This window comes from Gopherus evgoodei, chromosome 11 (assembly GCF_007399415.2).
Source record: "Gopherus evgoodei ecotype Sinaloan lineage chromosome 11, rGopEvg1_v1.p, whole genome shotgun sequence".
NCBI lineage: Eukaryota > Metazoa > Chordata > Testudines > Testudinidae > Gopherus > Gopherus evgoodei.
This window is the reverse complement of record NC_044332.1, coordinates 40,585,698-40,712,018: the sequence shown is the minus strand read 5'-3', so window position 1 is coordinate 40,712,018 and position 126,321 is coordinate 40,585,698. Positions and strand designations below refer to the sequence as shown.

Here is a 126,321-nt window from a genome sequence, read left to right as displayed (position 1 = left end):
ATTAACTCCTTAGTACTGAGAGTTGGACTTTTTGGCAAAGTTTGCCAGAACAAAAACTTTAAAAATTGAACTGATGACAAGAACACTCAAATTCAATTGATGCTACCAGACCACTCTTCACTTTGCTTTATGACTTACCACTCCTGCAGATCCATAAGAGTCCCACAACGCTTAATATTATTATGTATTCTACTTGCAAACCATCTGTGGTGCTGTAATATTCAAAGTGTACACACAGCAACTATAGCTATCCACATTGCTCAAGTTAATGAAATAAATGCAAGTCTGATAGGATGAATCATCCTTTTCTGTATAACTGCTCCCTCTCAAAATCCTATCTGTGCAGTAGGCCCCTGTGTCAATCTTAATAGTCCTTCTCTCAGTAATGTACAGGATGGTATAGTTAGCACTGAAATTGTTATACTGACAGAGAGGCTCTATGGACTTGCTCTTACAATATATTTAATAGATTTCACAGAGGATTGGTTGAAATCAAATCGATTTAAATTACAGATTTTAATCATTTAAAAAATCAACGTTAATCATGTTTTGCATTTGTAACTTTTAGTTATTTTCTTAAAAGTTGATTCCCATTAGTTGATAACCATTAAAACGTTATTTGTAACTAAGTATAGCCTTTACACTCAGCGTGGTGCTTCTTTTTGCTAACCTGAGGATACACTATATGCACATTTATTTAAGCAAGGACTTAGCTAAACTTAAATTATTCAGTCTTAATACATTTTAATAGTCTTAATTTTTACATTTTTTGTTATAAAATGAATGCTCTATTTCTTATTTACTAGATGAATGAGACAAATCAAGTAAATTCTATTTGGATGGAAATTCAGATTCAATTAAAAAGACACACACAACAGGGTTTTTTGTATTAAGTAAAACTACCTAAGAAAACTATGTAAGAAAAGTTTATCCAAAAAATATATGAAAACATATTTTGCCTTTAACAGCGATTTACTAAACAAAGGAAGTATTCTCTGTGTAGTTAATGAATTCACCTGATTGTTTCCGGTCACTGGGTCCTTCAAGATTTTAGAACTGTTAGGTCTCATCCTCTCACACCTAGTTTTTATTCACAGATTGGAAGAAGAAAAACAAGCTTTCCTGCTTTTTTCAACTCCCAGTCAGCTTCTTAACTTTGAATGAATTTGCATTTGTATTAACTAGTTGAATCAACAAAAGTTAAAAAAATATTCTCTCTCTACCTGTAAAAGAGGCTTCTGCTGTCAAACATTGATTTAGCACTTCAACCAACTGTGGTTGCAGGTGTTTAGCTATTAACTTCCACTAACTCAGTGCTTTGACTTTCTTTAAAACTTCAGTAGCAAACGAGATGCTTAATATTATTCTTGTATTTAATTAAAATTACTTTAATATAATTTTAGGTTTTAACATAAGTTGTCAATTTCAAATTTAATTTTAAATAGGTTTATTTTTAAAAATCTGTATTTAATTTTAAATTTTAAAATGTGATTTATTTTTTAATCATTGATTTTTTTTTTTCATCCATCTTGACAGAATAACATGGTTTGTACAGCTTTGCTATTAAGTGGTCACAGGAATCTCATTTTGTGGAGCTGTGAACCTGGTAGCATAATATATACGCATTCAGTAGTCAACTTTTCATACTTAAATATCTTGGTTCTTTTAAATACTGAGAGAGAAAGGAAAAGTTTACACTTCAGCTGTGGATATTAGCAAAAAAAAAAAACCCAACAAACCAAAATTGGATAATTAAATGTTGAATTAGGCCATGTCTTCTACTCCTTACCAGTGAGACACTCCAATGACAAGAATTCTATAGAAAACTAGGAGGAGTCAGAATGCAAATTTCTGTTTAAGCAAATTTAATCAAAATTTTCCAGGATAAACTAAACTAAAGTTGCTGTTCTTCCATTGAATTATTAAATATTAATGGGAACGTCTCATATATGAAATAAGCATTAACAGATTAAGTGATTTTATCTTTTTAAAAATTCTCCATGCATTTCCTATCCATTTTGGCTACAACCAAACTGCTCAATCACTTTAACTGAAGACCACATGAAACCTTAAAACTTCTTGAAACAGGATTTAAAGATGAGTTTGCTGAACTTGAAAATACTGTGGTTGAACTTTTAGGTTGTACAGCAATGGTCAAGAAACTAAAGTTGTGTATGATGATCTTTGTTGTAGAAGCATCAGAATGCAGCTTTCTGCTCTCTGACAGTCTTTCATTGTTTACTAGACAATTTTTATACAAGTAGCAGTGAAAGTCTCTTGTTACTAGTACGGAAACCTGTGAATCTCCGCAAGTACTTCAAAACAAAGGGGTAAAATAAAATGAAAAAATATTGGAATACTTGAAAATGAAAAACTCAAAATAAAAAAGTTACAGTAATAGCAACTCGGCGTTAAATATAGTTCTACTCTGACCAGCAGCTATGTAAATACAACCCCTTATTCAACATTATCTGCTACTTGTATTAATTCAGAGTCCCAGTTGCTTGTTCATTTACAGTAACAGGGTTTTTTTACTACTTTTTATGTCAGCTAGCAATACAGAGAGAACAGCAGATATGGGAAAGTGAGGTAGATTTTATTTTGGCTCTTGCATCTTCAGAATTCTTAATGCAGTTCAGTTCAACTGCAGGGTCAAATTATTTTCTGTTGCCTCTGTGCAAACCCACTGCCATCTGTGGTATTGCACAGGCTTAACGGAACAGAATTTGTGTTGCACACTCCTATTCTAGTGATGTGTGAGAATGCAGCTAGACTGTCAGACCGCAGGTTATGTACAGTAACCTAAAAAACATTTTTTACTTGAAATGGAGCAAATATGTTCAAAACAAAATGTGAAACTCATTGCAATTTTTTGTACATCTTTTTAGAAGACAGCCACACTCTAATTTTCAGATTATATGGGTAGATTTAATGGCAAATGCATTTTTTAAATATTTAAAAACCCAATTCCTCTGCTTACCTAAGCAGTGCCAAGTTTAGAGATCCACATTTCCCCTGCAACAATGGAGGACATCAGAAATGCCTAAAATAGAGCCGGAAAGAACTTCAAAGGATCAGGAGAGAGAAGAGCACTTCCCAAAACCATTAAGATAATTTCATTCTACTTCTAATACCTGATCATCCTATGATGAATTATTCCCCCTTCATGAGGCTTAGAGAGAGACTAGGCCCAAGACCTTCAGCTAGTTGATAGTCTTGGTCATCAGGAAGGCATTAGAGAACTGCCCTGGCCTCTGCAGCAGTAACACGGTGATCCAGGTAACCAGTTACCATAGAGCCTTAAGAATAAGTTTTTCCTATGCAAAATGTGTTAATGTTTAACTAACACAACCGTTTTTTAAAAATACTTTTTTGGAAATGCAAGCACAAAATCCTCTAGGCACGGAATGTGATTCTTCTGAGTCATTGCTAACCCACCCAAGGCTGAAGAAGTTTGTGACAAAGCAAGAAGATGGAACAGAATCTGAGAAGATGTTCCAGTGCTCTGTTTCAGCATACCTCTCTCCCATCTGATATTGCAGGCAAGCTACTGGTGGTGGGGAAAATCCTTAAAATATCATGTAGCTTCTTCCTCCTTCCCCCAAACCAGCAACTCGGTGAGAACCTGGCTATACTTAATGGGCCACTCAAATCCTACAGTACCAAAAAAGGTCAACTCCCTGTCCCTGGCTTCAGCTGTACTGACCACAGCAGATTCAGCACTAGCCACACCAGGGGTTCACATGCATCAGGAATAGGGAACCTGGCCTCTGCAGAACTCTCATGCCCACCAGCTTTTTGGGTGGGGGCTTGGTTGTCTTTTCAGCCTCCTTTCCTCTCCATGATTCTGCCTTAATCTCAGGAAGGGGAACCTAAATTCCTCCAGAGACTTGGCTGTGCTAATTTACAGGCAGACAACTTGCCTTTCTTCCTATCTCCAAGTTCCCAATTCCATATCCCTGTAGTCTTTAGAGGGAGCAAGGACCTGTGATGTTACACCCCATATTATTTATGGAAATATGCTTAGATATGGATATGACATAACTGAGATTTTATGCAAGATGGGTCTTGTAAGGTATCATCAGAAAAGTTATAATTAATGTGATTATCCAATCGGTATGCATGTGTCACTTCTGTATCTAAAGTTAGGAAAATTGACTATGTAACAATTACAACTGTGTGTGTATTTGGGAGACACCCACCAAACAACAGGCCATCAGCCTTGATGGGCCATTAGGAGGAAACAATAAGACTTTGAAGATACTAATCTCTCTCCTTCCTGAGAGGCATCCTGGGACATAGCTGTGTCACTACTAGAGGTCAGGTGGTCCTGTCACCTAGTACTAAACACCATCTTGGACTTTTAGTAATTTTCCACTAAAAGGAGTGGGAGGTCAAGACTGGGAAACACAAGATTCCCTCCTTATGTAAATTTATTTAAGGTTGGGGAGTAAGGCAAACAGGACTCTTCACTGCCTTCCTGCCCAAGAAGAAAGTACCTGAAGAGACAAAGGAACTGAGCTGAGGGAAAGGCAAGGGCTGAGTCCAGACTAAGATAGGAGTCTAGTCTGTAAAGAGAAATAACTGGAACTCTAAGCTACAGAAACTCCTACAACTTGCCTAAAACAACATTTAAATGGAGAAATTACTTCTTGAAACCAGTCTCTAAGATCTTAAGTTTAGTATGCATGTTTTGTCTTATTTACTTGGCAATCTGCTTTGTTCTGTTTGCTATCCCTTATAATCACTTAAAATTTGCCTTTTTATAGTTAATAAGCTTGTTTATTATTAAAACCAGTTTGTGCCATTTCTAATGAGGGGAGAGAAGTTTTGCGTATCTTCCTCCACATTGAGACGGGGTGAATTTACAAGCTTATGTTGTATAGATTTCTCTAACCAGATCAGCCACACCATCACTGGTTCATTCACCTGCACAGCAATGCCCCTCCGCTATGTACATCGGCCAAACCGGACAGTCCCTACGGAAAAGGATAAATGGACTCATCAGATATTAGGAATGGCAATATACAAAAACCTGTAGGAGAACACTTCAACCTCCCTGGACACACTATAGCAGATTTAAAGGTAGCCATCCTGCAGCAAAAAAACTTCAGGACCAGACTTCAAAGAGAAACTGCTGAGCTCCAGTTCATCTGCAAATTTGACACCATCAGCTCAGGATTAAACAAAGACTGTGAATGGCTAGCCAACTACAAAAGCAGTTTCTCCTCCCTTGGTTTTCACACCTCAACTGCTAGAAGAGGGCCTCATCCTCCCTGATTGAACTAACATTGTTACATGCATCCGACAAAGTGGGTATTCACCCATGAAAACTCATGCTCCAGTACATCTGTTAGTCTATAAGGTGCCACAGGACTCTTTGCTGCTTTTACAGATTTCTCTACAGCTCAGGACAATATTATTTTGAGTGTACCATCCACAGGGGAGCTGCACTTGAGTGCTTGGCGATTTCCTAGCTGAGTCTTCTCATAGCTCTTTGCAGACTCTGTGATTCTATAGCTGGTGCGTCCGTAACTGTGTATGCGTATGCTGCCAGAGGCCCGAGAGCCTAATACAGAAAAACAAGAAGAGGGAGCCCAGGCTAACGGGGCAGGCAGGCTCAGTGAAATCCCAGTACATCAGGTGGTATCCCAGAAAAGGGGGGGAGGGCAAACCATCACAGGATGCTCCAAATGTGACTAACTGGGCATGCAACCTTGGCAGAGTAGTTATTAGGAACTATGTTGCTCTCAGTTTCCTCCCTAGCCATTGTCCTACCAAATTGGCTCTGACATGAAGGAAAGGCTTTGCAGCAGGTGAATGCAGAACATCCAGCTACACAAAAAGCACAAGCTGAGATGCAGGGTGGTTTTGAGTGAGTCTGTCTTGGATGAGCAGCATAAGTGCATCAGCATTTTATCCTGAGTCACAATAAACACCTAAATCACAGAATGATGACAAAGGCAAGTGAGGAGCAACACAACTCTCAACTTTTTTCACTTGCTGTCCTGAAGAGAGCAATACCATCAACCAGGAAGCAGTGGGTATTTAAAAAGAGGAGAGCATGTAGTTCCTAATATGAAGTATGGAATAAAGAAAGGGAAGGGGAGAGTTCAAAATATGCTCCTTTATAGATCAGTAACTCTAGTAGCTCATCTGTTGAAGGAAAGCTTTTAAAGTTTTAAGAGCAGTGAGAGAAGGAGACTCTCCCATGTACTTTGAGACTGTTACAATGAGTGGTATCTATCTGACCTCTCCAATGAGGAAACCACCTCTGGGTAAACAACAAATAGTGAAAACTAAAAAGAAAGTCACTAGGAAATAGTTTCAGGAACCAAGAAAGAGAAATCTGTCTGATGTCAAGGTAAAGAAGGAGGCATAAATTGCTGTAGTAATATGATAAGAGGTTTGTGTAGCTGAGGCTCTGCATCTGAAGCAATATCCTGGGCAGAAGATGTCCATGCTTCCTATGAAGAAACACAAAAAGCTGCTGTGTGTGGTTTCAGCCCAACGTACTATCATCCTCTGCAATGTTCAACAGAGGCATACAGGAATGCCTTGGTAGGAATTCCTTTTGTTTATACAGATAACTTTATTGATTTATTCACTGCTCTTTATCTTATAGTAGGATTGTTCAACACTGGAAGAAGGAAGAAATTTAAATTATCTTGTAATGTCCTTTTTCTGATTCTCAGTGTCTGATAGCAACTGTCACTTATAACTTCCTATCTGAAGAAAGTTGCAAATCAATCTTTTGTCAATCTCCTAACAATTTAAGTACTGTCACTGCTTTGCAAGTATACCTTTCTAACAGCTGTTCCCTTAGATTGAAACTGAGCAACTGCTTGAGGACATGTGCTCTGATCCACATTCTATCCTACAGAAGGGAGAGCAATTCAATTTAGCAAAGGTTTGTTGGGCACTCAGAACAGGAGATAAGTAATTAGCAAGTATATTTGTCTTAGTAAGTACATACATGCAGAAATGTAGATGCAACTTTTGTTTATTGCAGGGGCTGACAAATACACTGGTTTGAGATCTGGGACTTGGCATTGTCCTGCACCAGTACCAAAAGCACTGCTAGAACAGGGAACCAGCCACAGTTTTGAAACTGAACCTCTCTATCAGGGCTAGTAAAGAAAACTCTATACTTGTAGGTAAAGTTCAGAATTTCAGCTTTTCAAGGTAAACAGCATATGTTTCGTACCCTGAATAGTTACACAATACCAAACTTTAAAATGGACTAAGCATAGATTGTATGCAGTGTTGTAGCCACGTTGGTCCCAAGATACTAGAGACACAAGGTGGGTGAGGTAATATTGTTTATTGGATCAATTTCTGTTGGTGAGAGAGTGAAGCTTTTGAGCTTATACAGCACTCTCCAAGTCTGGGAAAGGTATTCAGAATGTCATAGCTAAATACAAGGAGACTTGGATTCATTTCCCAACTCTGCCTCTAACTTGTGGGCAAGATACTCTACCTTTTTGACTGTTGCTTCATCTGAGAAAAGGTGGTGATGCCTATCCCTCCTTGAAAAATACTTGGAGATCTATGGAGGAAAAGTGCTAGCTAAATCCTCTGTTGTATATTTTACCGTTCTGACCTGATTTCAGCAGTGTGTCAAACTGCTGGAGTTGAAATACATGGCTGTAAGCTGACCACCTGAAAACTTGGAACCGAGGCTTTCAAACTGCAAAATATTCTCTAATCCTAATGATTTGTAAAACACTGGTCACTAAGATAATGTTGGATTTTAAGTGGGACAAAGAAGGTAGCATGATAAAATATTAAAGTCTGATATCTCTACACTGTCTAGGAACACTGTGACAGATGAATACAAGTGCCTTCAGGACTGGTAAGCTATTCTAAGCACTAGTCCTGGACCAGTGACTGGGGAGGAAAAAAACTTCAGTACTTAATTTCCATTTATCCAGATGTTTAGTTTGCACAGGCTTTTAGCCACACAATTGGCTCCCATTGGTATCCTTCAACCAAAAATCTCAAGCAGTGGTTGAAAATGAAGGTTAACCATTCAAAGCAATGCTAATAGATCCACATTCTGTTTACAGGACACTATCCATCATCACACTTATTTGATTTCTAAGGAGGAAATGCTGAAGGGATAGGAATGCTGCTTTCTCTTCACCACCCAAACCTTTCACGATAAAAGGGGAAAAATAAAGTGGAGAGCCAATATAAATAACTATGTCTACTCAAACTACTTCACCTATCCAATAATTGTCTATCATGGGGTCCAATGCACCTTCCTCTGAAGCATCTGGTACTGACTGTTGTCAGAAACAAGATACTGGACTCTGAGCAGGCTTGGAAGGATTTGATTTTTATCAGTAAATATTGTAAAATCGATGTTTACCTATGTACATCTGTCATAACCAGATAAGTAAGAGTTAATAGAACAGAAGTGCTTCATTTCTCTTTGCCTGGAAAGGGTTAACAAGAACAGTGAGCCTGGCTGTCACCTGACCAGAGGACCAATCAGAGGACAGGATACTTTCAAATCTTGAGGGAGGGAAGTTTTTGTGCTGTGCTGTTAGAATTTGGTTGTTGTTCACTCTGGGGGCTCAGAGGGATCAGATGTGCAACCAGGTTTCTCTCCAATCTCCCTGATACAGGTTCTTATAGATCCAGAATAGTGAGTACGAGGTAGATAAAGCGAGTTAGGCTTATGGTTGTTTTCTTTATTTGCAAATGTGCATTTGGCTGAAAGGAGTTCAAATTGGTATTTTGCTGAAAAGATTTTAATTTGTACTTGTATACTTAGGCTGAGAGGGTGTTCCCAGTGTCTATAGCTGACAGACCCTGTACCTATTCCATTTTTTTTAATTTACAAAGATAATTTTTACTGTTTTTTTTCTTTCTTTAATTAAAAGTGTTTCCTGTTTAAGAACCTGATTGTTTGTTTTTTTTTATTCTGGTGAGACCCCAGGAGCCTGGGTCTGGATTCACCAGGGAATTAGTGAGGAGAAAGGAGGGAAGGGGGAGAGAGAGGCTAATTTCTCTCTGTGCCAGGATTATTTTCTCTCAGGAAGAGTCTGGGAGGGGGAAACAGAAGGAGGGGGGAAGGTGCATTTTCCTCTCTGTTTTGCGATTCAAGGAGTTTGAATCACAGTGATCTTCCAGGGTAACCCAGGGACAGTAAGCCTGGGAGAGGCAATGGTGAGGGAAAGGGTTTACTTTCCTTGTGTTAAGACCCAGAGGGTCTGGGTCTTGGGGATCCCTGGGCAAGGTTTTGTGGGGACCAGAGTGTACCAGGCACTGGAATTCCTGGTTGGTGGCAGCGTTACAGGTTCTAAGCTGGTAATTGAGCTTAGAGGAATTCATGCTGGTACCCCATCTTTTTGGACACTAAGGTTCAAAGTGGGGAATTGTACCATGACTGTCATAACATTTTTCCCAGATCTGGACTTTAGCGTCCAAAATATGGGTGTTAGCATGAAAACCTCCAAGCTTAGTTACCAGCTTGGACCTGGTAAAGCTGCCACCAGCCAGGAATCCATACAGTGCCTGGCGCACTGTGGTCTCCCCAAAACCTTCCCTGGGGGACCCCCAGACTCAGATTCCTTGAGTCTCACAACAAAGGGGAATAAACCATTTCCCTTCCCCCCTCCGGCTGTTCCCTCCCTGGGTTCTTGGAGAAGCAAGCTCCGTGAATCTAAACAGAGGGACTCCACCCTCCCTGTTTCCAGTCCTGGAAACACAAGTACTTCCCCCCTCACCCAGAGGGTATGCAAAGTCAGGTTAGTAAATCTAACACACAGAGATTTTCCCCCCTGACTTCTTCCTCCCACCAATTCCCTGGTGAGCTGTAGACTCAATTCCCTGGAGTCCCCACTAAAGAAAATACTCCAACAAGTCTTAAAAAGAAGGCTTTATATAAAAAAAGAAGAAAGGGACATAAAAATGGTCTCTCTGTATTAAGGTGACAAATACAGGGTCAATTGCTTAAAAGAAAAATGAATAAACAGCCTTATTCAAAAAGAATACAATTCAAAACATTCCAGCAACTACACACACATAAATACAAAAGAAAACAATATAAACCTTATTGTCTTACTATTTTTGTACTTACAACTTGGAAACAGAAGATTAGAAAGCCAGGAAACAGAAAGATCACTCTCATAGCCGTGAGGGTCAGACACAAGACAAAGAACTCACACACAAACTTCCCTCCACCCAGATTTGAAAAAGTCTTGTTTCCTGATTGGTCCTCTGGTCAGGTGTTCCAGGTTACTGGTGTTACCCCTTTACAGGTAAAAGAACATTAACCCTTACCTATCTGTTTATGACAATGACAACATCCAAACCAATAAAAAATATTTTCAATGATAATTTACAGATAGGCAAAATAAGATGAATGCTGCTTGAGAACTTAGAGTTTGATTTAAGGGTATTTATTCTGTATATTTAGATATGTGATATTGACAATACCCCATAATTTCATGCAACTGTGAAAATTTAAATCAATAAAAATTGAAAAAATGCTTTAACGTTCATATTATCCATCAAAATTATATACAAAAACTGAATTCTGCCAAGCCTAACTATGAGCATCTATGAGGTTTCTCTGCAGCCCCATTGTTAGCACCATATAACTAGAGGGATCATTGATCTGATCTATTATGACAATTCTCAGGTTCCCAGGTTAAAAATGTTTAAATCTCCAGCACAGAGAAACAGATCTAAAAGGGCATGGAAATGCTTCCCTTCACCTCTTTCAAAATATTGCAAGCTTATAGAAAAATGTTGATTTAGACAAATTCAGTTCAGCTGGAAGATTCTTTAAAAAGAATTATTGCGGCAGGTGCCTACATACAGAAGCCTTGGACTGATCACATATGTGCTTCAGTGTTCTGTCTTGTTCATTGTGAAAGCTCTGGGTGACACCAGAGCAGGGCTGTGTGCTGTCTGTTCCTACAGCAGCTGCAGCTTTTCTTCCTTTAGTGATCAGAGAAAATGTAATGCTGTTAACATGCCTCAAATAAGAAGAATGTGCTCTAGTTAGGGCTGTTCTGAGTAAATCAGAGTGAACATAAATGAAATCTAGTTCAATGGGGAGGGGAAGGCTCGGCATCTGCCTTCTTGTTTCTAAATGCATTATAATGAAGGAGATGCTCCATGTTTAATATAATTTATTTTTGAAAATGCTCATCTCCTTTCCCACTGAGCCTTTGCTTATCTTTTTAAATAAAGCATGATTTTAAGGTTTTCATGTTCCCTACTTAGTTTATCTATTTCATGTGAAACATTAATCTTAACCTGAAACCTGTTAGGTAAGTAAAAGTGCTGTAAGAAAGTGATTTTGTTTTTTGATGTGGTGTAGAAATTTATTGGATTCTTTGTCCATGTTATATGTTTGGTTTATCACTCATTTAGAAACAACTTCTGTTAGAAACGCTTTGCAGGTCATTTTGAAAATATCATTTTAAAATTATGTTGAGATCTCAATACAGAATGCCCATTAGGAGAAAAAACATTTTATAGACTGATACTACCTAAAGTTATCTCACCATAGTTATATTCTTTCCTTGCCATGTACATATGACTTTGACTTGATGTTAACGGAGGTAACTTGCATGTGCATCAAGACTAAATACTTCCCTTCACCTCTCCTGAACTCCCCCATTCTCCCCTTAGTGGTCAAGTCTAGTGTTACCAATTTAGTGGTTGTTGAACACCCCGCCTATAATTTCAATTCCAGAGGGAAACTCCTCCCACAACAATTTGACTAATCATTTCAAAGGTTTTGGAAGATTTTGAGGGAGCTGTGAATAAAGCCATATCTAAGAACAGAGTAGCAAAATCAAAGTTTTCCAGGGGTGGATTTACTAGTAGTACCTGGACACAGCAGGATGCAAATCCTTATGTTTCCTGTGCTTAGATTTAGTGGGCACTTCTTTTCTGCCTACAACTAGATCTGGCTTCACTGATTTCCACTCTATCTGAAACTATATAAAAGTTTTGACTATACTTAAATCTGGCAAGTTATAAGTGCTTTCTTACTGACTAGCAAAAATCCTCATCTAAGCACAAATTTAAGACTACTATAATGATCTCCTAATTGGGATTCCTTTGAAACTGATCCAGAGGTTGCAACAGTTGCTCACTTGTTCTTTAGGATAATAGAAAAGAAGCTGGCCATGCCAGTCTTCTGGTCCACACTTGACTTTCTGTACAAAAATTGAAACAATTCACTCTTAGCAATAGTATATAACCATATATATTACTTCTATAATCTGACCTCTATTGGCAAGGTAATTGCAAAGGTGGGGGCAAGACAGTTCTGGCATATCTGGAATCCTTGGACTTCCTTGGTCCCTGTCAGTTGGGTTTCAGGCTCATGGAGATCAAGTTAACCTCTGTCATCAGTCTACTAGCAATGGTCAACAGTCAAGTTAATTTCTGTAGCAGCAGCCCTTGATAACACTGACTATGAGATTTTGTTGAGTCATCTACGGCTCCGGCCAAGAAAGCACAGAATTGCATTTGAATAGTGTCTGTTTCTACCCATTAGAAAAAGTCCAGAGAATAGTGATAGCTAATTACCCATCAGCCCTCTTTCTCCCCCCTTCCCCAGATTACATAAGGATATAAGACCTGATGGTCCAGTCCTCTGCTCGACCATGTAATGTTCATAAATTTTATTGTGAAGTTCTGTAGTTGTTCTGGCATGCAGCTCTACCCCCATTTCAGCATGTATGTAAGATACTTTGAGCTGAGTGGCCATTGTGCAGGTTGCATGAAGCTCTGAATTTCTTTAATTGGACCAAATGTGAGATGTCTCGTTTCCCAAGTGCCTTGCCAAGATGAAGCAAGCAGGCCAAAGCTCAATCCAATGAAAGAGAGATCATGCTGTTTGGCTGAAGGAGCAGCCATATGGAGGTGTTGGATTCTGCCCCTATGAGTAGGGGAATTCCCTGAGTCCCACTAGGTAGCAATGGATAGGAGTGTCATTTTTCATTTATTTTAGCTCACTTTCTCTTTGATTTGGATCTTGCCACTTTCATCTCCACACTGGATTATTATAGTGCTACTCTTCAAGACAAGTCACAGGCTACAACTGAACTGATACAGAATGTAGCAGCTCATCTGCTTAGTGGGTCTTGATATAAGGAATGGATTAGCTTACTTGTTCATATCTGGGGGCAATACAAGGTACTGCTACTAATCTTTAAAGAATTACATGGTTTGCATATGAGGTATATGATCAACTGATACACTTTAGCTGACAGTCCTTATACAGGAACATGTGGGTGATGGGTTGCTTCTAACAGGAGACCCTCACCTTTTGAAGCTGCTCCCTAGCTGGTTCAGTAGGTAATCTATCCTTCAGAGTGCAGTGTAAAGTTCATATATTTTTCCATGAGCGGGTTGGGGCCTGATTGCATTGATGGTGTTTATCTGATTTGTAACCTATTTCTAGTAGTCTACTTTTTAAACATTTGTATATTTACCCAGACACAATAAGTGCAAAGCCAGGAAATAAATACAAAGTTTTAGCCATCTACTCTCATCTGATGCAAGTTTGCAGGAGTAACCCCCCGCCGCCTTCCCCCACCGCTGACTTTAAGACTTTGGATTTTTTTCCCCCTCTTGGCCTATTTATTTCATGTCTGAATTTTGGGTCCCCCCCCTTTGCTTTTGTAGCTGCTACCATAATTGCTCCCCATTCCTCTTATTAGTTGGGTATTTGATCCCTTTGTGCTTGATATGTTTGCCTGAGAACTGTTGGGTTCATCCTCTATAGTAAGTTACTGGTTTGTTCTTTCTAGGTATTTAATTTTTATTGAATGAAGTTTGGCTGTGCTGCAGTAAGTGACTGTAGATAAAGTAACTAGGTGGACTAAAATACAACAAACTTTTTTTGGTTTTAGGTATCTCCTTCACGATTCTGCATGGATAAAGCAAAGTCAAGCAGTAAGTACACTGTGGCTCCAGTGAAGACTTTTCCCCACTCCTCATGTGACTGCTTCATGTCCAGCGTTTGTTACATAGCCTGTTCTTACTTGATATAATCAAATGAGATAGAGAAAATTCTAAAAGTGGACATTATACAATACACCATTTCTAGTTCTACGGAGTGTGGTATAGCCAAGCTCACCAGTGGATTGTAATTTCTTTTCAGGAATCACTTTGCCACACCGACTCACTTAATGGTTAAAAATTACTAGATTTTTTTTTTTTTTTTACTTCCCATCACTGCCATTCAAAGCTATGAAAAAAAGGGAGAATACTCATGACTTGAATAATAAGTGGGGCTTCATCCAGTTTACAGCAGTATCCCTAATCAAGCTAACTTTGTTAGAAGCAAAGACTCAATAGGATTTAAATTACAGCACACAAGAAATTCAGCAGTCCTTTTCAATTAGTATCAGCTTTAGAACAGACTCCAATGCTCCCAACAAGCCAAGCTTGCCTTGCTGTAGGCAACCAACTACTGGTAGTGTATATCACTATCAGAGTTTTCAAGCCCTGTTCTGCAAAGCACTCTCTGAATGGAGCTCGGTGAAGGTCTAGCAGGTCCCAGTGCTGCTCATTCCACCTCCTCACTTTAAGAGCTGCCCAACCTCTCTATTCTCAAGAGGAGCTTGGATGCCTGCAAAAGGGGCTGTAACGTGAGAGCAGGACCGGCGCTAGGGGTTTGAGCGCCCTTGGTGGACGGCAATTTCGCTGCCCCGCACGCTGGTTCCGTGGCTCTGCTGGAGCTGCCGCAGTGGTGCCTGCGGAGGGTCCGGTGCTCCATGGCTCCGGTGGTGCTGCCGCAGTTATGCCTGCAGGCGGTCCACTGGAGCCGCGCTAGCAGCCGACTGTCTGCAGGCACGACTGCGGCAGCTCCACCTGCCACCCCCTCCAGCAAAACGGTGCCCACCAATTATTCTGGCACCCTAGGCGATTGCCTAGGCTGCCTAAATGGTAGCGCCGGCCCTGCATGAGAGGCCAGGCCAGCTGCCTCTGGTGCTACAGCGGATTAGAAGCAGGAGCCCCAGCAGGCTCCTGACTTCCCCGTGAGCACTGGCAGTAATGGGGAGTGCGGAGGAAGGGAAGTGGTCTCAGGAAGGGCAAGTGAAAGGGCAGCGACCCACCAGCAACCCGTTCATCTGGGGTCTGTACAGAGAGGGCTGGGAAGTTCTGCCCTGCAAGGCGGGTGCTAGAGGCCTTGGGCAAGGAGACTAGTGACTAGGGCACATAATGACACCTGACAGCGGCCCTCAGGCGGCAAGGCTGGCGGGGCAGTGGGTCGGACGATAGAGAGCCCCGGGGGGGGGGGCGGCAGCGGGTCGGATGAGGCGAGAGCCCAGGCGGGCTGCGGGTCGGACGAGACGAGAGTCCAGGCGGGCTGCGGGGCGGAGGCCGGACGAGGCCAGAGCCCAGGCGGGCTGCGGGACGGACGAGGCCAGAGCCCAGGCGGGCTGCGGGGCGGGGGTCGGACGAGGCGAGAGCCCAGGCGGGCTGCGGGGCGGGGGTCGGACGAGGCGAGAGCCCAGGCGGGCTGGAGGGGGGTCGGACGAGGCGAGAGCCCAGGCGGGCTGCGGGTCGGACGATAGAGAGCCCAGGCGGGCTGCGGGGCGGGGGTCGGACGAGGCCAGAGCCCAGGCGGGCTGCGGATCGGACGAGGCGAGAGCCCAGGCGGGCTGCGGGACGGGGGTCGGACGATAGAGAGCCCAGGCGGGCTGCGGGGCGGGGGTCGGACGAGGCCAGAGCCCAGGCGGGCTGCGGGTCGGACGAGGCCAGAGCCCAGGCGGGCTGCGTGGCTGGGGTCGGACGAGGCGAGAGCCCAGGCGGGCTGCGGGTCGGACGAGGCCAGAGCCCAGGCGGGCTGCGTGGCGGGGGTCGGACGAGGCGAGAGCCCAGGCGGGCTGGAGGGGGGTCGGACGAGGCCAGAGCCCAGGCGGGCTGCGGGGCGGGGTCGGACGAGGCCAGAGCCCAGGCGGGCTGGAGGGGGGTCGGACGAGGCCAGAGCCCAGGCGGGCTGCGGGGCGGGGTCGGACGAGGCCAGAGCCCAGGCGGGCTCGCTCTCCTCCAACGCCGCTCTGCCGTTTCTAGTCTCAAAGGAAGCTCGGTCGGGAGAACCGCGCTCCAGTAACTACAGCGCAGCAAAGCCCGGCGGCGCACAGGCTCGGCAGGACTGGAACCCAGCGCCCCTTGCAGGTTACCCGCGGCCAGGCTAGAGGGCGGGCCCCAGCAGGTACCCGACCCCAGCCTGGGCTGCAGCCCGCCTACGCTCACGTGACCTGGCCCATCTGTTCAAGATGGCGGCGCCCAGGGCTGTCTGCACGCTGGTGAGCAGAGGTGAGTAAGTTGTCCGCTGTGAGCCTGGTAGCGTGGGCGGCTAGTGAATGGGAGTGTAGGTGCTGTGGCGGTTTCATTGTAAAACCCATTAACGTATCTTTCCCCGGAGGCGGTAGCCTTACCAGAAACACTACTTAGCAAAGTTCTCCCCATCTCCCCCACCGACTGTAACAAACCTATACAGCAAAATGCGCTTCTCTCCACACTCCCTTGCTCGAGAGACGCTAACACCCACTGCTGGGCTCCCCATGGGAAGAAAGTGTAATACACACAACAAAATCACATCCCTGAGAGACAGACTGTAATAAACACTGTCATTTTCCTTTTCTGAGGAGACATGGTGTAACTCACAACAACTTCTTCCTTGTCCTCTTTCCCTTGATGGAGAGACTGTGTCTATGCTGTAGAAATGTAGGGGGGAAAATCCCACTAGGTTTAACATTCTTGAGAAGATGTAGTGTAGGCAAGGTTACAGTGGTTGCACCTGTTTACTGCCAAAATACCAAAAGCAAATGTAACTGAACAATGGTAAAAATTGGTTCTGCCATGGGAAGCTTGTGTACACTATCTTTTGTCATGCTAACACCACATTAGCTGAACCAATAGAAATTTTATTTGTTTCTAGAATAGACAAGGCTTTGTATAAATGCACATATACACAGAGTAAAATCCCACCTATACATTCTAGGGATGTAAAACACACAGGAAAATATCCCTCTTCCAAAATATTTTCAAGGGGAGGAACTTTCTTCTTGCCCTTGCAGGGAGAGACTGTGACCCAAAATAACCGATTCCTACAAGACAAACTATTCACTGATATAGCAAACTCACCATACCCAAGGGAGAGGGGGACACAGAACTGTCTATACCCACACACAAGGCACAAACAAATCCATTCCCATAGAAGGCCTCAGTCTACATCAGGATAACTTTCAAACAAGTTCCTCTGTTGCTAGTGCTGCATCAGCTCTACCAGAGCTAGTAACTTTGGGAGCGCTAACATAAAATGGCAGCCTTCACATTAGGTACTAATATCTGTGTTGATTAAACCAGCTCTGACTAGGATTAAATTATGGGGTCTTAAAATCATATCAGGCCCAAAGTACTAATGAATGCATAATATAAATTCACAAGATAATTATGCTCTAACCATTCAGTTATAATTTTAGCTGTTGTTTGTATCAGCAATAGGTTCAATATATTGACAGAAGTGTGTGCATGCATCCCAACTATCTCTTGTCTGTTTAATAAGAGTCCAGTCTTGCAAACCCTTGTGATTAGTCCTCACTCTGTACCTTTTTCCACACTGCCACCTATGTGCAGAATACGCTCCCCAAACTTTCCCCTTGTACAAATCCCTCCTAAAAGCACCACTTCTGCCATGTAGCCCACAAGAAGTGAGTCAGCCAAGACAATTTATTTTTATTTAAGTAGCATATTGATTAAAAACTATTTTAAAAAATTGTTCAGACATGCTACACACTTACCATTGCTGAGTAACTGTATAATCTTATTGCTGTGATTTCTATTGTTTTTCTTTCTGAACCCTTTATTTTATTGTGTCACATGATAAAAGATTGGAAGCTGTTTCAGGCATAGCATGCTTTTGAGGGTTGTAAATTAATAATCCCATCAAAGTACTTGCTTGAGAAAGAATTGGTCTCTAAATCTGTTAGGAGAGAGAAATAATGGTCTTTCCTAAAGGAAAAAGTACTTTTTTGGTGTTCTGGAAAAGTCTGTTCAATAATCTGTTACAATAACGGAGCATAAACTGAAAATACTAAAACCATTAACTGTGACATTAAGCCAAACTCTGCATACTTCCAACTAAAGCATAAGGTTAGAGCTAATACATAGCAAAAGTTCAGTCTTTCTCTCGCATAAGGAGCCCATATCTTCTGCTATACTTTTTGTTTTGAGTCTATCCAACAGTTTTGGAGCAGGTTTTGAGTTTGAAAATATAAAAGTCTTTATATATAACCATGAACTTTGAAGGGCAGAAGTGTCAGTTTCTTCAGTGATGAATGTTTGTATCAGTAAGGAAATTTTACTTAGGTCCATAAAAAGCCATACTATTTGTCCTTCAGATTCAGACTCTTAGTTATTTATTTTTATTCCTGGTAGCTGTTGGATGCTCCCTCTGTCATTCACATCCATTCTTTTCTCTGAAGTATTCAGTAGCACAGCTCTGTGTATAAAGAATCATTATTTGGCTTGAGTCTCAAATGGGTTGGGTTTTAGTGCAACAGTTTAGAAGGCTTCACGCTATCACTTTTCTCTAAATTTCAGAAGCTTCAAAACCTAGCAAGGTTTTCCAGGTCTTCTAGTCTAGCATGTCTTGCTCTGAGTGCTTGTTTCACCAGTTCTGCTTTTGCAGCTGGGATGTCTGCAGCCATATTGCTTGGCACTTTCTTTCTCCCTGTGGGTGCAAACTTGTGTCTGTTATCCATTTTATTGTCCCAAATTATTTTTATTTTTTTAAGATGTCAAACCTCCTTTCAAGGCATCTTACGTTATCTAGTTTCCTTTTCAGTTCTGCTTTATGAGAAATTTGTAAAGCAAAACCACCAAAAAGTTTATTTAGGGCTGATTTTCCCTGAACTGGATAGCCCAGTTTAACTTAATTTGCATATTTTAAAAGATTGCTGTTGAGCTAAGGGAATTTATTCCACCTAAATTGAATATAAATTACATTGTTTTTGTCAGCTGTGCCTTACTGGTATATTTTCATGGATTTTTAATTTTTTTTTATAAATTATGAAAAAAGGAGTGTTCATTGTGATGGAACTGTTTCTAGAAACTGGGAAAATAAGCATCTCTGAAAATCTTGGATATTGGGAATTTGAATGCTGAGTAAATACCCTCCACCAGTTATCAAAGAAACTTGATTGGGGAGCATACTTTTTTTAACTTTAGAAAATTGTGTATTTTTTAATGTGAGTAAAAGTTGAATTATTGTGATAGGTATGCTTGTGGAAAGATAAAAAGATCTTTTATATTCTAAAAGTAAACATTACTATAAATTGATTCAAATAGCTCCTGCTTTACTGGATGCAGAATTGCATTTTAAAAATTTTAAAACATGATTCAAACCCCTGTGCAATGAGAACTGGTTTACAATAGTATGAGTGGCCTGCACAAATGCAGGTGGGGGCAGAACTGCATTAGATGTACACTTTTAAAAAACTGTTTGAGACTAGCCTTACAATTGTCCTAAACTCAATTTTGCTACAAGTATGTTTGAACCATATTTAATGAATTTTACAATCAGTGAAGAGAAGATCTAATTGGATTTGCCAATTTAACAACTTAACAGAAAAGGTGAAAGTGCTGTGTCTTTAACAAAGATATCCTGGATCCCAAATTATTTATTTTGTATTCATAGCACAACCTAGATACTCTTACTAAAATCGTGGTGCTAGACGCTATATGTATATATAGTACAGAGAAAAGGTGGTTGAGGTAATACCTTTTGCTGGACCAACTTCTGTTGGTGAACGAGACACGCTGTTTCAAGCTTACACAGAGCTCATCTTCAGGTCTGGGAAAGGTACTTCAGAGTGTCACAGCTAAATACAAGGTGGAACACATTGTTAAGCATAAGGAGTTAACATGTTTTTGCCAGAAGCTGGAAATGGGTGATAGGGAATCGATCACTTGATGGTTACCTGTTCTGTTCGTTCCCTCTGGGGCACCCGGCATTGGCCACTGTCGGAAGACAAGATACTGGGGGTATGTCTACACTATGAAATTAGGTCAATTTTGTAGAAGTTGATTTTTAGAAATCAATTTTATACAGTCGATTGCATATATCCACACTAAGCGCATTAAGTTGGTGGAGTGCGTCCTCACTACCATGGCTAGCATCGACTTATGGAGTGGTGCACTGTGGGTAGCTATCCCACAGTTCCCGCAGTCTCCACCGCCCATAGGGAATTCTGAGTTAAGCTCCCAATGCCAGATGGGGCAAAAGCATTGTCACGGGTGGTTTTGGGTACATGTCACCCCTCCCTCTGTAAAAGCAATGGCAGACAATTGTTTCACGCCTTTTTTCCATGCAGATGCCATCCCATGGCAGTGTGCAGCCCGCTCAGCTCAGCTAAGCTAACCAACACCACCGCTGTTGTGCCCTGGGTGCTGCTGGCAGCAGACGGTGCAGTAGGACTATTAACTGTCATCATACACTGCTTCTGCTGCAACTCTGCTCTGCTGCTATTGTCTCAATAGCGAATTTCTCCATGTTGTCTGCCATGTGCTCCCGGGTACCTGTGTGCTTCCTCAGGGAAATGTTGTCCTCCACCACTTCCACTGCAACTCTGCTCTCCTGCAGACGCCATACAGCGGCAAGCATGGAGCCTGCTTAGCTCGCTGCTGCTGCTGTGAGTATTGTAAACACCTCGTGCATTATCCTGCAGGATGTGCAGAACCTGCAAAAGCAGGTGAGGAGGAGACAACAGTATGATCACGATAATGATGAGGATATGGATACAGACTTCTCTCAAAGCACAGGCCCTGGCAATTTGGACATCATGGTGGTAATGGGGCAGGTTCATGCCGTGGAACGCTGATTCTGGGCCTGGGAAACACGCACAGACTGGTGGGACTGCATAGTGTTGCAGGTCTTGGATGATTCCCAGTGTCTGCAAAACTTTCGCCTGCGTAAGGGCACTTTCATGGAACTTTGTGCCTTGCTTTCCCTGCCCTGAAGCGCAAGAATACCAGCCCTCACAGTTGAGGAGCGAGTGGCAATAGCCCTCTGGAAGCTTGCAACACCAGACAGCTACCGGTCTGTTGGGAATCAATTTGGAGTGGGTAAATCTACTGTGGAGGCTGCTGTGCTCCAAGTAGCCAACACAATCACTGAGCTGCTACTATCAAGGGTAGTGACTCTGGGAAATATGCAGGTCATAGTGGATGGCTTTGCTGGAATGGGGTTCCCTAACTGTGGTGGGACGATAGATGGAACGCATATCCCTATCTTGGCACCAGACCACCTTGGCAACCACTATGTAAACCACAAGGGATACTTTTCAATGGTGCTGTAAGCACTGGTGGATCACAAGGGATGTTTCACCGACATCAACATGGGATGGCTGGGAAAGGTGCATGATGCTTGCATCTGCAGGAACTCTGGTCTGTTTGAACAGCTGCAGGAAGGAACTTACTTCCCAGACCAGAAAATAATTGTTGGGAATGTTGAAATGCCTATAGTTATCCTTGGGGACCCAGCCTACCCCTTAATGCCATGGCTCATAAAGCCATACACAGGCACCCTGGACAGTAGTAAGGACCTGTTCAACTATAGGCTGAGCAAGTGCACAATGGTGGTAGAATGTGCATTTGGATGTTTAAAAGCGCACTAGCGCAGTTTACTGACTCAGTTAGACCTCAGCTAAACCAATATTCCCATTGTTATTGCTGCTTGTTGTGTGTTCCACAATATCTGTGAGAGTAAGAGGGAGATGTTTATGGTGGGGTGGGAGGTTGGCCACTGATTACGCGCAGCCAGGTACCAGGGCGATTAGAAGAGCACAGCTGGGTATCCTGCGCATCATAGAAGCTTTGAAAACCAGGCTATGGTGTGACAGTTTTGTGTGTTTCTCCTTGATGAAAACCCGTCTCCTTGGTTGACTCTACTTCCTGTATGCCAATCGACCTCCTCCCTTTGATCATCGGTTTCAGAGGCAATAAAGTCATTACTGTTTCCAAATCATGCATTCTTTATTAATTCAGCACACAAATAGGGTGAAAACTCACAAAGTAGCCCGGGAAGAGTGGGTGAGGAGAGAAACGCTGGGTAGGGTGGTGGAGGAGGGAAGGACAAGGCCACATTACAGTTCAAAACTTATTGAACACCAGCCTTCTGTTGCTTGGGCAATCCTCTGGGGTGGAGTGGCTGGGTGCCCGTAGCCTCCTCCCCTCACACCCCCCTTCACCCCGTGCTCTTGGGCGTCTGGTTGAGGAGGATATGGAACTTGGAGAGGAGGGCAAGCGGTTATACAGGGGCTGAAGCGGCAGTCTGTGCTCCTGCTACCTTTCCTGCAGCTCCGCCAGATGCCTGAGCATGTCAGTTTGCTCCCTGATTAGCCTCAGCATTGCATCCTTCCTCCTCTCAGCGTGCTCCTCCCTCCTCTCATCGCGTTCATTTAACACTTTCCTCGACTCTGCCATTGTTTGCCTCCATGCATTCTGCTGGGTTCTTTCAGTGCAGACGGACTGCATGAGCTCTGAGAACGTGTCGCTGCAAGTGCGGTTTTTTTCACCTTCTAATCTGCGCTAGCCTCTGGGATGGAGATGATAAGGGGAGCATAGAAACATTTGCAGCTGCAGGAAGAAAAAAAGGGAGAGTAGTATTCAAAAAGATACATTTTAGAGAACAAAGGGAAGACTGTTTCACACGGAATCAAGCGATTCACATTACATAGCACATGTGCTTTTAGTACAAGGTCTCATTTGCATTTTGCCTCTTGTATTGAGTGCCTGCCAGTTTGGTGTGAGACATCACACATGCACGGCTGGGCAACAGAATTTGGCTTGCAGACAGCCATGGTAAGGCAAAGGGTTTCGGCTTCTTCAACTTTCATAACATGTGGGACCGGTTTCAAACAGCAGTGCCCTCCTTTCCCATACGAAGCAAAGCCCGTTGGGTTGGCCATTTAAAAGGAGGGGCTGCAGTTTTAGGGTGAATGTGCAGCACAATCCAACACCCCCCCCAATTCTCTGGGATGATCACTTCACATGCACACACACTCCGCTTGGCTAGTATAAAGGAAGATCCCTGTCAGCCAAATGCAAACAGCTCAGCATGAATGGGCCTCCCCTCACCGCATGGCTAACAGCGAGGATGTTGCTTGAATGCCACCAAAGCTGGGCCCATTCGCTGCAATGGTTTGTTCTGCAGTGATTCCAGACTACTGGCTTGGCTTGATAAATTAATCATTAAAATGCTTGCTTTTAAACCCTGTATTATATTTACAAAGGTACACTCGCTAGAGGTGCCTTCTCTGGCTTCATGGTCCGGGAGCCTGCCTTGGGAGGGTTGGGAGGGTATTGGCTCCAGGGTGATAAACAGTTCCTGGCTGTCGGGGAGAAGAGATTCTCTGCTTGCCTGCTGTGCGCTACCCTCAACCTCCTCCTCATCCACAAAATCCTTATCCCTGTTGCATGAGACTCCCCCCTTGCAGGTGTCCACGGACAGTGGTGGGGTAGTGGTAGGGGCCACCACTAGAATTGCATGCAGCTCGTCATAGAACTGATGTGTATGGGGCTCTGATGCGGAGCAACCGTTTGCATCCTTTGGTTTTTGGTAGTCTTGCCTCAGCTGCTTAACTTTCATGCAGCACTTCTGTGTGTCCCTGTTGTAACCTCTGTCCATCATGCCCTTGGAGATTTTGGCAAATATATTGGCATTTATAACAACATTTGCCTACAGGCCTATCACCTACTGGGCGCCCGGAACTCATGGGGAATTGCTTGAGCAGGAACTTCTCCTCTCAGCACTAGTAGTCTCTTCACCCAGAGGTGGTGTACAGACTTTTCCAAGAGTGAAGAACTCCCCAGGTGGACCTGTTTGCGATTTGCAGATTCTGCTCGGAGGGGGGGGAGTGGGGTCTGGGATGGGGCACTATCTCTGATGCCTTCCTCCTGTCCTGGTTGGGCAGGTTTCTCTATGCCTTCCCCCATTTCCACTGATAGGCAAGGTCCTGGAAAAGATAAAGACAGACAGGGCCCGGGTCCTATTGATTGGCCCAGGCAGCATTGGTACAGGATCCTCACGGGCCTGTCTGTCACCTTGTGGCCATTGCCGTCCTGCCTGGAAGTGCTTTCCCAGCCTAGCAGCACTCCACCTCATTGCCTGGCTGCTCAATGGTTAGTGCTGGGAGGAAGGGACGTGCTCAGAAGGGGTTCAACGCGCCCTCTTGGAAAGCAGGCAATCCTCAATGCACTGAACCTACTTGGCAAAGTGGTCTCACTTCTCTCAATGGGCAGATGAGCGGGGCATTTTCCCCATGGCTGCCCCAATCCAGCTTATTCTGGATGACTACTTTCACCTTTGAGCCCAGGGCCTGGCGCCCTCGTCTATCAAGGTGCGCTTGGTGGCCGTATCAGCTTTTCACCCGCCGGTGCAGGGCCACACGGTATTCTCCCCTCCTATAACTGGCTGATTCCTTAAGGGATTGGATCATCTCTCCCTGTACGTCAGGCCCCCAGTCCCACAGTGGGACCTGAACCTGGTGCTGGCCCGCATCACGGGCCCCCAGTTTGAGCCACTAGCTACGTGTTCCTGGTCACATCTCTTGTGGGAGGTGGCTTTCCTGGTGGCAATCACATTGGCTAGGCGGGTCTCGGAACTCAGGCCCCTGACCTCCACTCCCCCATACACGATATTCCATAAGGATATGGTCCAGCTCCGCCCACATCTTTTGTTCCTCCTGAAGGTGGTCTCTGCCTACCACATGGGTTAGGACATTTTCCTGCCTGTCTTCTGCCCCAAGCCCCATGAGTCCAGTGAGGAGCACCACATGCTGGATGTGCAACGGGCTCTGGCTTTCTACCTGGAGCGGACAAAAACGTTCAGAAAGTCCTTGCAGGCGTTCATCTCCTTGGCTGAACGCATGAAGGGTTGGCCGATCTCCACTCAGTGACTCTCCAACTCGATCACATCGTGCATCCGTTCCTGTTATGACCTGGTGGGAATCCCCCCGCTGTCTATTGTGAAGGCTCACTCGACTAGGACGCAGGCCTCGGCTGCCTTTCTGGCCCATGTCCCCATCCAGGACATTTGTAGGGCTGCTATGTGGTCTTCAGTTCACACTTTCGCCTTGCATTATGCGATTGTCTCCCAAACGAGGGAGGACGCCGGGTTTGGCAGTGCTGTGCTCCGTCCCAAGAATTTGTGAACTACCCACCTCTAACAGATATAGCTTGGAATCACCTGCTGTGGAATACATATGAGCAATCACTTGAAGAAGAAAAGACAGTTACCTTTTCTGTAACTGGTGTTCTTCGGGATGTGTTGCTCATGTCTATTCCACAATAGGTGTGTGTGCTCGCCACGTGCACCAGTGTTGGAAGTTTTTCCCCAGCAGTAACAGTAGGGGAGCGCCCCAGCGACCCCTGGAGCGATGTCTCCATGGCACGGTATAGGGGGAGCTTATACCGTGCCATGGAGACATCGCTCCAGGGGTCGCTGGGGCGCTCCCCTACTGTTACTGCTGGGGAAAAACTTCCAACACTGGTGCACGTGGCGAGCACACACACCTATTGTGGAATAGACATGAGCAACACATCCCGAAGAACACCAGTTACAGAAAAGGTAACTGTCTTCTCACTAGTTATCCAGTCACCATAGAGCCTTTCAGGCTGGAAGAGATTTGAATTTCTAATTAAAAAAAGAAATAAGGGTAGGAAATTGATATAATTAAAATAAAATTAAAATAATAATAAAACCAGGCCTTCAGCGTGCACTATAAAGAAGGAAAAAACAACACTATCTCCAATGCTTTTTTTTTCCCCTTTACACTCTCCCCAACCACTCTTTTTTTTCCTCCCTGCCACAAGCTTTTGCTTAATTTCTCTGAGGCAAGTGAGAATTAATGGTTTGACTTTAGGGCCTGCCTGTAGTGACACTATTACAGAATATTCCTGTAAACTCTAGTATGCTCACCACATATTTGTCTTAATTTAGATGAAGAAAATTTGAGGGTATCTTGCAGTGGTAGTATCCATAGATCAGATTCCCAAATGCAAGAAAAAAGATAGTTTATTCTACTTAAGCTACCATATATTGTGAAGTTACAGTGTGTAATACTAAAGATACAGCATATATGAAATGGTTAGTTATGGTCACATCTAATAATAGTTATCCAACTGGAAAACAGACTGATTTCTACAGAACGCCCATATCCATATTTATCTTTACCAAACAGGCAGGGAAACTTGCAAGCTCCAATTACTTTTCTGAAAACATATTCCTACTGTTAGCTAAGGTTAGCTGGGAAAATAATGCAGCTACAAACTATATTTTCCTCTAATTATATCCCCTTACCAGTGCTTATATCAGAGATCGGCAACCTTTGGCCTGCGGCCTGCGAGGGTAAGCACCCTGGCAGGCTGGGCCAGTTTGTTTACCTGCCGCATCCGCAAGTTCGGCCAATTGCGGCTCCCACTGGCCACAGTTCGCCGCTCCAGGCCAATGGGGGCTGCAGGAAGCTCACAGCGGCAAACCATGGCCAGTGGGAGCCACGATTGGCCCAACTTGCGAACATGGCAGGTAAACAAACTGGCCCCCTGGTGGGCCGCAGGCCAAAGATTGCTGATTCCTGGATTAGATTTTACATTATTAAAACTGAAAAAATAAAAATCTAATTTACTCTTCACTGTTTGTTGTTTGACTTTCTGATAGAGAGAGGCCCAACTTGTCCAGAGTAGGATCTGAACTTCCTCAAAATTTAGGAGTGTTTGAATCTAAGGTTTAGATAATTGCCCATTTTTATTACATCCATCTCGTTGGACTGAATGATGAAACTAGATCACTCAGTTTCATTTTTTGATTCTCCTAACCTGGTACAATGATGTTTGTGTTTCCAGCATTCCAGGGCCATGTTAAAATGAATAAACAACTGTTTTTACTAAAATTTAAACAAAAGTAAAATGGGCTTAAAGTAAGATGACTGTGCACCTTTAAAACAGAGATCAGCTTTCTGCGTGTTGGTAGTATATTCATTTCACTTTAGCTTTCACACTGAATTTCATTCTTTAGTCCTGAAGTCACTTATAACAGTCATAGGCAAAAATATCACAATATATGTACCAGAGGAGTTCTAATATACTATGTCACCTATGTTGTGTAGCCCTGGAAAACTCTTTCATTCTAACAAAATTCCAAGTTTGTTTTGTGCGCTCGCAAGGCTGAAAGAGGCAAAAAACAAGCAAGCAAGCAAATAAAAAGGCCAGCTTTCTAATTTGTATTTGGTAAGGCTGAAGTCTGGAGTTTTTGTCTTTAAATGGTGGGATTGTGGTATTTCTACACATTCTGTGTAAAATCTGGCCGCAGCTGAAGTAGAATCAGAAAGAAAGTAGTTTTCTTGTTTTAGATTCAATCCAATACCAAAATCTTGGGAGAGGTGAGTGAGATCGGTTTTAGACGTAAGAATTAAATTTTCTTCCCTCACCCCTGACATTCAAAAGATTTGGATTTGAGGTTGTGGTTTTTAACTGTCTTGACCAAGAGCAAATGAAAACAAAAGCTCACAGTTTTCAACATAAGGAGTGTTAACAGTCACAATTTTGCTGTCCCAACACAAATTAGATACTCTTTTAAAAGCAACAAATGTTGTTTTACATGATCTGTAACTTCAAAGGATGTTCATTTATATTAAAACTGTTTCTAGAATCCATTGCTGCAGGTAATTTTCATAATTGTCAGTTTGTCTACTGAGGTACAAAAAAATTCAAATGAACACATTTTAATAGCATTTAGAAATTGTATTTAAAATATTTTAATGAAGGAGAGGAAGAGTAGATTCCATTGCTTATTTGCTTTTTCATGCCACTTTACTGGATGGTGAGATCTCGAAGTTTCAATTGTTTTTTGATGGTTGTTGCTATTGTAGGCTTTTGCAATTAAAGTGAAGTGTTAGTGGCTAACTTGTTTTATTAAATATGTGAGAAAGTTACTGAACGTATACAAGGAGTTGTCTGTGTTGTGTACAGTCTCTGTTTTACAGTTGTGGCATCCTGTAGAAAGAGACTTTTTGGCTAAAGTAGTGTTTTAATTTCATTTTTTAGCTTTTAGTTACACATGTCTGGCAGGATCCCGGACCACTGCTGTTACCTGGTGGCGCCTAGACTTCATCAAGCAGTCTACCTGGATCTAGGCCCCGATGGACTGCTGTAACTGATGAATATGATCCTCTCTGTTAAGGAATCCAAGACCTATAGTACCAGAATTCCCAAGGAAGTTGAAAGAAAACTGTGTTCAAGCTTTGGCTCTTGCTTTTCTTTTGTTATTTGCTGGTGTTACATGGTATCATGTTATACCCATGGGCTAATGTACATCACCACTAGTGAAACCTCTTTTGGGTTTTTGGTAATTAAGGAAAAAGGATTCTTTTTAAATAGAATAAATATAAAAACAGTCAACAGTTTATTCAATGAAAGAAGTTACTTTGACTTCTCTTGATTACTGCTTACCTAAAAAGTGACAAATTATTAAATAAAATAATAAATATTCCTTGTAGCTCTGGTGTTATGCTGCTGATCTTTGACACTATTACTGGCATTGTTTATACTAACAGAATTTAACTGGTAGACACCACTACATTAATTTTGTTCTTACATGTTTTATTTCTCTAGTCTGATTCATATTCTCTTTATAATAGTATGCTATTTAGACATTATACATATATATTATTATTAACTGCATAATATTATCTTGGTGATCTTTCATTAGAAAATATTTTAAAATTTGTTATGATTGCAGGGTGAGTGTTAGCATTCAATGTAATTAAACTTAATTGCATTTCCTGTTTGGTTTATTTTTAGTTTGCTTCTACATGCCTTTATTTTCACCTGGGGCTGCAAGTTTGTTATGCGTATATAAGGAAAATATGGATTTGGTATGGCAGAGGCAGAAGCCATAAGATTTTGTTTAAAAATAAGCCATAATTATATAACTTCAGGCCATACTACTTTAAAACAAAATAAAAACCACTTTCATTTTAGAGAATGCTGTGTAACTGTTTGCATACTCAACAGCTGCCTCTTCATGTTGTTTAAGACTGTCTCCTTGCTGTTTTTTCCTAAATTTTTTATATGTCTTTATTTGAAGTTTTAGAGGGTCAGTTTTTTCCCTGTATCAGCTGTTCTGTCAGGTAAGCCAAGCATCCATTCAGAGAAATTCATTACTTTTTCTGCCTGTGACACTTCCTGGAAATGCCTAGAGGTGTGAGCTGGGATCCTAGTTTTCCATGATAAAACCCCCAAAATTCTCTGATAGAAAAAATACAAATCTGAACTTTAGTTTCTCTCGACTGGGGCTTGGACTATCATGTATTTGCTTCATGAACAGAACATCTGAGCCAAGCCTGACTATAATATGCTGGAAGGATTTGGGGTGAGCTTCAGTTAGCACAGAGAGCCGGAGAATGAGGCTCGGATAAACGGGGTTCTAGCATGTATGGTATAATTTTTCACAAAATGTAAAAACTAAAGATTCTTTGTAAAAATGAAAATTCTACATTTTTCTGTGGCAAACAGATTTCTAGAGTCCCTGGTTGTGAGACATCTTGCTACTACTTCCCCTTAGTGTGAGGACACCTTGTCTGTGCACTCTGGGGTCAGCTCCCAGACTCCACCAGCTACTGGCAACACTAGCACTCACAGGCCCCTCTCTCTTTCTTCTTGCGGGCTACTGATAGGCACACTCCAACCCCTGAGTCCTCCGAAAATAACCCATTGTTGTTAATGTAGCCTCATACTCTACAAGGCAGCACAAATAGAGGGAGTGGAGACAGCCTGGCAGACAGAAAGGCACACCCTGTGTGTGTGAGAGAGAGAGGGAGAGATGCGCATTGCCCCTTCAAGTATGCTGACCCTGCTCTAAGTACATTGCCTTTTTAAGTAGATCAGCAAGTTGAAACAGCAGCTGCTGCCCGCAAGCTCCTGTCCTGAGCCCTGTCGTGTCCCGTCCCCCCCCACTCTATGGAGATGGGGTAAGCAGGGGGAGGGGGACACCCTGACATTAGCCCCCTTCGTCGTGCCACCCCCCCGCACAGCAAGCAGGAGGCTCCCAGGAGTAGCTTCAAGGCAGGACAGGAGCAGCACATGGCAGTGTGGGTGGGACAGCTGAACTGCCAGCTATTGATAGCCTGCTGGGCGGCTGCCGTACAGGAACCTTAGGGGAGGGGGGACCTGATGGGGAGCTGCTGGTCCACCCTGTTTCCAAACCCCCACCAGCTAGCTCCATAGGCTGCTTGTTCTGCAAGCAGTGGACAAAGCAGGCAGCTGCCAAACAGTGTTATAAGGGAGCATTGCACAACTTTAAATGAGCATGTTCTCTAATTGATCAGCAATATAACAACAAAACAATGTTAACCGGAACGACATTAAGTGTGGAGTTACTTATACCAGTGGTCCCCAACCTTTTCGGCTGGTGCCCGCCAGCCAAAGGACCACTGCGGTGGTGGAGAACCCGCCAAAACGCTGCCAAATTTCGGCGGCAACGCCTCTCGATGACATTGTTTGCCATTGACAAGCGACGTCATCGAGAGGCGTCCCCGCTGAAATTCGGGAGCTACGCCTCTCAATGACGTCACTTGTTGACGGCAAGCGGTGTCAGCGAGAGGTGTCCCGCCCAAAATGTCGCTGCGGCATTTCGGCGGGTGCTCTCCTGAGGGCTAGGATGCGGATGCATTAAGATGCTCCCACAGCTGCCATGGCACCCACAGGCACTGCGTTGGGGACTCCTGATTTATACTGTTCCCAAAGGAATAGTAAACGGTCACCACAGCTTACTCGTTAGATCACATCTCGGCTTAACCTTAGATTTGTTTAGAGTGAAAAAGAATATAAGGCTATTTAACAAAGAAAGTAGATTGAAATGGTAGCAAGCAGAAATATTTGAAACAAAGAGTTACATATAAAATAAAATCATAACATATGTATTAGAGCCCAAACTTAACCATAGTAATAGGACATTATTATGTTATAAAAGCAAAAGCTCACCCCAGATCCTTCCAGCATATTATAGTCAGGCTTAGCTGGGATGTTCTGTTCATGAAGCAAGCCTGTCTGCTTACTTCCTAGGTAAAAGATACCAGAATGGTCCTTTGCAACCCCAAATATATCAAAACAGTCCTTTGAGCTTTATCAATAAACTGGACACACTCCTGCTGTGTCTTCCTTCCTGTAGATTTTATCATCTCTTGTTAATTTCAGAATCTTGATTAGCTGGTGGATTAATATGCAGATAGGTATCCATTGCAAAGTATACAATACTCAGTTTGCATATAGCCCACAGATAGATATGTAGACCCTGCCTGCCTGAAAGGAACATGTATGTCTCCTGGTGACCTGCTTCAGCTCACAGACCTTAATAATACAATTTGCAACATAGGTACATAACTCCTTAAATACTATCTTTGCATACATTTTGGAATGGTTATGATGACCAGGGTGTTACTGGCTCTCAGTTAGAGACCTCACATGGCATCCTTCAGTGAATTTTTATGCATATAACTGATCCAGGATCCCTGTGAAACTCTGTGTGCTCCTTGAGCCCTCTGCCAGATGAAATCAAGAGGTTCTTAGTTTGCACTGCCAAACAGGTTTTAATCCCCTTACTCCCTTATCTTTTCTCATACATATTCATTATACTAACTGTTTATCCCATTCTGCATTTGTACATATAATAATTAAGTAGAAGCTTTTCTGATAGCCTGAAAAATATCGAAATAAGTGTTCATTATAGCAACCACCATAACATTTGACCAGGCTAAAGGTGATCTGTGATGGGGAAAAAATTGGGCTTGTGCCCATTTTTCCTTCTTTGATATATTTATTTACGAAAAAGCTTTTTTTAAAAAATGGGTTTTGTTTACTCTGGAAGACTCTATAGTGACTGGAGCACTTGTGAAGTTATGGTATCACATGAAGCAAGAGGCCTGAAATTTGAGCTGTTGGAAGGGGAAAGAATTGTCAGATTGCTTAAAACTTTTATTTTTACATATTTAACTCCAATGTCTAACAAACATTTTGGGGAATATTTTAATACCCACCTCCCCACCCCTTCAAGTAGACCAGTCTTGATATCCTTAATATTTCTAAGGTTAAAAAACAGGATAGCCACAAAGAGACCATAATGCCATTAACAAGAAATCCATTGCAGGTGAACAATAATGGGGAGGAGTTGTAGCTGCTAGATAAAGGTAGAGCCATGCTCATCACAGAACTGCGGATAATTACGGGCGTTCTGAGACATTAAGCGGAAGTTACTTTATTATTTGTAGGATGGTAGTACCTAGAGGCCTTATCTTAGATTGAGACCCCTAGAACTAAACCCTATAAGAACATATAATCTCTGCCTTGAAGAGTTCATATTCTATATAAACAAGATGGACAAAGCATGGGAGGGAAAATATAGGCACAGAAAGATGAATTGACCATGACCACTATCACACAGTAGATCAGGGCAGAGCTTGAAATAAAAATCAGCTCTCCCAAGTCCTTTTCCAGTGTTGTGTCTATTGGACCACCCTACTTCTTTTCAGACATGATAGGAGATCTTGTTATCCTGCCCAGCATCCCCTTCTCCTTTCAGGTTCTCCTTTCCGCTCCTGTATATCTGTGAAAGGTGTGATCTGAGCACAGGACTAGGAACTGAAAATCCTTGGATTCTGATCCCAGCTCTGATAGTATGTGGCAATGGACAAATCACTTAATCTCTTTGTCTGTTTCTCCACTTACAGAATGGAGATGTTTACCTATCTCACCAGCGTGCTGTGAAGGTTAATGATTTGTTTGTAATGTACTTGAAGATGAAAAGCGCTGTAAAAATGCTAACTAGTAGTATTATGTGTGAGCTCTTCATAAGTGCATAATGGCTGTTTGCCTGCACAATATTTAAAGCAATTTGTAACACCCCAAGTATAAAGGCATTACATGAAATCAAAGTCTAGTTTTCTGTTGTCATTTACAAATGTTCTCTCATATTTTGTGTCCAGCAGTTTTTAACTTGGAAATTAGTCCATACCTCCCTTCTCTGCTGTCTATAGGAAAAATCTGAACTTCCTAATGGTTTTTAAAATTGAACAATAGGAACTCTTTTTCAGAACTGTAGAAGTTAGATCTATTTTCATTCAGTTCCCTTCTCTCTCCCTCACTGCACACTCTTGTTTCTTCCTTTCTAACATCTCTCAAATGTTTCATCTCCTTCCTTTCTGCCAAAAGCCTTGTCCACCTCTTGCCATGACTATTGTAATCTTTACCACCCCAAAGGCCAGCTCACCTTCTATCTGTCTGAAAGGCTGCTACTAAAATCCTCTTCCTCTCTTGTCACTTGCATCATGTCTGTTCACTGGCTCTCTCCTCACCTTCCATGTTTATCATTATGGCAGTGCCTAAAGGCCAACCAAGAAGATGATGAGGGAGAGGGAGAATTGGGGGAAGCAGCCAATCCGCAGAGGGCAAAGAAAATCAGAGAAGTTTCTACAGTTTTGACTGGAACATCCAAATGTGAGAAAAAGTGCCCGCTTTGGCTGCTTGTTGCTACTGGCTGGAGTCTGTCTGGCTCCTCTCTGCACCTTTTCCCCAAGGCTGTTGTGTGCAGGAGAAGCACCATCTGGATCCTAATGCCCCTGGAACATATGTGGGAAGTCTCCCCTGCACAGTTCTGAGTCCAGCAGGTGTAGCATGACTGGAAAGTCTTCTTGTCACTTTCCGCGTTATCTCACCCCCACCACTTCATGCTGTTTGCTCCACCCAAGACTCCTTTCTGTCCTCCATCCACTCTTGGTTTTGTGTCATCTTCCATGAATACATCTTGTCCTTGGAACCGTCTTCTTTTTCTAGTGCACCATATGACCACATTCAGTTCATTAGGATCCCTCCTTGAGACTCAGTTCTTTTGGATATCCCGCCGACAGTAATCCACCCAGGAAGAAAACAACACAACAAAACTCAAACCAAAAGAAATGCCGCACCACTTTTGAGTCTGGTCCTTCTGGTCCTTGACCACCTTTATGTATTGGTATATGGTCTGTCCAATTTAAATTGTAAACTCCTCAGCTTAGGGGCCTCATCTCGCAAACGCTTATTTTTGTAAGTATGGGTTTTCAGGATCAGGATGTAAGTAATAAAAAAAAAAAAACCACCAACAAAACAAATGCTCCAATCTTGTAAAGTGAGAAGTACCACTGACTTGTCTAATACTACTTATCAGCAAAGTTGTGCACTTGTGTAAGTTCTTTCAGGACTAGAGGTGGGTGGAATAGAAGGCAGGAAGTATCTCTGCCAAGCAGAGTTAAGGTTCTTTGGATTTTTGCACAAACAAAAAATTCCAGTCTGTGGCTGTGTATTAAGCAGTGTCAAAATTGTTTGTTTAAACTTAGTTATTTCTAGTTTTTAATGTGTTTTAAATGAACTACATACAACAGTAGCCATCTTTGGAGTAATGCTTACTGTTACTTAGTGAAGTTTTATTGTTTCATTTCATTTTTGGAAAGTTGAGAGACCAAGAATATTAGCATTCTCTAGGCTATGCTTTGTAACTCTCCATTCAGTTTGTTTTATGCTCTTTAAATAAGTGCAAGGACATGATGAATCCTACGCAGATAATTGCATTGGTGTTTAATGTATGACTTTATTTAACTGATTTTTTCAATTTAAATAAATGACTTCAGTAATATTGCTGTTGCATCTAATATCACCATTACAAACTGACAGATGTTTGGGTTTCAAGGTCTGGGGGCATAACTTTATTAAAGCCTAAAAGAAAGTTTCTCAAACACTTCTTAGTCTTGCTGTCACAGTTAAGATCACTGCAAAGTAAAGAACCAATCACTGTAAGCTACTAACTCAAGTAGCATGAGTTGTGGTCCTCTTCTACAGCCCTTGTGTCAAGGTTCTGTGGTAGGACAACCCTTGTACTTGTGCCTGCTCCCATGCTCGATTTCCCACATCTGTGCATACCACAAGGTCTCCCATTCCAAAAACAATACTAAATTTTGGAGATAGGGCTAGGACAACACATCTCCCTTCACACTGTCAGCAAAATGCAGCTGTGATTCCCAGCGATTCCTGGTGTGTAATCAAAAACTTTTCACCAGCCACAGATATTCATAAAAGTTATAATCAGTCCCTCTGTCTTATAAATGCAGCCCATTCTCTAAAAAGATCTGGCCAACTATAGCTCATCTGATGTTTAATAACACAACCCTTGCTCCTGAAACAAAAAGGTGTGATATTTTATATATTGGACTTGCATATGATCTTAACAATGTGGGAAGATCTGACATTCCAGGGTGCAATCCAGATGAGTATGGGGCTGTCGCACCCCTGCCCTGGAACCTTGGATGCCTTACAATGCTTCAACTTTGTGGCTCCCAACCTGAGCGCCTCACAGATGGCAAGCAGGTCACTCCCGGAATGTCTGTGTATAGCCACAGTCCTGGTTTTGCAGTTCTGACTCCAGCATGCTGTCAGCAAACACCAGCCAGATTCTGGCTTCCAGCAGCCTTGGTTACCATATGCAGGGTGACCCCCAACTCACCCCCAATCCTGGCTTTTCCCCCCCAAATGTGTATTCTGTACTGGGCTGTCCAGCCCTCTCCTGAACAGTTCAGGTAACAAGTACATACAACTTGCCACCTGTAGTGAGGCAGAGTGGCCTCCAATGGACCTGGAGTGGGAGGAACCCCTCACTGAGCCCTGGTGGGTGGAGCCAGGCCAGTCAGGACAGGGCAATGAGTCTATAGCTCTGGCCTGTGTTCAGGGCTGAGCAGCAAACACAGTTAAGGCGCCCAGGCCCTTAGACAGGGCAGGCAACAAAGGTCTATGGCTCAGGCCTGTATTCAGGGCCGAGCAGCAGCGGGTTCGGCAAATGGGCAACAAGCAGTGGCTTCTTGGCCTAGAGAGGAGAAGACTGCCACCCCAGGGTTGGGGTGAAAGGGGGGCGCAGGCCCACCTACGCCACTGCACCCCAGTCGAGGGCCCTAATAGTGGCAGTGAGATTTGCCACTGGGTCAGAGGGGATCCTGACCGCAACACGCTGACCTAAGCTCAGGCAGTGCGGCAGCTAGACTAGGGTCTGCTGCCCCTGGGCCAATTCCTAACCCCCCCTCAAATTGTACCTGGGTCTGTAGAGGGTTGTCCAGATCATCAGGGTAGAAGGCCTTTGGTAGTCCTGGCAAGTCCTCTGTGATTTTTGTCTTGCAGCTATAAAAGCCTGTATGGTTTGGACCATGGCTACTAATGAACTACTGCAGTGCTTTCATTAACCATCTCTAGTTTTCCAGTATGTTGAACTGCATGTGGTGGTGTATTATCCAGCTTCCTTTCTTGGAGTGCACCACCCTAGAGATGCTAAAGGTCGTTCTACACCAGCTATAGCCAGTTCTCTGATAACTCCACTTCACATGCAGCATTGTTGCCCCAGTGCAGGTGTTTTGCCGTTGTCTTTCCACAACCACCAGGAGTGTACCATAAGCAAACCATTTTACTGTGATAAACAATAGAAGTGAGGGGAGCTTAGTAAGTGTGGAATATATTCCTGCTCAAATTAATGAGGCATTACTACAATGAAGAGAGTCCAGGATCCAGAAAGATATACAGGTACAGCGTGAAACCTCCATCAGCACTGACCTGGTAGTTTATTTTTAGGGTGAATAATATGCCAAAACAGTAGTCATCCAAATAGTAGCCTTGGGTTTAGTCATGACCATCAACTTCTTGGAGTCCTTCCTATTGTTGGTTCATTTAAAAAAAAAAAAAAAAAAAAAAGAGGCTCCAACCTAACTGAAGTGCATGTGATCAACTGCCACTGCAGGAGTTACCCTGGCATATAGGCCAACCAAAGTTAATGTGTCTAGTATAAACATGAAAATTTATGGCTGATGCATAAAATTAATTAATATGAATTTGCAGTGTGTGTTCCTGGGCTTAACAGCAGCACTGATAGTACTTCTCAGGTGAACAAGATTCAAGTCGTGATGCCAGTGTGGTCTTGAGCTCTTCCTCCACACTGGTGGAGAGGTTGTCCAGATTAGAAGAAGGTGAAAGCGAAAGTGTGATGCCATGTTCAATGAGATTATGAACACCTTTGGGACACCAGACACTGAGCAGAGCATAGTGGATTTCTCTCTCTGAAAAACTGGACATGGACATGGACATGGTGAGCAGACCATTCCAGGAGAGTGAGCATGGCGTGCAGCAGGAGATGCTGGGGATTCTGCAAGGATTCTGTTGAGGCATCTAGTAGACCTTCAGGAGAAACACCTGAGGCTAGACTCCCTCTGCAGCCCCTGCAGAATGGCATTCCTGCATCTCTGTATTCCCCCGCCCCCTCTCCCAAATGTTCCAGGAGACGAGGAGGGAAAATGCTACAGCTCTTCTACTCCACACTGGGGGAGGGTCCTAAGAGTAAAAGCCGCACATATGATGATGTTGGACAAGCAAGGCCACTGTGCTTTTAAAGACAACATTGATGTGTTTTTCCCCTCCCAATTTTATTCCGTCTCTCTGACCAAGATTAAATTATTTTTCTGTTCTTTCAGTTTCAATATGTTTGTGCAATAAAAATGCAGGTCCTGGGAATGAAATAATCTTTATTACTTCACACAAGGAGGGGAGGGGAGGGATGAAGGGGAGATACAGGGAAACTGAGGCAACAGAAGGGATTTGTGGGAGACAGAAACCCAGGAGGGACAGCAAGGTTCACAGTATGGGAAGGCACAACTCAAGCAGTGCACAGTACTGTGGTCATTACTAAATCGCGTTTTTAAAGCCTCCCTGGGATGCACTGCTCCATGCTGAACTCTTCTTATTGTGCTGGTATCTGGCTGCTCAAAATTAGCAGACAGCCTATCCACCTCCGCATCCCACTGCTGTGGAAACTTCTCACCCGTGGCCTCACAGATACTATGGAGCACACAGCAGGCAGCTATAACCATGGGGGGTATTGCTTTCACTGAGGTCTAACCTAGTAAGCAAACTGCGCCAATAACCCTTTAAATGGCCAAAGGCATGTTCAGTCACCATTCTGCACTTGCTCAGCCTATTGTTGAACTGTTCCTTGCTGCTGTCCAGGCTGCTGGTGTGTGGCTTCGTGAGTCATGGGAGCAAGAGATAGGGTGGGGAGAATGTTGGAATTTCAACATCACCAGTGGTATTTTGCATTCCAGAAAGTAAATCTCCGCTTGCAGCTCTTTGAACAGACCTGTGGTCTTAAAGATGCAGGCATCACGCACCTTCCCTGTCCATCCCACGTTGATGTCAATAAAACACCCCTGGTGATCCACCAGCACTTGCAGCACCAATTAAAAGTATCCCTTGCTGTTTATGTTACTCTTTGGCAAGGTGGTCTGGTGCCAAGATGCATGCTATCTATCACTCCACTGCAGTTAGGGAACCTTATTATGGCAAAACCATCCAGTATGTCCTGCACATTGCCAAGAGTCACTACCCTTCTTAGCAAAAGGTGGTTAATGACTCTGCATACTTGTATCATAACAGCCCCCACAGTGGATTTACCAACTCCAAATTGATTCCTCACTGACTGTTAGCAGTCTGGCATTGCAAGCTTCCACACAGCAATAGCCACTCACTTCTCCACTGTCCAAGCAGATCTCATTTTAGTGTCGCTGTGCTGCAGAGCTGGGGAGAGCACCACGCACAGTTCCTGGAAAGTGGTCTTGTGCATATGAAAGTTCTGCAAGCACTGATCAGAATTGCATAGCTGCATAATGATGCGATTCCACCAGTGAGTGCTTGTTTCTTGGGACCAGACACAATGCTCAACTATGTTTGGCTGCTTTGGGACTGCCAGCAGCAACTGGGAATTGTTTCATTCTGTGGCTTCCAGCAGGGCTGCTTGAAGGACAATGTCATATTCTGCATGGCTGTTCCTCTCCCAGCTCTGGAAATACTGCCGGATAAAGCATGTGGTGTTTGTAATGCTCAGAACTAGAGTGGGGTTCATGCTTCTCAGGATATGGTGTAAACGTGGCTATGCCAGCCTTTTGAAAAAAGGCATGAAATATTCTGGTTTGCAGTTAATATCAGGGGAGGAAGGGAGAAAACTGCATCATGGGTTGTTGAAGCCATGTTTCCAGTCCCCCCGAGAGAACGTTTTAGTACCAAAAGGCATTCCAAGCCCTTCCCAAAACCCTCTGTGGCAAATTGTGCTGTGTGATAGCTATCCATGGTGCACTGCTCTCTGCAGTGCTTAATTTGTAGTGAAAGAGATGCTGGGGCTCAAGCAGTTTTTTTACATTCATAACTGATGCGAAAGCCCCTTCATTTTCAGTTTAAACCAATTTTTACCAAAAAAATTCCCAGGTTTACAAGAAGTATTATTCATTTTTTTCTGATTTTCACCCTACTTTTGTATTATTCAAATATATAAAAATAACTTCTTTTATTAGGAAAATACAATGCATTGCATGAGATAGATGTATTATGCTAATATGTTAGTCTATGTGTATGTATGTAGCCTGTTGAAGTAAAGCTGTGTATTAGTCTAGAAGATACATGCAATAAACAAACAGGCATGCATGCAAGCTCTGAAGTGCATGCACATCTGAACGTACTGATAAATCTCATACCCACCACGTATATATTTCAAACAGACATGCCAAACCCACAAAAAAATAATTGCAGAAATTGGGCTTGTTTTTGGCTTAATTGGCTTGTGAGTTACTTGTTGGCTAGTTTTTGGCTTGTAGCTTGTTGCTTCTTTTTTTTGATCAGCTCCTGGCAAGGGGGCAAGAGGTGCCCACCACACTCCCAGATTGCATGCCAGGGGGGTTCTAGTCACACAGTGCTGGGGTTCTTAGGGATTGGCTTGTTTTGGCCTTGTTTTGAAATGGGATTAGCTTGGTTTTTGGCTTATTGTGAAAGTCAGGGTGCTTATTTACTGTATGAAAGTTGGCAACTGTGATTTCAAGCTGTTAGCAGGTAACGGTTTAAAGATTTGACACAGTAAAGTGGGAAGAAAAGGAAAATCTGTATCAGAATGCGTTTCAGAATCTACAGGAGATTCAAAAGTTTTAAAAAAACAAAAACCCAGGAGAAAAGGATGAAGTTGAGTGTATGTGCTGCAAATGGTGTGGCCCAGTTATTAAATGTAAATATTTATAGGCTAATAGTTCTCAGTCTGTTTATTTAAATGAGAAGTTTTATTTGGGGATTAAAGATATATTGTTTTCTTAAATTTAGAGGTGGCACTGTGCTTTGAGTTTTGTAGCAAGCCACATTGATGAACGGAATTCATAGTATTAATCTATGGAATACTTTTTCCCCGTCTTTCTGTCCACCAAAATAAACCCCAATATTTACCTAGAAAAATTAATAATAGTTTTTTTCACTGATTTTCACCTGTTTTTGTTGTTGTGGTAATAAATACTGATGAATTCCTGGGAAAAATTAAATTAAATAAAAACTCACAACAAAGGGCCTTACTGATGTAGCAAGTCTGGAGGTGCCAGAGCTCAGTCCTGGTAAGCCCTGGCAGAAATTAAGCACTGGCTTTTTGCATCGATGTAACTGCTGCTAGTGAGGACACACTCCACCGACACAAGAAGCGTAATGTGGAGACACAACCAAATTAATTACTGCATCCGCTGGATGTCCACTTTATTGAAGTCAACTTCAGTTTGTCGTGTAGATGTGCCCTTACCCTGATTCAAGCCCCACCATCTATTAGGCGTTGGGAAAGCAAAGAGACTGCATTACTCCCCCATTTTGTGGGGGGGGAAGTTAGAGCTGTATGTCACCTGCATATTAATTGCATTGCAGCACAAAACAGGCTCCCCCAGTTGTCTCATATATGTTTGAACAGGTTAAGGTCACAGCACATATCCCGACAGGCGAGAGCCCTTTGAGTTGATGAACAGTTGCCAACCAGATGATAGGAAAGAACCAAAACACTTTGATGTATCCCATCTGGTGTCCACAGACAACTCAACACCACCTTGTCAATGGTAGCAAAGATTACTAATAGATCTGCAAAAATCAGCCGGGACATCTGTGCTTTGATTGCCTTTAGAAAGGGGTGATCCACTATTTAGACTCATGCAGCATCAGATTCATGGCCAAAAAATGAAAACCAACACAAGTCTCACCCTGCAATCCCAAGAATAAAAATTATTTGTGTCTTCTGTTAATGAAAATGTATAAGAACAGCTTAACTCTTGTATAAATTACAACCTTAGTATGAGTAGATGGCTTCCCCCAGGCTGCTCAAAACACAGGCCATACAAGTTTCAATGACTCAAAATTTATCTCCATCCTAGGGTTTGGCTTTATTCACCCTAGGAATTTAAAAAAATATATAATGCAGCCCAAGTCGTCTCCCCATGTGTGGTTGCTTCTAGGGTTCCTCAACAAGGACTACTCAGCCGACAGACTAGATCTTGGTCTCCCCTTTCCTTTATATCTAGGTGGGATAAAGAGCCAGCTGCAACAGAGTGTCAGTAAAACCCATTTTACATCAGCAGGATCATCTCCTTATAACAGCAGGATTTTCAGACAATGCTGTTACACAGTGATGAGACCAAATACGTTGTCTCTGGCTCTGTGCGCACTTTCCATCATGTAATGCTGTTTGCGTGCTGGGGAAACTGGCTTGTTCTCTTAGGTTTTTTAAATTTTGTAAATTCTTCACTCACTGAATGGCTGCAACTAGTGTTTCGTACCTAATCCTCCTTTCCCCATCAATTTCCACCTTGTTTTGTACTTATGCACTTCCCTTAGCACTTAGTGGAAAATCTTCCCTTTGCTCAGCAATACTATATTATTTATAAATTACAATTTTCCTTGCAGTTTGCCATATATCAAAATTGGCCTTAGATGATGGTTACATAGTTTGAGAATAGAGCCTGTGGTCTTCATGCACTCTGGGAACAATTGCTAATAAATGGCCTGATCCTGCTCCCATTTACTTCAATGGGAGTTTTTCTGCAGTCTGTATTCACGTAAAACATCCTTTGTGCCAAATTCACTTCTAACCCAAATGGGCACAACTCCTTTGAACTCAGCGGAGTTGAATGCACTTATGCCAAGAGTGAATTTGTCCCATTAACTTCAATGGAAGTTTTTCCTTAGCAAGAAAAGCAGTGTCAGACCTCTGTCTGATTTCTGCAGCCCTGGTCTCACGCAGCACATCTGTACTGTTGGTAAACCAACTAGTGGTAGGTATTAGTGGTAAAACAGATTTTCTAGTTTAGTTTTCAAAGCATTTTTCTTCTAGCTGTCTGAATGATTAATGTGAATAGGAAAATACTGTTGACCCATTTAAACCATGTCAGACAACATCCATTGCTCATCTGCATAATGAAATACACACTGAACATTACATCGTAAGTATAGGAACCAGTGAACTACAAAATAATATTTTACTCATTTAGATTATGAAGTAAAATATAGGACATTAGTATTAATCATAGTATTAAATATTAAGCCATGCAAATTGTGATTGTCAGTGAGAAAGAACTATAAATTGAAAAGGCTATTAGCATTTCAGCTATAACAGTTAATTTGTGTAGTCTTTTTTTTTTTTTTTGCAAGTGTGCAGTTTAAAAAAAGTCTATATGTCAAAGCACATTTTGTAATAAAGCACTAACATTTGTATTTGTTTTGTATCATTTTATTATTTACTTTCAAACATTAAAGAAGGAAGTTAGAAATATTAATTTGCAGGACTAAAAATATATTGATGTGCTTTATAGCACAATGATACTAAATTGTTTCTTTGCTTGAATAAAATCAAATTTAAATAGCAACTTATTAGTAATTGAGTTGGAAAGTCATTTTGAGCGCTAGTTAGGAAACAAAGGTAAGTTGGGGCTTTTGAAAAAATATTAATATCATTAAATAGGGACGTCATTTCCAGCATTTAAAAATAAATACAAAATTAAAAAATATTTAATATAGGCTGTCAAAAGGTTTCTATGGTTACCCACCTTTTCAACAGTTTTGTGAGATGTGCAAATAGGTCTGTGAGTCACTTATAATTATTTTTTTTTGTTTGTTATATTAGTAATTCTGTGTTCAGTTTGAATCTAATACAGTTCACACTGTATGCTTTGATTTATGTATATTTTAGTGTGTCTGATTGACAGTGATTGAGCATTTCTTATGTAATGCTTGGGGTTTTTTGGTCATAAATGATGTATGTTGGTTGTGCTGAAAATGTAAACAACTTCTTCCTGTATCACTGTTTGATAAACAGGCACTTTTATGCTAAGGAGATCTTTGCATATTTTAAGCAAGAAAGTAAGGTGAAATCTTCTATTTAAAAACAACAACAAACAAAATATTGATTACACTCTTCTAAACAGGATCTATAATCCTGTCATTCAGATTCGCTCAGTGAATCAAATGTCATATTTATGAATAAATGTCCTAGTTATACAGTGATATAATAGTGCATTTAATGAATAGTTAGCATAAAATAAATACTATGATAAAGCTACCAAGTTTTAGCTATAGTGAGCTCTTGATTGGGACATTTTTGTTACACAGTTTATCTTCCCATAACAAAATAAGAGCTTGCCTCCCAACCCTCACCAACATAACTTCGTAACACTGGACAATATTACATTTGCTCATATATCTGGAAGAATAAGTTATAGGGTGTAATGGCCCAATCTTGTAATATTTACTCAGGCAGAACTCTCATTGACTTTACTGGAAGCTTTGCCTGAGTAAGGAGTGCAGAATCTGACTCATAGTTTATAAGCTGATGACCTTAATATTAGTTTGGTAGTGGAAAGACAGATACCCTAAAGTCTATTCTCCATCACAGATGTGCTGAGGGATGGATGCATGTATTTTACATTTGGAAAGTCTCTCAATGGGGGACTATCCTCTATAATATATAAATCCTGTTTTTAGATGCTTGCAGCCACTGCTTATAAAACATGATAATACAGATAATTAACAAAACTTGACATAGAGCAGGAAACACCTGTGGTTAGATGTCATTATTTCCAAACAAGTGTAAAATTATAAGTATTTTATGGAAACATTTCTATCAGAAGAAATTGCTAACATAATTTATACGTATCTTCATTGTTGAGATAACACTGGTTTGTGATTCAAGAATTCTTTTGTTTTAACTCCTCAGAGATTCAACTGCAGAAATGTGGAACTACATTAGTATGAAGACACATTACTGTAGTGGGTGGTATATTTTATTTGGGGGAAAGATTACCAACTACAAATTCTCACTGCTGAAGTTTAGAGAAACTACATAAAGAATATTCAGATAATTATCATGAGAGTCCACAAAATTTCTATGCAAACTTATGCTCTTATTTTATCAATCTGTCTCATGGTTTTGTATAATGAACAAAATGATGTGTAAAGCATTTTTGTGAGGATAAGGATATAGGTTTGTGCAGTTCAATGGGAAACAAGGAGTTTACAGCAAGATTTTTTTTTTAGCACCGTAATATTTAATAGTCTATCAGAATAGTGATACAGTGTTCAGGACAGAAACGTGTTATTTGAAAAACAGTTGTGATCCATAAACTATCTGAAATTATTTTATGAAAGTAGGATTCAATAAATGTTATAGCTGTGGCTGTCTGCGTATTAACAATGAGATTCTATATCGTGTTATGTGTTGGGGGTGTGTGTGTGTTTTTAATCATTTATTATTTTAATCAGAACTGAGTTTTGGTATTTTGTTTTATTTAAAGTTAAATATTTAATCCAAACAATGGTCAGTTCCTTGAGAATATTGAAGTAGTTAATATATCAACTGTTCTTTCAAGATGGACTAAATTCTTTATTTATAAAATTCTTAAAAATCATTCTTAAGGTATATTTCAATGTACAAGCCTGAGCAAATATGTTTCTGGTTCTAATTTGTGCATTTTAAGATGAATTCATTTATTTTCTTCATCTTAACAGGAATGTAGTAAGTTAATGGGAATGGTTCATTTGTTGGTCAGAAAAGTTGAAATTTGCCAGATGTCGTGCTGATTCAGGGCCTAATATTTCCTTGGAATTAACTGTGTGTGAAACTCTTAATATTGCTTTGTCCAGGCTTTTGGATCTGACTTGTTTCATTTTGCTGCTGTTACTGCTGTAAAGAACACTTGCCTTTTGCTTTCTGTTTATGTTGTTATGTTGGGAGACAGAAAAATTCGGATGTAAGATTACTTGTGTTGTTTTCTTAGAACCTCACTAGAATGTACTTCCCCAACAGGGAAGATAAAATATTTCTTTGTCAAAGAAGCTGCCTGTCTGTGTGTTGCAGAAATGTTAAGAATCCTGCTTTTAATAATAGAAGCATATGGAATCTAGTCACACTTTAATGGACAATGAAATTCCTTTGGGGTATGAATGAATGAGTGAGCGAGCCCGGGTTGTAATACTCAGACATAGTTATACTCAGTTATTGGTTCTGTATTTCCTAAACCCTAGTATGTAGTCGCAATGTGCTCTGACTGTAGCAGAATTTTTTCAGTGAAGCAGTAAATTTAACTTCTCTTACTGGCTTTTTGGTGTGACTTTTTTGGTACAACTGCTCAGGGAATCATCATCAGTTGAAGATGTGGGGATTCTTGTATGGCTATTGGTTTTTAACATGTAAAATTAGAAGTTTTTCTTTTTCTCTTTACTTGTTCCACACTGTTAATTGCTATTGATAAAGTGTGGCACAGAGCCAACTTCCTGAAAGAGCAATGGGGAAGGGTCATGGCTTGTCATGACCTGGGTGCTAGTACTTGAATGTTGTTATTATTGGGCTGGAGTACCCTCGGGCTGTCATCCTTCCTGTACATGGAAGAGGTTCTGATTCTTCATAGTTTCCCAGTTTACCTACTTCCAAGATATCTATTCTATTGGCTTTAGGTTTGGGCTCAGTGAAGATTTATAAGAACTGTATTATCTCAGAAAAGATATTATTGAACTATCTTAATATGAATATGGAAGATGCATAAAGAAATAATAAGCAGTGTCAATACTTGTGAAAATGCCAAGTGAATTTTAATATAATTCATTACAAATTCAAATATTGTCAGAGAAGGCCTACTCCTGCTCCCAACGAAGTCACTGGCAAAACTTTGAATTTGTGGGGAGTACTATTGGGCCCTAAAGACAATATCCAACTTGCCTCATGCCTTTGAGGAATCCCAGTGATTCCAGGATTGGGGCTTGATCCTGCACCATTGGAGTTAGTGAGAGTTTTGCTATTGATTTTGATGGAAACAGGACAACTTCATTGGGTCTAAATAAGGAGGACAGGAAGACTGCTGGTTACAGTATTTAATAACCAACTTCTGTCATATTTTTCTATTTCATTTCAATAATTAAATAAAAATATATTCTGTTTTAGTGGTATGTATTTAAGAACCTTGGGGGTTTTCCCAATAATTTGCACAGTCAGAAGCACATAATTGTAGATATTTATACTAATGTATTGTTAATTGTAACCAAAGGCATATCTATGTTGATGAATGTTATGTTTCCCCCAGGCATGTTATTTAAAACACAGAGATGCTTATAATGCATTTTTATTTTTTCCTTGTCAAAACCTTATTGTCAGCTCTGACTAAATCATGTGCAGAACTGCTACTAGATTAACATTTTCAGTAGTCTTTTTATGCTTTGCTTTTTCCTGATATTGTCATTAGAGGGAAATATTTCTCACAAGCTTGTTTTATGGATTTGGTCTTCTTCCTGTAATAACACATAGGCCTGTAATCCAGGAAACAGTAGTGTATGGTGTCCATATCCATGATTTCCTGATGTGGGGGAAAAGTGTGGAAAGCATCTGGAGAAAAGGAGACTCCCTTTACCAGCTAGTTTCCTGTAAGCCAAATTGGAAGACCTTGTCTGTGCAAATAGATTTCAAAATAGAGCCTGCCCTTTGACTGTCTCCATAATTATACTTCTCTCTCTGTATTTTATTTGGCTGCCAGAGCAGTTAACCCCTGGCAGTACGGGACTGATGATGGCGTTACCAGCACGGGTATGGAGAGGTGACCATGTGAATACACTGTTGTTTACAGAAGCCTGTACTTAAGACCTCATTACAATATGCTTTTACTGAATTTAAAAATTATTACGTTAGATTATGTTGATTAAGACATGTTATATCTGTCATGTCCAGATAATGCAGAGATATTTGTTGAATAAAAAAATCCTTCATTGCTTTGATGTAATCAACATCTGTCAACAGAATGAATTTGCTTTTGTTTAGTTTCAAGGGCTCTTGTTCTTCTACTTTGTCCAATCAGTTTCAACTTCTGCCTGAGGCATTCTTGTGTGTTGTTCTTTTCTTCAGCAAATGCACAGGTTATTGCTTATGAAATTTGAGTTGCTCTTCTGTTGTACAGGTTACATAGTGCTGGAAAGAACCTTTAATCTTTCGCATTTTATTTTTGAAGCACATGTGCACCTCTGTAACACAAGCATTACAAAATCAGTGTTGTATGAATACATTTTTATTACAATAATCTGTGCCACTAAAGATCTGCCAAAAAAAAGTTGGAATGCAATTTCAGTATTTTAGATAGGGTCACTGAAAATGTGTATCTAAACGTTTTGTAATTAACAATAAAAAATTGTGTGCTCTTGCTCTAGTTACACTGGTTGAAGTCCCTGTGCTATTAGCTATTCTGCTTATTAAATCAAACTTTATTCTTTCTTTTAAAAATCAAAACTGGCAGAAGAAGCAAAATTATGTACCAAGGTTAAAATTATCTGATAGAGGAAATAAAAAATTTTAAATGTGAATTTCCCCCCAACCTCGTGTATATTTCATGTAAATCACCAAACTCCATTTTGAATTCAGATGAACTAATGCCCAGTATTTGAAAATAGACTAGCAAAGCACTGGTTTTGATGTTGGTAATTGCAAATTATTTTGTGTTATGCAAGACTCACTTCACCAAGAATTAATTGCCTATATTTGTTAAATCAATTTGATGTTAATTCTGATATCCCATAAATATTTTTGCTGGTAAACTTCTGTAGTCTACTGATACTTATAATAGTTGAAAAGATTCTAATATATATATGGTGTGTCTATCTTTTTTTAAAGGTACGTTTTAGTTGTAGAGTAGAACCAGACTGAAGCTTATGCTGTAGTAATTTTTCTGCTTCTTAATTGGTACATTTGAAATCTTGGGTTAAACAAGTATTAAAAAACTTGATGTGAAAGTATTGGTACTCAAATCTGTTCAATAATGTAGACTTATGGTTTTGATGTTGGTAGGCCACAGTCATTGAAACATACAGCATTTATTCGTTCTACTATTAAATAAGGAACATTTTAAAAGCAGTCATTTGACAGTTCATTCCCGACCTCTCGCTTAAAAATACTTGTTGACCAGAAGAAAAATTACATTTAAATTACTAAAATCAACTTAATTAAGGGTCATTAATAGAGGTACATATAAAAAACCTCACTACTCAGTGGGTGAGACGGGAGCATTTCATTATATGGTGTAGCATGCATGAACAGATAACAATTAAAATAGACCTGGAGTAAAAGGCTAATAAATATGGGGCACATTGTGCTGCAAAATTAGTCACTTAAAATGCTTCCCTCCCATCATCATACTGATTTCTGTATTCAACCTGTCTGGCTGAATCAGTTAAAAGAAATCAAATGTAGTTTCCATAAAAGATAATTTCATATGGTAAATTGCAATAACTCACAGTGCATATTTATATTATTAATACAAATTAAAGCATGGAAGATATGCTGGGGGATCCAGCAGCTTCCAAAGACATACATACATACATACAAGCTGCACAGTGTGATTCACCATGGAGTCAAAGAAGCAGTTGTCTATAATTTTCTGTGTTCAGCACAAATCATGTGCTGATAATAAGTCTCCTTATTGCAGCTGATAGTAAATATTCTGTTATTCATGGCAAATAACACAGATTTAGTACTGAGGGAAAAGAAACCCTGTAAATAGTCAACATTACACCCTTGCTATGATGACCTCTGTGTTACTAGGCTACTGCTTTCTCACTCTGAGATCTCCCAGATGTTTATAATTCCCACTGGAAACATCATAGACTCTACATTTATAAAATTATATCTTTTAAGAATTAATATACACACTTAGGTCCCAAAACAGCTTAACAAAGAAAATGCACTGTGAACTGTAGAATAATAGAAGTAAACAGGACTCTGACAGACAGCAACTTCCATGTGTGTCAGCGGCTCTGGGAGTCTGTGAACAAGAGTTATGGAACACAGCCAGTTGTTCTTGTGTCTAGTGATTGATGATGTTGGTGTATCAAATTAGCTGTGAATAGGGAAGCTTAAAAATTAAGAGTAGTTGTAGAGACACTAAAAATGCATTCTTTATAAAGGAAGCATGGTGACAGTAACTAGATATTTTCTCCCCTAAACAAATACTGTGCATTATTTTTGTAATGCCATTCCATTTTTTTTTAAGAAATCTTAGAAGAAAATATTTTAATATTACATTTACTCCTTTAAATAAAGGTTTCATTGTTCTATCTTTATATTTCGTGCCAGTTTATTTTAGAGCTCTTGTAATGCACTAATGGCATTCATTTGGTTTATGCATTTCACCACTGCAAGTAAAAAAAAAAAGTTCTGGTTTGTAATGAATAGTTAGTAGAACAACAACGCATTAAAGTACCTTATTATCCTGTTATTTTGTGACAACACTTATAGTATGTCTTTTATGGGACAGGGGTAAAAATTTCACTCTAAATAAAGTGAACCTTTGATTTTGGGGTTGTTGATAGGAGTGCACCTCTGAATATAAATTGATTTGATGTATTTCAGAGCATGCATTTGTAACGTTTAGAGTTCTATTGTCAAATAAATGAGAAGTGCACTTGCATCTTTTTTCCCCAATTAAACTTTTATGTGGCAGGACAGGTGCATTGGCAGCATGCCATTCATGAAGGAGAGCATCTGAAATGCACATTCTCATCCTGATATCTGGGTGGACTCTAGCTGATCACATCAATGAGGGTGGATTTTAAATGTCTTGGAAAATTATTATGCTTGTATAAAACTGCACAGAAAGAGCCTTTATTTGTGCTAGGAGCAAGACACCTTCATTACGCTCCATTGAAGAACTATCTTATTGTGGTCTGATCACACTGATCACACATAGTAGACTCATTGCTGCTACTTCTGATGACCTAAATGTTGCTGCTTCTGCAGACTCTGCACTTAGTGCCACTGGAAAATGATGCAAGTTGGGCCAGTGAGTTGTGTGTTTGGCTCTTTGAGGATGAACTCTGTGTGTCAACTGGTAGGCTGGGTTAAATGGTCCAGCAAGTGAAAAAAAAAAAAGCCAGCAGGTTTTTCTCTCTTAGGTACCATTCTTGGAATCCAAGGTACACAGCCGATAAAACCTAAAACATTTTACGTAAACAAAAAAGCAAACAGAATGAACCCAGCTTAGGATACAACCCAGCCACCTAAAAACTGTGAAGCTCTGCCTTTTCAGAGGCTTCTCTATGCTCTGACGATTGTGGAACAACTTTTACAGAATTCCCTGGCTTTCCTCTGAGAGCCTGATTTGAACCTTCAGCCTGCAATGCTACTTCATTACTTCACCCTATACCCCTGTGGGAGATCTAAACAGGAAGTAGAAGCCTGTTAGTAATGAATGGGGCCTCTGCACCCCTTCAGGGTGCTATAAAGATATGAACAATATTAATTAACCTTGTCACTTGTCATTAAGAGCCTTTCTGTGGCAGAGCTTATTCAGTAATTCCATGTGTTCCATACTTTTGGGCTCCTGAAAGAGTGTGCTACTATTCCTCTACTTCACATATACCATGGAACACTGTAAAAAGGCTATCTAAGAAGCCAAACATAAATGTAGAGTGAAATTTCCGTGCACTGGCCACAATAAGTGCATTTGAAGGGGAGGTAGAACAAAACTGCATGCATCCCTGTTATGGAATATGGCTATTTTCTAAGAAAAATTAAGAATTTTAATTGGGACATTTAAAACTAGATTATACAAGACAATAGGAAATGTGCAGTAGGGGAAATTGGTGCATTGACAAGGAGTTGAACTATATGATTCAAGAGATTTTCCATCACTAATTTCTCTGAATCTAACAGGAATAGTTAGCTCAGGTTTAAAAAACAAAACAAAAAATACTGCCCCTTTATTGTGAAGTCATTGTCTGTGGTGGTTCTCTGCCACATCAATGTTGCTAGTGTATTCATGTATATATGACACCTTTCAAGATCAATTAATTTACTATGTGAAATTTACTCCATAGTGCTTCCAGACATTCTTGTATGAGTTATTGAATGTTTAATGGCAAAGTACACTGAACCAGCCTATTGGTTAACCCTGATGTAGACACAATCCAAACCAGAACACAAATAGAAAAATTGTATGTACTATCATCTCTACATCCTTTCCTCTCCCCTGACTTCTAGATACTGTCCCTTGTTTTACTGTTGCTCCAAGCACTGGCCTGTCCAGACTAGTAATTCAGATAATTGAGAACAGCGCCCAGTTATAGGGTCAGTTCTATTTCTTGATGCTCTGGGGATTTATACAACTTTCTCATTCATCGCACCAAAATAGATCTGGAATTTTGCTAGATAAGGCTTTGATATGTGGTTTTGTTCTCAGTGCTTCTGAATGTTAACTCACCTTTTTTCATTATGTAAGATTTATATAAAACTACAGATAAGTAATAAATATGTTAGCAAATTCATGATTAACTTGGTGAACTGGAGCTTGCTATTGTATACAATCTACTTATCTTTTTTATCTAGGGTATTTTCTTTGGGATAGTCACCACTTAGTAATTTGGTAGTAATAAAAAGTCTTCTTGAACCATTTTTAAAAAACATTTCTATTCACAGGGTGTGTGACTCACTGCGGTGGAGTTTTCTCTTCAATGGTCAATCATATCTGCTTACACAAGCAGTCAAGCAGTCAACAAAGAAGATATTTCTTTTTCCAGAGACAAAGAAATACTGCTTACAGTATAGTTTGTCCAGCTAAGGTTTCTTTAGCTCACCCAGTTCCTAAGGTACTGTAATTTCTATTAGTTGATCCTTTTTCTAGTCAATATAAAGATTGACTACACCAGTGATCAAGTACATTCATCCTCTGACAGCTGGGAGTCTGAATCATGGTCTTGTTGGTTTGGGATTTGAAATAGGAACAGTGGTATGAGAAGTTTTCAGCTCCCTGACATGCTAAACAGAGTATGTAAATACCCCATTAGGGAGTTTAAAACTGTCAGTTCTTCATATATTATGTTTGTTACTGTAACTGATCACCTTATAACATTTAACGCTTCTAGATTCAAATTCTTCCTTTGGCTTTGGGCAGTGGTAGCTTTAGGCATACAAAGCAATTACCTAACTCCCAGGCAGCTCGGGGGCCCTGATTTACTTTTACCCCCAAAATACCATGCCTCTAATTTAATATGGAGTTTTTAACCAGTGTATTAGTATGTGCTGTGTTGGTGTATTTTTTGGTTTGTGAAAATAATGCAATTAATATTTTTAGGGAGTGGGTGAAGGAGATAAGGGGGGAGGAAAAATATTCCTCTTTAGGGCCCGCAGTGGGTTAGCAGCACCTCTGATACAAGCAGATAGTTCCAGCTGAAGTCAACATGAGATGCACATGCTCATCTGAGGAAAAAAATGTCGCCCTTTCAATGTAAATTTCTAATACATTAAGTCTCAAACATTTACATCCTCCTGCAGTTTTGGTGATTTGGTGATTTCAGTCTTAGATGAAAGCATACATCAAAATGTCAGCCAGCTGCCCTGCTATGTAACTTATGAACTAACCTTTGCTGTCATTGACTAAATGTTGTTTTTTGGAAAATACATTTTTGTCTGTTTTTTAATCCATTATGACTTTATTTAGAGCTGTTCTAACAGGTGTGCTATTATGCTTTCTCTGGTTATGCTTTAATTGCAGTATGTACTCTGGCTGTTTCATACCCTTTATTTAATGAAAATAATTTTGGATAGTATTTTATAGTGATGTGTATAAGTAGTTTTTTATTTCTTCTACTAGAAAGTAGATGTCTAATACAAAATATGAAATATTTACATTATCCTATGGTCATAGTAAAAAAGAATGATATGGAAGGAATAAATTGAGGACGCTTACTATAGAGTTCTTAAGCCTAAAACATTATAGAAGCTTTGGATACACAATGAATATAGGACCAAGACACTATATGTTTTCAAAGATTAGAAAAATGGTTGTAGTACTTGCAAACATGTTGTATCTTTAGATATTTCTTGCAGGATGAATACAAAAAAATAAACTGTCATGTTGAAAACTAATCTTCACAAGTAGCAATGCTCATGTCTAATAATCTGTTAATTTTTCATCTGCCTACAGAATTACAATTTAACTAGGATATATGAATAATTTAGGAAATATCTAAATAATGAGGGAAATTTATTACAGGAATATATATAATTGGGGGGACATTTTTTCTACAGAATATCCTAGAAATAATATTTATATTAAAAATGTCTTTTGAATTTTACAGATTTTTTTAGGAAAGGAGAAATGGTGAGATAAATATCTACAGCTATACCATCTTGAGCTGCTATCTCATCATATCTCACAAGCTAAACAGTGTCAAGTCTAAGCAGTTATTGGATGAGTGTTCTCCAAGGGAAAACTCAGAGTGCTCCAGGGCATGGAGCTGGTAATTTAGGAGGTGGGATTTTCCCTCTAATTCAGAAATAAATTAATGTCCTAGTCTGGTGTGAACAGGTTCTATGCTGCTGGGGGTGCTATGTGTCTGAATGAGATGTAAACCTAAAGTCCTGATGGCTTGGGATCATTAAAGATCCTATGACACTTTCTGTAAGCATTGGGAAGGCCAAACACCAGTTGGGGTAACTATAGTCTACCTACTTAAAGGCCCCCTATAGAGTTAATTGGATACGCCATTCTTTTTCACTTCCTACACTAAAATGTTGTGTTGTCTTGCTGTGTGCTGTTTAAACAGCTGCTGTGTATGTATCGTACAGCCTGGGTCCTATGTCCATTTAATCCTGTGTGCATTATGGGCTTGATCCCGTTTCCACTAAAATCAGTTGTAAAACTCTTGCAATGACTTGACAGGCCCTTTGCAATAGGTGAAGTGATAATTATGTATAGCTTGTAAATATTCTGGAATCCTTAGGAGGATTAAATGTGCTTCTATATACGTGTAAGATATTATTTTTGTTGTTACTATATATTTGTCTTAGAATTACAATAGTTTAAAAAAAAAAAATAAATAGAATTTTACATGCATGAGGCCTGAGACCTTTTCATTAAATAAAAATATATTTATTATAGTTTTCCTTGAAAGACAGTGAATTAGGACATGGTTGTACAGTTGGGTTATTGCTGATTATGTACTATATGAATCTTATCATTTTTAAAACAAACTTGGTATTTGTGGATAATCTAAGCACTATACCCAGATGAACAGACACTCTTTTCCTAACCTGTGTATTCTATATTTTTATTAACATTAGCTTTAATAAAAAAAATTAAATCTGTTAAAAAGAAAAATGTGTGTGCAACATAATAGATATGGATAAGATTAAAAGACTAGGTGGGTGAGGTAATATCCTTTATTAGAGTGACTTCTGTTGGTGAGAGAGAACGGAAGTTGGTCCAATAAAAGATATTACCTCACCCACTTTGTCTCTCATTCGTATCTACCCATCTAATTCATATCTATTATGCTGCACATACATTTTTCTTTTTATAATACTGTACACCCATATCCGAATTCACCTTGTGTCTCATATCCTATGACTGACATGGCTGCAACTACACTTCATACATGAATGAGTTTGATAGCTAGAAATACTGAGATTCTTATTCTGACAAAATTCCCATTGAAGTTAATGGAAACTTTGAGTAAAAGCTCAGGACTTTCCTGTACTACTGTACATATATGTGTTCAGTGCGAGTGTGTGTAATGGACTTCTATATAAAATTTACCTTTATTTAAAAATAAAATAATAAGCTTTTAAGTCTTCCTCTGATAGTTTTAAAGCTCACAACTATTTGGATTGAAAGACTTCTGCAATATCTTGGATTTCAGTACTGTATGGTTAACGCACTATTTAAGTCAATAGTAACAGGCAATGTTAAGTTCAAAAGGGCATTGGAAGAAATACTGAGGCAGCCTTGAGGGCTTGCCCTGGTGGCTTAGGAAGGTCAATACTATGACAGAAAGGGCAAACTGCCATGAAGCAGGAGGCACTCTCTGAGAAAATGATCCCATTGTCATGCTCAGTTTTCTGATCTTCATTTTCAATCCTTCTTCTCCAAGCACATAAAGAAGCCAGACTATGTGACGACAGGCATTGTACCAGACTGGGGAGACTACATAGAAATTAAGAATGAAGATCAGATTCAAGGGCTTCGTCAGGCTTGTCAACTGGCCTGTCATATTCTGCTTCTAGCTGGAAAGAGTTTAAAGGTAACAGTCACATGCGGTCCTGTAACAACTTGGATGTTTTCTGTGCTTTGTTTTTGTTTTTATTTAATGTACATCTAACTTGCTATTAAAGTACATACTGAATAAAGGGGGGTTATTAACGTTTTAATGGTTTTTTTGCTGTATAACATATCTGTTTAATTTCTTTTATCATTTAAATCTGTGGGGGGGAGGGTGATTACATTTACCAGGGATAAAAAGAAAATTGAGCTCTTACCGGTATGGGATCGGCTCTGCCTCCTCAGGCGGAAGGGGTGGGGCTGGGGCTGCCTGGCCTGCGCCACCCGGGGTCCCAGCGGCGATTTAAAGGTCCTGGGGCTCCGGCTGCACAGCAGCAGCAGCCAGTGCCCCAGGCCCTTTTAAATCACGGCCCTGAGGCAGCTACTTCTTTTGCCCCCCATTGGCAGCTGGGGTGGGGGGCAAAAGGGGCAACGACATTAAAGCGCTGCCGCGACAGCACTTTAAGCAGGGTCCTTTGCCATGGCAGCACTTCAACGTCACTGCCCCTTTTGCACCCTCCCTTTGCAACCCTGCTGGTAGGGACCTGGCAAGACCGCCAGTGGGGGGCGCAAAAAGAGTAGCAACGTTAAAGCGCTGCCGCAGCTGCGCTTTACGCTCAGCGGTATGGGCTGGTACTGGTGACTACTTTTTACCGATATGCTGTACTGGCCCGTACTGCCTTACTTTCACCCCTGACATTTACTCAGTGTTAGAAGTATAATCCTTTCAGGTCTGCATTCTGACCTGCCAAGTTGCATGGGTTTGTCATAAGGCGCGTGGGATTCTATATGATTTTGTGACACAGCAAATCCTGTGATTCACACTTTCTGCTTTCCAGCTCTACTTTTCCATAAATCTGATGGATCGGGCTGTTCCTTCCATTCCGCTGCTCCTTCTCCTCTGGCCAATTGATCAGACAAACTACAGAACCACTGTTAAAGGGTGCAGCTGCAAAATGCCATGCCTCTTGCCAGAGTGCACTGATAAGGAAAACGCTTGGTTTTTCAATAATGTTTTCTACAGAACACTTTTGTGGGATGCCCCCCACATAATAAAGGGGAACCTCCTTAAAGTCTTTTGCAGATGGAAAAATGCTTTGGTAGCTTCCCCCTTTCTTTCATGATTAACATACAAGATAGGGTGAAATATGTTCTATAGTTAGTGGATGTGAGTGTGGCGATATAAAAGGGGTGTTCAGAGCATGTGGAGGTACAAAATATATTTTATCAAAAAAGACACTGAGAAAATATTAATAATGCGCAGTTAAGCACTCAAAAGTTAGAAAATGACAAAATTATGTACCCCTTTCTCCTCATGGATATGCATTATAATACAGCTTTTAATTACATGATCATTGTATACTATTTCTGTAACGACAGTGTATAATATCTTATTTTTCTGCAACGTTAAGTGCATGTGTAGCATTTTTTCATTATTTATACTTACATTAATTTCATCACTGTAATCTTCCTGAATATCTTTATTAACTAAAAATGTTTATATTAATACTACTCGTAGTTCAGTGCTTTCAACCTGAAATTTTTTGTCAGAATTTATCTACTGTACATTTGCTTTTCAACCGTCAATACAGCTTTCCTTGGGGGTAGTTCAGGAGATGATGCAGCAAATAATAAAAGTAACTTACACCTTGATCCTGCAAACACTTGTGGGTGTTTTTAACTTCTTCCATGTGAGTAATCCCGTTGACTTCAGTTGAATGGCTCATATGTATGTTAAGCCCATGGATAAGTGTTTGCAGAATCAGGGACTTAGCACCAAACTTACTTGGACTGTAAATGACAGCAGTTTCTCACTATTACTCTTTGATGTTGTCATATTAATGTGTAGTGCTCTGTGTAAGCGTAGCTTATGGTGTACTTTTCATATTGATTATTCTTGTTGGCTTGTATTTACAAAGTAATAGAAGATGCCATGATGTGTGTGTTACATTTTGTGTGGGGAGCATATTTTGAGAAATAGTATGTTACTATGTAAATTAAAGGCTATATTGTAATGCATACACGTGGGGGTCAGAATTAAGGCTGAATGTATGGTCTTAATTTTGTAATTTCCTGACATTTTTGTGCTTAACCGTGCAATCATAACATGTTATTGACATTATATTTGATGGAATTTTGTAGTGTTTTTTGGAAAGAAAAATCAAATTCTACAAAATGGAACTATGTGGCAAGAAACCACCAGAATACCCTATCCCGTGTAGCAGAAATGGTCCACCAGAAGATGCTGTTACTGCCCCTCAGACAGTATTCTCAATTAAAGCAAAATTGACTGCTTTGTGGAGTGGTGGCGAAAGGCTCTTTGGGACACATAAGCCCCACTCCCACGCTACGCAGGAGATCTGCCCACTGAATGGCCATGCACAGGTGCCCATGTACTCTTTGGGCACCACAGAAAGGAGCTGGGCACCAACTGATACAGAAGGCCCATGCTGCGTGTGCACCAACGGCGTGATGCAGGTGACACAGGATGGTAGCTATGGATCTGTGTTTGATCTGTGTGGCCCTAGTATCCAATACAGTCTGTGTGCAAGGGCTGTGACTACTGTTCCAGCACACAGGTTGGAATAGTTGCTGTGGGACAGGGGAGCAACACAGCATCCTGTACCCTACCCTTGGGGGGAAGAGGGTGGAGGGGGGCAGTAGTTTTCACCTGACCAACCACAAGTTCATCATTAATAAAGTAAGGGGTCCACAACAGCCCTTATTCCTTTATTCCTTGCATGCTATGTACACTGCCTCATTCACGAAGCATAATGGCTAAATCTTTCACTGCATAGCTAGGAAAGCCATGAACGCTTGCACCACAGCCTGCCTTTATTCCAAATGATACTAAAACGTACTCAAAAATCGTAGCCACTGTAGTGCATATGTGCGAAGTGTGATTTTCAAAGGCTTAAAACTCATTCAAATCAAGACTAATTTTCACAGGAACACTCCAAGGTACTTCTTCTCAATGAGGGAGGTTTCTCTACCAAATTTCAACTTTCATCTTGAACCATTTCAGAGCTAAAGCTGATCCAAAAGAAAAGCTGGAATAATAATATTTAAAGTGTGAGGCCTTTTTTCACAAGTCAAAAATGGCTAAACCATTTCTGTTAATCTTACCAAAAAAAAAAAATCACCTTCAGAAAGGAATTGAGTATAGGAAATTTCAGTCAAAAAGTAAGTGTTTTTGAAAATTGTAGGTCACTGAAATAAGGGGGCTAGAATGGAAATTCTAATGCAGATTTCACTGTTAAAGTCACTGCTGTGCCAATGTAATACAAACAGCTCCCAGGTGTGAAACCAAATATTAAACTTATGTATAAATGAATTAAAATGGTTTCAAAAGTAATTTGAAGGAAAAATAATTGACAACAATGTGACCGTAATCTTATTTGCAAGTCATAAGAATTAAGGATTTATCTACAAATGGCTGCAAATGTTTTAAAAGGTTGAAAGCATTAAATGCAATATTGTAAGTACAAACTGAAGCTATTTTTAATTATGTAAGGGGAATGGAAAGAGAGAGGAAGGAAGTCTAAAAAAAACAGACACTTCTATAGCAGCTACTGAAAAGAGAGGCCAGTAGAAAATGGTGGCCTTGAGAAGGCAAATATGGATAAAGAAAGAAAGTAGACAGTATTTTCAGTTTTCTCAAAGCCTTTAAGTGCTCTCTTTACTACATGCTTGATTTCTCTCTAAATAAAACATAAAGTATCTATTAAGTATATCAAACAGTTTAGTGTTTTGTATCAAAGCATTTGATTTGTATCATCCTAGATTTCACTGAAGTGCATGACTGTGATCACATTCAGTAAATAAGAGAAAATGCCTTTAATGTTTTTTTCAGCACAATTTTTATTTTATATTTTAGGTTGGCATGACAACCGAAGAAATAGATTCCATTGTTCATCATGAAATAATCAGACAAAATGCCTATCCTTCACCTCTAGGCTATGGAGGTTTTCCCAAATCGGTTTGTACCTCTGTGAACAACGTGGTATGTCATGGTATTCCTGACAGGTATTCCCATAATAACACACATTTTACCACTGCAAACAAAAATGTTACGTTAATGTTCATAACTTAGAGGTTAATATTAAACATGTTTCAGTTTATCTAAAAAACAGCAATAAACCTATTGCAGCTGCATAGCATGCTACGATACTGTGGTGATGGGCACTTTGGAAGTTTGTTTAATAAAAATAAAAACATAATCGACTGTTTGTCGTGACACTCATAAATTGTGGTGTAATGCCTCCAGAGTTTACAGTCTGAAAAAATACAATACAGTAAATGCTTCTAATTTTTCAGCAAAATACATGTAGTTTAAGGAATTGAGGACATTTGAATTGATTTAAATTTTTATTATTAGCAATACACTAGGCTGCTCACAAAGTAAAATCAGTTCACTATAAATCAGAGTAAGTATGGTGGTAGATTTTCAGACATTGATAATGTTTTCTGTCAGTTGTTTGTCATTTCAATATATGCATCTGCACTTGTTCTTTAAGTAGCAGGAGCTGAAGATTAGAAAAGATTATTCCATTTGTCTCCATCCTCCTCCACCAAAAAAATCTTCTTCCCTCTCCACTCCTAGATTTATGTGTGTGTGTCATTAGGTGTTTGTTCTTATATTCCCTTTGTTGAGAACTGTCTGTCACCGTTATTTTTTTTTGTCTGTTTATGTTTCAGTCGACCTCTTCAGGATGGAGATATTATCAACATTGATGTCACAGTGAGTAATTCATATAAAAAATAGTCTTTGATCAACTTTACAATTGCTAGTAGCAACAGGAAGAGCAGTAGATTGAAAATGTGGAATGCACAGATGGATGTGCTGTTTATTTCTAAGCCAGGGCACAAGCAGCTGGTTTCCTTTTTTGTTTTTAACTCTGTGTTTATTCCAACTAGACCCAGGCCTGACTTGAATTTAGGGCTGGAATCAGATGCACTGAGATCAATGTTGGCCTAAGTGAAATGTCAACCCAATCCTGCTATGTGTCATGTTTTTGAGAAGGTGTAATTGTTATTGATCCACTGTGTAGTTAATGCAGAGCACCACAGTACTGGGCAGCAGCTGAAGACAGATATGTATGAGATGAGCTAACATGAAGAAAGCCAGCATTTTTCCTTCACTCTGCCAAGATTGATCTTCCTCTTCCTGCTGATTTTGAGTGGGGCCTGTCATTATCTTACTCTGTCATTAGAGGCTACATTGGCCTGTGTATGTCAGTCTATTTGGACAGCAACTCTTTTGCTAGCAGTGTTCCCTACATTTATTAAAATCCCTGAAGGTAGTGTTGTGTTCCATTTCTGGTATAAGAGCCTTGAACCCTTTACTCACAAACAGATAGTGTGATATAACCATTGACTTAACATTTTCACAGGATGGTCACTTAGAACATTTAAATATAGGCTGACCAAATTAGCATTGGAACAAGAAAGTATGGAAACAGAAAACCAAAGTGTGATGCTTTTTGGTATTTTCATTTATTGAAATGGGGATTAATCATGCTTTGTAGTTCTTATTTTTGTCCCCTTGCGGTAAGTTTCCCCAAAGCTTTGGCAATTTATTTCTAGTGTATGCACAAATGTATTCCTGAATTCTAAACATTAGTTTACAATAATAAATGGTATAGAATAAAGTTACGTTTTGTAAGGGAAAGTGTTTTAAACATTAAAGAATTTCCTGTTACACTTGTCTGTACCGATAGTTTGATATTTGCTTACCATGCCAAATTCACCTCTGGCATAAGTGGGAGCGGCTCTAAAGTGCCATAACTCTGACCTCGCATTTAAAGCTTTTTAGATGGCTCTTTACATTATATTTAGTCAACTTGAACTTTTGCCCCATTATACCATTCACTTGTGATCCTGTGCTGGGTTTTTTAACCTATTTTACTGCATTCCACCTTACTCTACACTTTCTAGCTGTAGGTATTTGTTCTATTTGATTTACATAGAATGATCTGTATCCTTCAAAATATATTTTTGGCCCTAATCCTTGGCTGGTTTGAATTGGTTTGGCTTCACTGACTTTAGTGGAACTATGTCCGTTTACAGCAGCTGAGAGAATCTGGCCTCTTCTTTCTTTAAATCAAATCTGGTTTAAAGTTAATTTTGCTTCTTTTTTTTTATTGCTCCCAAAGATAACATTAGCTCCTTAGATTAATAACAAAATTCACATTCATACAGGTATTTTCCACAGTGACTGTGCTAAGCATTTTTATATCTGTTTTTCTTTGCTTTTTCCATTCTTCTTTTCAAATAACATTTGATTATATAAGAGGGGTATTTTTGAAAATATATTGAGTTTTTCTTCTGTTTAACCTCATGAAACAAAATAAATCTTGCAAGTATCCAGGAATATGACAGTTGTGGGAGCAGCATGCATGAGTCTTTGACTTCCTATCTTTGGGGGGGGGTGTATATTTATCGCTGAAAATAAACACTGTGTTTGGTAATTGCTCATTTCCAATATGTCTAAGAAAAAATATTGCTTTGTAGTGTTTATAATTGACCTATTAGTTTATTTTTAATGAGAAAAACTGGGACATTTCACAGATGGAAACAATTATTTTGGACATAACAGTACAGTTAGAGTGGACATTCTACAATAATTTGTTTATGGATGTGTACAGAATCTGTAAAATGATTACATAATAATCTGCCAGCTATCAAATGTAAATACTTCACAGTGAGTGCAAATTATCTAGGAATAAAAAATTAAATGTATTTTACACAAGTGGGTTTGTGAAATTTCATAGATGAAATATAAAGGTATTTTGGTGACTTAAATCATGTTGCCTTTAAAATTTCAAAAGAATTATAGAAACAAAAACATTGTGCTTCACCAACATACTACAGCTCTCAACCATCCATTATCAAGTATTGTGTCCTACATCTTAGTTCTAGCACTGGCTGTTATAGAACTACCATATCTTACTTTGTTATTGTAATTTATTAATGTCAAAAATATGTAATTGTGATAAGTGGGCTGTAGTAAACTCTAATTGTATTTAAGAAATTGTTTTGATAGTATTAGATAAGTCTTGCTTCGTTAATTTAGATGCCAATCCTCCAAGCCCTCAGTGCATGCAGTTCTTATTAAAGTCATGCAGAGCTTGCAGGATCAAACCCACCCCCCCACCAAGGTTCTATTACAATTGTGCTCATTTTTCTGACATGGTAACGGTCACATTTTTTACAGTTTGGTGTCTGATAGATTGAGAGTTGTTCTACTAAAAATGATCTGGTCTGATTAAAAGTGAACCTGCTAGAAAAAAGACTGTCCTGTAACATATAACAACATAATGAAAAGCTGCAGGGATGTTCTTAACGGGCAGAAAAAGGTGTATAACTAAGGTCTTGAGTCCACTCTCATTGGAGCCAGTGAGAGCAGGATGGGGCCTTTTTGCTGAAATTCAACTTTCATTATAACCCAGTTACCACTCACTCATAAGTATATCTACAAAATGTTTCAAGTCTAAACTTGAATATAATATTCTTTGCAGAAAAGTGTGAGAAAAATATTATTAGTAACTTTTTGAGTTTGGGAGCGGGCAAAGAATACTTGGCCATTAAAAAAAGTGTCACAAATTTTCTTGCACAAGTAGCTCACAAGTAACAGAACTTTAAGCATTGAAGTGTGTTAGTCTCTGAAGAGTAATGACCTACTAACTGGAGAAAAAAATATTTTATAACACCAAAGTTATATGCAATTAAAATTGTCCTTTACGCATGCACAGAAAAAATAGAATAGTCTTTTAGTTACATTATAGCCTGAAGTACTGTGGAGCTGCAAAACCCTTTTTAATACCACATTATAAGACTTCACAGTAAAAGAGCAGGGTTTTCCTGTGTTTGTAGAGAAATCTATAGGGTGCTGTAGTTCAAAATTTACATTGCTGCTGAAGAACAGTTAGATAATTGCATAATCAAAAGGTAGAGGTTTTGTGTATCTAACAGAATGTTGCATTTCTGTTGTGTGCGACTTCATAGTGCCAGAGCTACGTTTTTTTCTTTTTTTAAATTAAACCATGGAAATTAAATGCAAAAATCTATGCTAATGCAACGTTACAGTTTGAAACTTGAATTTAAAAAGTAATAAAGTGAAATGTGCACAACATCAGTGACACTGTACTGGGTTATACTAACAATGAATTTGACCTAAGCTTTTCATAGCTATGTTAGTTTACACACATTACATCTTTGTAGTAGTTTGGATTTCTAATCAGGCTGTCAAATGTATATTTTAAAATTAAATTTGGGTGATATTCACTGTGGTGTGAGGAGCCAATAAAAGGCCTTCCCAGCCACTAACGCCAGGTGTAGGGACAGCCCTGTATGCTGTGAATAGGGTCTCTGCACTGCCTAAGACAGTGTGTAGGAAGGCATTGAGGTCAGAGAAGCCATGGGATCTACAATCATGTCAATCCAGTGGCACCAACATACGCTATACAGGCAGGTGGCATGGACAAGAGCTGCAGCAGCTACTATCCTAGCCCATAGGGTGGTGTAGTATCTCTGAGAGGGCTGTGCTGCACCCCTGCACTCTGGAACTGTTTTGGGAAGTGGATTTCATCCTTCTCAGACCCACTCCCACCTCTTGCACATCTTTGACATAAAGGTCAATTACTCTAAGGCAGGGTTTCTCAAACAAGGGTCGCCGCTTGTGTAGGGAAAGCCCCTGGCGGACTGGGCCGGCGTGTTTACCTGCCCCATCCGCAGGTCCGTCCGATCGCAGCTCCCACTGGCAGTGAATCGCTGCTCCGGGCCAATGGCAGCTGCTGGAAGCGGCGCGGGCCGAGGGACTTACTGGCCACTGCTTCCAGTTTGAGAAACCCTGCTCTAAGGGCTCGTCTTCACTACAGGGAGATCACGCTGCTGCAGGGGTCAATGCAGCAGGGTTCAATGTAGCGGGTCTAGTGAAGACCTGCTAAATTTACAGCAGAGCGCTCTACAGTCAAGCCAGGTATTCCAGCTCCCTGAGAAGATTAAGGTAAGATGGGAGAGTGTCTTCGGTTGACACAGCACAGTGAAGACACCGTAGTAAAAGTTGACCTAAGCTACGTCGACTACAGCTACGTTATTCACATAGCTGGAGTAGTAAAACTTAGTTTGATTTATCCCGGTAGTGAAGACAAGCCCTAATTTCTTGTAGATTGAATGAATGTAATCGTTTGTGTATTTGGGGTTCTTAGAACCTTCCATTTTTCCATTTCCAGTATTTGTTCAAATGTTCAGACCTAGACATAAAACTGAAGGGTTTTACATATAATTTGTCTTATAATTGTACCTCAAAGTTACATTTTTTGGTCTCATTTCTAATCTTTTATTTCCTCTACCTTATTTTTACAAATTGAGCTTGAAGGCAATCTAAAAGAAAACCTGTCTGTTAAAATAGATAGATGAATTTAACTAACAGGAGATCTGTTTCTGAATGTAAAACAAGAAAATGTCTTTACATTTCTACTTGTGTTTAGGTATATTGCAATGGCTACCATGGTGACACTTCTGAAACATTTTTGGTGGGCAATGTGGATAAATCTGGTCAAAAGTTAGTGGAGGTTGCCAGGAAATGTAGAGATGAAGCAATTGCAGCTTGCAGACCAGGGGCTCCCTTCTCTGTAATTGGAAACACAATCAGGTAAGCCTTATACTGACAAGTAAAGGGAGGGCTGGCAAGTGGGACAAAGGTTATTGGTGGTTTGGTATAAAGCTGATGACATGTTTTATGATTCAGAACCATCATTTCAGTCTGATATCAGTATGTGAACTGCCAGGCTATAGTGTTGTTCTTTGGATAAGAAAGATTTTAAAAAGTGAATTACACTGGGGTCAGCAAAGATACCTGTAGAAAGACTCAGATGTTTATCAGACTGCTGTGGTTTTAGATTAAGAGGTGTGATTTGTAGTGTTTTCCATCCATTTTTTTTTATTATTTTTACCTGAAACATCAGATCTTCAATAGAATCACTGTAGGAAGATTAAAAACCCACATTCTTTTTGTTGTATAACAAATAATGTTATAAAGGAATTAGTCAACATCAATAAGTCACTTTGCTAAAAAAGTATAAAAATATTTAGTTCAGGAAATTCTTACCTTTCAAGCCAGAGTGCACACAAATATCATAAAGGAAAGAACACCTGCTTGAAGAGGTTTTCCTATTTTGTATTTGTTCTTTTATATAAAAGTAATCTTTGCTTTTGTTCTTGTTGGTTTGAATTAAAATATGTCATTTCCTGAATGTATCTAGTTCTTTGAAATTTTTTTCAAATATTTTTTTAAATAGACACATCATATACATTTTCTTAACAGGTACCTCACTGTACTTTTGTGAATATTAATGGATATGACAAACTATTGCATGCATTCTGATTGCTTAAAAGCTGCAAGGCTTAGTCACTTAGAAAAGGTGCTGCCTTTTTTTCTTTGTAAATCTTCAAATACTTTAAGGGGAAAAAAAGAGACCAGCAAAATATCAGTTAGATATATTTATAGCTTTAAAAATATTGTAACAGAGTCTGAATCAAACTTTAGTAAAACCTCTTTGGGTTATATCTGAGAAGCTTTTATTGAAGACTTTGTACAAAATTGTGTTTTTGACAGTTTTAAATTATAGGCTAACTAGCCTGGGGAAAAAGGATAGTGTCTTTCTGTTCTTTCCTAGGAAATGTTGAATCAGACCCCTACTGGGAAAAGAAATTTAATGCATATCTCACTATCTTACTGTCCATGAATATAATAGAAGTGAATTCAAAATGTAGTTTTATTTTTGCAAATGGGATGAGTCGATAGAGGCACCTCATATTTTTGAACACCTAGGGTTCAACAGATTTACTGGTGGTGCTCTTGCATTTTAACAAAATTTATTCTTGAGTAGAAGGGGGCACAGAACACTAGATTCTTATTCAAGCATTCTATCGAGCTCTGCATTCATGGCTGTGTCTAAAGGGCATGTCAGCCTTTGATTCTCTCTGAGAGGTAATTATCCTTTTCCTGTCACGGAACAACAAATGATAGCTAACTACAGAGGCACATTTGCAGTAGTCACATTCATCAACTGCAGAAAAAAATTCAATTTAATTGTGCAACACAGCTGCACATAGGCTTTTTGAGCATTTCTGTTGTTCTCACTGTCTTGCTATTCCTCCCTCCAGATCTATTTTTTAAACTTTTTTTTTCTGGTTATTTTTTCCCCCTTTTTGTCTCTTCTTCCATTTTTACTCTCTGTACTTTCTTGTTAAAGTAATTTTCCTTTGTGGCTCTCATTCTTTTTTCCCCATTGAAGGCTATGAATGTAGAAAATTATCACAATTACTCATATAATTGAGCCTCTTTGTAGCAAGTGCAACTCCAGTAGCCTTTCTCCATCATGAAAATGGTTTCATTATAGGGTTTTTCATATTCTCTGACACCATCTACACAGAGGAACAGGCGTGCAGATGAGATGTACTAGGAACAGGGTAGATCAGTAAGGTCACAGTAGGAATAATTAGCTCTGCTATGGAAAGAGCATCTAGGCCTTTTACTGCTACATAAATGTACTGTCCATGGCTTTTAGTCACAAAAAAACTTACTAACAAATGGAGCTCCCGCCTACTACTTTGAAAAAAAGATTTGTATCAACACTACAATTTTCCATCATTAAGACTAATAACACAGAGCCTAGTGTACATCAAGGGGAATAAAAAGAAAAATCTCACATTCAAGTGGCGGCTGGGTGCTGACCTTTGTTCCCTTTTTTTGTGTTCAACTTAACTCTTCACAAAAAAGAGCCACACGCCACACCAACATGCAGGTGAACTCCAGCTAGTGCTAGCAAAGCATGGCATTTAGTTGGAAAATCTGATAAATCTCCATGCAAGATAATGCATTTCATTACAGATTCACTACATTAATTCTAGCTATATTAAAAAAAAAACAGAATTGAAAGTGACATTGGATTTTTCGCTGTGCTGATGCAGAGGTCAGTTTTCTCACAGAGTGTAAATATGTATGCAAAGGCTCCATTGAAAGGCAAATTAATCAGAACTGGTGCTTGTTCAAAACTGCGTACAAAATAACAGATCATGAACTTTTTTTTAAAGATTTTATTGTGCAGACTATATTAATGTGCTGTTTTGTTTAAAACTACTCTTAACATGAACTCTGATGAAGGAATGTCCTGATGTGATGAATCATCATTTTCTGTATATTTGTCATTTTACATTTACATATGCAGTAAAAATCTTAGTTCAGTGGAAAAATATATAATATAAATACCTGTAAGCAAACACCTAAAGCTAGGAGTGTTCAGACCCATCAAAATGGAAATATGTCTAGCCACCCTTCATCCCAACTTTTGCTATAAAGCAGATTTGCATAACATATCATACATACCAGAAATAAGCAGAATATATGATTATTTGGGATGGATCTGGGTGTAATTACAGGATTGGGATGGATGTGCATACTTTAATATATTCTTTGTTACAGTGGCTCAGAAATTCTGTGTTTTAAATTGAATATATAGTATATAGTAGCTCTTCAGTGTCAGCTGAAACTTACAAATAAAAACATTACATGAATGGATCAATTTATTTTTCCTATCAAATTGCTAATCCTTTGCTAAGATTCCAGTTAAATTGATGGCAAAGGTCCCATCGACTTCAGAGGGAGCAGGATTGGGCCCTCATGTTCTATTTTCTTATACCCTTTGTGATGCTTTTCTTTTAAGATTAAATATAGTTTGAATTATAGTTTTTATACATTTATACAGTGTAGTTGTTATATAGTGAGTTTAGATATATGAAAGTGTTTTGAATATATAGATCCAAACAATGTAAATGTGACATAATTAAATAAACCAGCTTCAAACTCAGGAAAAAATTGCAGTGATGAAAGTATTAATAAATGGTTTTTAAATGTTTAACTCATAAGTATATGTTTTGATATTAATTTAGAACAATATAAAGCAGATTTAAAAAAATCTGTTTCTATCAGATTATGCACATTTAAACAATAAGTGGCTCAGGCAAAATAAGTCATTTTAATGTCATCTGTGATAGATTTTCCTTGACAGCTACTGTAAATTACAATTACACTGCTTCTCTCTACACTTGAAAGTAAGCATTGCAATAAATTATCTTTTATTTCAATCCATCATGTCTGCTTTTCAGAAGCAGAGAACCTCAAATAAAAGTTCAACACTATTGTAAGAAAAATACAGTAATTTGTGTTGCAGTTTGAAACCAAAATGTACCTTTCTTTCAAAAAACAATTGTTGGCTTTCAAAAATATTACTAATTATACTTCAACATTTGTTGTCATTAAAGGGAATCCCTGAACTTGTGCATTCCCTTAATCTAAGATTACTATTTAAGAGAAAAATACCTTTAAAAGCTTGTAGTTGGATTTTATAATTTATCAAATAAGGTTATATTGTAGCATTCAAAATAAGTATTTTCTTCATGAGCAAATATGATTTAAACTAGTGATGTCTCTTTAAGAATATGCAAAAAAAAGTAATGTCATTCAATAACCATAGTTTACAAATACTATTGTAAAGAAAAATGTGATTTTTTTTTAATTCTAAGGTGCATTATGCTTTCATATTACTCCCTAAGCAAGAATTATTTTCATAGCTTTGATATTCTTGTCCCTGTTTGTTGAGCAGTTTTCTTGCCTCATCAGTGTGGGTCAGATCTATTTAGTAATTTAATCTTTTGTTGTTGTGGTTGCTCTTTAACACCGTTTCAGTTAAGTTTTAATTTTTTGGTAACTGGAATCTGCAGTTAGAGGGTCAGATTCACCAGTAGCCTGCAACTGCTTTATGAAGCAGCCTTAAACTGTCTTAACTGGCTAGTTAACAGCTGCTTTGTGTCACCAAAGCACAGAGTAAAGCCGCTAGACTGTACCACTATAAATGCTTACAATGGGATTTGTTTCAGTTGTGTTTCTTTGGTGATTGCTCAGTGCATTGGGCCAGATCTGCCCTCCTGTGGAAAAACCTTCAAGAGAGGGTGAAAGAAACTGCCAAGTTCTCCCCATTTTGGCAAGGAATGGGATTTGCCATAGATCCCTCTTGATCCCCCAGGACCTTAAGGGATCTGCTAGAGGAACAGAACCAGCTGTACGAGGGATCTGTGCCACCACATTGGCACTAGAGCCCCTGAGCCTGCTCTGCAGCTTCCTAATAGGAGGGCTCTGGTGCTTACCTCAGCCACCTCTGTCCCTAGAAGACCTTGAGAGAGGTTCTACAGCATCGAGGATAGCATTGTAAAGAATCCTGTCCTGCCTCTAGTTGCATGTAGCTTTTCTGCGGCTTGCCTGTAAGGTTTGTGGAGGGATGATGTGTATCTGCCTATTGTCACATCTTTCTGTGTGAATTCCTTTGATCACAGAGGACAGTCCATAATTTGGGCGACTGTGGGAAGAAGATGCTCTGGTGGTGGCTGATGTCCCACTTTCCCCCACCACTCATAGGAAGGGTGATATCTGAGTGCAGACAGTTGCCATGTTGGCATCTTGATGGAAGGATCTGGCCCATAGTGAGCAGTCCTGAGTTCTGCCTACAGTTCTGCTACTGATTGGCTGCGTGACCTTGCTTTAGATATTTAACCCCTCTTTGCCATCTGTAAAACAGGTATAATACCAGGGTCCTGTGCACTCTGCAGCACACTGGGATAACAATCCATGGCAACCACCAGACTAAAGTCTGCTGCAACATTAAATTACTGTGTTGTCACTCCTGTCCTTCCCACTCCCTAACACAGTTATGGCTCATAGCTGAAAATACTCATTGAGGTAAAACTTGTCAATGGTTATTTTCAACAGGGATTATTTTGAAGAACGGGTTTTTTCTCTGTGCTCTCCAGACAACCTGGCTCTGCTCCCCAGCCCTCATTCCGCCATGTTATCCTGGTAACCAGACTCAGGACCTTTTCCCCCATGTGTGCCCCAAGGGAAGGGAGAATTGTACAGCTCATCTCCTTGGCAACCAGGGCCTCAGCACTAGGGAGATACTTCGGGCAGCCTGGCTCACTAGTTATATGTTCTTCTACCTCCACTGCCTGACTTCAAACTGGAGTTCACCTCTGGCTCCTTGATCTATTGCCCAGTGCCATGGAACGGTGGCAGAAGCATGCACTGTTGTCTGATTAACAGCCTCTTCTGGAGAGAGAGTGAGGCTAATGCAGGCAAATCCAGGTAGGGCAGGCAGCCAGAAAATTAAAACATTGAGCCCCAGGCTGCAGCAAATGGTGAATTCCATGCCAAAAATGCTGAGTTCCATGGTATCTTGGGGAGGAATCCCAAAGTCCACAGCCCTAGCATCACAGAGCCCACAGGGAGCTGACTGAGAGGGGAACCTCTCTGAGTGATGTTTCAAATTCTCTGCTGACTCAGGAAGACATCACTGGATCAGTTTACAGTCAGTTCATATTTACAAGGTTCTCTCTGCAATATCAGGACTAAAAGCAATTTTAAAAAAATGAATGCAGGGATTTTGGGGCACAATTTGTTAGCAAGACCTTAACTTCATGAATGTGGAACTGAGGAATGCACAGGACCGTGAAGATCTCCCCTCACAGGTGTTAATACTTGTAGTCTTTTAAAATTCTCAGATGTGAGGTGCTACTATATGTACGTGCAAATATTAGAAACAGGTTGAAAGTGGCTGAGTTTTATAATTACAGCTTTTTTCTCCACAGATGTTCTGTACAGCAATGCAGGTTCATACGATACATTACATTTTATGTAAACAAATTCCATACTCTTCAGTGTTTATGGGTGAAGAGGAAAGGTCAGCTGAGTACTTCAGTGCAGATGTCAAATACATCTGAGCACAAAGATCCCTATTTTGATCAGACTATAATAGCAGAAGTAGTGATGCTAATAGAGTTGTTTTCATGCTCTTGAGCAAGGAAGAGGCAGAATTAATACAGTGCACAAGAACTACTTTCATTATATGAGGAAGGAAAACTATGTCAACCTTGTCTTCTCATTTTGATGGCCATGGTGCTCCTGCTTTTGATGCCTAAGAGCAACTGCTGTTACTTCTAAATTCTTAGTGTTGAACGTTATGCTCAGTGGCTAGTTGAATGGTGCACACTGGAGCTTTCCATGCAAAGATATTTAGAAGATGTAGCTCCTAGATAGAAGAAGACTATGTATTGCTATGGTAGAAGAGTTTTGAAAAGAAATCCTACAGCAAGTTGTAAGCCTGAAAAAAAATGGCCCTGAGGTCTATCAACCTCTTTGGATGGTATAAGAGGGACACAGGCAAAACTGAATAGTGAATGGGATTGATCTTGCCCTGGCCAACATACTTTAAGAAAAATAGAGATGAAACAAAAGCTTGCCAAATGTTGCATGAATGGTCTTCCACTCCTGCCCTCCCCTCGGGCAATTGTTTAAGAATATTTCATCCTTACATGAAGTGTTGCTTGTGTTGCACTAATTCTGGTTTTCTACAACTCACATCAGTTCACATTTTGGTCTTTATATGTTAGTGAATAAACTGTAATTTTCTAATTCCTCTCCACATCCATTACTTCCTCCTTGGCCTTTACTGTCGTCATATCCGAGATGGATCCTATAGGGCTTTTCCATCTCTAACTTACATTATTTTTTAATGTTATTTAAATTGTGTACTTCATGAGATAAAAATCCCAGCAGAATGGAGCCCGAGATCTTGTCCCATTACTAGCCATTTCTGCCAATAATTAGGAGAGCCTTAAAGAAGTTGGGAATATCTTACCTTGTTTCCCTTCAAAATCGAATGAAGTACTATCAAACATGCTTGTTAGCTTGGAAGGCAGATACTAGCTAACATATGGAAACTGTTCAAGCAACCATTTTATATCTGAGCTTTGTAACATTATTAACCACCGTTGACCTGATTCTCCACCCTGTTATGCTTGTTTTACAGCAGCATTACGCTACTTACTTCAGTTGTAGCAATGGTAAATCTTGGCCTGTGACGCACAAAGGTGTGACTATCCCAGCTTCTATACGAAAGCATTTAGCAGTGTGTTTAAGTACTTACGTTTCATATCGACAGAACCAACCAGGTACCCTGGATTTGAAACCAACAAATTCAGCTTTTCAGTATTTTAGGTGGCATTTTTTTAAGTGTAAAACTAATCCTTTGTTCTTTATAGTACTCCTGTTTGGTTTTAGAAATTGGATGGAAGTGATATGGATGAGCACAGCTTCCATCGTGGCCGATCTCAAATTAATAAGATAAAGACTTATTTGTAGGTCTAAGATAATGTTGATATATATAGTAATTTGACTTTCCTGATAACTCAGGCTGGTGATTGTAAAGGCTCTACTTGAGGTTCTGATTCTAATCTTTAAAGCTTTGAAAGCACAGCTACCTGAGGAGACCCTCTGTCTCTGCAAATAGCTAAGCAGAGGGAAATCATAGGCCTAGGCTGAAACATTTGGGGACTGGGGTAGAACATTCTTGAGGAAGGGCCCTTAGCTATAGAACTGTATGCCTCCCGAGAGCAGGTTCATCCCAAATTCCTCATCTTTTGGATGCAATGTAAAACTTTGCACAGGCCTTCCCTAAACAGATATTGTGATTATGGACATGTTAGAAATAGGTGGACTAAGTTTAATTAGCATTACATGGATTTGCTAGACTTGTAATTTTTTTAAAGGGCCACCGACTAGTAGTTCCCAAATATGACCTGCTCTATTTTCTTTAATCTCTGCAAAAATCTGTGTTTGCAAAAATATTTGTAAATCTGTGTGTGTAGAATCCAAACAAATGCCTCAGTGTGCATTTCCCAGATACGCTGCAGGGTTCAGACTGCTGCTTGGTGGTGTATGGAGTCTCATTTAGTTGGTAGCCCTGCCTCAATTTTTTAAGTTTTATTTAAAACAAATATTTAAAACAAATATTTATTATTTAAGTTTTATTTACAACAAATATGATTCTAGCAAGACAACTCGCTGGAATATAAACTGACCAAGTGCTCAGAGGCCACAGCGATGGTCAGAAAGCTGGAGCCTTATGATGACAATTGCACTGGCTACATGGTTCCCTGTTCTACAGCTGATAATTCCAGAGACGCCTGGCTACTTTTCGATTGTGGGCGAAGTTAGAAATTGTGGGCGGGGCTCAAGTGCACCTGGCCTCTCCCTCGAAAATGCCGGAGGAGCCTCTACTAACAGTGTGAATGTCTCATTGTGTTACAGGCCAAAGAGATTATCACCAGCCACACTGCGTTATAAATATTTATTGTGAAAGTGCCTAGTGTAACTGCTACAGCTTGGGGCTATAATGCGTTAGTGAGTGTTACATATTCCGAAACGCGGGGGGTTGGGAGGGTCTGATGTCTATTGGAAATGGGCTTTGTCTCTCTCGGTTTTTATCTTATTATTTTGTTTGGTGTCCCTAAAAGCCGCATAGCACATCAGAATGATTTCCGAGTCTGCCCCTACTTTGTTGGGCATGGAATAGGATCTTACTTCCATGGACACCCTGAAGTTTGGCATCACGGTAAGAAAGTCCATTGTGAAAGCTACGTGGGAATCTTACTGATGTGTTTTAAACGTAACCTAGCTGCAAAAACCGAGCCCCCTGCCCAGGGGTCATTGCAATCTCCCAGTCCTGAGCCAGCAGTAGCTCTCTTCCCTGTGAATACAGCCACCCTCCTTATTAGTTCCTTGACGAGATGGCTGCCGGAGTCCCAGGCTGGTGGGATTGGAAGGCACTGGGATTACTTGTTTGGGAGAAAAGTTACAATGAATAAAAAGAAAACCCCGCTGCATCAATATCCCAGCAGGGTCTCTGGCTGGTTTCTCTTCCCCCTTTCCAAACCGCTGACTGTTGCTGTTAAGCTTCATTACATCCCCCCAGTGCGGACAGCTGATGCAGCGGCGTGTACCTCTTCGGTGAGTTCTAGGCTGCGCGGCCCAGCCTGTAGCCACGTCCTCCTGTGCGCTGCCTTTGCAGCCCCGCTGGGCGCGCCCACTGGCCTGGCCGCGTCGCTGTCGGGCAGGTCCCTGCGCCCTTTGGAGTCAATGGACAATGGTTTTGCCGTTGAGTTCGCCAGGAGCAGAATCGGGCCCAGACTCTGCGCTTCCTCTGGGCTGGGGGCGAGTCAGTGATCAGCGCTGACTGCTCAGCCTCGGCCGTTCCCTCACACCTTCCTCCCGCTGGCAGCCTCTGGGCCGGCCTCACAGCGTGCCGGGCGGCCCTAGCGCCTCATGGCGAGAGATGCTTCGGGGCGCTGAGCCAGGCCAGGCTGAAGACACACAATGGTCTGCAAGGCCTTCAAATGTAGTTTGCAAACTATTTCAAAGGCCACTTTAAGCCTTCCAGAAAATCCCAGCGGAAGCTCAGCAGCTCAGTATCTCTGAATAGGAGTAAACCACTTCCCCCTCTGCCAGGCGTTCCTTGGCGATGGGGTGACCAGATGTCCGGATTTTATAGGGACAGTCCCGATTTTGGGGTCCTATTACCCCCTTCCCATCCTAATTGGTCACATCTGTCTGGTCATCCTACCTTGTGACATCCCACCTTGCAGCGAAGGCTCTCTTAGAAGGACACTCATAAGGTGTTACTTGCTGCATGTTTAGAAGAGATCTAAATAATATCCAAGATCACAGTAGACGGCAGACTGGAAAGCAGGGCCTGGGCCGTGCTCTCCCCTGAAGCAGACATTTGAAACACCATCCCTAGATGAGGACATATCCATTGCCAGAAATATTGGTCAATGTCTGGATTTTGTTTTGCAACAAAAAGCCTCCATGACAAGAATAAGAATCGGCTAAACTTTTCTGTTTGACAAAATGCAACTTTACCTGCAGGCTTTTCCCTTGTTATAGTCAGTTTTGTTCTTCGAGAACAACAGATAACTTGTTTAAAGCTGGAAAGACAAGCGATCAATAGGAATACAGTCCCTATTTCATTAGTTTTCTTCACGGATAGTGATAAGCTGATCGAAACTGAAAAGTTTATTGCAAAACAAACAAACGAATTAGTTAACTGATTAAATTTTAAAATTCTGTAATTTCCTTAGAAGTGAGCTGGAACTCAGAATAGTTTTCATCTATGCTTAAGAGAGTGATCTTGCAGATCTTATACCTGGTTTGCTTTGCTTTGAGTTTGGGAAGATTACTTTAAACGCTTTCCTTGGATGTTTGAAGAGAATTACCTTACATGGTACCTGCGGGACAAAAAAGGGATTTTTAAAAGCAAGTGTTGGTTACATTTACTTAAAAAACAAACAAAAAAACCCACCCACCATAAAAACATTTTTGTTTTCTTTTGTAGACAATGACAGTGATTTGTTAATGGCAGAAGGAATGGCGTTTACAATAGGTTAGTAACTGTTGTGAATGTTTTTCTTTTGCTTCCTTTTTCAAAACCACATCCCTGCCTTCCCTTCTTTGACTATCTACTCTTCCGATTTGGGGATTTCGGTTAGGCTTACTCCATGGGAAGCAGATTGAAAATATCCTTTACATTTTAATTTGTGAAATAATTCTTGGAAATAGTTGCCAAGTGATAAGATCTGGGAGAGGAAAATCCTCCACAAAATCTTATTAAATAACAGATTTGATCCATATTTTTGTAGTGGAGAGACTTAACCAGCACATTTGAGAGCTGCCTTTGCAGAAGTAGTCCAACCTAATTCTGTTAGCAAAGCAATGTTTTTAACACCAAGCTATCTGGTGACTATTATGTCATTTGCTTCATGACAGGAGCTGTTGTGTGGTTTTTGATGTATTACATCCTAGCTAACCAGTCAGAATCCTTTCCCTGGAAGGGTGAATGTGCTAAATACCAATCATAGAAAGCTTAAGGGGGGAAAAAAGCCCTCATCTCACTGTGTGCCTAAATGGCGCAGCAATTAGAGGGAAATAAGAAAATTGTTGTTTTGCTGATTTAATGAACATTTTGAGCCTGTTTTTAAAAATTCAAATATTTTAAAACTATCTGCTGTTTTTAAGAGTGGTTGGTGCTTTGGTTATTATCCACGGGATCTTAATTAAAGCTTGATTAAAATGCCCTTCTTTAGTCTTTCACGAAAAAAATAAATGAGTAACGTCATACCTCAGAGTTTCCTCTTTCTCCGCTTAGTTATGTTAGCGTAGCAATTCAATGTAAAACCTCTACCTTTGGGGATCCTTTCTTTTCAGAAACAGGATAACGATGTGTTGTGGCCAGTTCAGAAAAACGTTTTTTTTCCGCCTGTTACAGAGCCAATAATAATGGAAGGATCGCCTGAATTTAAGACCCTAGAGGATAAATGGACTGCAATTTCTGTAGACAATAAAAGGTGCCTGAATTTACTTCTTATATATTTTAAACTGTGGAATTGATCACAGACAGCCGGACGGAATGGGTGAGTTTCATAGGCTCTGCTAGCCACCTTTGCCCCCTAATAATTGCTAAATGTGTATTTCAGATCAGCCCAGTTTGAGCATACCATTGTAATTACCTCAGGAGGAGCAGAAATCCTTACAAAAGTGTTGGAAGAACCTTAAGGATGGATCAGGAAGTGGCCGAACTTACTGTGCTCCTGGAATGTCTATCAGCTGTACCAGCACAGATGAGGTTTCTGGAACTTTTACGGGGAATAGGTGCTGTGGCTCCTTAGAGGAAACGGAGTGGACAGCTTATAGGGCACAGTGTAAGGGACACATACTGCGGATTATTTAATAAAAAACCAGTTGATTTGTCTAAATCTTGAAGCTACCGTGCACACTCTAAAAGCAAGAGTTTGAGTTCTTAATTATGAAGGGCTGGAGGCAGGGAGCAGATACACAAAGCTATTACTCCTGCTTCCAGATGCTTACACTGGACAAACACGTATCGGATGATACTTAGTAAATGCAAATTAGAAGACAGAGTTTCCTAGTATAACTGAACTATAGCGAGCTATGGAACAATTTCCCTTCGTTGTGATTAGCACAGTGCTCTTTCCCAAGCTTGTGATCTACGCTAATAGGAAAACTAAATAAATACGTTCAAATACTTAATTTCCGAAATGTGGCGTTTGTGCTCTCAAAGCCAGAGATCGTATTCCTCCTGCGGGCCTGCCCACCAGCGGCCCTCTGCCCTCTTGGCTCAGGTATTTTGGTTTGTTTTTTTTTCCCTCCACACAAGAAAAAGTGATTACGGGTGAGCTAAAACGCGTCTTTCCCTTGTTAGATCAACCATCGCCCGGACTGTAGAATTAGCCAGCTTGCCCATGTTATGTTGAGCATTCGTTCTTCTAAAGATCTGAGCTGCAGTTAGGAGAAACTCATTCCGCATTTTCGAACGTTTAGCAAAAATGAAGAAGTGGGCTAGACTCCTAGTTACGTGACCCCAGCTTCCCCTCAGGTGATTGCTTATCTGGGGAAGTTTGGACTTTTAATAAGAACTGCAACTGTTCTGTTCCCATGAATATTGGTAATAGCTAATAATTAATCCAGCTGCACAACTTCAAGATGAATTGCTAAAATCTCAGGCCGGACCTGTCCTGAAGATTAGGGTTTTGATCTGCCATTAGGTGGCTGCTAATCACCCTGCCCGAATGTGTAAGTGTTTTGAATTTGGTGTTTAAATACACCGGGTGCTGCTGCTGCGCTTGCAGATCCCCAGCCCCGGCACTGCAATGTCAGAGCCAGAAAAGTGGCATTCAAAACTGCCAGAAGCCCAACGGCAACTCGGGTCAGTTTTTGTTGCTGACTTACTCTTCAGCAGCAGCACTTGTCTTCCCTTTGCGAACTGCTTCTGTTAGCCTTTTACCAGCCCGAGTGTATTGACTGAGGCGGGGGGGCGGGGGGGGAAGGTGTCAAGTTAACCGAATTCTACTAGATTTACTCCGCTGTCGTTTGTTTTTTTAAAAAGCTGTCAACTCTGGTCGTTTCTTACAGCGCTTTTGGCAAAGCACAATTCTTACTCCTGGAGCCTTGTAAAGGGGTCTTTTTAGGCATGCAACATGACATCTTAGGCACTGCATAGTCGTTCTTTAGTTTAATTTGGAAGACAGCTGGCCCTTAAAACCTGTACAATAAATGATGAATCAAACAACTTTACTAATACCCAGAAGTTAAATAGTTATTGATCCCAGGAAGACGTAAAATCCATAATACAGTGTGTTTGGGAAATAGATTTTGTTTCCTGAAGACGAAGTTTGGGCTACCAGTGCCTGTGTTTAGAAAAACGCTTTGCTATTTCGCCATGTTGAAAGGTTTAATCCCTACAAAAAGTAACGACAGTTTAGTAATGAAATCAAAATAATACACCCCCCCTCCAAAAAAACCCACTGAGTTCTGGGTGCATCAGGGATGTTGAATCAGCCTCAAATGTTAAAGTAGAAAGGTGGGACAATAAAATACCCCACCACTTCCCCGTTATATGTGTCCTTTCAATTATTATTCGATCAGTTTGGTCATCTCGTTTCTTATTCTTCACCAGCAGTTGGGTTGTAAATATGAAATCAGTCACTTCTATGGCCTGGACTATTCATCGAGAACGGTAATATTTCAGCCTCACACATGAGCTATTCAACAGCGACAGGCAACGGACTTTAGTTTGACAACAACACAATTAGCGATTTACAGAAATGTCCGGTGATAAAGGTGAGCAGTAACGTTCTGCATAGCTCTGTGGGTGATCGACACGAACGATACACTATAGGGAGATAGAGGGACCATTTCGAGGTGATCAAATGCTGAACCAAAGAGTGATTTCTCCCCTCAAAGTGTAATCGGATTGATAGCAATTAGTCCAGCATCTTGTTTTAGTCTCTGTTTACTCTGAGGTTTTCCCAAGTATAAATTTATTAGGACTGCAGGATTTTACCAACTGCTGTGGTAACAAGCTGTTTGCTTAGCAATTACACCAAGGTGGTAGTATTTAGGGTACATATTTATCATCCTAATTATAAAGGTGACTACTAAAGTAAAAACCTTTCGGCTGTATGGGAAACCAACTCGTTTTTAAAATACTTCACGCAAGTTATGTTTCAGGTAGACATTATGAATGAGGCTTAGAAGGATTTAATTATTTTTTCCGCGTTGATTTGCTAGCACCAAACTTTTTCCAGCTTGAGGATAGGCTTCACAATGCGTCTGGATACCATCACACAACTTTAGCTAGGGCTGTCCCGCTACTCCCCAGTGACTTTCCAAACAAGTAAATATTTGTGAGTCTGGATGGAAGAGCATCTCGCTAGTCTGTGTTCAGAACCACGCAAATAGACAGGCTCTCTGGGAACAGGTGTTATGTACAATTACAGTGGGCTTTTGTGTCCCATACTTCTAAAGGGGATAAAACCGAGCACAGTACTGATTGAGAATCATAACGGTCTTTTTGACTAAGAGAGGATTTAGACACATGCACACACACAAAACACCAAACCCAGTAGATAGGAGAAAAAGCTAAGCGTTTTCAGCCTGCGCTTTCCTCTCTTGTGGGACACGCAGCTATCAAAGCCCAATGTACACATTCTGAGCTAATTTATATAGAGCACGTTTAACAGAATGGGGCAGAGGAAGATCCCTTACACTACTGTGGATCCGGAATAAAGATAGTGAAGACAATTAAATTACTCCGAAAGTCCGCCGGCGTAACCGAGATCAGAATCTGATGCCCATGTACACAGAGTGGAGTCCACCCCTCCTATGTTCCAGATGTGAATACACTCATGCACGGCATTTATCTAGCAATGAACATCCTCAACTGCACACTCTTGTTGCTTAGTAGTTGACATATCTACAGCTGTCTGGAATAATTTACTCAGTCTGGCTAGCCAGTTCCCTTCAGTTTGACTACAGACATTACTTAACTATTGCTTATTCATCACACCTCTCCTAGATCTCTGACAACGGTCACCATCCCCTCTCTGTCTAAGACCCCAAACCCGCCTCGAATGATCACTTACATAGCCAGGGCTGAAAAGATGAGCACGGGGGAGAGAGCTGATTGCCAAAGGAGTCCATGTGGGGATAGACCATTGCCCCTTCTTCCCGCACCAATCCGCAGCTACTTTGTGAAAATGAACTTTACGCATCGCAACCAAAAAGGATATCAAACAGGCGCTAGGAAATGGGCAATTAAAACCGACAGAGCCACTAAAGCAAAAAAAGAGCAGAGAGGCTTTGGACTTGTCAGCTTGCACGCTCATTAGCTGGTTGCTTCAAAGATCACCAGTGCCTGAAGAGTTTACACTTCTAATAAACGCCGGCAAAGGTATCTGGTTGTATTTGGGGGGTTAGCTGAGTCCCAGCTACGCTTCCTGCCATATTTGTGCCCCCATCTGATACCCCGAGCGAGAAATATCGTGAGCAGCCGCAGGAGCTCAGGGAAGAGAAGCCTCCGCTAATATCTGTAACGACATCAGCAATGTGATTTGTTTTGAATGTTCATTTTTATTGGAGTGCTCCCTTTGCCAAAATGTGCTTGATGACATAGATCTGGTTCTGTGATAACTGCGCACCCTAGACAATCTAGGTGTAACCGAGAAAGTTCAGCTCAGGCCAGCTCAAATCCCAGGCTGTTTAATGCTGAAAGGCTGCATGTTGCTATTAGTGTTAAATATATGGCTAATTATGCGTATGAAAATTAAACATCAGTGTTATGCTAATGGGGCCGCCTTCAGCTGTGGATCAGAGCACTTGAGACTAGCATTTAATCAAATGAATCAGTAACTAATACATCTGCACGTGTGAACTTTCACAAGCTCGTTTTCCTGTTACAGCCACACACCACTAAATTATGAAAGAAATAATTATCAACACTTTCTAATTGTCTAACAAAGTAATTTGGGATTCAGCGCAGGCTTTCTGTGCAGGATCTCCAAAGTCCCACCTTGTCACCACGCAGGTACACGGAAGTTTTCATCCCAGGTTTCAATGCACAATTAGATACTTTAGGGAGGAAAAAAACTGAAAAGGTCCAGCTCAGGTGACAGCAAAAACCGAGCAATGATTTATGAGATGGTATAAATCAGTGTGGCGGATATTAGTGATATTTGTGTGTGGGCACAGAATGTAGGCATGCATGTGTGTAACACTGTGCCTATGGATATGCGACTATATGTGTGTATACATTCATATATACACACACACACACACAAACACCAACAGTATGCTAACTGCAGCTTAGATCACACAATTATCTATAGGTACTAGCTCCTTTATGCTGAAGCAGAAATCAGTGGGTGGCAAGAGGCCTTTAACAAGATCCATTGGATCTGGGCTTGCTGAGAGGAGACCACCTTTCCCAGTGCCTGTCACCCCGTGTGTTTCAGGAAGGACCGGGACTGTCCTGCCCCAGGAGCAGAGCAGCAGAGGTTGGTGTAATAACCCTCAGGGCCTCGTGCAGGGAAGGGGGAGGAGGGAGAGATCTGTAGGGAGTTGCTGTGTCTCCTGCGGTCCTTCCTTGCCTGGCTGCCTCCTTTGCTGTTTCTCTCCAGCTAAAGCAGACGAGGCGCTTCCGCGCTTGTTTACTAATAGGCTCTGGACGCAGCAATCACAGGGTGTCCGGGCTGGGGAGTGGGCTCGGGGGTCTCCCGGAGGACGTGAAGCCCCTTGGCTCGCAGGCTCATCGCCTGGAGTAACTTTGGGCCGCCCGCCCCTGGCTTGTAAGTCTCTCTCGTCGCCTTCATTGTGTTCTCCGGCGTTGCCTGTTCCAGATGATCACACACGGGGGACGGGGGACTCTCCGCTCACCAAGTCCGGCTCGTCTCACTCACTGGGGTCCGGGCGAGCCTCAAGCGCCTTTGACCAATCCAAAGCGATTATGCAAGACGGAGGACCAATCAGCTCCGCCAGCGCATGAATATTCATAGACTTGGCTGAGTCAAAGCTTTTAGGCGAGTTTGTGTAGATCCACGGCATCATGCTTAGACTTTTCAAAGAGACAAACTCCATTTTCTTATGAATGGAAAGTGAAAAGCCCTGTTCCGCTTAAATTGGGTTCTTTCCTGTCCTGAGAAACACAACAGACCCCAAAAAGGCACGCTGAAGAGAGAACACACACACAGACCAAGCGACAAGAAATGACCATGACTACCATGCCAGAGAGTCTTAATAGCCCTGTCTCAGGGAAGGCTGTCTTTATGGAGTTTGGGCCACCCAGCCAGCAAATGTCTCCTTCTCCCATGTCCCACGGACACTATTCCATGCACTGTTTACACTCAGCTGGCCACTCTCAGCCTGACACCTCGTACAGCACAGCTTCGTCCTTCTCCAGACCGCTGGGCTACCCCTATGTCAACTCGGTCAGCAGCCACTCGTCTAACCCCTACATCAGTTCAGTGCAATCCTACCCCAACAGCTCCAGCCTGACTCAGACCCGGTTAGAGGAGACAGGTAGGTGCACTTGGCTTTGGGGAGGGGGGAGGAGTGGGGGGAAGGGAAGGAGGGAGGGAAGCTGCTTGTATCAAAATATATCTATAAAAATAAAATAAAAATAATTAGTCAGAAAAGGCTGAGGCTCAGCGAGGATCAGTACACAGAGCACACAATGCCCGGCTGGAAAAAAATCAACCCAGATGTGCACGTATTAGTCTTCGTAATTATTTATTGCGTAGCGCTATAAACAATGTATGCAATTAAGGGTAATTAAACCTAAACTGCAGCCTGTAAAAATAGCAAACTTTCTCTGGGAAGGAGCCTGGACTGCCATAATCGCCTGGAGCCTTTGTTAGCTCGACTTGGTCTTCACTTTTCTTTTCTTCCTTCTCATTATTGTTATTATTGGTGCTGCTGCTGTTGTTACTCCTATTTATTGTGCATCGTTTGTGGTTGTAGGGGCCGACGCGGAGAAAAGCACGGTTGTAGAAGGAGGGGAAGTTCGCTTTAATGGGAAAGGGAAAAAAATCCGCAAGCCCCGGACTATTTATTCCAGTTTGCAGTTGCAGGCTTTGAACAGGAGATTCCAGCAAACTCAGTATTTGGCTCTGCCCGAGAGAGCCGAGCTCGCAGCCTCACTGGGACTCACCCAGACACAGGTACAGCAGCCGCTGCTCCGTCCTCCCCTTCTCACAGCCCGTCTCAGCGCTTTGCTTTTTCCTCTTCCCCCCTCTGTCTCCTTTGCACCGAGGGCCCTGCCCTGGACCGCGAGCCGCCTTAGTCCGGCTTGTGGAAAGCCTGTGCCCAGGTTCTGTCTGGGGGCTCTGGGGCCAGGCATGGCCGGATTGCTGGAACAATAGAGCTAATAGCTCAGCCTTCCACACCCCATCGCCCTCCTCTTCCTCCCCGCCAGCCTCCGGCCTGCCTTTATTTGTGTGTTCATTGCAAAGGCTTCGCCACGGCGTTTCTAAATTGATCCTCGAGGCATTTTTGAAACGGGAGACGAAGTTTCCCATAGCTGAGGGTAGGTTTTGCCAGCTGTGGGCGCCTGGCCGTGTGGGGTCGGTTCAGTGTTACCTCACTAGGCTAGTTTGGAGCAATAACAATGAAGCAAAGTTGCCTGCTCCGGGAGAAGAGATCGAACAAAACAAAATCCGGTTTCACCCTCACCGCTAGCAAAGGCAGGGGAAAGGAAACCCTGGAAATGAGCCTGCTTGGAATGAACACTCGCCCGGAGGAGACCGAGACCAGGAGACTCGAGTTCATTTCCAAAGGGGACGATTTGTGTATTGATTGTATTACTGTTCCAAGCCCATGTTTAAACTGTAGCTCCGGTGCAGGTTACTGCCACGTGCACCCATTTTCTGGGAGGGGAAAGGGGGAAATGGGCGCTGCTAACTCCTAAATCTTTGCTTTGACAGCAAAATGCCGTGAGAGTGTGAACAGATTTCCTGCTGAAAGGCAGTTTGATTGGAAATTTAAAAGCCTGATCCCGGCCGTCCTAGGCGAGTGTATTTCAGTCCTTTGGCCAGGTATTGGGGTGTATTGGTGTATTGGTATCAGTTGAGATTAGGAGTCAGGGCTAGCTAAGAACTTTCCATTATTCTGCCATAGAGGCGCTGGCAAGTCTCTGTGCGGAGCACATTGTCTCCAGACTTTTACACAAAGCCCGTCTCCCTCTGCCCTTCTCCCCATTCAGTAACATCTTTGTTGTGTTGCAGGTGAAGATCTGGTTCCAGAACAAGCGATCTAAATTCAAGAAGCTAATGAAGCAGGGAGGGGCAGCTTTGGAAAGCGGCGCTCTGGCGAATGGCAGGGCGCTCTCGGCCAGTTCGCCCCCAGGCCCCCCAGTGTGGAACACCACCTCGTCATCGGGTAAGACCTCCACGGGGACCCCGGGCACTTACATACCCAGCTACACATCGTGGTACCCTTCAGCCCACCAAGAAGCTATGCAGCAACCTCAGCTGATGTGATCACAAACCAGTTTCCCCATTTCAAGCACTATCGGTCCAGACAAATAAATAAATCCAATCAATAAACAGAGGAAAGAAAGAGAGGGGGGAAATAAAAAGAACGAACAACCGAGAAAAGAGTCTCTTGTCCATAGAGCCATTAACACTGCACCCTAGCGTGGTGCAGACAAGCACAGATGTGATGCGGGGCTGGTTCCCAACTGCTGACAGCTGACAGAGCAGCCATTAGATCAGCCGGAGAACAGCCTGGGAGCAGAGAGAAAAGCCGACCCTCAGCTTTGTGGGACAATCAGAAAAATATGTTTGTAGAGGAAAAAAGCTCTCCTCTGTCCTGTCTGTCTGTCTGTGTCTAGCTGATGAAATGTAGGTCATTTATTTACCACCCCCACTCCTCTTTAACAGCAATGCGAAAACAACCTGTACTATAGCCAGATATTTTTCTTTGCATTTTCCTGTACCCTTCACGACTCGTCTGTGTACATTTTGATTGTTGTTGTTAAAGGGAGAGATGGGGATTTAATTTATTGACTTAAATTACCACTGTAAGAGTGCTAGAAACACATGGACTATCTGGTTTGCAAAGGGCACTGTTTCGACGCACAGTTTACTTTAAACAAAATAAAACAAAAACAGCAAAAAGAAGGATGTGATTTTTAACGTGTACAATAACTTTTATACTTTGCTGGTGTGGAGAGGTTTGTTCCGAGTGGTCTGCATTTTTCACATCTCTAGTGTTATTTAACAAATAAAAGAAATACACATTATTTAATATGGAAGTGGAATCACGGCAGCTGTTCATCGCTTTAAGTAATGTAAAGAGACGGAAAGGAAGAAAATAGTTCCCTATACTCAGCAATTGGAAAGAGATGGGAGGGAAGAAGAGATGCCAATTGGCTCTAACGTGACACAATGCAGCTTTAAACGAAATCTTGAGGCTTTACCGCAGAATGCCAATCTGAAGTCTACATGCGCTACTGAAGTGCAGGATCTGATCGCTGTACATATTTTATTCTTTATTATTATTATTATTGTTCTGTAAACATGTTGCACAAATTTAGCCTTTTTTCCGTTCCGTTTTGTGTGGCTGTAAAACATGATGCTTTGTGACCTGAGATCTTGACATTTGACTTGTGAAGTTCGGAAGATGTGATAAACTGAGATCAGTTGTGTCTAGTGTTCTATATGTCAAAGTTTAGTTTTATATTGAGAATGTTAACTTATTGCTTTGTATTTGGGGAAAAACACAAATCTTTGTACATAAGTTATAAAGTTTCTTTGAGACAGTAAAATTATGGTTTGGAAAAAGAGACGCTGCATGTGTGCTGTTTATTGCCTGCGCATTTTCTCACGTGCAGTGTTTGTAGCAGACTTGAGCACTGGGGATGGGAAAACTGCAATCCGATCAGACATACACTATCAGCTGAGGTTTCACACTCTGTCCTCCGCAAGGGAAAATGCAAGCCTCTTTCCAGACTGGGAATTAGGCCTTGGCCAAGCGACCTGCGGTCTCTTCTATAAATCTGAGTGTCGTGGAGATCAATCCACGTGGGAGACTTTCCAGAGAGAGATAATTTTAACAGGACGAACAAATCAAGAGATCTCTTTGACAGATCTATATGGTTACATAAGGGGCTCGCTGTGTTCCACATATGGGATGTGAGTGTGTGTATATAAATATACACATGATGTGATATATATGTAAGATCCCATCGGGCATTTCACACAGGCAATATTAAGAATATCCTGCCTTTGGATTTCAAAACGATCCTGTCTGTGGGAGAGGATACAGACAAATCACACTGTGCGGACTCCTTTGGGTTTTATCTTTGCTGCAGTGCAATTCGCCAGCAGTCACTGGTTGTTTTGTTGTTGTTTTGTTTTGATAGGGAGAAAAGAGGCCTCTAGAGCTCAGTGGGGAATGTTACTAACATCAGCTTTGGCTACATGTTTATTCTCAATTCTCCGGCCCGAAACTCCTTTTTAATTAAATTCTGCCCCCTCTTGCCCCATCGTCCCCGTGTTTGTTCTGATGCATCCTTTGTCCCGTTCGTTGCAAACGGAGGAGCTGCTGGGTTCCCCTTTCTGCCTCTCTTGGATTAGGAGCAATCTTTTCCCGTAGGCTGAATGGCGGGGAAGCAATGGTGTGTTTTAAGTAAATGGTTAGAAGAAGAAGCAGGTGCTCCAGGAAAAGGCCGCATTTTGGAGGAATGAAAGTTAAAGTAGAGCTCAGGTTAAAAAAAGGAGGGCTGACAAGTTCAAAGAGGCCCGGGCTGGACGTCGGGGTCTGAGCGAGCACCTTGAGTGGCAGCCCCCTCTGGGCTTCAAAAGGAGACCAACGTGCTCGCTGCTCTCTAACCACACAACGTGTGTTTACACCAGGCTTCAAAACCGGAGCGCCGGCCTGGCAGAGGGCGAGCTGCGCCCGAAGCGAGCCGGGATCCGAGCGGCCTGGGGCCCGGGACTTTGCTTTCACCTTTCACTGGACTGGCACGTGGTAAGGCGAGGCTGGGAACGTCGGGACATCAGATGGTACAGAGCGTTCCAGCTCTAGAACCTGGTGCCTCCCTTGCGGGCCAAGCTAGGGGCTGCCGGGGAGGTGGGGGTGGCGTGGGAGCCGCCGCTGCCCGGCTGGAAGGGGGAAAGGCTGAGCGGGGGAGAAAGGGAAATATTCCCTGGAGCCCTTCGGTGTGTGAGTGGGCGCGGGAGGCTGGATCGTTTGTTCAAGCGAGTGCCATGTTTTTGGGTGCCCTACTAAAGCGGGGCACAGGCCTAGTTTTAAAGACCCCAAGCAGAGTTTATCCCGCTACAAATTGTGCACCACAGGCTTTGTAGGCTCCGAAAATGCCTCCCCGTGTTATTGGAACAGAGCTGTAATGCGCATTGCCAGCTTTACCGTTTTTCTGGGTCGGGGGCAGGTTGGTTTTGTGTGGGGGTGAGGGGGACGGGGGGGAGGAGGGGGCGACGGGTCTGGTACAAGGATTTGGCAAGGGATTATTGTGCAGAGGAGCTTTTCCCTTCCTCCGCATGTTGGATCTGAGCAGTTCTGACACGCAGCTTGTGTGGGCCGGTGGAGATTTGCTGTCCCTGAAAACTCACTTGGTCAGGGCAGGAAACGAAGGAGCATGTTTCTGAGCAAGCCGTCAGCAATCACGGGGATGCTCTGAAGGATACAGTTTGCCCTCGAACCCCACAACCTTAAGCAAAACAATCGCCGCAGGAAATTTGCAAGCTAATAAGGCTATCAAATAGATATAAAATTGGGGAGTCCTGTCACAAATGGAACTCAGGGGACATGTGGTGGGAAAGGAGCCAGTTACATGGTTCTGTAGTAGCTCACAGTAGCTAGTTTGCAAAATTTATTTTTCTGACTAAGCTATTCTAATAATGTAAAGAGTTATTAAGACCGAGGTTTGGGCTTAGATATGACAACGTATTAAAGTGGCTTTGCAAAGATCAGATGACCACAGCTGTAATTTTGGTTAAAGCTTTATATGTCAAACCAGAATTGTCACATGGTAGATTTGATCTAGGAAGCCGCTGCATCTGCTTTTTATTCCGATTGCAATATGGGGATTTGCATGCAGTTTCCATACTGGGGGGAATCCCTCCCGGGAGGTTGTGTGGAGGGAGGTAATGATAAATTGTATCGATTTTTGTTGTGACACGCACCCATTTTTCAATTCTTGGTGATGAGTGATCAAATGATGTGGTCATGTCTAATGTACGTTCAAAAGATAAGGCACGGGGTGCAGTTACTGGTAAACACAGTATTGGAGCAGGAGACTAAAGGGGAGAGATAAGGGAGATCCGGAGCAGGAGACCAACGGGGAGAGATAAGGGAGATCCGCTGCATTTTGAGTTCATAGGGAATGAAGGATTCTGCCTGGAGAAACACTCTGTATTTCTTGCAATGACACCGGCTAAAATGTGAGCACTAAGCAACTAACAGCACCTAGCTGAACAACAATTGTCTGACTCAGCGGCTACATTATTTACAGATAATAATGCAGATCTCACACTCCCCAGCCTAATGCAGTCAGAGACCAAATGCCTTTGACCGAACAGAACGGTGTGGTCAAGCATATTGGAACACTTTAAGATATATTAGCTTCTACTAATTCAATAACGTCTTGCTAACGGTTCAAATAGAGAAATTATTAGTTTTCTCTCAACTAGGCGGTCTTGAGTTAGAGTCTATTGTAATTGTACATTTGAAAATGTTAATCTCAATACAGACCTAATTAATTCTGCCTTGTTGCTGACAAGTAGTTCATCAAATATCTGATTCGAAGATTTTCATAATGAGGATATTAATTAAACTATGAATAATCCAAAGGTGCTTATATTGAAACAATACCTCATTACAATGATTAAATACTGATTTCGACTATTATACCTTTACCAATTGTCACCCTGCAAACACAGCCGTACGGATGGGTCTGTAAACGGCAAAATGCAATTTTGGGACATTTTTTTTCCTTTCGGAAAAAAATGTGGCCCTCATTTTCAAACACTTCTGAAATAGGCTACACACCGCTTAATGATGATCAAAATGACTCTTTTCTGCTAAAAAAGACCCCAAAGTGTGCGTACAGCTGCAAACCCAAGAGGGTCAGCATCATTTCACTGTATTCTCTTCTTGATTACAAGCCGAGCCCATCAAACACAACATAATTACAGTAATTTCAGGTTTATTTATTCTAATGCAGTTTCCCCATCTCTCTGGTAATTATGAGCAATTTTTTCGCCCAGGGAATCTTTTTGCATTAACAAAAGAGATAACGCACTGGAAGCCAAATTTGCTGTGCATTGAGAAAAGGGAAGGAAAAAAAAATAAAATAGGTGTGAGCTGCCATCTCTGCAATTCTCCTATATTGGAGCTCTGCAAATTGCTTGCAGGTGTATGGAGCAAGACTGTCAATAGGAAGGGGCTTCCAAATTAGCAAATGCACAATGTCGAAGTAATGAAGACAGACTTAGCAAAATTGCCAAACAACAGATATCCCTTTAATATCTTCTACCAAAAAGAGAAAGAAAAAATCCTCTGGCGTGTCTTCTAGAACTCCCTGAATGGCTCTTGTACATGTGTCAGTCTAATTGCAGAGCAGAGCACAGCCTCTGAATCTAGAAATGTTTTAAAAATCAGAGTCCAAACCAGTTTACATCTGTCTCCCCCCCCCGCCGTGTTAAAAATAAAGCCACAATTCGTCCAGATCAAATATCCTTCCACAGTCCGCTCTCTTCCCCGCAGCTCCCTCACAAGTTTCACAACAGAGAAAAAGTTCGATTTGTCTTTACCACCCCCCATATTTATTAATCCGTGAATAATTTTGACATTTGCGAAAAATCACCGAAACCAGAAAATGCACTTTAAATTAACTAAAACATATCAAAGAAGAAACTGTTCAGCTCAGCACCAACTAGAAGAAGAAACGGTAATCAATAAAACCAGGTTCCTCTTTTGTGCGTTAGGTTCCCCTCTCCTAACAAATTTCCCCACTCTGCAGCCCATCCTCTTTATTAAAACAGGTGGGAGGAAATATCGTCTTTGATCGCACAGGTCAGCAGCCTGCGATCATCACACCGCTGCACGCTTGTTTGCACTTCTCTTATTTCTGATTTATTCCAAAGCAAACACTGAAATCCAGCAGCTCCACAAACACAGTATATTCTGTACACATCCACCAGAGACCCTATGAACAACAACATCTAGATTCCTCTAACCCCCCCGCCCCATTGCACTATGAATCTTTAGATATCGAGCATCGAGGGTTTCCCCCCCTTTTAATAATCCTGACACAACTGACAAGAAGTTTTGATGGAAGAATTAGTTGGTGCATATATAATCACTCCCCCACCCCCCCATACTCCCCGCGCTGGGAAACTTATCGACAGAGCGCATTCATCCACCCTTCAGAAAAATGAAACTGTGTTGCCACCCTTACCTTCAGTTTCAATTTCAGTTAATCTGGACACAATTCTGTGCTTTACAACAAATCAAAGGATGGAAGGCGGCATTTTTCTAAGTTATAGGAGAAAAAGAGTGAGAGAGAGGATGGAGAGGAAGAAAAAAAAGAAGAAGCCAAGCACAATAATAATATCCCGAGAGTGCAAATGTGGATTGAAATCCCCCAGAGATGAGGATGCCTCTGAGAGCAGGAGCCTTTTTTGCAGCTCCGCTCTTGCAGAATATGACTGAAATTTTCTGCTATATAGCCTCTGTCTTTATAGCTGATGAAAAAAATTGCAGATTATTAGCATAAATGTTTACTCTTCATTACGCTGATGACATTGTGCACTCGAGATCTTGGTAATCTTTGGGAAAATTATGAGTAATTTTTTAAAATTTTAAAGCAGCAGCAGTTACCATGCAATTCAGGCTAATTCTGCGTAGGCTCCGAACGGATATAATTATCGAGGAGTCAAGATGTTATGCTAAAAACTATGCATTGATATTCCCATTTATTATGTACATACAACTTTGACAATGTTGATGCTTGAAATAGCAGGAAATTGTCTTGCGCAAAAATTACAGTCCATATTAGGACATGTGAAATTGCGAAGAATTATATAGTAATTGCAGGCTTTCAGATGGGAGAGCCAGAATGCTCAAACTAGTGCAAATGTGGATAAAATTACAGATCAGAGCAAAAATTAGGGAAAAAGGGGGTCTGGGATTTTTCAAGTTGGCTATAGGATTCCGGAAGTGTCTAATGCCATATGATTGCTACAGCGTTAGGGAAGACATTCATGCCTCAAGTAACTCATTTGCCAGAGCTGCTTTAATTCAATTTCTCATGCCTTTTCTCTTAATAGAGGCAAATGAGTAAATTGCCTACCCATGGCAAAATTTCACCAGCCTCCCCCTGCAAATTTGCCAGGGAGATGATTCCCCTGGCTCAGGTTGGATTCCGGGCTGAGTCCCCCTGGACTCAATCTGGTAACTGAGCTGGAGAAGTTAATTACACCAGATTCCCTCCCACCCTTCTTCTTTCTCTGGCTCGGCTCGGCTCCCCATCCCCCTCCCCACCCGGGGTCAATGCAGCAGGGAGATCCGAGCGTGCTGCACAGCTCTGACCCACTGCTGGAGCCTTAGGGTGGCAGCCACCCCTCCACCCCCAAGGAAAAGAGGGCGCGGCGGGAGGAGCCCTCCAACAGCAAGTCACAGGAGAAAGTCCAGGCAAATCTGAGCGCGCTTGCTGCTAAAGGTGCAAGAGAGTGTGGGGGAGAACTGAAATCTCTAGCCCCGCTTTCCCGTGCACAGCACAACTTTTGGAGCCGAACCTTGAACCCACCCCAAGATCATCTCCCACCCCACCTCACCCCCTTTATTCCGCCTGCAAACGTGATGTGCCCAGCAGTGCTTCGTGGCTCTAGAGTGCAGCTCTTCCTCCGGGCGTATGAAGTGTTCTATGGTCACGGTGCTGGCCCCTTGCAAAGCCTGAACTAAATGTAGCTGTGGCAGAGGCTGGCCAGCGCTCAATGGTCTGGGGGCACCCCACTTAGCGTGGATAAGACAGGAAGATGGGGAAACAATAATAAAAAAGGTGCCTGAATGCAAAGTATCTCAATGTATTTTCGCCTTCCCGCTAGTGAATGTTACGTGCGTTTAGCGCTTGTGTAAAGCAAGCCCAGCGCAAGATAAAAAGCATCCAAATGAATGAGGGGGGACTGGTTTGGGAACTCAAAGCAATGGCTTGAAAGATGAGACACTGGGAAATGCCCAGGAGCGGCCAGTCCAGGTGGTATCTGGATTACATGGAAATCAAATAAATGAAAAGGATTCTCAGGAAAAGTCAGTCTGTCTTCCTGGCGCGATCGTCTAGTTTTCCCATTTCGCAGTGGGGCGCTTACACCGCTATATATTTTGACAGCCCCAGGGCGTAATGTGGCATCTCGTAATGTAGCAATCACAAAGTACATCCCTCTTATGCAGACGGTCCCGCTTCCCGAGGCATCGGAACCCTGCCACCGCCCCACATCCTGCTGTTCTGCAGTGTCACTAGCCTGGCGGGCGCTTGGACCCAATAAACCGGGACAAGCTCCATCTCCAGCGCGCAGCCCTTATCAGCGCTGGAGGCTGCGCCAGGAACCCCGCACGGTGCCGGAGCGCGGCGGGCGCGCTCCCTCCTTAGACGCGCTGCTACCAGAACTTCATTGCACAACCCACCAACTTAGCAAATGACTTTCTTGGTTTCAGGCGGAAACCCACCCCATGCCCGGGCGGGCCCCGAGCTGCCTGTTGCAGGTTGGCGAAGTGAGTAGCGAGCGGGCAAATGCTTTGCGAACTTTTCACCTCGTGGCCAAGCCCCTCTCTGTATGGTATGTGGTGACGGCGGCTGAAATAAGGCTGTGGCAAGAGAGACGTCTTTTATTTCTGGAAATACAAAAGGTGGGGCTGCTGTTAAACCAGCCCGCGGCGCCTGGCGTGCGGACACGGCGCATTTCAAAGCGGGCGTTAGGGAGCAAAAGCAGAGTGTAAAAGGGCTCCTCCATTTCTGTACAAACACGGCTCAAGTGTCCCTTCAAAACCTCACTGAAGAGCCTCGGAAATGGTCACACACACAGAAGGATAATCCCGGTTTCTTACCCTACACCCTGAGGGGAATGAGGAAGCCGTCAGATCTAACCCACATTTCTGTCTCTGCTGATCACACTGAAAAGTTTGGGGAGGGGAGGTTGTTTTTTGTTAGGTCTTTGCTGAACTGCGAAGAAACCAAGAAGGTTCAATGCCCATCGTCTCCAGGGTATTGTCTTTGAAACTCTCTCTTCGCCCCCAAAGTGCCTGCAGAGCTCCAGCAAGCCTGGTTTTATTTCAGTGGTTTGCTTCCAAGCGAAACATGAAACCTATACCCCTGGCCACAAATAATCCTGTCTAGAAGTTTGGAAACTCCTGTGGCCGTGCGGTGGCTAAGGCAAAGGCTGGTAGTTAGCTAGATTGCCCTTCCCAGTACCTGCCTTGGCCTGGCTCCCCCTGACACTGCTCTGGTGCAGGTCGAAAGGGATTACAATTAAGATGTATGGGTTTGATAAAGTCGGGTTGTTTCCCGGTGGATGCAGGGGAGCTGACTCTTTCCTATTTCCATTTGTCATCAGCACATTTGGAAGACCCGTTCATGCCCGGGGGAGGGGATGTCTGGTAGGGCCGGATCACAGGGCCCTGTGTCTCGGAGAGAGCTGCAACTTGTGAGAAATGTTTCCAAGAGCTTTGCCTAGGGCGCCTAGGGAGACTCTCGCTTCCTCCCCCCCTTCTGTCTCCCATGTTCTCCCGCTCCCTTTCTCTCCTGTCTCTTTTTTCTCCCCACCCCCCGGCTCCCATCTTTCTCTCCTTCCCCTACACGCTCGTCTCCTGTCTCCCCCTTTCTTTCCCGTGTCCCCCCTCTCCTTTCATTTTGCTCACTCTCTCCTCTTTTCCCTTCCTCCTCCCTGTCTCCGTCTCATCCGGGGTGAGTGTGTTCGTGGCTCCCCGGAGCAATCTGCCCTGCCAGGCTCCGCGACTCCGCCGTGTCTACGGGCCAAGCCAGCCCACCCCAGCGCCTGTCCCGCCCGCCCCGCTCTCATGCCAAGGCCTGTTGCGTGATTCCAACTGGGGCTGCACATTCCCTGCCCCAGGCTGTGGTTTAGGCCTCTTAATCATCTTGTCTGCAGCAGAGGCCTCAGCACCAGCCAGTTCCCGCCTCTGTTCGCTGCGCCAATGGGGGCGGAAGGCTCCACTTGCTAAGCAACAACAGCAAGAGCTACAGCGGCTCAACAGATAAAAAGGCCCTTGGGTTTGGACTCCAGCCTGCTTCCAGGCAGCGCTCTTTGGTGCCCCGCTTCATATCTTGCCAAAAGGCTCTTTCATGTTACAGTACTTTGGGGGCTACATCAAATATTAGCATGATTTTACAGCGTTGCTCTCTGCCCTAAAGCGCCCGTGTCAAAGAGCAGCACCGGAGGCATGCAATGTTAGCAGTGACTAACATCTTGTTAGAGGGGGGGCCTCTTCCAGGGACTTTGGCAGATGGTTAGGACCCACAGTTCGGTTTGCTGAAAATAAAAGCTTTTGCAAAAGTTGGTGGCAGTAGAAGCATTTCCATTTTTTCATGCACTGAAAACAGCGCTCTTTGGGCTACAAACAGCCCCATGCGTTGCTGGCAACCCACACAAAGTGGGGATCTTGAACAGTAAAGTCAAGTGACAACGATTAGTTGTGTCTGTCCTGAAGCCAGAAGCTGAAACTAAACAATGCTCCTGATGACAAGTTAGGCCACACTGGGGATGGGGGAGTCAATTAGACCGGTTTAAAACACCATTAATTTCAATAGAAATTACTCCAGATTAATACTGGTGCAACTGAGCAAAATTAAAGCCTACCTAGTTGGTGTTATTTTTTTTAAAAATCTTTGTTTTATTCTTAACCAAACTGGGGAAGCTTGGTAAAGAACTGCTCACCCTCTGAAATGTAAGCAACCCGCACATTGCACTGACTGAAGGGCTGACCTAGGGCTCTGTATAGCGCTCTGGTGGCTGGTGAGGAGTGGGATTTCGGCCTGCTCTGAATGGAGGTCACTGGTCCCATGGTGCACACACCTCTACAGGCCCAGCACAGCAGGGACGCTGCAGGATCCCAACCCGCCTCCGAGCAGCACGCAGGCAGCCCCAAGGCTTTGCCGGGCCCTTGATTTTGGAACTTGGCAGTTAATAATGAATTTAAAAAGCTTCTTGTGCTGGGGGAGCAGCGCCCAGCAGTGACTGGTCAGGGCTGGAATCGGTTACCAGTGCCGCCGCCTCGTGTGTCACACTGGGGCCCGGAGGAGCTGCAAGTTGGCAGGAGACAGTCCCGGACTAAATGTCTGTGGCGCCAGCGCGCTGGGGGCGGGGCCGAGTCTGGCATTGCTAGGGGCTTGCTGAGTGATTCATGGCTGCTGCCGACTGGCAGGGGCGAGATCTTATTGTGGAAGCGAAGGGGGAAGGGAGGAGGGGACGGTCAATTACTCAATGCAACAGTTGTAAGGAGGGCAAAGAAAGCCACGTTAGAACCATAGAGACCCCTCCTCCAGGGCTGGGCTGTAAGACGCGGATGTGCAAGGTAAATTTGCAGAGAGGCAGGGGCTAGTGTAAATAGATGTCTAGAATGTGTGAGAGTCTGGATCCCGAAGGAAATACAGCCCAAGTACAGTGAAAACAATAATTTATTTAAATAATCTCTTATTGTAAAAGCAACATTAAGAGTATTTTGTGTCCATAATAAATAACCAACAGTACCTTTTAGTTTGTTTGTTTCAAGGTTAAAACAACGACTGTGAGGGGGAAATCAGTAGCTTATTTTGACAGCAAAGAGAAAACGTATCAAACAGTGAAAATAATCAGGAATGTGTGGCGCCTACACAGGGAGCTGGGAGTTTCCACACTTTGGTCACAAAACCAAAAATGAAATACAGGCTGATCCAATGGAATTTTTTTTATACAAAGGAAACAGGAAAAAAATCTGCACAGACAGCTTTATTTACAAACATTTCCTCGGGAACGATAGTCTTGTACCCATTTAAAAAAGATAATTTAAACTCGGGAGTTTTTTTTGTAATCTACATATAAAAATTATTTATCTTTTTCAACATCAAAATGAGGTCATCCGCAAAGGCACCTATAAACTTTTAAAAAATAAAATTAACAAAAGTTATCCACTGGTGATTTGATGAAAAATAGGAGAGGAGGGAAGGGGGATTTTATTTTCTATTTGCTGCGAACTACACGGAAAGAGAAAAATAAACCTCAGCGAGGAACTAGTCTGCGAGTTGGAACAGAGACACTGGGTGAGAGATAGACAGAGGTAACCGAACCCTGGTCAGAACAAAGCAAGAGTTATTCGCCTGTTTAATGTGCCAGAGGGAGAGGGAGGCGTTGAATGCTGAAGAAATTCTTCATCAAAGCACCAGTGTCTGTACCTCAGTCCGCTCGGGTGTGTGTTGGGGTTGATCCCCCCGGATCTCTGCTCAGCTGGGCTTGTTTGCCTAGTTTCTCCGCCGAGTTAGAAAATCGTCCCTGCACTGATGGCCGCGCTGTGGTGATGGTGATGGGGCTGCGCTTGATGCAGGATAGGAGAGGCGGCTTGCAGGTGAGAAGCGGAGTTAGCTGCCTGGTGATACCAGGAATAGTTACCGAGGAAAGCGGCAGCTCCGCCGCTGGGGCTGGATCCGGAGCTTCCTCCGCTGTTCATCCGCTGGTGTGGAGCAAAGTCCCAGGTAGGGGCCGAGGTTGGGGGCGAAGCGCAGGGGGGAGAGACGCTGCCTCCTGGATGCTGCTCCGAGGGGATTTCGCCGCTTTTCCACATCTTCTTGAACTTGGACCGGCGGTTCTGGAACCAAATCTTCACCTTTCCGAAGGGAGAAGGACAGACAGGTGTGAGAGCTGGGCTGGGGAGGTGCTGGGTATGTGGGGGCTGTCAGGGCAGGGTAATGGCAAGCCACTGAAGCCAGAGGTTATTATGAGCAAAGGGGTTGCTCCGTGATCCTCAGCTGGGCCAGACAGAGCATGCAGGAGTGAGGGGGGGGCAGGGAACCGGGCGCTAAAGAGAGCAAGAAGGACCAGTCAATAGGTTCAACCCCTCCGTATGCCGGAGAGCAGACGAGGCGCAGATAATATTTCTCTACTGAGAGTTTGGTTAATCCCCGCGCCTTCCTTCCCCGGACATGAGGTGGGGGTCAGGGCCAGGGCCCATTTCATCATCTTGGGAGCGCAAACTAGGGAACCGCAAACAGGGTTCTCTGTTACTGAATGTGTAACAGCGGGCAGGAAAAACAACCAGACCAGATAGGGTGAGACACAGCAGGGAATTTGCCACCTCCCCTCTGAACCAGCGCTAAAAGGCGCAGACTGTGCTGCAGGACGCGGCGTGCAAGGTCTAAAGGGCAAAATTCTGTCCCTGTTGAAGTCAATGGCAAAACTCCCACTGAATGCGACAGGGCCAGGAGTTCATTCAGAGGGTGAAAAGTACCAGGGCATCTTACCTGGGTCTGGGTGAGGCCTAGGGATGCCGCCAGTTCAGCTCGCTCGGGCAGTGCCAGGTACTGGGTCTTCTGGAAACGCCTCTGTAGAGCGGCCAGCTGGAAGCTGGAATAGATCGTCCTGGGTTTCCGCACTTTCTTTGGCTTCCCGTTTACTATCCTGACCTCGGGCTCGCATTCTTCCTTCTCTGCTATAATAACAACAACAATCACCACCATCACTCACCAGGCATGCTGTAGGGAAAAGTTAACCTGGAATCAACACAAGGCAGCTGATTTGCAAGACGTTGTTCCCCATGCATCCTATTCCGGGCCATTTGCAAGGCATGGGCCCAGCGTGAATTACCGAGAGAAACGTGGCTAGTCCATCCCCCTGCTAACGTCTTGCTCCCATCCCTCGCCAAACCAGTGATCCGCAGCCAGAGCCGCATGATCGCCTTAAAAAAGAGAAGAGGAGAGAGGGACACTTTTAAAAATAATGGACCAAATTCTCGTCTGGTGTAAACAGGCGAAGCTCTGTCTAAAGCAATGGAGCTGCTCTGTTTGACACCAGCTTATCCCAAACTATTTCCCCCAGAGGCTTAGCCTTACCAGACTCATTGTTAGCCGGGGAAGCCCTGGTTCCGTAGGGTCCATAGGAGCTGTAAGTGGCAGTGTAACCCAGATCATAGCCGGCTTTGGCGGAGTAGGGACCCGCATTGATGCCGCTGGCGTGATACTGGTAAGAGCCCATCTGTGGATAGGGCGACCCGCCTCCTCCTCCGCCTGTTCCGTGCTGGTGCTGTTGGTTGGTGTAGTAGCTGCTGTCGGTGGCTGTGGACACGGGTAAGGTGGGGGACTCCTGGGACTTGTGCAGGCTGCTGTGCTGGTGATGCTGGTGGTAACTGTTGGAGGTAATCTGGTTTGAATGCATATCTGAGACTAGACTGTCAAAGACTCCAGTCATCCTGATCCTCCCTCCCCAAATGTAGAGGAGGGGGGAGAGACAGCCTCAGCAGCAGGGGGCGAGGGGGAAAGGCGCCTCAGCCCCTCAGCAGTCAGTACAAGTACAGGGAGAGCAGAGACGCTGCTGCTGGAAGCCCCGAGAAGATCACTGGAGGTCCCACTCTGTTGCTGGAGAAGTCACCATCATAGCCCGGTCGCACACTCTCCCAGACACCGGACGGCGGCAGCAGCAGCAGCTCTGTTAGCTCCCCAGCAGCTTTACGATTGTCTGCCGCGGTGGAAGCTGCCAGGCGGGCATTTAACACCAGTCACGTGAGGGCAGGCGACGTCACCTAGCAACAGCCAATCAAGTGCGCAATCACACTGTATCCCTTCGTGTTCCATAGAACCCAAAGACACAGGAGGCGCCTCACATGTGACACGTGCGCTGAAAAGGAGGGGTGTGTGCGGGGAGGGGGGAACAAATACAAGAAGGAACCAGCCTCCAGGAGGGGTTACACAAAACAGAGTGTTGCCATTTTAGTATTCACACTGCAGCAGTATGTATAAATACGGCAAACTAGGGGGAAGATGGAGCAGTGAGATCTGAGCCCCGTCAGATCCGCGGCCAGACCCTAGCCCAGCAAGAGTCTAGTCTAATCAGATGTTACTTTAGCCTAGTCAGATTCTACTTTAGCCAGATCTGGTTATGTCCCTGGTGAAACCCTAAGTATATTTGTTGACATAGTTATCACGGAGGCAAGAAACCACTGGAGTCTCTGAAAACTCTCGTTTGTTCTGGTTTCCCGCTTAAACACATCCTCTTCATGAGAGCTGAGTTTAGAGTGAAGCGGAGGGTTACTGGAATGATGATATACAGCCAGAATATTATACAGTTCGCACATCTAGCATGTCCCTCTCAGATACAAGGTGATGGATTCAGTTCAAGAATCTAAACTGACAGACAGATGTAGTTCAGATGTAGTTCAGTGACAAGAAGAATGGGAGACCAGTGACTTGGGTGCTACACCTACCTAGAGTTACCACCGAGTCACTTTGTGACCCTGGACAAGTCACTCAATTTCTCTGTGTTTCGATTTCTCCATCTGTAAAATGGGGATAAAGACCCTCATCCCTGTTTGTAAAGTGCTTTGAGATCTGGGGATGAAAAACTGCCACGTGGGTGTCAAACGATATTCCTTTGTAATATCTGCATGTACTAGAGCTGTCAAATAATCTGCACCTCGCAGGGGTGTAGCCCTGAGTCCCAGTTAACGAATGTTTGGATTACATAAAGTGCTTTGAGAGTCTTGAAGGAAAGACTTTATATAACATAGAAATAATTATATTTATTACTATATCCATTCGGGAACATCTCTGGTTACCTTAATCATTTATATTTGTATGTGCCTATTGTTACAGTTATTAGATCGGATTATAAAGATAAACAACTAAAGAGACACAATATTTTCTTAACAGAATTGATCTTCATAATTCGTAACTGTAACAGATTCCATTCTAAATTATTTAGGGCATTTCCCATTGAACAGTATACGGTACCGGTATTAAATGAATTATATGTTCATATTTTGTTGCAGTCTCAGGTTAACTTTTTATTTCGTAACGATTGTTTACAACATGCATTTTTAAAAGCCCGGTTTGATTCTTTTCTCTCTTAACGTGGGAAATACAGTCTGGGAGGAAGGAAAACACGTTTTATGGATACTCAAGTTAAATTTATGCTATTGCCTTGTACCGCCACCTAGCGGGGGAAACACTGTGTCTCTGCGCTCAGGTGGAGTAGATAGACATATTTAGTCTCTTCGTACCGAGGCGCCAGTCTCTTCAAACACCCAAAAGAACAATTTACAAAATAGTAATTTAAAGCCACAAAATTGTGCTAGGACTCACTGTCTGAAGTTCCTCTGAAGAAAGACATAATTGTGTAACCGAACCAACTTGTTGCAACAACGGTGGAATGGAAAACAAGTTGGTGTTCTGAAAAAATATTCTCTCTTGTCTTCTATTGAAGAGCATACGCAATTAAAATGTGAGCATTCAGCATTAGGACATCACGTTGTTGACTCTCAGAAGCGGAACAAAGAAAAGACGAGATAACCGATTTCTAGCTACTCTCTAACTTTCTAGGTAGCTGTACTTTGCCAAGAACCATCTCAATACAACTGATTTCCAGACATACATTGGCTTAGCTCAGCAAAGTCGGAACATAACTTACTTACCGATAAAGTGACTCTAAAAAGTGCATGCTGACCCCATAAAATATAAGGAAATCGCAGCCTCTCAAGGGTGCAATGTATTTCTGATTTTCCTTTAGCGTGAGTTTTTAACTGGAATTTTCCCTTTTATATTCAATTTCGACTGTCACGATTTCGGGGCGGGATCTCAGTTAGTCCTCTGGTTTAAGCAGATACAGAGCTTCACTGAACATAGCTCTGTAAAAGCACGAGCATCGTGATACAGCTGAAATATTGTATTTTCCCCTCGGACTTTATTAATAGCTAAAGCATGTGTGGATCAATACAATGCTACTTGTCAGAAAATTGTTTCCTGGAGGAATTTATAAATGCAAATTAATCCCTGTATCGATCCGACCATGTAAAACACAAACACAAATGTAACCATATCAGCTGCGTTTGTGGAAGAGGGGAGTGGAAGCGATTGTTTCTGGAAGTCCAATAAGCGTTCGTTTCATTGAAACATACTCTTTTCAGTGCTAATGGCCTCTATTTTAAGACAAACTGAGAAGAAAGGCAGGTACTTCATCGACAAAATTTATCCGTTAAGTGACTTTTAATCATGCAAAAATGGAACAAAACCCGGTTAATTCCTTTCTTTGCGGAGTTTTAAACTGGTCAACAAGCTGAGGCTGGATTTATAGGTTCAGATAAAGGGGGGGCTATAGGGACCAGTCTCTTTAGCTCCCCCAAACTCGTCCCCCGCCCTCCGAAGATCAGATCCGTTTCCTTTCTATACGCTGCCAGCTGTCCCGGAGGGGGTGGGTGGGTGAGTGTGCTGTGTAGGGTTGCCAATTGTGGTGGGACGTATTCCTGGAGGTTGCATCACATGGCATAATGTCCAATGAAAGATTGATCTTTAATTCCCGGAGACGCCAGGGCAATCCTGGAGGGGCGGCAACCCTAGCTGTGGGGAGGGAGGGTGTTAAAAGGGAATTTGTGTCTTTATACTTTTTCTTATTCTCCTTGCTATTGAGGCCGAGTTTATGAGCCGCCCCCCCCCCCCCGCCATGCAGTAATGCTGTTTTGACCTTACAAGCTTTAAATATAGAGTAGTGGGGAAAACAATCGCAATTACTCAAAGCTGCAGCTCCCATTGGCGTTGTCCCTGCGGCTCTGACAATGTCTAGGTAGGGGCTGGATTTGTTTCTGGTGTTTCCTCCGCCCTAACGCATTAACTTCATCTGTATCCATCTTTAGGAAGCAACCTAGAGGTAAGGGAGATTTCTAAGCGTGACACTGATTTATTTACATTTTAAAGCAACATTTTAACGTTCTGTTTTTCTCAAGGATCCTCTTTTGCAAGAGACTCATTATCTCCAGCCCCTCTTCGCCCCTAGGATGCTCCAAGATCCATGCTCCCCTGGTTTTCACCACTCCCAGAACACCTTCTGCTTGCATTGCCATTGGTGTAAACGCGGAGTAACCAAAGCACCGGGCTGTCAATCGGTATCAGGCCCTCTGAGAGGTTTCTTTGCCATAGATCGCCCTTGTTTACTCTCCAGCCATTGCATTTGTTACAGGTCAGAGAGAAACAACCATTATCCCAGTGTCTTTGCTCTCCGTCTCCCCTGGCTGCCACACGCAGCACCTGGACAGGGAGCGGGTAGGAGCCAAGCTGAGCATCACTCCAGCAATAACTCCCCGCGGGCCGCGCCAGCAGTGCCCCTGGCAGAGGGTTCCCGCCCGGTCGGATCTAGAGCGCTGCCTCTCATCCTGCCGGATCCCCCAGCACCTGTAGCAGCAGCTCAGCAACCGCGTCTCCTTTCTCTGCAAACTACACCCCGGGCGAGGCTCTGATATGAAGGGCTTGTGTGAGGACGCGAGGAGAGGAGAAAAAAAGAGGCGGGGGAAGGGGCTGCGGGCTGCTACCAGAGAACAAACGAACTTTCCAAGAGCCCCTAGATTCGAGTTTAACTCCGGTTTCTTCAAACGCCTGGTCTCATGTCCCTCCTAGATGCTGAGCCAGAGTCCTCAGTGCCCCTACATGGGACGATAAGGCTCCTAATGCTGCAGAACCCTCGCTGTCCCTCCCAGACCCTTTGTCAGACGTGTTTGCTTTGAACAAGGAGCTCGAAAGCCTCTGTTTGTCCTCTTTGGCTGCTGAGCGCTTGCTTCCTTTCAGGGCACAACCGGCAGTTTCCGTCTTTTATCTGCCGCAGAACAGAAATGCCCTAGTTTAAGGTAAGCGGGACCTATTCTGAAGGTTGCATGCGTGTGCTCTCAGGACTTTCACCGTGCGTTTTTCACAGCAGGGAAGGATACAGAGAGGATAAGAAGAGAAAAAAAGACCTGAGGTGCTTGTGACTCAGGCATAGCGTCAAGAGGCAGGAGAGTTGGGGCCTGATTCACACCCTCACTGAAGTTAATCAGACATCCTGTTCTGCCTCAGTCTCTCCCTGCCTCAGTCAGTGTCATCATCTGCAAAATGGAGATAACGATACTTCCTTCAGAGACAGAAAACCTACCTGGTGCATCTTGTTAAATCCAGCGTTTACCTAGGGGGGCTCAGAAGCCTGTTTGTTCAGTGTATGGGTGGAACAGTAAATATCAAAGCAAATTCAGAAAAATATAGAGAATAAATTAGTCTATTGTTGTTCCTTGTAAAAACTGGTACATTTTATAAAATCACAAGGTTTGCTGATTTCAAAAGTGCATGTTCTAGATTTCCGATGTACCCCAGATGCATAATCCTTACATCTTGACAATAATATTTCCCCTCATTGTTGGTTTGAGACCAGAAGCTGAAAACAGCCATTGAATAGTACAAAAGAGGAGAAAATATCCAGCGATTAGAAACAGTGATCAGTGTAATCAGAATGGTAGTCTTTACAATTTGATCACAAACCATACTTACAAGCCCTCAAAATACTCATGAAAGGTGAGGTACAAAGGAAAAAAGTTACACCTTTTATCACTCCTTTCTGAATGGGCTGAGAAAGATTTTTTAATCATAGTCTCTCTCTGGTGTTATATGACAGGCTTGAGTTGTCTAAACATATGAAATATTTTTATAATATATTATAGGCATCTCATAGTTTGTATTGTCCCTTATGTGTGCATGGTGCACACCTTTACTCTTATGAGCCGTTCTTACTTAATGCAAATAGTGCTTCAGTCAATAGAACTTTGCACATGAGTGAGTGCATGGTGGTTGCCCAAGGGGCTTACAGTCTTAGAGCTCAGTTCTGCAATTACTTATATATGTGAGTGATTTTACTCACATGAGTAATCTAATTGAAATGAGACCATTCACATCAGTAAAGTGATTTGTCTATATTTGCAGGATTGGCCTCTTAGGATCCCATCCAGCAGATTCTTACTCATCTGAATTGTCCTTAGGCACGTGAGTAATTCTGTTGACTTTAGTGGACTATTTCTACAAATAAGGGCTTGCATGACCAAGCCCTAAGTAAAGGCTAACTTTAACTGCAGGGGAGATTACATCAGGCAAGGGGAAGAAAGGCGTGAGGAATACACAAAACAATAAGGGGCCTTATATTACCATAGATTTTCAATCAGAACTCTACACTGAAATTAATGTGGTTTTGTGCCGTCAGTTTTTAAGCAGAATTCCTACTGAAATCAGTGAGGGGTTCTACTTAAAAACTGATGTAATGTAGCCTATGCTTATACAATTGCCTTTTTTTACATGAAATTAATCATAGTCTATTTTCTTCCTCTCGTTGCTTTATGGTTAGTTGAAAAGTTTAGCACAACATAGTGGGATACTGTTGGCGTGACTGTGGAAAATGGGGATTTTGAGGAGAGATTTAAAGGGAGACAGCCAGGAAATAGCAATGATTTATATACATTGTTGAACTCCTCAGCAATGACGGTAGTGTTGAATGGATTTGGAATTATAGGTCAGTTGTTTGTGACCTAGTAGTTTGGTCAGAAGGTGCACTGTGAATGACAGAAAATATTTAGAGGCTTTAATCAGGCAGTCACAAATGGGAGAGAAACACATTGCTTTTAATCACTGAAAGCTGCACTCTCAAAGGTTTTAGCTGTGAGATTCATATGCACTGTGAATCATTCAGTGCCAAAGGCTCCAAGATAATTGAACTTCTTTTTATTAGTTTGTTTTAGAAGCATCCACGTACCCAGTCAGAGCAGGTTAGTAAGAATGCCGGGGACATGTTTTGTTTATCAAATTAACAGTACACATTCCCAAGAAACATCCAGCTCCCACTAAAAATTGGCATATCCGGGACTGGTCATTCAATCCTTTCAGTGTGCATCAATTTTTGTACAGTACAGATGACTCACATAAATTATTAAAAACATTTTTTCTTGCACAATATGTTATATTTCCTTTCTTTCCTTTGTGAATGTAATGTTATCAAAAGGCCCCTAAAAGATAGAATTGGTGGTTGGATTCCTCTGTGTATAGAATAGGTTTAACACAGGCACCGGCAATGCAAGCTGTCCTACAAAGATCTGGCTCAACCCTGACCTGGAGAGGACTAGATCTAGCACTGAGAAAGCAGTTTACTTTTAATACCCAATAAGTCTTTGGCCTCCCTAGTGAGGATGCCTATTGTATTCATTATTTTGCTCATTAGAGGTCCAACTCTGACCCAACTCCCACTGAGTGGATCAGGCTTAACAAATGGACTAACTCATTGCCCATAAGATTACTAAAGAGCCATTGGATAGCAGCCACCTTTGATCACTAACATCCTGGAGCAGAGTTGATTCAAAGGTAAAAGATTCAATAACCAATTACCTATCCCCTGAGCCACTGTTTTCTTCCCAATTTTTAGTATTAAGAAACTTAGAGTAAGAATAAATATCTCATGCTGTTTCTCATGTGAAATCCTAATTCTCTGCTTGACACATCACAGCTGGTTTATGTTGAAATAACTGTGGTATCACAAAGGATTAGTGTTTTAAGTGAAGAATAAGTAGCTGGTGAACTCTTGAGAAACAGAAATCATGGTTTAATCAGATGCCCTGAGTAGTAAAGGAAGAAGGATGGGCAATATAGAATATAAATGATGTATACATGGAATTATTATTAAATGGAATATTTTTCAGAGTTTTCCATGGAGTGCCAGTGATTTGCTACAATTTGGAATGTGGTGGCAATGGAATATAAGCTATAAACTCCTCTTATAGAAACACCAATAATTTCTATAATAGTGCCCCATCAGCTGATCTAGTCTTCTTCTTTCCAGGATTGTAGCAAACTGTGTCCAGTGGATGAGTAATGGCATTTTGTACAATCCTAGGCCTCTGCCTACATAACAGAAGGGTAACTAGTTGGTGATGTGCCAAATTAAGTCCTGAGGATGGTTAATGCTTGCATTATAACCAGGAGATCTGGCACTACATTTTGAAATAATGATAACAGTTACACTTCCTTCTGAGGGCTTAAGAATATCAGCTTTAGAAAATAGCATGAGCCTAGGATTGTTTTTTTTAACATCCATCCAGAATCTTCTTGCCTGCTGTGTTTAGTTTCAGAATCCAGTGCTATCATTTTCCTTTCTAAAAACTATTTATTCTGTTATCCTTCTGTATACCAGATCATTCTATTCTAAAAATCACAAAACTCTTCTTGGGGAATTGACCCCTTGCCTGGCTCTCCCAGAATTTCCATGCTTTGGTCCTTATTGTAAACAGCTTATTCAAGCTTTGTCTGAGACACGGGCTCTGCAAAATCTTTCTGGAAGTGTTTATTAAGCCACCTTGGCTTCAGATTATCTCTGTCACTGAAGATACTATGGCAGCTCAGCACCTATAAACAATGAAACCTCTGCTGGAGGACAGTTTATGAATTTTAATAGTGGATTAGCCCAATATTATTTAGCACAGGTGTTTCTTTAATTTGTTTCCAGGCACTGTGTTGGGGGAATTCATATTGTGCAATGGCTCTCAAAGCTGCACTCCCTGCTGCATGGGATGGTAATATAACATCAGTACACTCTGGGATGTAATCATTGGTGTAACCAGAAAGAGAGGCTGTTCTGCCCTCAGATCAAGAGACAAGAAAATGCTAGACCAGCAGTTTTCAGTCTGTGGTTCACTGATCATATGCAGAGTGTGTCTAGGAGCTCCCTGCAGTTTCTTCTCCCACGGTGATGGAGTCAGGCTTAAGACGGTGATGTTTCCTGGCAGTCTGAATCCTTGTTAGGCTTTCCAGAGGCTTTTTGATCAACTAAATCATGGTCAGTAGAGAAAGAGAGCCCTCATGGTCACAACTTTCTCCTGTTCCAGTCTCTCTAATAACAGAATGCGACGCTAGTTTAGACTGTTCAACAGGAATACACCAGGGGAAACTAGAATCCAGGAGTTTTTCTCTCTCACCTCAGGAGAATTGAGAGGGGACAGCTGGATTCTAGGGGAACCTGATTCACTACAGGCAGCCTCACTTTCTTCCTAATGAGGGGTCCTATAAAGAGAAAGAAAAGGAAGGCCATTGTAAGGGGAATGATGCTCTGTTGCCCTAGGGGCTGGCCAACTCTACTTGGGCAGTTCCTGGCAATCAAGCCCACATCCTGTATATTATTACATTTATTCTTTGATTTAGTTGAGTTGCAGACCAGAGGCACTGTCAAACTGAAGGGGTAGCAAATGCACAAGAAAACAGGAGCAATCACATTAGAATAATTGGGGCTGGAGGCTAGGAGTAGAAATTTTGAACTAATTAAGGATAAAATCCTACACTGATGGAGAGGAAAAATAGCAGAAGTATGAGGTGGGAGGCACATCATTAAGTGATTACACTGACTGCATTTAAGTTTATTTGCAACTTGTCTTCTTTATCCATATTGTTTTAGTTTTATCTTTTTATGAAACTATACAGTGAAAATGCTGCAGGGAAGATGTAGGGGTGGGCAGGATGGTGGTCAGTGACCACTACTCTCCCAGGTGAAGTCAATCTGTGTAGGCTAACAAAACCTTGGTCACAGGCTGGGGTTCCCTCACCCTGCTGTAAACAGTTCTCACCTACCCCAATGACAAGTTCAATGCCATGTGCTGTATTTACTACATGCTCCAAAAATGTTTGTTCCTCACAGCGTAAGGCTTTCCCCCAAACCTTTACCTACCACCAAGGCATATTTGGGAAAGTGGGGGAAGCTCTGCTCTTGGAATTCTTTGGGCCTTCTACCTTCCCTATGTTTTTTTCTTGCCTCTCTTTTAACTGTTTCCAGCTGAGGCCCTGACTCACCCAGCTAATTACTTAATCACTTAGTTTTTAAACTGTTACCTTGTCCATTTACCCCATGTGGGGACACTTCCCAAGAGTACAGAATGATGAATCTGCCATAGGCCACTCACACTCTCTGTCACAAGCTGGTTATTAGCAAGAACCTCCAACTAGAAAACATGATCAGTAGTTGCCCTGGCAGATATATGTCAAAGTTTTGTATGTTTCCTTCTAAAGGTGATGAGTTTTTGTTGTTGCTCTTTGCCTTGCAGAATCCTCCCCTGCTGTCCATATCAGAACTGGATAGTTAGTGCAGTATGAAGCTAAGGGATGTTGCTGAGGAACTGATGTGGTTGTGCTATTTGCATGCAACCTCAAATGCTGGAAACTTTCTACTGCGAAACTAGATCAAATATAGTTCAGCTTGTGTGTGAGTCCCAAGACTAGGTCAAGGTGGGGCTAGTTTTAATGTACTCATTCCCTCACTTCACTGCAAATGTCCTGTGTGATCAATAATATTACTTATCTGGTGGCATTAGAGACACTGATAGTATTCAATGATTTTAACATTTGTGTGGATGATAAATCCTTAGATTAGCTCAGGCTTTTATGGCTATCATGAAAATCACAGACTATCCTGGGTGTTTTCTTATTTAACTCACACAGCTAGTCACACTCTTGATCTAGTGCAGTGATACTCAGACTGAGGCTCACAAGCAGCTCTTTATTGTGTCTTCTGTGGCTCTTTGCAGCATATATTAAAACTTTGTGTGATTTAATTATTAACCAGTCTAAATTATTAACCAGTCAGGATGCTTTTACTATGTTATTAACCAATTATAGTTGATAAAATAATACTTGGTCAGACATTTTGCTGTGAGAATAACATATGTATATATAAAAATGAAATATTTCCCCTATCATACTGAACATATAGTAACATAGCAGGGGTGGGCAAACCATGGCCCTGGGGCCACATCCAGCCCTTCAAATGTTTTAATCTGGCCCTCAAGCTCCCACCAGGGAGCAGGGTCTAGGCTTGTCCTACTCCGAGCGGTGGCTCTGCATGGCTCCTGGAAGCAGCAGCATGTCCCCCCTCCAGCTCCTATGCATAGGAGCTGCCTGGGGGCTCTGCACGCTGCCCATGCAGCTCCCATTAGCCGGGAACTACAGCCAATGGGAGCTGCAGGGGTGGCACCTGCGGATGGAGAGCGTACATGCTGCTGCTTCCAGGAGCTGCTTGAGGTAAGCGCCACCCAGAGCCTGCACTCCTAATCCAGTCCTATGCCCCAGCCCCCTGCCCTACTCCTGATCCCCCTCCTGCCCTCTGAGCCCCTTGGTCCCAGCCCAGACCACCCTTTTGCACCCTCAACCCTTCATCCCCACCCAGAGCCTGCACCCTCAGCTGAAGCCCTGACCCCCCTGCATCCCAACCTCCTGCTCCAGTCCAAAGCCCCTTATCATACCCTGAACTCCTAATTTCTGGCCCCACCCCCGAGCCCTCCACCCCTTCCCCACCCCCAACTTCATGAGCATTCATGGCCCGCCATACAATTTCCATACACAGATGTGGCCCTTGGTCCAAAAAGTTTTCTTACCCCTGTACTATAGTAAGAATGAATTCACACTACTGTAGCTCTTATGGATAATTTGGCTCCTGAACCAGTGATCTAGTCTTTGGGCTCAGATTAGAGGCTAGACACTTGTATATTAGTTAATAACATGTTCCCACCATTATCTTCTGAGGTTGAGGAACACCCCTCAGTCAGGGCCAGGAATCTGTTTTGCTGGAGCTCTCTCAAAGGCTAATGGAACCTGGAGGTCTGAAGGAAGGTATTCTTCCTGTGACAGACCACTCTTTCAAGGGTTTGATAGGATGCTATCATAAACTTTTATCCTGAGATATTGAAAGGGTGGCCCTTACGCACCTTCTTTCCTGGTATTTCCCTTACCATTACTAGAGAAACTCCTCTAGCCTCAATTTTGTATTTCTGATCTCTATGCTGAATAGGCAAAGCACTCCACTCTGAGATGCTCCTCCCCACCCAAAAAAGAGGTGCCCTGACAAGGATCCAAGTGTATGTGGGTGTGGCTAGGCAGAATCACAGCTCTGAAGTAAAGGACATCAATGAGCATGTTGAAGAGTGGCAACTAGTGAGCAGGTGCAAAATCATGCCTGGCAAAGACCTGACAGCCAATAGTGTAGTACTACCAAGCATGTGCAGTAAAGGGAGGGGTGAGAGAGACGTCAGTCAGTTAAGCCTCTTGGGTCAGAACCCACTCATACCGGTCACAACTGGTTTTAAAGGTCAGAGCTGTCAATCAGAATTCTGATGTAATGGTCAAGGCTGAACATGTGAGTGAGATAACTGTAGCTAAGAATATGAAGCTGTATCATAGGGCTGAGCCTGTGGGTACTCTCAGGGCTGGCTCGAGGCACCAGCTTAGCAAGCAGGTGCTTGGGGCAGCCACTCTGGAGGGGGTGTGTGACAGGTTCAGGTATTCGGCAGCAATTTGGCGGAGGGCCATCGCTCCCATTTGGAATGACGGACCTCCCGCTGAATTGCTGCAGATCGTGATCTTGGTTCTTTTTTTGGCTGCTTGGGGCGGCAAAACCCCTGGAGCCGGCCCTGGGTGCTCTGGGACTGGAGCACCCAATGGCAGCCCCCCTACCCCCACAGTCCCTTCCACCCGCCAGTGGGCCCCACCGGTCAGCATCTTCTCCACCCTCCCAGCACCTCCGGTTTGCTGCAAACAGCTGTTTTGGGTGTGCAGGAGGGGGCACGGAGGAGGAACGAGAACACAGTGTGCTTGGGGGAGGGGATAGAACTGGGTGGGAAGAGGTGGGGCCTTGAGGGAAGGGCTTGGAGGGGTAGGGGTTGAGCATCCCCTTCTCTTGCCCCCATACTTTCAAAAGCCAGCACCTGTGAGTTACATAAAGAAAGAGCTACGACACTGTATAAAAGGCCAGCTGCACTTTTGGAGTCCAGAAAGTGCATCTGAGAAGAGGAGAGCTGTGCAGAAAGAGCTGGAAGCCAGTAAGAGAAGCTAAAGACAAACTGCTGCAGAGAGAGAGAAAAGAAAGCTGGAATAGAGCAAAACTGATAGACCAGGAGCTGAACAACAGCAGCAGTGATTTGCTTTTTAAAAGAAAGCAGCAATGGATTTACAGAGTAAGCTTAATATTATTTTAATTATAGCTTTAATATTAGTTTAGGATAATTTGTATAGTATTTAATATGTGCGTGCTTGAGATGTGTATGTATGTTTTACTTACTTAGGTACACTTTAAAGCAATTTAAGATCTGCCGTCAGTAATTTGTTGCAAACTGGCCGCTTGCAATAAATTGCTTTGCTTAGTATCATTTGAACTATATGCTATTGTAGTTTAAATGCTCTTTAACTTGCAATAAGAGATTGGTGTCTCAGGGATTTTGTGCATTGTTTAGGATTTTTTGGATACACTGTATTAGGGATTATTACTTGAATGAAAAGATAATTTTGTTTTGGAAAGATTATTGCTTGTGTCAATTACTTTATCAGTAGGTTATGTATTGTGTCCTTTAGAATGCTCCTTTAGTAACCCAGGGAACTTTTACCTCAGGAAGAACAGGTTAAGGGGCCAATAGGTAGGTTAGTGTAGCAGTGCCACCAAACTCATTTTATGGGGTAATATCACAAGGTACTTGCGTTTATGATGCTTTGATTTACAGATGATCTGTGCTGGATGAAGCATGAGGGAAGCTGGCCAGAGTAATGGTGACAGTCTCAGGCTGAAGCTGATCTCATTTATATCATAATGGCTTTGAAGTTCCTATGTCATCACTGGATGGGTGGCAAAGAAGACGTTCTTTGCTTCTACCTTAACATCCACAAAATCTCAATCAGTGGATTTGTTGTTTGTGGTGAACAGCTTGGTTAATCTAAGATGCCTTGACTTGGTAGTTGATATTAGTCTCTTTTGTTGTGATGTAATTTCAGATTGTTTTGTAGGTAAAACTGAGCAGATTGTCTGTCTGTCTGTGTCAAGGGACACAAACAGATACTTGAAGAGGACAATGTTAGGTCTTCTCAATCTTTCTGGCTGAGTTTAGGCAATACTATCCAAGGTGTTTTATCCTATGTTTTGTCCTTTGGATCAGTGTCCTTCCTGGCTGGTGAAGAAATGGTGTCCATTTCTAGGAGACCATGAACCCTTCCTACGGGAGGACAGTATGTTGGCTTTTCTTCAAGAAATGGTTACTAGTCTTTGCTCAATACACCATTATTTAAGGAGATTAGACTGTTGCCATGTGCTCTTGACAAGATAGACTATTGCATTGTGGTCCACCTGGTGCTACACCTTAAATCAGCTCAGAAAGTGAAGTAGGAATGCAGCTGCTAGCCTATTAAGCAGCTCCTCTTGTTAGGGCCATAGGACACCAATGCTCCAGGACCTGCACTGGCAGCCAGTTGGTTTCCAAGTGTATTTTAAATACAGCTTTTCAGTTTTTTTGGGGGGAAATTTAATGAATTTTTTTTGGTTGTGTTTTGGTGTATAAAGAGGTCAACAGTTCTCAATGTCAAAATTTAGACACAAAGTGCACCAAAAAAATCAACACTTTTTCATTAAAGCTTTTTCACATTTTTCAATCAGTTCTCATTGTAAGGTGTTGAGCTTGACCTGGAGAATTGTAACTGGCTTGTAAACTCTGTTTGAGAGACCACCTTCTCCCTCTGCCATGCTGCCAAACCACATCTTAAATCAGTGTAGGTGCTTGAGCTGGAATCTGACAACTGAGTTTGAAAACAGAGGAAGCTGCTGTCATTGGATTCTCTCCCCTTTGGAACTTGCCTGGCCTTGTTTTGAAATAGTCTTTTGGAGGGAGAGGGATGAAAGGGGCTACTGTTGTTTTCAGATGGGGAAGAATTATTGGGCTTGAGTTGTATTGTGGCTAGTTGTTTTGGGCTTGTGGATGGGAAGTACTTGCTGGCTTTATTTTTAATTTGCTTGCATTTTTAATGTTCACAAGGGTGCCTAGATCTGGGGACTGGCACTTTTAAAAGATGTTATAAATCTAAACAAATCAAAGGAAAATAATGTCCATTTTGTCTTGGATGCATGCCTGTCAAGGTTGAGCACTATGTCATAACAGCTGGCCAGCCTCTTTATGTGGGCCTTCTAGTATATGTGGATTCCATCTGAAAGAGAATTTAAAAAAGGAAAAGTTAACAGGAGTGTAGGGTGTGTAAAGTGGTATGGAGTGACTTTTAACAAAGGGCTGTGTAGAAGGCTTTGTGGGAGACCAGCTGAGAGAACCCCATTGCATTTAGGGCTCATAACTTTATGAAATGAATTTGCATCTGAATAGAATCCTCCAACAACATGAGTTTGAATAAATAAATGTTTCTATTATTTACTTTAAGTGTAAATAATCTAACTGGCCACTGGATGTCACCACTGTTCCACACTAATGTATCAGACTGGGCATTTATCCTGTAGTACAAAGCTCACACTAACTATCTGACATATGCCCACCCCAGCCCATGACTTAAGAGTTGGAATTTACTTTGTTGTGCGCTGGGTTGAGCTGCATGTGATATGCCTTTACTAACTGAGAAGATAGCCAGCTGTGTCTGGGTAGAGGATTAAGTTCAGTAGTGACTGCAGCTGATAAAGGGAAGAAGTGAGCCAACCAAAGCTCTCCTGTATTAGGAAGTTCAATGAACCACACAGAACAGAGATTAGACAAGGTCTGAGGTTTTCACTAAGATTATTCATTTGTTGTGAATAGACAAAATATGATTGGTAGCTTATACTGGAAAGAATCAATATAAGTTTCCCTTGGACTTGACCAGGGCTGCTGTAGTTGGCTTGTGTTATGCTAGCTAAACTCCTGCTCCTCTTTATGCTGCTGAAAACTTGAGGCAGCTCCATTAATTTTAGTGGCTTTCCTCTGGCATTAGTGAGAGCAGAACTTGAACTTTTGTATACTGGCAAACATCTTCAACACAGACTAGCTAGACTGACCTACAAAGCTTAAGGCAGAGCTGAGAAGAGAACCTAAGTTTCCTGACTCAGTCCTCTGCTTTAGCTACCCAGTTCCTTCAGCAGTCCGATATGGAACTCGGGTTTCATTCTGCTCAGATAACTAATAGGAATGGCTATTAAGAGAAGGTTTCTTATAGGATGTGCCATCTAAATAACAGATGGGTCCCCAGTTATTTATAAACTATACATGTGGGCCAGACTGTGGTTGTCTCTACATGAATATGCAGGGAGAAGAGTATGGAGCATAAGGTGTTTGCTCAGTACTAGGACTGGGAGAGTGGAGCACAGGTAGTGATACCGCACTCCCTTAAAGGGGCAGGACCAGAGTCCCCTCCTATTGAGGGTCTTAAAGGTGTAGTGGTGAGCCTTGCAATATGTGCTCCTGATACCTTGGAAGAACTCAGATGAATCAGCCAACATAAACCTGAATATTTTTATTTCAAGCAAGTATGTATAAATCCAGCTGAGCTTAAGATAAGCTGGAAGTTCTCGTAAGTGAATATCTGGCTGTAAATGCTTAGGATCTGCCCCCAAATGGGTGGTGTCTTTGCAGTTCCAGTAGAATCCTAGAAGTCAGGTATTGTGAATACGACCGGAACACAGTGACACTTGTAGATCTGTCCTGCCCAGAAAGTCTTAGTGGATTGACTCATCTGCCTACCAAAAAAGGACTGTGTAAATAGCAATATGGTGACCATTCAGCTTGTTGGGAGAACCGTGAGAGATTATTCTGTTCCTAGTAGGTCCTGGTTTTCTCTCTTTCCTCTAGGTGTATACGACTGCTTAATCATGCTTCTATGTCCTACTGCAATGACACTTTTCTCACTGACCTGGGATCGTCCATTGATAACAGCACAATGTTTATGGCACCTTGCAGCCTTGTCAACTCTACAGTTATCTAACAACTGTGTGTGTGTATATACATGATTTTTCTAGCCTAATTTAAATGGTACTATAGACCAGATCTGTCTGAATCTGAGTAACAATGAGTAGATTGTGAGCAACTTTGAAATTCATTAGCTGCTGCTGGCTTTTCACTTGTTTAAGAGTGTTTTCTTTGGATCTGAATGCAAACTGACACTCTCATAGCTGCCTGTGTGCATAGCACTGAAAGAACGTGTAGGGAGACTGTGCTCTTGCCATGGAGGACTTAGTCTAACTCAGATCTGTGTGACTGTACATGTTGGGTTATAACTGAAAGGTCTTGGTTAGAAATTCTATGTTGGGGGAAGAAAGACATTCTAGCTGTGGCTTCTCTTCCAACAAACAATGTCTTCTGTGCATATTCATGTTGGGGTATATTTAATGAATTTTGTGGTTGTAGTTTTCAGGGCTGGGCGTGGATTTTTATCAATAGGTCCTATTCTACCATGCCTTTTGGTACGCACAAAACTTCCATTGGGGCAAACTAATCTGGCTATAACTGCCTTTAAATTGATTCCCCTTACACCAGTGATAAATTTGGCTCTTTTGGCTTCAATAGTAGCTTTGCATGGAACAAAAACTCTGATGTGAGTTGGCATCTGGGCTCACAAAACTCACAGCTTTAGCTCTGACTCAGGTGATCATATACATGTCAAATTTCAGCTCAGATATAACATAAAAATAAGAGCTGTGAAAATATGCTGAGAGATGATCTCTTTAGTGAAACTGATCACTAGGGAGACAAGCTTTTTACTGTGATTTTTTTTTTTTGGAGCTGAAGGACCAGAATTCTAGCTCAGGCTCTTTAAATATTTGTGCAATGAATTAAATAATGGTGGAAGTGAATTATGGAAGACAGGACAGTCCAGTTCAGAAGTGTAATATTTTATGATCCTTGCTGTCCTGTCTGGCCAGTTCTTCAACTAGTGTATTTCTAGTATACTTGTATTGGTTTGGTCAAAACGTCATAATAGATTTGGTGCTAAAAAGTAAACAAATGAAGAAGGGCAGGCCTGACTCTGGCAGTCTGAACTCCTGTGTCGTCCTTGCAGAACTGTAAACTGTTCCTCTTGGGTAATGTGTGCTATCTGTTGGTTGAGGACTAAATATGCTTATGAGAAAATGGTGCAGCATGTGTTTTTTTTGTGTAATTTCATAAACTGTCCTGTCTCTCTTCCCCCTTGGAGGGAGAATAGCTAGTGCAGTTTTTTTCAGGTGTGTGTGTTGGGGTGGAGTGGGGTGGGGTGGAGAGAATTGCAACAACCATGTGCAGTTCCCGCAGTCCCAGAGACGGTGCTAAGTCCCTTCACAAACTCCCTCCCCACCTACAGAAGAGGCAATGTGCCCTCTGGCTATAAGAGGAGAGGGGGCAGCTCAGTAGTGAGATGTAGCATGATCTAGCTGTGAGACAAAGGGCAGGGGAGTTGTGTCCTGTCCTGACCCATCTTTAGTATGTAGCTTTGACCAAAGCACTCTACCTATGTTCTTCACTTCCCTGAACATAAAATATGGCTGCTGGTGAATATTCAGCGTGAGGTGAGTAGCTGTGTTGCTAGTTAGCACTTAACCTAGTACACTCACAAATTCTAAGTTTTAGTATTGGTGAACTGGGGGAGAACCCTATGGACAGAATGGTATACTGGAGGGAGAGGAAGGCTGTGGGAAAATCAAACCATATCTTTTTGCCATATGGAAGACTTTCACTTTCTTATGATGAAAAGAAATGCTGCAGACTAACTAAATATTGCATTGCATTTATTGAATATCATCTTTGTCATACAGCAGACCAGGCTGTGCCAGATTGGGCAGTTTAAATATTTCTGAACCTCTTAAAGGGTTCTGGTCTCCTTGACTTGCTGTCAGGTAGGGCTAGATATAACTTATTAGGATCGGATTCTTATCTATTAACTTGTGAAGACATCTATCTGTGGGCTGAGAATGAAGCCATGTCCACACTACAAACTTTGGTCAGTGCAAGTTATGTTGGCATACAGCCACCGAAGTTTGCATATAGCCTGGGTGTGTGCATATTTGACTGCTTGCATCAGTGCTGTGTGAACTCACCAAGAGCGCTTGTGTCAATGCAAAGTGCATGTCTGAGTGTAGGTATCCCAGTGTGCCACATGCTGCTGTCCTGCGCTAAGCCTTTTGGGAAATGTTGGCAATGCATTGTGCAGGGATCTCTGGCAGCTAAGGGTCAAGTTCCCAGTGTGCAACTTTCTCTGTCCCATAATACCTTGCATAGTCTATGATTTACTCACCTTTTTAAAAAAAATTCTACAAACCTGTGTGGCACTTCTCGGTCTCTGACAAATGCATGGAATCAGCAGAGCTCTGAACTGTTCTCATGAATACTGCAAACCCAGGATGCAGGATTCTCCTGTATTTGCAGACTTTAGGAAGTACTGCAACAACTAGGGACATAACGATTTATTGGGACAGTTTACTGAGGGACATAGTGGAAAAACAATTCAGTAGTGTTGTTGGCATTCAGGGAGCAGTTGCAGATTGGAGTGCCATTTCTTGGCCTGAGAAATGAGCACCAACTGGTGGGATTGTAATAAAGGTTTGGGATGATGAGCAGTGGCTGCAAAGTTTATGGATGTGAAAGGTCACATTTCTGGATTTGCTTGCTGATTTCACCCTGTCTCTCCAGTGCTGAGACAGTAGAATGAGAGCTACGCTGACAGTGGAAGTTGTGATTACATTCTGGAAGCTTGCAACTCCAGATTGCTACCAGTCAGCGGGAAATTATTTTGGAGCTGAAAAATACGTAGTGGCGGTGATTTGGCATGCAATTGTGTAGGGCTCCTGCTACTCTTGGCAATGTGCAGGACATAATGGATGGATGTGATGCAGTGGGGTTCCCGAACTGTGTTGGGGTAATAGATGGCATGTCTATCCGTATTTTGGCGCCAGTCTACCTTGCCACAGAATATATTAATAGACAGGGCTCTAGTTTTCTGTAGTTATACAAGTGTTGGTGGATCACCATGAATGCTTCACTGATACCAACGTGCACTGGTCAGGGAAGGTGCCTGACACTCACATTTTTAAGAACACAAGACTATTCAGAAAGCTGCAAGTAGGGATGTTCTTTCCTCACTGGTGGATTGCAATTGTCAATGTTGAAATGCCAAGAGTGATTCTGGGAAGCCCAGCCTACCCCTGGCTCATGGAACTGCACATTGGCCACACTGATAGCACCAAGGAAAGATACAAATGCTCTCTCAGCAGAATGGTGCTTGCATGATCTCACTGAACATATTCCCCCTTCTTTCTCTTTCTCATCCTCATCAGAGTCAGGTGTTCTGTAGATGTGGAGGGGACATCCCCCAGGGCCACAATGGGAGAAGCTGCTAATAAAAAACAGAAGTATCCCTTTCCATTGTGACTGTTAATCCAATGAAAGAAGATTCAAAACTCCCTTCCCTTATTCCCATTAATACTTGACGCTTTGGAGCACGTGTGAATGGCACTGCTCTGCAGTCCCAGCCATGGTGAGTTTGGCCTGCCATGGGTAAGAGGGGGAAGGACTTTTGCTTGCAAGAAGCAGTAAATGTTCAGCCCCTAGTCCCTGAGTATAAATACAGGGCAAAGGCACTGAATATCAGCACTGTTTTTCCATTATTACAGGTGGCTGTAAGTGATTTCTCACTCCTGAGGATAGAAAAGGTACAGAGAGCACAGCTGCTCCTGGTGTCCCAAAGCTGTCCAGGCCCATTTACCACATGCCTGTTTACTGCGATGATGCCAGCTGAACTCATTGTGCAGAGGCCTGGGAAAGTGTCCTACCATGGAGGAAAAAATAAGACAGCCCTCCCTAGAAACTTTTTGGGAGACTATTACAGAATGTCTCCATGAAAGTTTCATCAGGGTCTCCAGATGATAAAAGGGACATCCCTATTCACATAAACAGAGTGGTCCACACATCCCCACTGCCTAGCCCAATGGGGAGTGAAAAGCGGATGCCAATTCTACCTCTCTTTGTTGTACTGCTGCCTCTTCTCGTAGGAGTAAAACAATGAAAGTCAATACTGTGTTTTGTTAACATGGGGATGGGCTGGATGCCATCTTTAAATGTAAACATTGCAAGCCAAAATACATGCGCACACACTTTCCCAAGGTGTCCCTTTCCCTTCATTGGGCTCAGCTGGCGAAACTGGCTAGACTGTAGCAGAGTCTCGAACAGAGTCACCCTGCTGAGTCTCCCCTCCTTGTCTTCCACCTCGCTGTTCACAGCAGGGATCTCTGTCTTAGGCTCCTCCAAGGTATCCATGGTGCTCTGTGGGGTGCTGGTGGGGTCTCTGCCATGTATGGTGTGCAGCTTGTTGTTAAAGCAGCAGGTCTGTGACTCAGCATTGATTGTTGGCCTTCCTGGTCTTGTGGTCTGCCTTGCAATAGTTCTTTGTTTTCGTATGTCCTTGCTGCTGATCCCTGGCCTATCCATTTGCGTGCACCCCCCAATTTGTTCCTACATGTCAGCATTTGTACAGCTGGTCCATACCTATGCCTGCACAAACCCTTCTTCCCACAGGCCCAGGAGATCCAGTACATCTACTGCATGGAGCTGGCATGGTTGGCTGGGCAGTTGCATGCAACAGAGAGCTGCTGGGTGTGCTTGCCAGGGTGGGCAATCAAGCAAAGGCATTTCAAAAACGCACATAGTTTCTTAGTGTTGTGTGGTCTCTAGTCACCCTGATCCCTGTGGAGTGGTTTATAACTGCGACCAGAGCTGCCACTGTTGCAGGAGATGAGGCACAGTGGAACAGCTGCTTGGAGGACTGTAAGGGTTGACACAAAGTCATACAGTGTCTACACTTGCACTCTGGTGTCCTTGGGTTAACCAAGGCTCTGTGCCATTCAGTGAAGTGGTTATACTGCATTGCTATAATGGGTGCTTATATTGGCCAGAAACAAATTTTGAGTGTAGATACATGGACAATAGGTTGATGTAAGGTGACTTACCTCAACCTAACTTTGTAGCGTAGATTAGGCCCGAGGCTGCTTTAATTTCTGGCTTGAATTACCTATTTCAGACTCCTTAGCAGTGGCACTCTGTATTTAGCCTAGGGTCTACAATAATTGTGTGTTTTGTAAAAGGTACTCTTAAAGAGTCATTCAGCTTCACTGTATTTATTACCGGCATTGATTTCACTAATAAAGACTATCTTGAATGGATAGCAAAGTGTAAACACACAAGCTATTGTGTTTTAAGGGAATGGAAATTAGTGTATCTGTCCTGTCTGTCTGTTATACAAACCACCAGTTATTTAAGCATATCATTGGAGTCAAACAAATTGGAACTTTCTGTTTCAGGTGATGTATTTGACATCAAGCAGTTTTCTTGCCTCATCTCAGTTATTCTCCTGCTAGTGTTGACAGAGGCGAGACTTACACAGCTGACATGCTATCTTTAACATCAGTCCCATGTTTCAAGTCAGTTAAAGCAGTCAGTCAGTGATGCATAGTCTCCCTCAGACAGCATAGTCTATCAATATTATTGTCTGGTAGCGTCAAGGAGGAATTAAGGTTATAACCCATTCATGAATGTTTTGTAAACTTGTATATTTTATTTTATTTATTTATTTTCTTAAGGCTCTGTGGGGTTAGACTAAGAACTCGGAGCTAGGAGACTTTAGTTCAAGTTCCAGCTGTGATTCAGACTTGTATGAGATCGTGGGTAATTCATTTGCACCAAAACTTTCAAAAGTGGCCACTCTTCTTCGGTGGTCAGCTTGAAACACATTAGATCTGATTTTCCTGAAATGCTGAAAAGTCAGAACTGCAACTGAAGTTCAGTGGCAGCAGTGGAAACACACCTTTGTCAGCTGGGCCCAAGTTGTCTTCCAAATATTGAGGCATGCAAAATTCAGCAGTCACTTGTGGAAACTTAAAACTATTATCTTTTTGATCTGCAGATTTTGTGTGTGTGTGGCTGAGGGGGAATGAAGGATATTTTCCTACCTCACAGGGTTCTTTTGAAGCTTAATTAACACATGTAAAGTGCTTGGAGATGTATTTTCAGATTGGAGGCTCTTTGGGGGCAGGATCTGTCACCTTTTTCTGCCTAGAAACTCCCTAACAAACTGTGTGAGGTCCTAGTCACAAGTATCTCTAATGTATTGGAAGTAAAAGGAATAGTAATTTAGTCTCTTGAGGAGACAGTTGGGAAAGCACTTAAACACAATACCACACTTTCAAAACTGATTTAGACTGTGTGCTCAGATTTCTTGTTTATGTACAGAAGGGTAACTATGGTGAGTATCCATTCATGGGCACAGGTGTGAGACTTGCACGGGTGGTTTTGGTGACCAGTTCTGGAAGCTTGTCCACCCTCTCTGGGGAGGGGTTGGGAGTTAGGGAGGTGAAGAGAGAAGTGTATGCACTGAGAACTGGGTGCAAATCCTCTTCTGCAGTGATACTCCAGCATCCTTAATGCCTTTAGGTGAGTGTTAGTGAAAATAGTCACCATTAGAGGTGGTGTTAAGGATTCAATAGTCTTAATGAAAAACTTTCAGTTGTCATAGTTTTCCTCAACACGTATTGAATATAGTTGAAAAGACCAATTTCCCTGTAGAGCATACAAAGGAGATTCCCTGAAGGACATCATGGTTCATAAATCAAGTGAACTATACAGTACCATGAACTTCAGGTCTTTTTTTTTTTGAGCATGTGCTACAACGCACATGACCCCTGAAGGTAGGGGTGTGTGTGTGTGTGTGTGTAACTTCATCTGTAGCCAATATATGTACTACTAGTCACCAAAGAGTAATAACATTAATACAGTAGACTTATATTAACACACTGTTTTTACAAGCGGAAAAACAATGCCTGAGCTTCCTCCTGAAAGCAGGTTTTATTTTCCAAATACACATAGTATATGCTTCCATATCCTCTAGAACAGTGGTTCTCAAACCTTTTTTCCTGTGAACTACTTGAAAATTACTGAGGGTCTTGGCGGACCACTTAATGATCTTTCTAAATGTTGTTTGTACAATTAGCTAACCATTGTAAAGTGCTTTGGATAAAAAGTGCTATTTAAAAAAATCCTTAATAATAATTAGCTTTTTTGTTCTACAAATAAAAGTGCACAACTCATATTTTTGTATCTGTAGTTTTACCTTTCTAATGCAATAGATGTGCCCTCTCTCCCCTGCCACGGCAGCCCCTGAACTGGGTCTGGGAAGGAGGGAAGAGAGGGACACACACACACCCACCCATCCACCCACCCTGCTGCAGCCCTTGAGCTGGGGAAAGTTGCCTCTTTCTCTGGCTGCCACAGCCCTGCATATCCCAAATTCCCTTCACCCCACTGCCCCCTCCCATCTACCCCCCCATTCCCTCCCAAGGCCAACACCTCACCTCACCTTACATGTGTGTCTTCTCCAGGGTCCAGGCAGGTGTGGCTCCACTAATTAGGTGGGTGGCCCTTCATTCTATTGTGTGCGGTTGCCCAGGCACGCACCTTAGAGGGAACTATCTGCGGACGACCTGAATGGAGCTTGTGGACCACTGGTAGTCTGTGGACCACAGTTTGAGAACCTCTGCTCTAAATCAAGGGTTCCCAAACTGTGGGCCACGGCCCAGTGGTGGGACCGGGTAGTCCACCATGGGCAGAGTTTGGATGGCAGCTGCTGGTGGCCCCTGCCCAAGACTAGGGGAGCCAAGCACCCTGGCAGGCAGCAGAGGGTGAAGTGGAGCTACTGGTCTGTGGGCAGAGGGTGAGGAGAAGGGGTCAGTCCTGAGATGCTGTGGCTCCCAGTCCCACGGTGGCTGGAGGAGGCCGGTCAGTTTGTGGCCATTCCTGCTATGAGCCACCACACCCTGAGATCCATGGCTGTTGGGCCCCCTGGAGTATTGGCCTTGCAATCCCCCTCCCGCAGGCACTGGGGCTTGGCAGTGCCATTTTGTTTCTGTCTGGGCAACACTGTGATTGGGACTGTCAGGTGATGGCCCAAGTGCCTGCCCCTGTCTGGCACTGGTAGCCCCTGAGCTCCTCCTTCATTCCTAGGCTGGGGTGCCTGTGAGGCGCTGCTGGGTGGGTGATTGGAGCAGGCCTGCCAAGTGACAAGCTCCAGGCACTCAGCAAGCTGTTAAATGGAGGGTGTTGGCAGGGGCTGGCTGTGGCACCTGCCTGGCCCCTTTGCCCTCTCGCTGGTCCCGGTCCCTACTGAGGTGAGGGGCCACACATGCTTGGCAGTGCCCCTCTCCCTGACGGACGCTTGTTAAGAGTGAGCCTCAGTGCCTATTGCAGCTGCACATTCGGGTCTCGGGGGGGGGCAGGGGTGTTGGGACGCTGGGGCCCCCTGTTCTAGACAGAGTACTGGAGTCTGACAATGCCTCTTGCCTACAGACATCACTGTTACGTTGGTCTGACTGATGTATGTATTTTCTAAATGTGTCCACTTGGTTGCACTATGGCTATATAAATGTTTACCCCTTCTACCCCTCCCCCCCCCCCCAAAAAAAAAAAAAAAAAGTTAAGGCTTTCTCTTCTGATTTTGTTTACTGGATTAGTACTTCTGCCTTGCTGGGGGTGTGTGTGTGTGTGATAAACTTTATCAGGGGTCAGACTCTGGTCGTTCTCAGGGCTCAGGCCTAGTACTTCTATGAGATACTTGGATATAGAAGACCATCCTGAGTATGGCATGTAGATCAACAGATGTAGTAACCCACACAGCATCAGCATTCCTAGGTCCACCATATCCTCCAAGAGTTTAAAACAAAAAACCTAGAGCAGGATTTATCTAGGCCGGAGGTGTCATATTGATGCACGTCTAATTCTATTGGCCCTAATATCCAAAATATGGCAAGATGGCCTGTTGCATGTAAAGGTAGGTGAAATACACATTTCAATACTGCACTCTGAACATATGCAGGCCAAAAGTGTAAGGAAGCCTTCCATGATTTCTTTTATACCCTGGAATGGGATGCTAACCAGTTCGGGGAAGGAGAGGATAAGCTTGCCTGGCAGTAATTGCTAATGTCTTCCTTGGCCTTCCCTCCCTCTGCCCTTCATGGTGGTAATTCTCTATAAACTCTATTCTATTGTGTAAGGTATTATGATTTTTCATGTGGGCTTTACCAATCACACATCTTTGGCAAGCTGGATTTCTTCTTGTGATACAAACAATTTATCAGCAGAAGTGGGTCAATAGCCCTGGGAATTAATGCTATTTTAAATAGCTCCGCATGTGTATTCCAGAGTAAAGATCCCATAGCCTTATTTGTTTTCTGTCTAAAAATGGCCTAAATGCAGGTGAGTGCAATTTACTCCACTTATGATATATCTCTAATTAAACTAGAATACTTAGTTGAACTGTGAATTGCATTTTGGTGGAATTCTCCCCCAAACTACTTTAACCTATGAAATTAATGTGTAAATTGGTTCACTTGAACAATTTCTTAGACCTACATTTTCTACTAATATTCAAAACTTGGGACACTAAGTACAATATTACCTTTAAAGATCAGGCATGGGGGACAGTGTTAAGTAATGTATAGTATTAACAAAACTGCATCACTTGGCAGCCCTGCCACCCAGCTCATAAAAAGACTTTGGCTTTCACATCAGAGAAATCTTTGTGTTGCTGCCAGCATGCTTTCCACAACACTGCTTCATGGGCGTGTAACACTTCTGAGAGGGAAAGACTCATAGAAATAACAGGCTACCCCATTGTGCAGCAAGCTTATACACAGCTTGTCACAGATGAAGTGCTAAGTACTGGCTGAGTCATCCAAGAATGACTCTTCACATGGGGTGTGTGTGTGAGTGAGTGAGAGAGAGAGGGAGACTGGGTAGCTGAGCTGTTTGCTTCTTCATTGCTAAGGGCCTTGCTTAGAGGTGGCTTTGAGAGAGGTGAGGTGACCTTCACAAATATTGGCTGTATTTAAATAGTGCCAATGTCAACTAATTACCAATCATCCCACAAAGCAAAAATTCTCTAAGCTTGCTCTGAGTCTTGTCCAAATTCCTTAAGACAGAAAGCCTGTTAGTTAACTACCTCCGTACCTCATAGGTGATCCTGATACACTCTTTAAACAGCTTAACACCCACATACCTCAGACCCGATCCTGTTTTTTCATTCGTTGTCCCCCGTAATTACTTGGTGTCCCAGACCTGTTGGTCCTCCCCTTAGGCTGGGGGGAGGTCCTTTAGAAGTGGATGCCAATAGGACCCACATACCTCAGACACAGACCCATAAAAAACAGTCAGCTTTATTATTATAACCTGAGGGAGGGGACACAAAATTACTCCTCTCTTTTGACAAACATATCAATCCATAAAAGGTCTCCCTATTTTTAGTACACATTATTTGGGTTTGATTTGTATTTTCTCTTCTAATCTAATTAGTTTCTACTGGGATTCCCAAGTGTTCATTGCATGTGCCCATATCTCCAGGCAACACTGTCTTAATTCCAGGTTAGCATTGAATAAATTTATCACTTCAGCTATGACACCTTTCAGGTGCTCTTTAAAGTAGGTCTAAATGGGAATGAAACACCCCGCAGCTGACTCAAACTTACGGAACTACGACATTGCATGTCTGGGCTGGGGCGGGTGCTCTGGGACCTTGTGAGTGGGGAGGGACTCAACCTCCAGCCAGAGGTGGAATATCTACACTGCAATTTTTAGCCCCACAGCCTGAGCCAGCTGTGGTGTTTTCATGCAGTGTAGACATAACCTTAGAGGATGCAGTCTCCTTCAAAGTACTTTCAAAGGTTAGTCTGGAAAGTTATAGTTTAGGTTGCACTTCACAGAAAGACCCACAGCATAATGGAAACAGACAGCTGAGGTCATTCAGATTTGAGAGTGTCACCCTGAGAACAACCAAAATGATGATTAAACTGTCTCATTTCTCAGTGAAACACACAAATTCTAATTATTACTGACCATTATCTTTAAACTGTGTGGTGGGTGCATAACAGGTGCAGAGCAAAGACTGTGTGGGCAAAAAAGCAAGTGAGTCTGATTTCCTGTGTAGCCTAAAAATAGGTAAAGCTGTGTATGCATGTGAGAAAGATAGGGGGCAGGGGGACGACATGGGAGGGAAAGCTTAAAATGGCTTTTATGTAACCATAAAGGACACTCTTCTCTTTTGCTTTTGTTTTATAGTTAACAAAAGGATGGCTGTCTCTGCTAGTCCTTCTGTGTTAGTATATCAAATGTGACAACTGATATTCAGGGGTTGTTGAGTTCCAATAGTCACTGAGGTACTGTTAGAGTAACATGCCCACACAGTCTTTGCTCCACTGT

At 42.3% G+C, this 126,321-nt stretch overlaps 3 protein-coding genes across 4 annotated transcripts; 2 read left to right on the top strand and 1 right to left on the bottom strand.

Moving 5' to 3' along the window:
* Positions 1–16,077: 16,077 nt before the first annotated feature.
* On the top strand, positions 16,078–77,494 carry METAP1D (methionyl aminopeptidase type 1D, mitochondrial). 2 transcript variants are annotated; one of them, XM_030581100.1, is made up of 10 exons: positions 16,078–16,308; positions 51,881–52,050; positions 55,336–55,485; positions 59,380–59,528; positions 60,201–60,243; positions 64,994–65,157; positions 73,911–74,008; positions 75,788–75,835; positions 76,718–76,796; positions 76,926–77,494. In XM_030581100.1, exons 1-10 carry the CDS (start codon positions 16,269–16,271, stop codon positions 77,002–77,004), a joined length of 1,020 nt encoding a protein of 339 aa, XP_030436960.1. In that variant the 5' UTR covers positions 16,078–16,268; the 3' UTR covers positions 77,005–77,494. The 2 variants fall into 2 exon arrangements, with proteins under 2 accessions (XP_030436960.1, XP_030436962.1); XM_030581102.1 differs by lacking the exon at positions 16,078–16,308 and adding an exon at positions 46,788–46,848.
* A 4,040-nt stretch (positions 77,495–81,534) lies between these two features.
* On the top strand, positions 81,535–86,060 carry DLX1 (distal-less homeobox 1). The gene is made up of 3 exons (XM_030581104.1): positions 81,535–82,824; positions 83,266–83,465; positions 84,528–86,060. The coding sequence occupies exons 1-3, from the start codon at positions 82,512–82,514 to the stop codon at positions 84,780–84,782; spliced, it is 768 nt and encodes a 255-aa protein (XP_030436964.1). The 5' UTR covers positions 81,535–82,511; the 3' UTR covers positions 84,783–86,060.
* Positions 86,061–96,012: 9,952 nt separating this feature from the next.
* Positions 96,013–98,961, bottom strand: DLX2 (distal-less homeobox 2). The gene is made up of 3 exons (XM_030581103.1): positions 98,360–98,961; positions 97,772–97,959; positions 96,013–97,137 (listed from the first exon to the last, which is right to left on the bottom strand). The coding sequence occupies exons 1-3, from the start codon at positions 98,712–98,714 to the stop codon at positions 96,793–96,795; spliced, it is 888 nt and encodes a 295-aa protein (XP_030436963.1). The 5' UTR covers positions 98,715–98,961; the 3' UTR covers positions 96,013–96,792.
* Positions 98,962–126,321: the final 27,360 nt, after the last annotated feature.

Bases quoted from the DNA above. Each gene is read 5' to 3' on its own strand.
- DLX1 (XM_030581104.1), top strand. From the start codon at position 82,512: ATGACCATGACTACCATGCCAGAGAGTCTTAATAGCCCTGTCTCAGGG. The intron at 82,825-83,265 runs GTAGGTGCACTT...TTGTGGTTGTAG, and splicing joins GACCCGGTTAGAGGAGACAG to GGGCCGACGCGGAGAAAAGC. The intron at 83,466-84,527 runs GTACAGCAGCCG...GTTGTGTTGCAG, and splicing joins TGGGACTCACCCAGACACAG to GTGAAGATCTGGTTCCAGAA.
- METAP1D (XM_030581100.1), top strand. From the start codon at position 16,269: ATGGCGGCGCCCAGGGCTGTCTGCACGCTGGTGAGCAGAG. The intron at 59,529-60,200 runs GTATTCCCATAA...TTTATGTTTCAG, and splicing joins TGTCATGGTATTCCTGACAG to TCGACCTCTTCAGGATGGAG. The intron at 74,009-75,787 runs GTAAGAAAGTCC...TTTCTTTTGTAG, and splicing joins CCCTGAAGTTTGGCATCACG to ACAATGACAGTGATTTGTTA.
- DLX2 (XM_030581103.1), bottom strand. From the start codon at position 98,714: ATGACTGGAGTCTTTGACAGTCTAGTCTCAGATATGCATTCAAACCAG. The intron at 97,960-98,359 runs GTAAGGCTAAGC...TTGTTATTATAG, and splicing joins CCCGGCTAACAATGAGTCTG to CAGAGAAGGAAGAATGCGAG. The intron at 97,138-97,771 runs GTAAGATGCCCT...CCCTTCGGAAAG, and splicing joins TAGGCCTCACCCAGACCCAG to GTGAAGATTTGGTTCCAGAA.